Source organism: Lepus europaeus, chromosome 14 (assembly GCF_033115175.1).
Source record: "Lepus europaeus isolate LE1 chromosome 14, mLepTim1.pri, whole genome shotgun sequence".
In the NCBI taxonomy this organism is placed as follows: domain Eukaryota; kingdom Metazoa; phylum Chordata; class Mammalia; order Lagomorpha; family Leporidae; genus Lepus; species Lepus europaeus.
The window spans coordinates 71,258,320-71,402,498 of record NC_084840.1 but is presented as its reverse complement, the minus strand read 5'-3'; positions in this window follow the sequence as shown (position 1 = coordinate 71,402,498).

Genomic DNA, 144,179 nt, shown 5'->3' with positions numbered 1-144,179 from the left:
TGTAAAGTCCTTAGATGTAGGATGAAATGTTCTGTAGATATCTGTTAGATCCATTTGGGCTATAGTGTCATTTAAATCTACTGTCTCCTTGTTGATCTTCTGTCCTGTTGATCTGTCTATCTCTGAGAGTGGAGTATTGAAGTCCCCCAGTAGTATTGTATTGGGGTCTAAGTCTCCCTTTAAGTCCCTTAACAAGTCTTTTAAATAAGCTGGTGCCCTGTGATTAGGTACATATACATTGATAATCGTTATATCTTCCTGTTGAATGGATCCCTTAATCATTATATAGTGACCCTCTTTGTCTCTCCTGACAGTTTTTGTGGTAAAGTTTATGTTGTCCGATATTAAGATGGCTACGCCCGCTCTCTTTTCATTTCTGTTGGCATGGTATATCTTTTTCCAGCCTTTCACTTTCAGTCTGTATGGATCATTGTTGGAAAGATGTGTTTCTTGTAAGCAGCAAAAAGATGGGTTTTGTTCCTTAACCCAATCAGCCAATCGGTGTCTTTTAACAGGACAGTTCAAGCCATTAACATTCAATGTGACTATTGAGAAGGAGTAACTTTGCCCTGCCATTTGCCAAAGATATTTTCTAATATCTGGTTTGAGATTCCTGTGATCTTTTGCTGTAAGGTTTCCTTCCTTTACCTTCTTTCATATTGATGACCATGTTTCTGTGTTTCTGTATGTAACACATCTTTAAGCATCTTTTGCAGGGCTGGACGAGTGGCGACAAATTCTTTCAATTTCTGTTGGCTGTGAAAGGTCTTAATTTCACCTTCATTCACAAATGAGAGCTTTGCAGGATATAGTATTCTGGGCTGGCGGTTTTTCTCTCTTAGTACCTGGGCTATATCTCACCATTCTCTCCTGGCTTGTAGGGTTTCTGATGAGAAGTCAGCTGTAAGTCTAATTGGAGATCCTCTGAGAGTAATCTGGCGTTTCTCTCTTGCACATTTTAGGATCTTTTCTTTGTGTTTCACTGTGGTGAGTTTGATTACAACGTGTCATGGTGAGGATCTCTTTTGATCATGTTTATTAGGGGTTCTATGAGCTTCCTGTACTTGGATGTCTCTGTCCTTCTCCAAACCTGTGAAATTTTCTGCTAGTATCTCACTAAAAAGGCCTTCTAATCCTTTCTCCCTTTCCATGCCTTCAGGAACTCCTAGAACCCGAATGTTGGGTTTTTTAATAGTATCCTGTAGATTCCTGACAGTATTTTTTAGATTTCTGATTTCTTCTTCTTTTCTTTGATTTGACTGTTTCCTTTCCTGTTCTCTGTCTTCTAATTCCGATATTCTCTCTTCTGCTTCACCCATTCTGTTTTTAAGGCTCTCTACTGTGTTTGCCATTTGATCTATTGAGTTCTTCATTTCATTGTGGTTTTTTGTCACTATCTCAGTTTCATGTTCTACTAGTTGTTTCATTTCATTTTGATTCCTCCTTAATATTTCATTTTCACGAGAGAGATTTTCTATCTTGTCCATGAAGGATTTCTGTAGTTCAAGAATTTGTTTTTGAGAACTTCTTAATGTTCTTATCAATTTTTTGAGATCTGCTTCTTGCATTTCCTCTATCTCTTCATCTTCATGATCTTGCATTGGCGTGTCTTGTTCACTTGGGCACGTCATAGTGTCTTCCTTGCTCTTGTTACCTCGGCTTCTATGTTTGTTGTTTGGCATTTTGGAGATTATTTATGGTGTTTTTTTTTTTTTTTTTTTTTTTTTTTTTTTTTTTTTTTTTTGCTGTGGTGTTTTTTTTTTTTTTCTCGTTATACTATGCCTCTAAGTGAGCTGTCTGCTTTGTTGGATCCTTAGGGGCTGTGATGGGTGTGGCCAGAGAGCTATGCTTGATTCTTCAGGTTTAAGGCTGTGCAAAGAGCGACTCTCCCAGATTGCTCACTCCCTTGCTCCTTGCTGGCTCGCTCTCTCTCTCTCTCTCTTTTTTTTTTTTTTTTTGACTCAGTTGGGAGTGGAGTTGAGGGTAGTTGAAATCTGGCCTCTGTGAGTATTCGTTTGATCTACCCCTGGGACCACACAAAGAGTTTATGCAGCCCTCAATGTGTTCTCCAGTTTCGCTAAAGTTACTGAGTTTGGCTGCGCTTTACATATGTAAAATCGCGGTGCTCTTTGTTTAGCTTGGTGAGTGAAGGGAGAGGCCTCTGTTCCCCCCCCCCCCCCCAGTTTCTCAGGTTTCTGAGGTCTTTGTCTTACCCTCCTCCGTTGGTTCCCACGCTGGCGAGATTCTGTGGCTCTGGCTCGTCTCCCGCCGCTCGGCTCGTCTCGGTTGGTTTTCCACGTGGTGGGCTCCCTGTAAGTCCTCTGTGTCACATCCACTAGATCCGGAAGCGTTTCCTCTGCAGTTTTTTTCTTGAGTCTTTTCCTGAGGCTACAGTAATTCCACTTTTATGAAACTTTATTTTCCCAAACTAAGGCGCACGTCCTCACTATCCGCCATCTTGGCTCCGCCCCATAATTTTTTAAATACTGGACTATTTTAAGATTTGGAGATATTTACAATGAGAATTGATCACATTAGATTCTAAAATCAAATGCATAAAGGAGCCTGGTTTATTTTTTCTAGATATATTAAAGAAAACATTTAATTTTTGTAAAAAATACTTTGAATTTTTCTGACACACAAATGGATTGCATAGTAGTGATTCATTGAAATTGGGAACCTATAAATTCCCTAATGTTCACTGATTGTTCAAACAAAGAGATTTCTTGGTTTTGAAAAGTGTTTATGCCCATTTAGGCTCAGGTTTGAGTCCTTGCTGCTCCACTCTGGTTCAGACCCTTGCTAATGTGCCTAGGAAAGCAATGGAGAACAACCCATTTTGGGCCCCTGCATCTGAATGGGAGACCCAGATGAAGCTACTGGCTCCTGGCTTTGGCCTAGTCCAGCCCTAGCTGTTGCAGTCATCTGGGAAGTATACCAGCAGATGAAAGATCTTTTTCTCTCCCTCTGTTGCTCCCTCTCTCTCTCTGTAATGCTGACTTTCAAATAAATAAATAAACCTTTAAAAGAAATAGTCCATGGGGCTGGTGCTGTGGTGCAGCGGGTTAATGCCCTGTCCTGAAGCGCCGGCATCCCATATGGGCGCTGCTTCTAGTCCCGGCTGCTCCACTTCCGATCCAGCTCTCTGCTGTGGCCTGGGAAAGCAGTAGAGGATGGCCCAAGTCCTTGGGACCCTGCACCCGCGTGGGAGACTTGGAGGAAGCTCCTGGCTCCTAGCTTCGGATTAGCGCGTCTCCGGCTGTTGCAGCCATTTGGGGAGTAAACCAGTGGTTGGAAGAACTCTTTGCCTCTCCTCTCTCTGTGTAACCCTGACTTTCAAATAAATAAATCTTTAAAAAAGAAAGAAAGAAATAGTCCATGCAAAAAAGGAATTGTTTCCAATGTTCACATGTATTACTTTGGCTTGAAAAAGATTCCAAAAATGATAGTCTGCAGCATTTACAAGAAAGAAGTAGATATGAAATATGATTGCTATAAATGCTAGTTATCAGTAATTTTATTACCACTCAGTGATCTCTGGATTTTAAAATATTTTATCCTGATATTTTCAACACTCATCTTTCTGATCATTATATTTTCCCTTTAGTGCCATGCTACCTAATTCTATGACCCTTCTTTAAATACCAAGTCAGTGGTTTTCTGAAACATGGTGTTCTTTAGTTTATGTTAGCTTCTAGGAGAATAAAATAAAATGAACTGGCAAATTCCTGTCTTGGCATTCAAAGAATATGACTTAGGTGTTAACTGGGAGGAGGATGCTGCAAAGAATCAACCCTTCTGAAACCAAGTTAATTCTTTTTTCTGTTCTTTCACAAACAATAATATTGGTAAGAAAATGCTTGAAGTTCAAGTTTTATTCTATAAGCTTTTTCCCCAACTTAGCTATTTTTCTTTAATCAATTATCTAGTTAGTGTGTTCTAATACACTGCTAGCAGAGAAAAAAATGCAGTATTCTGGAAACTACATATGATCACTAAGCAAATGTTGCATATTTTGCTTTATGGGTACATTTACCTTATGCTTAAGCATGGTAGTCTTTATTCAAAGTCTACAAAGCTGATGATAGAAAAGATTAATACTCAACATATGGAAAACTCATTTGTCCTTTCAATAAATATTTCCAAAGTACTAGCAAATCATAACTGAAGTGTGATCCAACCTAAGATTAACTAGAACCATCCAATTTAGATCATATCTTGATTTTGTTATTTGTTGTTGAGATATTATTTATAGATTTTATCCTTGCCTCACATTTACTCATATCATAAAGTAGTTGTATAAAGAAAATTTTTATAATGTCTAACCTTTTATTTAAAATATCTATCACAATAGTTTGCTTCATAATTGATTTTTTATTTAGTTCTATGGTTCCCAACCATACTCCTTTAGCTTTTTGTAGAGTTTTTTTGTGGTTTTTTTTGCTTAAAGATAGATCTATGTTAAGTGATATATCCCTAAATATTCAACTATGTAGAGAGAATTGGTTTCAGAACCAAAATCCATAACTCAATGAACAACAAAAATAGCTTTTATCCTTTATAAAAAGTCCTAAATATAAGCAGAAATATTATCAGATTAGCAATATGTTATTTCTAGTCAAATCAATCCTGACACATTAAAAAGTACAGAGTTCTTAGCATGTCAAAGTTTTCTTTCCAGCCAACGAATCTGTGAGTGGAAGTTGAAAAACTCTTTTCTGACTCTGAAATTCTACCACTATCTCACATGGCTGAGGCTCAATCTATTTCATCTCAGTTGAAAAAATATTACTGTAGAATTGCATTTGTATTATATAGTTTCTAAGAGCCATTAATGATCTCTTTATTGATTGAATTAGTCAGTTACAAAAATATCTTCGGTGTTCAAACATTGTAAAATGACATTAAAATTCCAAGCTACATTAGAAAGTGTTGCATAATAATATAATAGCCATACAAGAGGGGAATTTTTTGAATAGAAAATGAAGTCTGTCACTTGGTTGTCCCACTGGACTAGGCTGACTTAAAGAAAAAAGTTATTTTACAGCTCCCTAAAGAGCGAGAATCCTGGATCTGCCAAAATAGATTTAGCAGTTGGTTCACAAGATAAGAGCTCTACAGGGAAAACATTTAGGGTCCAATTAAGTTTGGATATCGGCAAAACTAAGTGAAAGAGGGTCCATGATGAGCATCTACTGGGTAGGATTTACAGCAACTGAAGATTGCTTGATAAGTGCTAAAATTGCAGGTCATCTCTAAGACTGCTTCACCTCTGAGCTGAGCAGCCATTCAATTGCCCTTTGAGTGTTACACAATTATGTTCATGGACTTTGACAATCCTACCAGGTCAAGTTGCTATCTATCTAGCAAATCCTGGAATGCTCTCTAAATATCCCTGTTAAAAAGCCAAACCAGTCTTGATTTAAACTCTTCCAAGGATCAGAAGCTCACAACTTCACAAGCCAAATATTCATGTTTAATCAGATTTTTAGAAAAGTTCTACTTTAGAGTGGGCATTTGGCCCAGCAGTTAAGATGCCCACATCCCACATTGAAGTCTGTGAGTTCAACTCCTGACTCTGGCTCCTGACTCTAGTTTCCTGCTAGTGCCTACCCTGGGAGGCAGCAGTGATGGCTCGAGGAACGGATATTCTGCCGCAGATGAGGGAGAACTGGATGGCCTTCCTGGCTCCTGGAATTAGCCCAGCCCAGTCCCAGCTATGGCAAGAATTTGGGGGATGAACTGGTAAATTCTTCCCCCCTCTCTCATTCTCTCTCTTTCTCTCTCTCCCTCTCTCCCTTCTTTCCTCAGTCCCTCCTTCCTTCTCTCCTTCTCAAATTAGTAAATTTTTAATAACTTTATATTAGAAAAATAAGTATATTTTATATCAAGTCTATTCTATGTATGCCTTGCACTAAACTGGTTATAACTCTGATTAAACCCTGTGAAACACAAACTAAGGCAATACATTCTCCATACAGTAAGTTTCCAAACTTTTGAAGATAGGCTAGAATTTGAATTTTAGCAACTCTGCTTTCAAGCTATGTGAATTTGCCTAATAGTTTTAAGTTTCTGCCTTCATTTCCTCATCTTTTAAACAGAAAAGAGTATACCTACTTTATAGATTAAATGCTTGGCACAAAGTAAGTGCTCACTGAAATGGATGCTTAACCTTCCAATAAACTCTACATACATCTAGCTGGAAAACAGTGGCTTAAAATGTCCATTCTCTAGGAAGCTTACTTAGTCAGGAAGAAGACAAAACATTAAATATCCAATATAAATGACACATGATAAGTGCTATGAAGGTATCCTATGGTGGTGAGGGACTATTAACAAGACAACTAACTTAGATCAAGTAGGAATAAGAATAGTTTCAGGAGGATGTAATGCTTAAGGTGAGATTTGATAAATAATTAATTGACTATATAAAAAAGACAAAATTTAGAGAGTCACAGGTAGGCAGAATAACATAAAAAATTAAGAAGTGATGGCATGAACAAAGTTTTAGAAATAAAGCCTGTGTGGTATGGCTTTAGTGAAGTATGCCAGTTCTGAGTAATAATATTACTAAAATAATAATACAGTTAAAGATTTGAGAGGGGATCAAGTTAAAAAACAATCTTATAAGTCAGATTTACTAAAAGGAATGAGAAAGGTACAACATAATCAGATCTGTAGTCATGGGATAATGTGAGGATTTTTTTTTTTTTTTGATGGACCCATGCATTGTGAGAAAATGAAGTTGTCCACAGTCCCTGTGATGTCTAAGTGGCATAGAGCATATTCTTTGTAACACTTCAGGGCCTTAATATACCCTATTATCTTTAAGAAAGTGTCATCTAGAATATCTTTTTTTTTTTTTTAAGGCGGTGATGGGGGTGAGGGAGAACAGTCCCGGTATATCCTATAGTCACAACACAACTCATTGTAGTGCCCGTCTCCCTCTTTCAACATTGTTCTAGATTAAATGAAAGTTATATGATCCCTGGACTAGTACCCATAAATCTGAACATTCATTTATCTCTTACACTTTTAGAGCTCTTACTAGTAAGGCCTAAATTTCTGAGCAGGCTCAAACTTTACCTCATGAGTATAAGAAGTTAACATTTGTTATTATTATTTTTGATCTTCTGATTAAGTAAAACTATTATTGGGGTATAATTTTGCTACTCCATTATTCTATTCCTAGTAAAACAATGACCAGAAAGGAAACTCTATTAGTTATATTACTCCTGTCTTTGATAATCAGATAATTTTTTCAAAGAAGAAAATATCTCTTGTTCTCTTCCACCAAAGTCACTCTGCGTGTGCCTATGTGAGTATGTGTGTCCAACACTGAAGATTTCACAGCATATAAAATCATTGAGAAATCTGGTTCTACTGAGTAATGACTGAATTTGGGTGGGTTCCTGTTTGGTCATGTGAGAAGTGGCCAAAGAATATAGGATAGAGGATCCCTAGGGAAGACCCTGAGTGTTGGACTGTCTTGGGATGATGGCAAACTCTAAAGAGGAAAGAAATCAGAAATCTTATGTTAAAGTTTTTAGTAAAAGAGGGACATTGACCAGAGCCTTCAAATGGAAGCAGTGAAAAAGGGTGGTAAATAAAACACCTAAAGAGTGTTTATTGAAAATAGCAAGGAATTGTACATAAGGGTCAAGGAAGAAAGTCTGGAAACAGCTGCAGAAGGTAAGGAGCCTGCAAGTCAGACCCATCATATATTAATATATTAATTCAATGAGCCAAGCTTTCAGCAACACAAAAAAGTGAAAAGAATGTTTAATGAGGAGACAAAGGATGGAAGGGAGTATTTTAGTGAGAATCCTAACGAAGGGGAGAGAAAAATCTGGGAAAGAAAGAGTACAGTGGAAGTTTGAGTTAGGAAAGGAGACGTATAAAACACAACAAAGATAATATGAAATTGCTCAGACAATTTTCTGGATTTATTACTTGCATGCTGGGCAGAAGAACAAAGATGCTGATGCACAGGACTTGACTGTCCTTAGAGCTATAACACACTCAAGCACATCCATCCCTTGGGGAGACTGGATTCTGTAAGGCTTGACCTCTGCAAATTCAAGTCTCTCATCAAGGAGACTTCAGCATTGGAAGGAATCAGCTATTACCAGGCTTTCACTGGGCCTTTGTTCAGAGTTCCTGGATATAAACAAACAGGTTCATAGTAAGGGTGCATTTTTCAAAAGTGGATGTGAGAGACAGATTTGAGAACAGTGCAAGGGCACAGTCTCTGAAGCAAAACCTGAATTTAGTTTGTGTTTGTGCAATTAACTGGTAGTGGTATCTTAGGCTGTGTTGTAGTAACTCAAACCAGGTCTGTCACATGTAAAAGATCATACTAATACTTCTTTTTTTTTAAAAAAAAAAGATTTATTTATTTATTTGAAGGTCAGAGTTACACAGAGAGAGGAGAGGCAGAGAGTGAGACAGAGAGAGAGAGAGAGAGAGAGAGAGAGAGAGAAAGAAAGGTCTTCCATCCAATGGTTCACTCCCCAATTGGCCACAATGGCTGGAGCTGCGCCCATCCGAAGCCAGGAGCTAGGAGATTCCTCTGGGTCTCCCACGCAGGTACAGGGACCCAAGGACTTGGGCCATCTTCTACTGCTTTCCCAGGCCATAGCAGGGAGCTGAATGGGAAGTGGAGCAACCAGGTCTCGAACCAGCGCCCATATGGGATGCTGGCGCTTCAGGCCAGGGTGTTAACCCGCTGCGCCACAGCACTGGCCCCATACTAATATTTCTAATTGAAGGTGCTGTGATTAATTAATAAGTGCATAGAAGATGCTTTGAATAGGTCTATGACACATAGTAAGTGTCCAATGGATGTTAGCTAGTGGTACTCTAATGAGAAGCCTGGTCTAGGAATAGGAGCTTGGTCTCAGATTGGACAAGAAGATCAGAGAAGCATCCAGACCTTTCTTGTGTTTGGCTGTATCTAGTCTATGAAAGGCTCAATGTGCTGAGGGAAAGGGAGGCAGGAGGCTGTGAGGTCCTCCTGAAATGAATAGAAGGCTTCAAAAGCAGAGCTGAGACTTCCTCTTGATATTAAGGGTGAGTGTGATGATGTTCAAGGTTTGTAAGAATGGAAGTGAAGGAAGTGGTAAGATTTGCACAGTCTCACAACTCAATGCTTCTCTCTTTATCATTACTCTCCACATAAAACTTTAAAATAGAAGACACATTTACAGACGCTAGCAACTTAAGAGAAAAATTTTATTATTATTTTATTATTTATTATGCTTGTTTTTCCTACTATACAATTTCTTTTTTTAATTTTTTTTTATTTTTTGACATGCAGAGTGGACAGTGAGAGAGAGAGACAGAGAGAAAGGTCTTCCTTTGCCGTTGGTTCACCCTCCAATGGGCGCCGCAGCCGGCGCGCTGCCGCCGGCGCACCACGCTGATCCGATGGCAGGAGCCAGGTGCTTCTCCTGGTCTCCCATGGGGTGCAGGGCCCAAACACTTGGGCCATCCTCCACTGCACTCCCTGGCCACAGCAGAGAGCTGGCCTGGAAGAGGGGCAACCGGGACAGAATCCGGTGCCCCGACCGGGACTAGAACCCAGTGTGCCGGCGCTGCAAGGTGGAGGATTAGCCTAGTGAGCTGCGGCGCCGGCCTCCTACTATACAATTTCTTAAGAAATATACTACACATATTTGACTCATATATTTTCCACCCATCCTAACCCTAGGTACCTAGCAGAGCTACATTAATAATGACATCCTCAATAAATGTACGTCAGTATGATAAATGGTCCCAAAATCTATAATATCACAAGTGATCTAATGGATAGTATCCTTGAGAACTGCATTAGGGCATAAGCCCAATGCTTAACTATTCTGACTTTGTACACAGCATAATGTACTGGCAGTTCACATCTCCTAGACTTAATTTCCTTCACTCCTGTTTCCCACAATGTCTTCATTTAATAATGTAAAAAGCAAGGAACATTTGCACATACAAAATCCATTCCATGCCTGATTGAGAACATTAAATGGAATGTTGCCAGCTGACCACTGAGAAATGCCTGGCTGCCCCGTGGAGTCATCTAACCCTGACTTCCAAATGCTCAGGAGTAAATTCAATAAAAGTGGAAATTCACTAGTTGAATAAATGCCATAAGGAACCTAAGGAGGAATAGGAGTTTGTTGGAAAAAAAAAAATGGGGAATGTCCTTTTTGTCATCTAACAGTCTGGATTATACCAAGTTTCCAGAGTAACTTTGCCTCTGATAAATTCCCAGGTTTGTTTGCAGAGGAAGCACAATGACCCTGGCCAATGAGAACACAGGGTTTCCCTTTGTGCAGAAAGTACCTCTAGACTTCAGAAACAAGATTTTACTGCACACACACTTCTTGTCATCTACCGAACAACTTAATAAAGGGCAAGTTTCTTTATATAATATTCTTCTTCATTTATCCCATATTAAGAAAATCAAATATCATTACCTCCAGGATTCCTTTGATCATATTCGGAAATTAGTTATAAAATATTAATGGTCATAGAGTTAGGAATCAAATATGATTTTTTGCTATGGCTGATCTGAAGACATTCAACCTAAACAACTTTATTGTCTCATTGAACTATCCTGTGTGTTTTGATTTTTTTAAATATTTATTAATTTGAAAGAATTACAGAGATATCTTCATCTGTTCATTCACTCCCCAGATGTTCACAATGGCTATGGCTTGGACAGTCTTAAGTCAGGAGCTAGGAGCTTCTTCCAGGTCTCCCAAGTGGGTGACTGGGGCCCAAGAATAAAAGCCATTTTCCCCTGCTTTCCCAAGTGCAAAAGCAGGAAGCTGGATCGAAAGTGGAGAAACTGGGACTCAAACCAGCAACTATAATGGATGCCAAATGACAGCTTTTTCTGCTATGCCACAATGCTGGCTCCTTGAATGCTAACTTTGAATTTGGTTAATTTTATGCTCATGGATTGAATAAATTTACCATAAATTTACCCATAAATCTACAAAGTAGGAGTCCTTCATATCTATACATCTGAATTCAAGAATCAGCAATCAATTGGCAAAGAGACAGTAAAGGTTGATGAATGTCTCTTAGATCAGACACCATTTCTGATTCCTTGTTCCCACCAGGTATTAGATTCGTAGCATCTTGAAGTAAGCGGTTGTTTAATAACCATCTGTTATCCTCAGCAACTAGAATATATATGTTATATAAATGTTATTTAATTAACTGAGTTGATGTATGTGTTGCCTCAATCATTTCTTTAGCTCTGTGTTGATCTTTTTTTCTTCTTTTTAAAAATTTTATATAAGTTATACAAATTTCATATATTTCATATTCAGTTTAGGAACATAGTGATATTTCCTTCCCTTCCACCCATGCTACAACCTTCTTCTTCCTCCCTTTCACATTCCCACTCTTAATTTTTACAGAGATCTACTTTTAGTTTCTTTTTTGATCACAAGATTAACCCTACACTAAGTAAAAGAGTTCAACAAATAGTATGAAGAAACAAACAACAACAACAAAAAAAGCATAGGCAATAAAGCCAAAATTAACAAATAGGATCAAATGGGATTACATATTAACCTGAGAAACTGCTTCATGCAAAAGAAACACTCAGCAAAATGAAGAGGCACCTGACAGAATAGGAGAAAATATTTACAAACTATGCAACTGATAAAGCAATAATATCCAGAATGTATAAAAAGCTCAAGAAATTCAACAACAATCAAATAAACAATCCATTAAGAAATAGGCAAAGGAATTGAACAGGCATTTTTCAAGAGAGGAAATCTAAATGGCCAACAGCCACTTGAAAATATGCTCAGGATCACTAGCCGTCAGGGAAATGCAAATCAAAACCACAATGAGGTTTCCCCTCACTCCAGTTAGAATGGCCCTCATACAGAAATCAACAAATAACAAATGCTGGTGAGGATGTGGGGAAAAAGCTACCCTCATCCACCATTTGTGGGAATATAAAATGGTCAAACCACTATGGAAGACAGTATGGAAATACCTCAGGAAGCTGAATATAGATCTACCATATGATCCAGGAATCCCACTCCTGGGAATTTACCCAAACCAAAAGAAATCAGCATATGAATGAGAGATCTGTACCCCCATGTTTATTGCAGCTCAACTCACCATAGCTGAGATATGGAATCAACCCAGATGTCCATCAACTATTGACTAAATAAAGAAATGGTATATATATACAATGGAATACTACACAGCTGTTAAAAAAAACATGAAATCTTGTGTTTTGCAGCAAAATAGATGCAACTGGAAAGCATTCTATTTAGCGAAGTAAGCCAGTCCCAAAAAGACAGATATCATATGTTTTCCTTGATTGGGGTAACTAATAGAGTACCTATAATGTGATGTATTGGAGTGTGATGTGTTCATCTCAATGACATAAGAGCATCTTCCAGAGAATGAAAAAACTTGTCAAACCTCAAGACAGTCAATTCAATTGTTTGTGCACACTATCTTTCTCTAATCTGATGAGCTCTCCTCCTGACTGTTTCTGGAGAGGACTAGTAAAATATTACCAAACTTTGAGGAGGATAGACTGTACACAAAGTAATGTTTTTTCATTGAACTAAGTAGAAGCCATGCTAGAGGACGTGTAGGCCTTCCAGTGCTATTTGGCAGGGAGAGGAGCTGTGGCCCAGCAGGTTCAGTCACAGCTTGGGATGCCTTCAACACACATTAGAGTACCTGGGATGGAATCTTGCCTCCACTTCCAGTCCAGCTTCTTAATAATGCCCCTGGGAGGCAGAAGATAATGGCCCAAGTACGTGGGTTCTGGCTACCCATGTGGGAGACCCAGACGGATCTGGTAGTTACGGACTGCTGGCTTCAACCTGGCCCAGCCCTTGCTGTGCAGGCATAAGAGAAACGAACTAGTAGATCAAACATATGTGTGTTTGTGTGTCTGCCTGTCTCTCTGCACTTCAGATAAATAAATAAATACCATGTACACACATACATGTAAATTGGTAGGAATAATTTCTTTTTTAACTAGAGCTTCTTCCTGTTGGTCTCTGCTTCAAGATATTTTTCCCTTGATATATTAGCTCAGATATTCCAAGTTGGACCCCACTTGTTATGTCTTTCAAATTTTTCAATTGCCTGTGGGACTTAAAAGAATTATTATCTGGCTTTAATCCTGATTGGTGTTTATGACAACCCCCCTCACATATCATCCACATATGCCATTAATATTTGGATTCTGCTGACTCTCGGATCATTGGAGAAGACATCACATTCAAACAGACCTCACACCAATTTTTATAGTCTCTCTGGACTTAACCCACTTTTCTGAAATAATGTCATGTTATTTTTTATTTTTTTTGTCCTACATACTTTGCCAATTCTACAAGCATGAAGCAATGCTCATATCTAAGGAAAAATGAACTTTAAATAACTCAATTATTTCAAAGTATCAGGCCCCCTTTGGGTCATAACAATAAAATATTCTCTCTGCAATTTCCTTTACCATGTCCCTGTGCAACACCATTAAATTCTTAGCTAGTTATTTGGAAACATAACTTCCCTGATCCCTAGACCCTGTGTGGACTTATATTGCTGAATGTCACTAATTCTTTTTCTTAAATTGCAGAGTAATATAGCTAGTCGAAGGTTTTTGTTTCATGTTTACAAAAGATTGAAAAATCTGACTAACTGGCCAATGTATTTATGGATTAATGCTCTCGTACTTTCTGAATAGCAGAAATAAATTGCTTCTATTTTTTTTTATCCTTCAATATATCACCTTTCCAATTCCAGAAGACTTTTCAAAAATAATTGCCAGAGTTTCAGTAACTTCATTAGCTAATCCCTTAACACTCTAGTTAGTGTATCAAGAGCTACAGAAATGATACAATAATTTGACAGGAAATTGGGGTCAGATTCTTTGCAGCCTCTTAGACTTTATTTTTGCTTGTTTTTAACATTTTCATAAAGTGTTGGTATTTTCCTAGTTTCTTCTCTACTTCTTTACACACAGATATTTTCATACCTTGATTTTTCCTCTCAAAATGATATGCTTTCTCAGGCTTTCAACACTTTTGGACTTAGATATAACACCCTTCTTTTTGCTACTAATTAAGTAAACAGTTTCACCTTTTCAGCCACCAGCACATTATCAGTAAAAGAATATTTTGATGTGCCAACTTATCCTGAGACACTTCTGCCTTTTTGGTCAATAGCATAGCTTCAGTTTTTCCAGGATAAGAAATGAAGTAGAATATTTCTCTTTGATATTAGATCACATAAATATCATACGATTATCATACAGTTATACCATAAAGATTACTTTCTAAATACATGCTCTCTTGCTAGCATATTTTTCAATCTTTAAAAAAATATTATTTATTTGAAAGGCAGAGTTAAAGAGAGAGAAAAAGACAAACACATAGCAAGAGATCTCCTATCCACTGGTTCACTCCCTAAGTGACCTAAGTGGCCAGAACTTGGCAAGGCCAAAACCAGAAGCCAAAAGCTTCTTCCAGGTTTCCCAGGTGGGTAGCAGGGGCCCAAGCATTTGGACTATCTTCCACTTCTCTCCCTGATATGTCAGAAGGGAGCTGAATTGGAACTGCATCAGCTGGGATTTGAACCAGTGCACATATGGGATGCTAGCATCACAGGCAATGGCTTAAACCACTTTTCAATCTTTTAAAACTGTAATTATAAATTATCTTCTGTAATATGTGGATAATGAAAAAAATCAAACATTAGTAAAAAGCAACACAAGATTATCTCTATTGGATATATGAGCACCATTTAAAAAGAATAAAATTTTAGTGTATATCTATAAAAATTATAACTATTATATTATATATATAGCTACAAGAAGAACCATTTGAATATACATACTTAAAAGAAGTTATGAATCTAACACACACTGGTTATGAATATAATGCTGTTAATGTTGTCCTTCATAATGAAATTTTAACACAATAGCACTTTAGAATTTTATTTTAAAACTCTGCTACCCAATCCTTATAAGTTCTAGAAAAATAACTACTTTTTCTTGGAATTATTTGTTGATTAACTTATTCCTCTCTGATATAATAACAATATAACTGTTGGAACAATGAGGAAAATAGCTATTGCTTAAAACTTAGTAAATATATAATGAGAATTCCTAAGACATTTATTCAATTACTTTTATTTGGTGTAACATTAAATCCCTGGCATTTCACTTTTAAAATGTATGATTAGACTAAAAATATCATCTCTCTGAGGGAAATGCAGGCAGGAGTCTAAAGAAGAAAAATGTATGACTTTTCATAAGCTTGGTATGCAACTTTTACAATATGAAATAATGATGATCATTTAAATGTGGGTGGTCCTGTGCTGAAATCTGGTAATCACTGTCTACTCTTTTTTTGCCAGTTGGAGAACATGGAGCCCATTTCATCATTGTTTTTAATCCCCAATCTTTCAAATCTGGATAAACCACAGTTAAGTCATATGATAGTCATAATCAAATCAATCTGTTTGTGTGTTGTAGGTTAATTTTATGATGTGTGACTTTTTTATTGTAATATATTTTCATTTACAAAAAAAGGACATTTTAAGATACAAAGATTTTACCCAACGGAATTACCTCTTATAATTATGGCGATTTTATGTGTTGCAACAGATTTTCTTTAAAATTAATAAATTTTTGTCTCCAGGTCTGTTTTAAGTTCACTGCAAAATTGAGCAAAATGTAAAGAAACTATCCCTTTCCCCTCACATTACAAACTCCTTCACTGTCAATATGCCATACCAGGGTAGTGTATTTGTTACGGTCAATGAAAAGATTTGATTGTCATCCAAAATCTGCAGTTTACACTAAGGGTCACTCTTGGAGTTGTACAACTTATATGTTTTAAGAAAACAATAATGATGTGTATCAATTATTAGAGTATCAGATACAATAATTTCACTGCCCTAAAAATCATGAGTATTCTGCTTACACATTTCTTCCAAGTCCTAGCTCTTGGCAGCCATTAAATTTTTTATTTTCTATTATGTCATATAATTGAATAATACCATATGTATTGTTTTCACATTGCCATATTACATTTAATACTGTGCATTTAAGTTTTCTCCATGTCCTTTCATGGTTTGTCCTTTCATTAGCTCATTACTTTTATTTTTTAAGATTTTATTTAGTTATCTGAGAGGCAGAGTTATAGACAGAGAGAGGGAAAGACAGAGACAAAGGTCTTCCATCTGCTGGTTCACTCTCCAGCTGGCCCCAACAGCCAGGACTGGGTCAGGCTGAAGCCAGAAGCCAGGAGCTTCTTTCAGGTCTCTCACATGGGTACAGGGGCCCAAGCACTTGGGCCATCCTCCACTGCTTTCCCAGGCCATAACAGAGAGCTGAGTCAAAGAAAAGCAGTCAGGCCATGGACCAGCACCCATAGGAGATGCTGATGCCTCAGGCAGAGGCTTAGACTGCTATACCACACTGCCAGCCCTCGCTCACTACTTTTTAATGTTGAAAATATCCCATTGTCTGGCTCTAGGACAGACCCCATGGCCCCAGCCCCCAGTAAATCCAGGATACAGGCATCTCCAGCAGACCTCAGTGACAGGCTGGATAGCAAAGACCAAGGCCCCAGCACTACCTGTGCAGATCTGGACTCAAGGCTTTTCCTATGGACTGGGGACCCAGGCTTTCCCCTGGATATTCAGACTCTAAGCCTGGTCCAATGACAGGCCAAGACCCATGAGAACTCGCTCCAGGCTGATCCCAAGACACACAGGTGTCAGACCCAATCCATTGCGTGCTCAGCTCCTGCCAACTCAGGCTCAAGTCCCACCTCACCATCAGGTCAGCCCCTGCAGACTCAGACTTCAGAATAGTCACTGTGGTTACACGCTTAGGCCTGGTCCACTTTGACCCAATCAACAGGTGACCACAGGGATCCAGGCTCCACAGCAAATCTTACCTCGTCAGCAAGCACATCCAGTTACTGAACTATGCACTGACTGGAATACCTGAGGTCTATAGTAGCAAGCCAATCTGCATCCTATGCCAGATGCCTGATTCAAAAGAGTTTTTCCCACCCAAAGATGGACTGCAATGACCAGAATAAATTCCACCTTCAAGTACACATATTCCAAGGCAAAGCCCCAAGAATCACAAAGATTCAGGGTAATACAACAATATCAAGGGAACAAAGTAGAGCACCATACCCAATACTCAAGAAATAACAGTGTAAGGGCTCTGGAAAAGAATTCAAAATACTTGTTTTAAGAAACCTCAGTGTACTTCAGGAAAATATAGAGAAACAATTCAACAGGAAAGCAATAAAAGACTAAAATTAATGATCAAAGTTAATAAAAGACTATAAATTCTGGAGCAGAAGTTAAAAAAATGATGAATACAATAAAAATGCAATACATGGCAATGAACAGCAGGATTCATATAGCAGAAGAAAGAATCTGGGAATGCAAAATAAGTTATTTGAAAATATAAAGCAGAAGAGAAACGGAGAAACTAATGAAAAATAATAAAGACAGCTTTTAGGATGATAGCATCAAAATTCAAAATTGTAAAGTATAGGAGCTCAAGCAGAAGATAGAGATTAAAAGATAGATGGCTTAGGTAAAAATAAAATGGGGCCGGCATAATGACTAGCACATCAGTTGACAATTGGAATGTCCATGTCCCATATTAGACTTCTGGCTCCTGACTCCAGCTTTCTGCTCATAAGACCCTGAGAACTAGCAGACCGGCTAAATAGTTGTGCTCCTGCCCTCCATACTGGAGACCTGGATTGAACCCTGGGTCCTAGCTTTGGCCTTGGTCCATCCCCCGGCTGTCATACATATTTGGATCTCTGTGTTTGTGTATGTGTGTGTATGCATCTGCCTGTTTGTACCTCTTCTTTCTGCCTCTCAAATAAAGAAAAGCTTAGAGAAATAATATAAAATTTCCAAATCTGGGAAAAGATATAACTATCTGGATATAGGAAGGTCAAAATCCTCAATCGGTTTCAATGCAAAACTAGACTATACCTGGACATATTATAATCAATGTTTAAAATATCAAAGACAAAAAAAGACAGTCTGAAAGCAGCAAGATAAAGCAAGTTAATCACATACAAGGTAGATTAATAAGGTTGCTTGAGATTTCTCAACAGAAACCTAATAAGCAATGACGGGTTAGGATGATAAATTCAAAGTATGGAGGAACAACAACAACAACAAAATCCATCCCATAACACTGGACTCAGCAAAGCTGTCCTTCAGAAATGAAAGACAAATTTTTCCCATATACACAAAAGCAGAGGAGGGTTATTACTACCAGACCTGTAATGTAAGACATGTTCCCAGGGGCTCTTCAAACTGCAAGAAAAGTATACTAGTAAGTAACACAAAAACATCTGAAAGTGTAAAACTCACTAGTAAAGGAAGCATGCAACCAAACTCAGGTTACTTAATGCTGTAATGGTAGTGTGTCTATCACATATATATTCATTATGAAATTTAAAAGACAGAATGTGAAAATAATCACACCTACAATAATTTACTACAGGATATACAATATAAAAATGTATAAACTGTGGCCTCAGAAAAGTAAAATGTGAAGGGGTGGAGTAAAGGTATAGAATTTTTTATGGATTCAAATTTAAGTTGTTAATAGCATAAAATAGCCTGTTATAAATATAAGATCTTTTATTCAGGTTTCATGGGGTCACAAAATAAAAATCTACAGTAGATAGCAAAAGATGGAGAGTAGGGATAAAAGTATAGCACTAGAATAAAAATTACATAATCACAAATGAAAATAGCACAAAGAACCAAAGAAAATATACATTGATCCTTGAAAAATCAGTGAAATGGAGCTAGTATGTTCTCACCTATCAATAAGTTCCTAAACTATGGATATACTATATTCTCAAATTCAAAGGTATACAGTGGCTGAAAAGATTTTTTTAAATGACCCAGCCGTATGCTGCATGTAAGTGATCCATTTCTCCTATAAGGACACACACAGACTTGAAGTAAAGGGATGAAAAAAGATATTCAACACAAGTGGAAACCAAAAGAGACTATGAGCACATACTCAGATAAAATGGATTTAACGTAAAAAAACTGTGAAAATGCAAAGGTAATTATACTTCAAAAAGCTTAGTCACTGTCCGAAGGGCCAATGAAAAGAAAAAGGAAAAATGTGGGGGGTGGAGAGAGGAAAGAGAACACTCAATCTGTCAGTAGATGAGAGTGTAGCGGTCTTCCAAGTCTCAAGCGCTTCAGCTCTGCTGGAAGAGGGGGTCTGGGAGCTTGGGGTTACAAGTGAGGGGATGGCTGCATGAGGAAATTGCAACAGAAATGCGGATCTTTGGTGTCAGGTGCCCAGGCTTGTCACTAGATGGATGACAATGCATTCCTCCTGTTCTGTCATGGTGTTCCTTGAGGTTCACAGGTGTGTGATTACATCTAGCCAGACCAGGTTCCCCGGTCCTGGAAAAGAAGTTGAGAAAAGGAACAAGATAATTTAGGCCTTAGGACATGTGTAAGTGGAAACCAGCTGTCCAACCCTGAAGCATCAGCTTCCCAGCTTTTCATGTAAGCAGTGAAAATGATCTGCTTATGTTATTTTATACCCAGGTATATATTATATAATTATGATAAATTATAAAGAAATAAAATTTAATTATGTAAACAATTGTAATAATGTAATGCAACTAGCATCAGGACACCTAACTACCCAAAGCAAATATTAACAGACTGAAGGTGAACCAGGCTGCAATGCAGAAGTAGTAGAGCTTTAGGGCTCTACTTAACTTACAGCAATGGAAAGATCATTCAGACAGAAAAATACTAAGGGAACTTTGGACTTTTATTTCACTTTAGAACTATTGGACCAACAGAAATAGACAGAACATTACAATCCACAGCAGTTCATACATTGATGTTAAGTGCACACAAAACATTTCTCATGATAGATCATATGTTAGGTCATACAACAAGTCCTAAATTTCAAAAGATTGAACTTGAATCAGGTATCTTTCCTGATCATGATGATATAAAACTAGAAATCAATGGAAGGAGGAATTTTGGAAAATTCACAAACGCTTAGAAATTAAGCAGCATGATGCTGAACAACTAAGGGATCAGCAAAGAATTTTTTTAATTACAATATTTTTGAGGCTTATGATAGAAATGTGATAGATAGAAATGCAATGTAAAATAAACTTATGGATTCAATGACTCTGATCTTATTTAGACAAGGTCATAGTCAAAGTGGAAGTTCTCTCCTCCCTTTAGAGAAAGGTACCTCCTTCTTTGATGACCTATTCTTTCCACTGGGATCACACTAGCAGAGATCTTTCATTTAGTTGTTTTTTTTTTTTTTTTTTTTTTTTTTTTTGCTAGAGTGTCTTGGCTTTCCATGCCTAAAATACTCTCACGAGCTCTTCAGCCAGATTCTAATGCCTTAAGGGCTGATTCTGAGGCCAGAGTGCTGTTTAGGACATCTGCCATTCTATGAGTCTGCTGTGTATCATTCTCTCCCTTTTTTATTCTATTGGTTAGTATTTTCAGACACTAGTCTTGTTAATGTGATCCCTTTGACTCTTAGTCCTATCATTATGATCAATTGTGAACAGAAATTGATCACTTGGACTAGTGAGATGGCATTGGTGCATGCCACATTGATGGGATTGAATAGGCTTACATATCCTTGGCAACTCATGACAAGAGCCTAGGGTGATTACTGATGCCATAAACAAGAGTGTCAATTTGTTAAGTCAACAACAGGAGTCACTGTGCACTTACTCCTCATGTAGGATCTCTGTCCTTAATATGCTGTACATTGTGATTTAATGCTATAACTAGTCTCAAACAGTATTTTTCACTTTGTGTCTATGTGGGTGCAAACTGTAGAAAACTTTACTTAATATATACTAAACTGATCTTCTGTATATAAAGAGAATTGAAAATGAATCTTGATGTGAATGGAAGGGGAGAGGGAGCAGGAGTTGGGAGAGTTGCAGGTGGGAGGGAAGTTATGGGGGGGAAGCCATTGTAATCCATAAGCTTTACTTTGAAAATTTATATTCATTAAATAAAAGCTTAAAAAAAAAACCTTATGGATTGCAGCAAAAGCAGTTACCAATATCAAGTACATAGCAGCAAATGCCTACGTGAAGAAAGAAGTAAGATCTCAAATAAGGCCGGCGCCGCGGCTCAATAGGCTAATCCTCCACCTGCGGCGCTGGCACACCAGGTTCTAGTCCTGGTTGGGGCGCCGGATTCTGTCCCGGTTGCCACTCTTCCATGCCAGCTCTCTGCTGTGGCCTGGGAAGGCAGTGGAGGATGGCCCAAGTGCTTGGGCCCTGCACCCGCATGGGAGACCAGGAGAAGCACCTGGCTCCTGCACTTGGTGCACCGGCCACAGCGTGCTGGCCACAACGGCCATTGGAGGGTGAACCAACGGCAAAGGAAGATCTTTCTCTGTCTCTCTCTTTCACTGTCCACTCTGCCTGTCAAAAAAAAAAAAAAGAAAAAAAAGAAAGATCTCAACACTATATTAGTCAAATGAGAGAAACAAAAATTATCAGAGAAGAGGTAAGCAAAGTAAATTAGAATAGCATCAAAAAAAGTTCAGCAAAACTCAGTTTTTGAAAAAATAAGCAAAATCAACAATCTTTTACTTACACCAAGAAATAAGGGTCAAATAAAATTAGAGATGAAAAAGGAACATCACAACTGATGGTGCAGAAATATAAAGAATCATAAGAAACTACTAACAGTATCTTACGCTCACAAATGGGTTATGTGGTGTAAATAGATAAGCTTCTAGACACATGCAACCTACCAAAACTGAATCATGGGGAAATAGGAAGTATGAACAGACTAATAGCAAGTAAAACTATTGAATCTATAAAAAAAAATTATCCAGAGAAGATCCCAGTACCTGACAGCATCAGGGAAAAATATTACTGAACACTTAAAGAAGAAACAATGCCAACTCTCCAGAACTCTTCCAAAAATACTCAAAGGAAGGAATTTTCCAAACCCATTTTATTAGGCCAGCATTGCCCTGATATCTATAAGAAAAGAAATTTATGGGCAAATATCCCTGATGAACATAGATGAAAAAAAATTCTCAGGAAAATACTTGCAAACTAAATCCAACAATGCACTAATGGATTGACAGCTTTTCATCAGAGGTCAAGAAAAACACAGTGACATCCACTTTCACCACTGCTGTTCAGCATATTACCAGAAGTCCTAACTGGAGCAATTAAGAGAAAGAATAGAAGTCATCAAATTCGGAAAAGAAAAGGCTACATTTTTCCTCTTTGTAAACTAAATCGTCCTGTTCATTGAAACCCTAAAAAAAAATCCAGAAAAAAACTACCAGAATGAATAAACAATTCAGTAAAGCTTCAGTACACAAAGTCAATATACAGAAATCAGTAGCATTTCTATGCACTAACAATGAACTGTGTGAAAAACAAATCTAGAGAATAATCCCTTTTATAATAGTTTAAAAAAATTTAGGAGTAAAAAGTTAACAAAGATGATTTTAAAAATCCTGACAGTGATAACTATAAAACATCAATAAAGACATAACTAAATTGAAAGATAGCCAATGCTTATGGATTGGAAGAATTAATATTGTTAATATATACATATTATCCAAGGTAATCTATGCATTCAATGTAGTTTGTCAAAATATCAATGGATATTATTTACATAGAAAAATATTATACAAAAGAATATGCATTTTCAAATAAATCTTGCACAAAAAGGAAGAAAAAAAGAAACAAGACATATACTACCTAACTTCAAAATATAGTACAAAGCCATAGTAATCAAAATAGCATGGTACTGACATAAAACATACACACAGGACAGTGGAACAGAACAAAAATTCCAGAATTGGATTAATATATTTGCAGTCAATTGATTTTTTTTTTAAGATTTACTTATGTATTTGAAAGGCAGAGTTACAGAGAAACAGAGGCAGAGAGAGAGAGAGAAGTCCTCCATCCACTGGTTCACTCCCCAAATGGCTGAAATGGCTGAAGCTGGGCCGAACCAAAGCCAGGAGCCAGGAGCCTCCTCCGGGTCTCCCACTTGGGTTCAGGGGCCCTAAGACTTGGACCATCTTCCACTGCTTTCCCAGGCCATAGCAGAGAGCTGGATCAGAAGAGGAGCAGCTGGGACTAGAACTGGCGCCCATTTGGGATGCCGGCACTGCAGGCAGAGACCTAAGCAGCTATGCCACAGTGCCAGCCCCAGTCAATTGATTACTGAAGACCATGCTAAGAACACAAAATGAAGATAAGACAGACTTTTTAATAAACCGTGTGAGGAAAAGTGGATATTCACATACAGGAGATTGAAATTAAAGATTAACCCCAAATAGATTAAAATCTTACAAATAAAATCTGAGATGGTAAATTTCTAGGAAAAAAACATAGTTGAAAAGCTCTGTGATATAAGTTTGGACAATTTTTTTAGAAACATATGTCTCCAAAAGCATAGACAACAAAAGCAAAGGTAGATAAGTGGGATTACATTAAACTAAAAATTTTCTGTGGATCAAAGGAGACAAGGAACTGAGTGTAGAGACAACCCACAGATCTGGAGATAATATTTGCAATCCATAGGGATAATATTCAAAATATATAAGGAATACAAACAAGTGACCTTTTTTAATGTGCAAATCACTTGAATAAAATTGTTTCAAAGGAAGACATACAAAATAGCCAACAGGTATATGAAAAAATAATGAACTTTACTATCATCCGGGAAATACAAATTAAAGCTGCAATGAGATATGGCCTCACACCTGTTAGAATAGCTATTATCAAAAGACAAAAAAAAAATCAAGTGTGACAAAGATAAAGAGATAAGGAAAAACAGTGGCTAGAAATATAAATTAATACAGCCAGTATGGAAAGCAATATAATTTATCTATATGATCTTGCAAACTCACTCCTATGTATATATGCAAAGGAAACAAGGTAGGTTGAAGAGATTTCTCAATGTCCTTGTTTATTGCAGGATTATTCAAAATGGCCAAGATACAGAGTTAATTTAACAGATAAATGAGTAAAAATGTGGTACATGTACACAATGTAATATTATGCTGCTGTAAATAAAATGAAGCAAATCCTGTAATGTGTTGTGTGGAATAAGCTAGGCACAGAAAGAGAAATAAGGTATAATTTCATTTATATTTGGAATCTAAAATGTTGAACCTGTGGAGAGCAGAAAGAGGGTTACCAGGGCCTGCTGGTGGGTGAAATTTGGGGAGATATTGGCCAAAGGACTTAAATTTCATTTAACTGGGACAAATAATTTCAAGAGATCTATTGTACAAAAACATGGTGACTATATTTGATAACAATGTATTATACTTTGGAAAATCACTAAGCCAGTACATTTTAAGTGTTCTTGATATCGAAATATGGGATGCCATATGATATCACCATGTACTTATTAATAAATTCCCAATATGAATAAGCCTGTGTGGGTTCTTGCCTAATATTCAGAGAAGAATTCTAAATGCCAGCATAAATGAATGTGGCAGCGTGACAAGTTTTAAGCTTTTATTCAGTGGGAGAAATGCATAGGATAGTGAGGGCCCTATCTAAAAGAGAGATAAATCTGGATTCATACTGAGTACCAGGAGCCAGCCACGTGGAGGAGCATGCAGGCCAGGAAGCATGGGGCAGGTGGCCTGAAGGCCATGCAGACTGGAGGTGCAGGCCAGCACGGCCCACAATGGCAAAAGGTCAAAAAAAGAAGAAAGAGAGAGCAGGCTTTTAATCTACTTTCAGAGGGGAGTGGTTAATTAAACTGATTGGCTGGTGGGTGCGCAGGTGTGGTCAGGTAGGGCATGAGGTCATACAGGGAAGTGATGAAGGCGTGGTCTTCCAGCTCACAAACCTGATCAATTTATTCTGTATGCCTGCCTACATCATTCTCACCACAAAAATAAAAAAAAAAAAATCATATGAGATTATGCACATTCTAATTAGTTTGACTTAGTCAATGCACAATGTACAAATATTTCAAAGCAATAGATATATTTTTGTCAATTAAAAAAGGAAAAAGGGGGCCTGTGCTGTGGCATAGAGAGTAAGGCCCCCACCGGCATTGCCAGTATCCAGGCTGCCCCACTTCTGATCCAGCTCCCTGCTAATGGCCTGGGAAAGCAGTGGAAAATGGCCAAGTCCTTGGACCCCTGTACCCACATGGGAGACCTAGAAGGGCCTCCTGGCTCCTGGCTTTAGATCAGCTCAGCTCTGGCCTTCGCAGCCATTTGGGGAGTCAACCAGATTAAAAGACTCTCTCTCTCTTTCTCTCTCCCCCGCTCCTTCCCTCCCTCTCTCTTCCCTCCCTCTGTCTATGTCTCTCCCTTTCTCTCTGTAACTCAACCTTTTAAATAAAATAAATAAATCTGTATAAAAAAGAAAGTACGGTCAACATGAAATACTGCACAAACATATCTTTGGTGAGTAGATTACTACTGATGTGCTCAGAAGGTGTGGGGCAGGGAGGGCAGCATTCTTGTGGTCAGATAGTTCACTCCCTCCACTTCAGTTAGGCTCTCCTAAAATGCCAGCAGGTGAGGCTCTAGTTAACTAGTTTCTCCTGAGGGCAGCCTTCATTAAGAAACACAGAGTACACTGGTGCAATTCAAAATGCCTCCTGTCTTCTCCCCTGCCAGACACATGAGAGATATATTCTCAGACATTTACTGTGAGAACCTGGTGGAGCTTCTAGAAGGAAAACACACAGGAGTGTGGGGGCCCCCTAAAACTAGATCCCTTGGAGTTTTGAATCTCCCAGGTGTGTCTGTGCTGAGCGGGAGAACAATTCGTCAATCATGGCCCGTGCTTTGTAACCTGACTCTGCTTCCTGTGGTTGTTCCTGCCTGTTGCTTTTTGCTGAAGTCATGATTCTCTGGACTTTCCTGTTCTGTGTCTCTTATCTGGAGTGTGGGAGTAGAAGTTTGCTCTGTGTCCTCACTTCTATGACAGATGTAATATAAGTGGTTCTTTCTGCTTGTTTGTTTGTTAGGCTTTTTAATCGTTAGAATGGACACTCCAAACACCTTAAATGCTAGACTGGGAACTGGAAATCAAAGCAGCGGTTTATATGTGGATCTTTAGGTACTCTGAAACTCCTACAGCTTTATTGTTGGCATTCTCTCAGGATAATCTTGGCAATCACTTTTTTTAAAAAGATTTATTTTATTTATTTGAAAGACAGAGCTACAGAATGAGGTAGAGACACACAGAGAGGTCTTCTATCCGTTGGTTCACTCCCTAAATGACCGCAACAGCCGGAGCTGCGCTGATCCAAAACCAGGAGTCAGGAGCTTCTTCCAGGTCTCCCATGCGGATGCAGGGGCCCAAGGACTTGGGCCATCTTCTACTAGTTTCCTAGGCTATAGCAGAGCAATGGATTAGAAGTGGAACAGTCGGGTCTTGAACCACTGCCGATATGGGATGCCAGCACTGCAGGCCAGGGCTTTAACCCGCTACGCCACAGCACCAGCCCCAGCAATCACTTTCTATGATATACATAAAATGAAGAAATGACAATTGGTATAAAAAAGCCTACCTAATGGACATATCAAATATTGTTCAATGATCAGCTGGAAAGACAAAATAAGGATAATTATAATTAGTCCTGCTAACATGCTTTGAGGCGTTTCCTGAGCCAAGCACCGGGCAGCATTCATCTGATGATAATTTCACTTCAGGATTTAAGGGAGAAAGTGTATGCACTATCATCATCTGATGAGGGAACTGAGATTAGTTTGGAAACTTAATTACACTTTTGAGAGGTTCATATGAAGATTGAACCAAAATGCATCCTAAGTGCCAATATTTTGCTGGAACTCCACACCACCAGATTCAGCTGTTTAGAAATATTAGGTTTGCCCAATGAATCTTAATAGGGCATTTACTGTGAGCATAGTGCCATACTACAGTAGTGTGGAGAGCATGGAAGTATTAAAAATAATAGCCGGCTGGCGCCGCGGCTCAGTAGGCTAATCCTCCACCTGCGGTGCCTGCACACCAGGTTCTAGTCCCGGTCGGGGTACTGGATTCTGTCCTGGTTGCCCCTCTTCCAGTCCAGCTCTCTGCTGTGGCCCGGGAGTGCAGTGGAGGATGGCCCAATTGCTGGGGCCCTGCACCCGCATTGGAGACCAGGAGAAGCACCTGGCTCCTGGCTTCGGATCAGCACAGTGCGCCGGCTGCAGTGCACCGGCCATGGCAGCCATTGGAGGGTGAACCAACGGCAAAAAGGAAGACCTTTCTCTCTGTCTCTCTCTCTCTCTCTCTCACTTTCTACTCTGCCTGTAATAAAAAAAAAAAGAGTGATGGAAGATATGTCTCTCTGTTTCCCTATCTCTCACTCTTTCTAAAATAAATAAATAAATAAATAAATAAATAAATAAATAAATTATAGCCAATCTTAAATCAAGGATTTACATTCTAGTAGAGGAGACCTGATATTATTTAAATATATGCAATATAGGAGAAAAACTGCTAAGGGACGTAGGGGAAATGAATAGAGAACTGGAAGGAGGCATCACAGAGTGGCCGTGAGGGAACTGAGCTTTGGGAAGGGGGCTGGAGGCACCTTAGATGAAGGCAATGACAAGAGCAAAGGCTTGAGGTCTACAAGCTCACTGTGTACTTTTAGAACAACCAAAGTACTGTCATTGAGTGCTGCCTTGGTTGTCTTATACAAAATACTGGCATTGATGGGAAATCAGTAAGTAGTGAGAGTCTAGACTGCCAGGCTAAGGCATTTATTCGGCACTGTATGGCCACTGGAGGATTGTCACAGTTTAGCCAGTAGGTTGAAAAAAGTGCCTGTTAGTTGAGACTTGACTGATATCTATACTGCAATACCGCTCTTGGAGAAACTGAAAGAGATGAGTATGTCCAAAGTCATCCATAATAAGAGCAAGAAGATATTAAATTGCGAGGATGTGCAATCCTGAGTTTAAAATCCTCAGAAGCAACCCCAAGTGTCTGTGACCTGTAATAAATTGTGGGGGCCAGTGCTGTGGCACAGTGGGTTAAAGCCCTGGCCTGAAGTGCTGGCATCCCATATGGGCGGTGGTTATAGTCCTGGCTCCTCTTCCAATCCAGCTCTCTACTATGGCCTCAGATAGCCGTAGAAGATGACCCAAGTCTTTGGGCCCCTGCTCACACATGGGAGACCAGGAAGAAGCTCCTAGCTCCTGGCTTCAGATGAGCATAGCTCCAGCCATTGCAGCCATCTGGGGAGTGAACCAGCAGATGGAAGACCTCTCTCTCTGTCTCTACTTCTCTCTGTAACTCTGTCTTTCAAATAAAAGAAAATAAATCTTTAAAAAAATTGTGACTTTTACGGAGTTCTTATTTTAATCATAAGTAAGTAGGCTCTGATAAAGCAACTGATATCTCAGCAAAGAGGTCTAAACAATCACCCATATCTTCATCTCAACAAAGCTTAATGGTCTCATTTAATTTTCATAATAATTCTCAAAATAGTTATCTTGTTGTTTTCATTTAGTAGATGGAAATGAATATCTTTTTGGTATTGAAATGTGTGAATTGGAATATTGAGGAAGTTCTTGAGTTAAATCTCTGGTGAACAAAATATTTTGGTAAGTTTTTAAGTTTCACTGCTACCCTTCAAGCCACCTTTATTCAAAATGTATTCTCTTTTGACCCATAGTCCTTTAAGAAAATCAATCCATTAGCAGTGTGGGAAAGGAATCGGGGTTAGATACTGAGAGGGAACAAGCTTTGAAAGTAGCAATGTCTGCCAAAGAGCCATGCCTCTGCTCATGCTGTCCCCCTCTGCTGAAATGCCTTTCTGGTGAATTCACTCAACACTTTTTTTTTTTTTTTTTTTTTGACAGGCGAAGTGGATAGTGAGAGAGAGAGAGAGAGAGAGAGAGAGATAAGCGCATCGTGCTGATCCGAAGCCAGGAGCCAGGTGCTTCTCCTGGTCTCCCATGCGGGTGCAGGGCCCAAGGACCTGGGCCATCCTCCACTGCCTTCCCGAGCCATAGCAGAGAGCCGGCCTGGAAGAGGGGCAACCGGGACAGAATCCGGCACCCCAACCAGGACTAGAACCCGGTGTGCTGGCACCGCAGGTGGAAGATTAGCCTATTGAGCTGCGGCGCTGGCCAAACACTATCTTTCCAATAGGACTTGCTCCAAGTCTCTAGATTGGACTCTTCCTGAAGTGTTAGGTCTTCCTCAGTAGGGAAATGCGTGTGCCTCAGTCACTGCTGCATGCTCTGTGTCTCAGTGACTCTCACTGTGCTGCCACACTATAGGTACTTTTATTTAACTATACCATTCCCCCAAGGCAGCTTGATGCAGACATTCAAGAAAAATGATTTCATATGAAAGGTGTGAAGACTACCACAGGAGGAGTGCAGAAGTAATACACAGAAACAGGGAGGCAGGGCTGGCACTGTGACGTAGCAGGTAAAGCCACTGACTGCAGTGCTGGCATCCCATATGGACGCTGGTTCGAGTCTGGGCTGCTCCATTACCAATCCAGCTCTGCTATTGCATGGGAAGTAAGTAGAGGATGGCCCAAGTCCTGTGCCCCTACACCCGTGTGGGAGACCTGTAAGAAGCTCCTGACTCCTGGCTTTGGATTGGTGCAGCTCCAGCCATTGTGGCCATCTGGGGAGTCAACCAGCAGATGGAACTCTCTCTCTTCTGCCCCTCCCCACCCTGTAACTCTGCCTTTAAAACGAAAAAAATAAAATCTCTCGGATGCCCCTCTTCCAGGCCAACTCTCTGTTGTGGCCAGGGAGTGCAGTGGAGGATGGCCCAAGTGCTTGGGCTCTGCACCCCATGGGAGACCAGGATAAGCACCTGGCTCCTGCCATCGGAACAGCGCGGTGCGCCGGCCGCAGCGCGCCTACCGCGGCGGCCATTGGAGGGTGAACCAACGGCAAAAGGAAGACCTTTCTCTCTGTCTCTCTCTCTCTCACTGTCCACTCTGCCTGTCAAAAAAAAAATAAATAAAATAAAAATAAAATAAAATAAATAAATAAAAAATAAAAAATAAAAATAAAATCTTATTAAAAAAGAGACAGGAAGACAGCCATAACTGTTAAGCCTGCTACTGAAGCAAGTAATAAATACTTAATCCTAAAGGGAAGATTTCAGAAATAGTTAATAGGAGGAGGAGGGGGGAGGGGGAGGAGGGGGGAGGGGGAGGAGGGGGGAGGGGGAGGAGGAGGGGGGAGGAGAGGGGAGGGGAGGGGGAGGAGGACGATGACCACGACAGGTCCTTAGGCAATTTGACATCAGCCAGAGTAAACTGACTTGGCAGGGCCTGGAGGCTGTGAGAGACTGCAGACATCTGTTGTAGTGTGCCATCAACGGTGGCAGTTGGTATTAGTAAGCAGGCAGATAGACAAAGTACAAAACCTAGAGGAATTGAGTCACATGTCCTCTGGCCGAGGACGGTTGGTAACCCCCAAGTCTCTGCTAAAACATCCTCCTCGTCAGAGAAAACCCCTGTGCAGAAGAGAGAAAACATGCTAGCCTTTTGATGGAGAAGAGGTCTTCCCAACCCGCTTTTCAGCAGGCCAGGGGCATCAGGCGGTTTTGGACTGTAGTGCTGGGAGGTTTGTGTCAAGCTAGGTCCACCGTGCTACCTTGCATTGGATGGCTTGGTTAATTGTGAACAACTGCTCACAGAGACATCAAACAGAAGTGAAAGGGAAAGGAAAGCTAACGAGGCATAAAATAGCCCAAAATAGCCTGAAAATGCATCTGATATTCTTCTTTGCTTTAAATAGTAATTATTTCCAGTCATCATGAATTTATGCTTATCATTCAAAATATTGAAGTATAGGGTTGTACCTTTTTTCTATTCATAGAAATCTCTCCAGTAGATACCTCAGTTCAATTGGACAAATATTTTTCAGGTATACGTAATGAATAAAAAGAAAGAAAATGATTTTGCAGCTATAATGCTGAGTTTTGGTAAGCAGTAATTTAGAATTTTAACTTTGATGCCAAAAGGACTTAGGATTTGATTCTTGGTCTTCTAAGCTCTAACTGATGTGCTTCCTATGTGTGTATCTTTGGGAAGTAACTCAAACTCTCTAAATTACAGTTTCCATAAATGAGGTAAAATGATGATGCCTTGCCTGTAAGTTTATGGGAATTAAAAGCAATAATAAATGTAAAACATAAAACATTTTTTCTTTAAATATAGTAAGAGTTCAATAGAGTGATGTTTACCTATATATGCATACCTGTGAATACATCTGTGTGCATATTTCAGTGTTTATAAAAATTGTGTTCAGAAATGCTTTTAAAATGCCAAGAAGTATTTGGAACTGAATAACACTTCAACGAAATATCTCATCCCTCTTCAAGTCCAGTTCAAGTTTATCCAAATAGATATAGAGATTATTTTTAATGTTTATTTTAAATTATTATTTTGAAATATGTTGGTAATTCTAGCATGAGAGGAATAAATTTTATCTATTTTGTAAGTCATTGATCATATTTCTAAGCCAATCTTTTCATTATAGTTGTAGTTCATTCATAAAAATAATTTTAGTCACAAGTGAATGTGACACTTAACAAAAGAACAAATTTGTGAATCTATTAAGTATGCCTTGACCAGAGTTTAAACTTTTTACTGATAATACAATATTATCATCATTATGGGAAATAAAAGGCAGGTAATTATATGTAAATTGTGACAGCTCAGGGTAAGCTCAGAAAGTCGCAGGCCTAAGACCATTAACACAAGGTGAAACATGTTTTTTTTTCCAATTTCTAACTCCTTGGGTTGGAGAGCAGGTGTTGACCCTATGTCATCACGTCATGAAATAAAATAGCAACTACTTGTGAAGAAATGGGTAACGGGCAGTTGTGTTCTGGATCACAGAGGTAGATAAAGTCCTGCATATGAATTCATTAGGAGAAGGAACTTCACATTCCATTGTGTCCATGGTACCTCATATTTTTAAATTTTATTTTATTTAAGGTGCACCTCACAATTTTTACATGCATTTATAAGCTGTGATAAAAATTGTCCTAATCCTTCCAGTAAAGACGTTGCTACCAGTATATAAATATAACTTGGTATTTTTTGATAGATAAGTTTTATTAACTGTTTTTGATGCATTATTTTATTCTGCAAAATATTTTCCAAAAAATGAATTGCCTATGCTTTCAGCTTTCACAACATGTTTTAAAGTAAGTATTACTTGCAAGAGTTCTTTAAAAAGGCCGTGTAAAAATAGAATTGAAAGAAGTTTGTTTTGGTGTAAAAAATCTGAAATCCATGCAAAGTATTTCCTAATACATATTTTTCATGAACATTTTGAAGATCTCCAGTATTTATAGGTAAATAGCATTTATATGAGTTATTTCACATCTTAGGATGAAATCTTAATGTAACACAATTTAAAAAGCAATGGTAGGCTTCAGTTAAAGATGCACAGTCAGGCTGATGCAAGGTGTTATGTCAACCCTTGTATCTCTCAACCAAAGTTGTGGTTTCTTTTTGATCCTTTATTCTTTCCATCAGTAAAATGGGGACTTTTTTTCCCCAGTATAGGAAAATTCAATATAGAAAAAATAACTGTCATTCTGAAAAGCTAGAATTAAAATTGAGGATAGCTTTTCCTTTAAAAGCAATGACCTTTCATGTTCTAGGCAACTGAAAGAAGCAGTCACTCTGTGAGAGTTTCAATAAGTCTGTTGTTGCAGGATCAGAGCCAGGGGAAGTGGTAGTGGTTTCTATTAGGAGGACTACATAACATAGGTTTGTAGACTCTTTCTGTTAGATATATGTCAGTTAGATTTATTAACATAAAAACATGTAAAGAACCTAGATACCTCATCTCTGTGTCATATTGAATCAAAGCAGCATGTTTTTATTTACTAATGGCTATTTATTACTTTTGACATATCCACAATTGCATAATATGGCAATTATTACATCTATAAATGTCTGATGTACTTATTCTTGGTGTACTATGGATATTTTATATGGCCTTCTATATCCTGGCCTTGAAATAACGCATGATCAGGGGACTGTTTGGTTATAAAAAAATATGCAAATGGAATGATGGATCACTTTGGAACAGAAACGTTTCACTGCTGGAATATAACTCCTACCTCACTGCTCCTGCCATGGCTATTGAGTTGCTTATGCAGAAGGTACTTTGAGCCATCATGTGGAGGATGACTGCCCTTGTCCATTCACTCAGCTCACAACAAACTGTGCATGAATAAGGAGGTAACTACCACTGGCATAAGGCCTGAAGATTTTGGATAACTCAACCTATATGATGTAATGAATATAGGTATGAAACATACTGGTCTCTTTGTCCCAAAATTAGCACTTTAAGTATGATGGCACAGTCTCAATGTTTAAGCATTCAAGTAAAAAAGTCAAACTCCACAACTTTGCGATGGCTTGCATAGCTTTCTCTCTTCACACGTCACTCTGCCTAGTGGAAATATGAAGGAAAATAAACTCTGATTAGATTTTCTCATCCCTAAGTGGGAGGTCAAACTTCATAATTGCATTATCAGAAGAGAAATACAAATAATGAGTGTCTCAGAGGATTCTAAGCAGATGAAAGCTATTTTTCAAACACTGTTTTTCTTATATCATGACAGATAAAGAAAGTTTCCATCATATCTTTGGGATTTTTAGAATAAGTTTCTCCAAACATTTGAAGTCTTATTACATTTCCAACACACAAGTTGTTTCTTCATAAGTAAAATGAAGCTTCTGTCTATTTGTTACAAGATCAGATTAAAATGGTGGTAGTTTTTCACCCTGTTGGGAAATTGTGTTTGTAATATTCTGTCTTAAATTGTAGACTATTTGATAAAGTTAAAATTCTCACTGTAGGACTCTCATTAGCATCTCATAGATATAGGCAGTTACCACTTGATCACCTGAATTGAGGCACAATGAATGGCCCTTTACTTTGCCAAAATATTAACATATGATGAACAAAATAAACGTAGTAATTACAAAAAAAAAGAGCTCCACATCTTCTATATTTCCTATGTTAACTTGCTATAAGGTATAGAATTTGCAAATTATTTTCTCCATTCTATAAATTATTGATTAACTTTGCTGATTGCTTTGTTACAATTGCTTTGTTATGGAAGCTTTTTAGTTGAGTGCAATTCCATTTGCAAATTTGCTTGTGTTCCCTGTACTTTGTAGATAAACCCTCCCCCAAAAAATCACTGCCTACACCAGGGTCATGGCCTTTCCAGTTGTTTCTTGTAAGAGTCTCAAGTCCTATACTTAAACGTTTAATCAATTTTAGTTGGGTTTCGCATATAGTAAAAGATAAGGATATAATTTCATTTTTCTGAATGTGGACATACCACTTTTCTCAATGGAATTTATTAAAGAAACTATCCTTTTCCCATTGTGTATTCTGTACCTTTGACAAAAATCAGTTTACTATGAGTTTATGGATTTATTTCCAGGCTCTCTATTCTGTTCCATCATTCTATGTGTCTAATTTTATCTTAGGACCATGCCATTTTGTTGAATACAGCTTTGTAGTATATTTTGAAGTCAAGTAGTCTAACACCTCCAACTTTATTTTTGCTCAAGATGCTTTGCCTATTTGGGGTAACTGTAATTCCACAAATTTTTTTTTCTATTTCTGTGAAGAATGAAATTGGTAATTTGAAAGAAACTGTATTAAGTCTGTAGATTGCTTTTGGATAAACATTTTATTAATATATACTTTTCCAAATTATGAACACAAATTAACTTTGCATTATTTGTGTTCTCTTAAATTTCTTTCATTAATGCTTTATATTTTCAGTGCAAGATCTTTCATCTTCTTATCTAAATTTATTCTACCTATTTTACTTTTATAGCTATCATACATAGATTGTTCCCTTAATTTGTTGTGTATATTGAAACATCCTTGCATCCCTGGGATGAATCCCATCACGTACTATGGAATTCAGTTTGCTGGTGTTTTGTTGGCAATCTTTGCATATATATTCATTAGAAATACTGATTTGTAGCTTTCTTTTTCTGTTGTGTTTTTGTCTAGCATTAGTATCAGGATTACACTAGCCACACTGAGTTTGGGAGAGCTCCCAAGTTGTCTTCAAATTCTTGGACTAGTTTGAAAAGAAATAGCATTAATTCTTTTTACAATTTAATGAAACTCAACTTGAAGCCATCAGGTTCTGGATTTCTCTTGTTTTTAAAAAAAATATTTATTTATTTATTTATTTGAAAGCCAGAATTACACAGAGAGAGGAGAGGCAGAGAGAAACAGAAAGGTCTGCCATCTGATGGTTCACTCCCCAACTGGCCACAACAGATGGAGCTGTGCCGATCCGAAGCCAGGAGCCAGGAGGTTCTTCCAGGTCTCCTATATGGGTGCAGGGACCCAAGGACGTGGGCCATCGTCTACTGCTTTCCCAGGCCATAGCAGAGAGCTGGGTCAGAAGTAGAGCAGTGGGGGCTCAAACCAGTGCCCATACGGGATGCCGGCGTTTCAGGCCAGGGCATTAACCCGCTGTGCCACAGCACTGGCCCCAGGTTCTGGATTTTTCTTTGATGAGGGACTTTTTATTACTAAATCAATTATCTTTCTCTTATTGGGCTGTTCAGATTCTCTGTTTTTTATAAATCAGCCTTGGTAGTCTGACTGTGTCCAGGAATTTATCTGTTTTTTCTAGGTAATCCAAATTGTTGGCACACAACAGCAAATAATAGTGTTTTATAATCTGTTGTATTTCTGTGGAGACAGCTGTAACATCTCCTTTTTATCTTTGATTTTACTTATTTTAGTCTTTGCACTAACTAGGAGATTTTGCTTATCTATTTAAAAATAATTATTTTGTTTTTTCCATTTCTTATTTCTTCTTTGATCTATATGATTTTATACTACTAATTTGGAGTTTATTGTGTTCTTGCTTTTGGAGGTATGACATTATGTTGTTTAAGATCTTTCTTTTTTAATATAGACATTTATTGCTACAAACTTCCCTCTTTGAACTGCTTTTGCTGCATTCCAAATATTCTGGTATGTGTGTTTTCATTATAATTTATTTCAAAAAACATTTTAATTTCCCTTTTTTGTATTAGTCCATTGATTCTAACGAACATGTTGTTTATTTACCATGTGTTTTAAGTTTCCTAAAGTTTCATTCTGTTATTAATCTTTATTTTTATATAACAGTGCCCAGAAAACATATTTGATATGACAGTGTTTTTAAATTGAAGACTTATTTCATGATATTATATATAACCTACTGTACAAAATATTCCATGGGTAGTGTTGAAGAATATGATACTCTGCAGATGTTGGATAAAACATTCTCAAAGTATCTCTGAGGATCATTTGGTATTGAACCCATTTGACCTCATATCTAGATGATCCATCCATTGTTGAACATGGGATGTTGAAATCTCTACAAATATTATATTGTAATTTAGCTCTCCTTTTAGATCTTTTTTTTTTCCAAAACTAGCATTCTTTTATTGACAGATCCAAGCTACAATAAAATGACACTAAAAGCAGGGAGATGATAGACATACATATATCTGACACATTTCACAATAGGTACCAGTTCTTTTAGGTTATAGAATAATTGGGATATTTTCATAGCAACTATTGACTGCAGTAGTTAACATTGTTTGAATAACCATTCTACTTTAATAAAATGATATCAAAAAATCTAGTTGAATAAAACAATGTAGACTAAAGACTTTAATGAAATAAATGCTAATATTTTTCTTCTGTACTTATTTTTATTATTCTTTTATTCTGACTGTTTTTTATTAAAAACTTTTATTTAATGAATATAAATTTCCAAAGTACAGCTTATGAATTACATTGCCTTCCCCCCTTGCAGAACTTCCCTCGCACCCACAACCCTCCCCTTTCCCACTCCCTCTTCCCTTCCATTCACATCGTTTCATTTTCAATTCTCTTTATATACAGAAGATCAGTTTAGTATATATTAAGTAAAGATTTCTACCCCCACATAGCAACACAAAGTGAAAAAATACTGTTGGAATACTAGTTATAGCATTAAATAACAGTGTACAGCACATTAAAGACAGAGATCCTACATGATATTTTTTAAAAATTAATTTTCTATGCCATTTCCAATTTAACACCAGGGTTTTTTTTTTTTTCTTTTTCATTTCCAATTATCTTTATATACAGAAGATCGATTCTGCATATACTTAGTAAAGATTTCATCAGTTTGCACCCACACAGAAACACAAAGTGTAAAAATACTGTTTCAGTACTAGTTATAGAATCACTTCATATTAGACAACACATTAAGGACAGATTCCACATGAGATGTAAGTACACAGTGACTCCTGTTGCTGACTTAACAATTTGGCACTCCTGTTCATGGCGTCAGTAATCTCCCTAGGCTCTAGTCATGAGTTGCCAAAGCTATGGAAGCCTTTAGAGTTCGCTGACTTTGATCTTATTCCGCTAGGGTCATACTCAAAGTGGAAGTTCTCTCCTCCTTTCGGAGAAAGGTACCTCCATCTTTGACGGCCCCATTCTTCCCACTGGGATCTCACTCGAAGAGATCTTTCATTTAGGTCTTCTTCTTTTTTTCTTTTACATGGTATCTTTGCTTTCCATGCCTAAAATACTCTCATGGGCTTTTCAGCTGGATCTGAATGCCTTAAGGGCTGATTCAAAGGCCAGAGTGCTATTTAGGACATCTGCCATTCTATGAGTCTGCTGTGTATCCTGCTTCCCATGTTGGATCATTCTCTCCCTTTTTGATTCTATCAGTTAGTATTAGCAGACACTAGTCTTGTTTGTGTGATTCATTTTACTCTTAGACCTATCAGAGTCATCAGTTGTGAACTGAAATTCATCACTTGGACTAGTGAGATGGCATTAGTACATGCCATCTTGATGGGATTGTATTGGAATCCCCTGGCACATTTCTAACTCCACCATTTGGGGCAAATCCCATTGAGCATGTCCCAAATTGTACATCTCCTCCGTCTCTTTTTCCACTCTTACATTTAACAGGGATCTCTTTTCAGTTAAAATTTAAACACCTAAGAATAATTGTGTGTTAATTACAGAGTTCAACCACTAGTACTAGAACAACAACAACAACAAAAACAACAAATACTAAAAAGGATAAAGTATTACATTGTACATCTAGAGCCAGGACAAGAGCTGATCAGGTCATTGTTGCTTATAGTGTCCATTTCACTTCAACAAGTTTCCCCTTTGGTCCTCAGTTACTTGTCACTGATCAGGGAGAACAAATGATATTTGTCTCTTTGGGACTGGCTTCATTCACTCAGCATGATGTTTTCCAGATCCCTCCATCTTGTTGCAAATGACCGGGTTTCATTGTTTCTTACTGCTGTATAGTATTCTATTGGAGTACATATCCCATAATTTCTTTATCCAGTCTACTGTTGATGGGCATTTGGGTTGGTTCCAGGTCTTAGCTATTGTGAATTGAGCTGCAAGAAACATTAATGTGCAGATGGCTTTTTTGTTTGCCAAATTAATTTCCTTTGGGTAAATTCCAAGGAGTGGGATGGCTGGGTTGAATGGTAGGGTTATATTCAGGTTTCTGAGGAATCTCCAGACTGACTTCCATAGTGGATTAACTAGTTTGCATTCCCACCAACAGTGGGTTAGTGTCCCTTTTTCCCCACATCCTCTCCAGCATCTGTTGTTGGTAGATTTCTGAATGTGAGCCATTCTCACCGGGGTGAGGTGAAACCTCATTGTGGTTTTGATTTGCATTTCTCTGATTGCTAGTGATCTTGAACATTTTTTCATGTGCATGTTGGCCATTTGGATTTCCTCTTTCGAAAAATGTCTCTTGAGGTCCTTGACCCATCTCTTAAGTGGGTTGTTTGTTTTGTTGTTGTGGATTTTCTTGATTTCTTTGTAGATTCTGGTTATCAATCCTTTATCTGTAGTATAGTTTGCGAATATTTTTTCCCATTCTGTTGGTTGCCTCTTCATTTTCCTGACTGTTTCTTTTGAAGTACAGAAACTTCTCAATTTGATGCAATCCCAAATGTTAATTTTGGTTTTGACTGCCTGTGCCTCAGGGGTCTTTTCCAAGAAGTCTTTGCCTGTACCTATATCTTGCAGGGTTTCTCCAATGCTCTCTAATAATTTGATGGTTTCGGGTCGTAGATTTAAGTCTTTAATCCATGTTGAGTGGATTTTTGTGTAAGGTGAAAGGTAGGGGTCTTGCTTCAAGCTTCTGCACGTGGAAATCCAATTTTCTCAGCACCATTTATTGAATAGACTGTCCTTATTCCAGGGATTAGTTTTGGATCTTTGATCAAATATAAGTTGGCTGCAGATGTTTGGATTAATTTCTGGTGTTTCTACTCTGTTCCATTGGTCTATCCATCTGTTTCTGTACCAGTACCATGCTGTTTTGATAACTACTGCCCTGTAGTATGTCCTGAAATCTGGTATTGTGATGACTCCGGCTTTGTTTTTGTTGTACAAGATTGCTTTGGCTATTCGAGGTCTTCTGTGTCTCTATATGAATTTCATCATCATTTTTTCCAGATCTGAGAAGAAGGTCTTCGGTATCTTGATTGGTATTACATTGAATGTATAAATTGCTTTTGGGAGAATAGACATTTTGATCATGTTGATTCTTCCAATCCATGAGCATGGAATATTTCTCCATTTTTTGGTATCCTCTTCTATTTCTTTCTTTAAGGTTTTGTAGTTTTCATCATAGAGGTCTTTAACGTCCTTGGTTAAGTTTATTCCATGGTATTTGATTGTTTTTGTAGCTATTGTGAAAGGGATTGATCTTAGAAGTTCTTCCTCAGCCATGGTATTGCCTGTCTATACAAAGGCTGTTGATTTTTGTGTGTTGACTTTATATCCTTCTACTTTGCCAAACTCTTCAATGAGTTCCAGTAGTCTCTTAGTAGAGTTCTTTGGGTCCCCTAAATAAAGAATCATATCATCTGCAAAGAGGGATAGTTTGAGTTCTTCCTTCCCAATTTGTATCCCTTTAAGTTCTCTTTCTTGCCTAATAGCTCTGGCTAAAACTTCCAGAACTATATTGAATAGCAGTGGTGAGTGTGGGCATCCCTGTCTGGTACCAGATCTCAGCGGAAATGCTTCCAACTTTTCCCCATTCAATAGGATCCTGCCTGTGGGTTTTTCATAAATTGCTTTGATTGTATTGAGGAATGTTCCTTCCATACCCAGTTTGCTTAGAGTTTTCATCATGAAAGGGTGTTGTATTTTATCAAGTGCTTTCTCTGCGTCTATTGAGAGAATCATATGGTTTTTCTTCTGCAGTCTGTTAATGTGGTATATCACATTGATTGATTTGTGAATGTTGAACCATCCCTGCATACCAGGGATAAATCCCACTTGGACTGGGGGGATGATCTTTCTGATGTGTTGTTGCATTCTATTGGCCAGAATTTTATTGAGGATTTTTGCATCCATGTTCATCAGGGATATTGGTCTGTAATTCTCTTTCAATGCTGCATCTTTTTCTGGTTTAGGAATTAAGGTGATGCTGACTTCATAGAAAGAATTTGGGAGGATTCCCTCTTTTTTGATTGTTCTGAATAGTTTGAGAAGAATTGGAGTTAGTTCTTCTCTAAATGTCTGGTAGAACTCAGCAGTGAATCCATCTGGCCCTGGGCTTTTCTTTGTTGGGAGGGCCTTTATTACTGTTTCAATTTCTGTGTCAGTTATGGGTCTGTTTAGGTTTTCTATGTCTTCCTGGCTCAATTTAGGTAGGTTGTATGTGTCCAAGAATCTGTCCATTTCTGATAGGTTTCCCTGTTTGCTGGCATACAAGTCCTTGTAGTAATTTCTGATGATTCTTTTTATTTCTGCGGCGTCTGTTGTTACGTTTCCTTTTTCATCTCTGATCCTATTGATTTGGGTCTTTTCTCTTCTTTTTTCAGTTAGTTGTGCCAATGGGGTGTCAATTTTGTTTATTTTTTCAAAAAACCAGCTCCTCATTTGGCTGATTTTTTGTAATTTTTTTTGATTCAATCCTGTTGATTTCTTTTTTGATTTTAATTATTTCTCTTCTCCTACGGGGTTTGGGTTTGGTTTGCTGCAGATTTTCTAGATCCTTGAGATGACTTGAAAGCTCATCTATTCGGTGCCTTTCCAATTCCTTGATGTAGGCACCTATGGATATAAACTTTCCTCTTAACACTGCTTTTGTTGTATCCCATAGGTTTTGGTATGTTGTGCTGTTATTCTCATTTACTTCCATAAAATTTTTGATTTCTCTTTTAATTTCTTCTATGACCCATTGTTCATTCAGGAGCATGTTGTTCAATCTCCATGTGTTTGCATATGCTCTAGGGATTCCCAAGTTGCTAATTTCCAATTTCATTCCTTTGTGGTCTGAGAAGCTGCATGGTATGATTCTAATTCTTTTGAATTTGCTGAGACTTGCTTTATGGCCTAGTATGTGGTCAATCCTAGAGAAGGTTCCATGTACTGCTGAGAAGAATATAAATTCTTTATGTGTAGGATGAAAAGTTCTGTAGATGTCTGTTAGATCCATTTGGGCTATAGTGTCGTTTAAATCTGCTGTCTCCTTGTTGATCTTCAGTCCTGATGATCTGTCTATCTCTGAAAGTGGAGTATTGAAGTCCCCCAGAACTATTGTATTGGGGTCTAAGTCTCCCTTTAAGTCCCTTAACAAGTCTTTTAAATAAGCTGGTGCCCTGTAATTAGGTGCATATACATAATCGTTATATCTTCCTGTTGATGGATCCATTAATCATTATATAGTGCCCCTCTTTGTCTCTCCTAATAGTTTTTGTGGTAAAATTTATGTTATCTGATATTAAGATGGCTACTTGCACTCTTTTTTCATTCCTGTTGGCAAGATATATCTTTTTCAAGCCTTTCACTTTCAGTCTGTGTGCATCATTGTTGGAAAGATGTGTTTCTTGTAAGCAGCAAAAAGATGGGTTTTGTTCCTTAACCCAATCAGCCAATCGGTGTCTTTTAACTGGACAGTTCAGGCCATTAACATTCAATGTGACTATTGAGAAGGAGTAACTTTGCCCTGTCATTTGCCAAAGATATTTTCTAATATATGCTTTGAAATTCCTGTGATCATTTGCTATGAGTTTTCCTTCCTTTATCTTCTTTCATATTGGTGACCGTGTTTCTGTATTTCTGTGTAACACATCTTTAATCATCTTTTGCAGGGCTGGACAAGTGGCAACAAATTCTTTCAGTTTCTGTTTGCTATGAAAAGTCTTAATTTCACCTTCATTCACAAATGAGAGCTTTGCAGGATATAGTATTCTGGGCTGGCGGTTTTTCTCTCTTAGTACCTGGGCTATATCTCGCCATTCCCTCCTAGCTTGTAGGGTTTCTGATGAGAAGTCTGCTGTGAGTCCAATTGGAGATCCTCTGAGAGTAATCTGGCGTTTCTCTCTTGCACATTTTAGGATCTTTTCTTTATGTTTCACTGTGGTGAGTTTGATTACGACATGTCGTGGTGAGGATCTCTTTTGCTCATGTTTATTAGGGGTTCTATGAGCTTCCTGTACTAGGATGTCTCTGTCCTTCTCCAAACCTGGGAAATTTTCTGCTAGTATCTCACTAAAAAGGCCTTCTAATCCTTTCTCCCTCTCCATGCCTTCAGGAACTCCCAGAACCCGAATGCTGGGTTTTTTAATAGTATCCTGTAGATTCCTGACAGTATTTTTTAGATTTTTGATTTCCTCTTCTTTTCTTTGACTGTTTCCTTTCCTGTTCTCTGTCTTCTAAGTCTTATATTCTCTCTTCTGCTTCACCCATTCTGTTTTTAAGGCTCTCTAATGTGTTTGTCATTTGATCTATTGAGTTCTTCATTTCATTATGGTTTCTTGTCACTATCACAGTTTCATGTTCTAGTAGTTGTTTCATTTCATTTTGATTCCTCCTTAATATTTCATTTTCACGAGAGAGATTTTCTACCTTGTCCATTAAGGATTTCTGTAGTTCAAGAATTTGTTTTTGAGAGCTTCTTAATTTTCTTATCAACTTCTTGAGATCCGCTTCTTGCATTTCCTCTATCTCTTCATCTTCATAATCTTGAACTGGGGTGTCTTGTTCATTTGGGGCATCATAGTGTTTACCTTGCTCTTGTTACCTCGGTTTCTGCATTTGTTGTTTGGCATGTTGGAGATAATTTATGTTTGTTTTTTTGTTTTTGTTTTTGTTTTTGCTGTGGTGTTTTTTTTTTTCTTGTTATACTATGCCTCTAGATTAAGTGGGCTGTCTGCTTTGATGGATCCTTAGGCTGTGACGGGTGTGGCCAGAGAGCTCTGTTTGATTCTTCAGGTTTAAGGCTGTGCAAAAAGTGACTCACCTTGCTCCTTGCTGGATCTCTCTCTCTCTCTCTCTTTTTGACTCAGTTGGGAAGTAATTCCGCACAGCTGAGTGCAATTGAGGGTAGTTGAAATCTAGCCTCTGTGAGTATTTGTTTGATCTACCCTTGGGACCACACAAAGAGTTTATGCAGCCCTCAATGTGTTCTCAAGTTTCGCCACAGTCCCAAGGTTACCAAGTTTGCGTACTCTGTGAGTTCGCTTGCCCCCCCTCGGATTTTCACAGTCTCAGATCTTTAGTTCCACCTGCTTTCACTAGATTCTAACCTCCTGTTATTTCTCCGGACCAGAGTCAAGTTTTTTCTGCTTGGCTACTGAGGTTGCCGCTTTTCATATGTAAAATGGCACCTGCTCTTTGTCTTGCTCGGCTTTGTTAGGTGAGTGGAGAGAGAGGCTAGTGTCCGTGCTGGTTCCCCTGATTTATTCGTTTTTTTTTTTCTCTCCTCCAGTCAGCCTGGTGAACCTTGCCCAGTGGGGCCTCAGGCCTCCTTTTGCCTTTCCCTGCCAATGTCTCGGGTTGCTGAGGTTTTTGTCTTACCTCCCGTTCCTGCAGGGGGGAGATTCTTTAGCTCGGCTCCCGCGGCTGGGCTTCCACGTGGTGGGCACCCTGTAGGTCCTCTGTGTCACATCCACTAGATCCGGAAGCGTTTCCTCTGCAGTTTTTTTCTTGAGTCTTTTCCTGAGGCTACAGTAACTCCACTTTTATTAAACTATCTTTTCCCGGATTATCGGTGCATGCCCTCACTATCACCATCTTGGCTCCGCCCCCCCTCTCCTTTTAGATCTATTAGTAGTTGTTCTACATATTTAGCTGCTATGATGCTGGATACATGTATATTTAAAATTGCTGCATCATCCTGATGAATCGATCCTTATTATTGACTCTTATTATCCTTATGTAATGACTTTATTTGTCTGTTTTTATAGTTTTAGCCTAAAACTATTTTAGCTAAGTATAAGTACTCCTTTTTTCTTCTGATTTGTTTTGCAGTGAATATCTTTTTCCATCCTTAACTTATAGTCTTTATGTGTCCTTACAGGTAATATTAGTCTCTTATAGGCAGCCTATAGCAGGATCTTCTTCATTTGTTTTATCTAACTGGTAACTGTATGTAATTTAATTGGAGAAGTTAATCCATTTACATTGAGTAATTACTGATAAAGACAATTCATGGCCGGTGCCTTGTCTCAACAGGCTAATCCTCCACCTGCGGTGCCGGCACACCGGGTTCTAGTCCTGGTAGGGGCACTGGATTCTGTCCTGGTTGCCCCTCTTCCAGTCCAGCTCTCTGCTGTGGCCCAGGAGGGCAGTGGAGGATGGCCCAAGTCCTTGGGCCCTGCGCCTGCATGGGAGACAAGGAGAAGCACTTGGCTTCTGGCTTTGGATCAGCAAGGTGCATTGGGGGGTGAGCCAACAGAAAAGGAAGAGCTTTCTCTCTGTCTCTCTCTCTCACTGTCTAACTTTGCCTGTCTAAAAAAAAAAAAAGGACAATTCATATTGTTAATTGTTTTCTAGATCCTTTCTTCATTTTTACTACATTGATTTACTTTTTTTAAAAGATTTTTGTTTATTTATTTGAGAGGTAGAGTTACAGATAGCGAGGGAGAGACAGAGAGAAAGGTCTTCCATCTGCTGGTTCACTCCCCAAATGGCTGCAACAGCCAGAGCTGAGCTGATCTGAAGACAGGAGCCAAGAACTTCTTCCAGGTCTCCCACATGGGTGTAGGGGCCCAAAGACTTGGGCCATCTTCTACTGCTTTCCCAGGCCATAGCAAAGAGCTGGATCAGAAGAGGAGCAGCTGGGACTATTACCAGTGCCCATATGGGATGCCGGCACCGCAGGCAGAGGATTAACCTACTGCACCACAGCGCCGGCCCCTACATTCATTTACTTTTAAGCAGTGTTTTCTAGTAGTATGTTTTGATTTATTGCTTTTTTAATCTTAATATTTAGCAATTTTTAAAAGATTTATTTTATTTATTGAAAGACATATTTACAGAGTGACAGCAGGAAGAGATAGAGATCTTCCATCTGCTGGTTCACTCCTCAAATAGCCACAACTGCCAAGGCTGGGCCAGTCCAAAACTAGGAGCTAGGAGCTTCTTCCAGGTCTCCCACATGGGTGCAGGGGCTCAGGAATTTGAGCCAGCTCCACTAATTCCCTAGTTGCATTAGCAGGGGGCTGGACAGGATATGGAGCAGCTGAAAGTTGAACCAGCACTCATATGGGATACCAGCATTTCTTTTTTTTTAATTTTTTTTTTTTTATTTTTGACAGGCAGAGTAGACAGTGAGAGAGACAGAGAGAAAGGTCTTCTTTTTGCTGTTGGTTCACCCTCCAATGGCCGCTGCGGTAGGCGGGCTGCGGCCGGCGCACTGCACTGATCCGATGGCAGGAGCCAGGTGCTTCTCCTGGTCTCCCATGGGGTGCAGGGCCCAAGGACTTGAGCCATCCTCCACTGCACTCCCTGGCCACAGCAGAGAGCTGGCCTGGAAGAGGGGCAACTGGGACAGGATTGGTGCCCCGACCAGGACTAGAACCCGGTGTGCCGGCGCCGCAAGGCGGAGGATTAGCCTAGTGAGCTGCGGCACCGGCTGATACCAGCATTTCTGGTAGTGACTTTACTACCTGTGCCACAATGCTAGTCCCAAGATTTAAAATTTTTAACATTTTGCCATATTCACATCATATGTAGATATCAGATACTTACACATATATTCAATTTTTTCTTATAAGCATGGATATTCATACTACAAAATGTGAGATCTTTGTAAACTGTCTTAAATTGGGGGAAAGAAGGATATACATGTACATTGTATAATTCAGTAAAGTAATATTAACAACTGTAAACCAAATACTATGATATCCACATATTTTTATACTCTCTCTATATTGACTTTCACAAATAAGAGAAAACATATCTTTCTGAGTCTAGCTTATTTCATTTAGCATAATGATCTCAGTTCCATAAACTTTGTTATAAATGTCAGGATTGCACTCTTTTTGCACCTAATATTTCATCAGGTACATATGCCTTATTTCTTTACCTAGTCATCAATTGATGGGCAGCTGGATTGAATCCATATTTTGGCTATTGTGAATTGAACTGCTATAGACATGGGAAATGAGGTCTCTCTTTCTTATGCTGATTTTGCTTCCCAGGAGTGGGATGGCTGGGGCATATGATAGACTCATTTTTAGTTTTTTGAGGAATCTACATACTGTTTTCCATAATAGTTGCACTAATTTGCATTCCCAGTGTATTAGGGTACCATTTTTTAAGCAACCTTAGTGACATTGTTTTTTTTATTATTATTATTTTGAAAAATAGCCACTCCAACAAGAATGAGATGATAACTCTGAGATTTGCTCTTTGTTTCCATTTCCCTGATGGCCAGTGATTTGAGCATTTTTTCATGTGTCTGTTAGCCATTTGTATTTCTTCATCTGAAAACTGTCTAGTCATATCCTTTGCTCATGTCTTAACTGGGTTGTTTGTTTTGTTATTGTTGAGTTTCTTGAGCACCTTATATGTTCTGGATATTCAATTCTGCTATTTAAACATTTTTTAGCTATTGTGAAAGAGATTGAACTTAAAAGTGCTCTCTCAGACATTTTATTATTGATATTCTATTGATTTTTATGTGTTGATTTTATATCCTGAAACTTTGCTGAATTCTCCTGTCACTTCCAATAGTCTCTTAGTGGAGTATTTTGATTCCGCTATATAAAGAATTGTGTCATCTGCAAATATGACTTCCTTCTTTTCAAATTTGTAACCCTTAATTTATTTTTCTTGCCTAATGGCTCTGGCCAAAACTGCCAGAACTATGTTGAATAAAATTGTAGGAATGGGCACCCTTGTCTGGTTCTGGACATTAGTGGGAATGTTTGCATCTTTTTCCCCATTCTATATGATGTTGGCTGTGGGTTTGTCATATATTTCCTTTATTGTGTTAAGGTATGTTCCTTCTATATTCAATGTGTAAATATTTTTATCATGAATGATTGTTGTATTGTGTCAAATGCTTTCTCTTCATCTATTGAGACACTATATTGTTTTTAATCCTTAATTTTGTCAATGTGATGTTTCATTTTTTTTTCTTTTTTTTTTTAACAGGCAGAGTGGATAGTGAGAAAGAGAGAGACAGAGAGAAAGGTCTTCCTTTTTGCCGTTGGTTCACCCTCCAATGGCCACCGCAGTAGGCGCGCTGCGGCCGGCGCACTGCACTGATCCGATGGCAGGAGCCAGGTGCTTCTCCTGGTCTCCCATGGGGTGCAGGGCCCAAGGACTTGAGCCATCCTCCACGGCACTCCCAGGCCACAGCAGAGAGCTGGCCTGGAAGAGGGGCAACCGGGACAGGATCAGTGCCCCGACCGGGACTAGAACCTGGTGTGCCGGCGCCGCTGGGTGGAGGATCAGCCTGTTGAGCCACGGCACCGGCCTGATTTCTTCATTTCTAATATTTCTGTTTCATTCTTTTTCAGTATCTCTATGTCTTTGTTGAATTTGTAATCGTGTAATATACTAATTTACTAATTTAGTTTAACTGATTCTCTGTGTTCTCTGTGTCTCCTCCCTTGAGTAACATTACAATCATTCATTTGAAGTCTTTCTTGAACATTTCAGCAATCTCCCTTTCTTCACAATCTGGTAATGATGCACCGTGTGTTTCTTTTGAGGAGTCATATTTCTTTGCTTATCCATATGTGTTGTGTCTCTATATTGATTCTTCTGCATCTTAGTTATCAGTTGTTGTGTCACTTTTACAGGATCATTGTTTTTGATTGAAGGTTTTCCCTAGAGAGGTGACTTTGGATATTGGTTTGGTAGACTACTTTTGTTTTAGTTCCAGTTAGGTTTTGTAGTAAAGTCTCCTTTTGACATTATTTGCTATAATTGGTTGTATCAATAGTAGATCTGGGCCATTCCTGTGACTCAGTGTGCTCATTGAGATCCCTGTTACAAGGGAGGGAAGTATTGATATACAGTTCTCAGGTGTTGGGAACTGGCCATACTGCGGTTATACCTGGCACAAAGATTCATAGCCAGTATCCAGGTCAAATACTAGAGTTGTAAGATCAGGATGAGACCCAGGAGCTGGGTAGCTGCTCAAATCTAGAGCTCCAAGAGTCACATCAATGCTAGATGGGGGAGGTGCATCTCAAAGTTGCTGTCTGACATGGTAGTTGTAAATGCAAAGGTGACTTGGACTCTGTGACTGGAGGACAAACTGTCTTGGACCATTATGTATGGATGTATGGGCTACTTGCAGGACTGAGTTGGGTTTCTGGTTGAGGCAGAAAGCTCAGGCCTGAGCAACAATGAGCAGCAGACCCACAATCTGGCTGCCCCATGCTGGACCTTTGCCAAACACAGAAACTTTAGCTCAGGGATCCCAGCAAGCAGTAGCAATGTGCTATGATTGGCAGGGTATGGAGAGCACAGTTCCAAGTCCTATTGAGCAATGTGTTGCCGAACTAAGTGAGGCACATAAGGCATAAGCCAGAATCCAAGGGCCCTCACCAGATGCCACCAATGGTGTACGCTTGGACTTCCCAGCCTCCAGAACTCTGTGTCAAATAAATGTATTTTATTTTTAAATTACCTAGTCTCAGGTGTTCAGAAATGGCAACACAAACAGTCTAAGATAAATTGTTAAGATGAGACATACTTCTTTATCTACTGCTTTGTGTCTAGTAACTTCTCTATGATTTTGTGTCTGGTTTAGATTTAGTTGGATCCCCAGGTGTAACTATGATTTGAACCTCAGTAATGACTGAATATATACTATGAGTATATTTCAGCATGAGTTACAGTTGTTTGGTAAAGTGCAAAGGCCAGTCCATGCACTTTTTTGTTCTTGTACAAATTTCTTTAGTAAGCTTCAGATTACAAATGGGTTAAATTATGGATCTGTTTCATTTTGTTGTGGTTCCTTCCCATGTATCCATGTTTCAAAATTTCTTTCCTTTTCTCTTTTAGCTCTTTGTCTTCTCCCACAACCCCACCAAACTCATGTGTCTTTGTGTGAGGGAGTTCTGGTTATACTTTGAAGAGAGAGTCTTTTTTCTGACTGCTCATATTTGTAAGTCCTCATTACGCAAGCTTCAAATCAGTTTTATGAGGGTTAGAGACCTCTTCTATGTCAAGGATAACTATGTATGGTTTAAAGACCTTAGAGGTAAGCCATGTTTGAATTAACCTGTTTGCTATACTATGGATGTAGGTACCATGGGTGTCTTTTTTATAATACTGATGATAAAACTCTTTGTGAGAATAGGAGCATAGATAATGTATCAGAAGCAGCAAAAAGAGAATTCACAAAGCATTAGTGAACAATCTGTTTTTAGGAGTGGGTCTCAATAACTCAAATCTTCAAAAGTTGTCTAGTATTCAAATATTGATTACTTTCTCATCCAAAGGGTACATATATAACACACAATGTCATTCTACTGAGAACTGTTGAGCAGTAGCAGATATCTGATAGGAATGCATAGCCAATAATGCACAAGATAAGACACTTTGCTGAACCTATGTCTGTCACAGTTTTTGCTGAAATTGAAATACACAATTCAATCTAGGACACACAAATAGGTCTGTGTTAAAACACATGACCCAGATCACTTTCATAAGGATCCTAATCCCATACTCCTGTCCTGAAATGCCAATTAGCTGAATTGCTGATTTAGGTCAGTTATACCCGTAACAGAGGCTTGATACAAAATGCATACAAAGCAGCATAGACCAATGAGAAACTTATCTAGCAGGCAGCAGCTCAAAGTACATGCAAGCCAGAAGGCTATAGAACTACTTTAAGTAGCCAAAGCAAAAGTAGAAATACACCTGTATAGTGGTCATCTTCCAGACATCTCACACACAGTGCCAACTGTTATAAAAAGAAGATGGACTCCACCCAAAATTTGAATTGAGCATCAAGATTGATGACAACTCACACATAGCTAGAGTGTGTGAAAAGTTTTATTATTAACAAAAGGAAACTTTCATGGTAGAGCATTGCAGGCTACACAAGCTGAGTTGAAATGGCTTAGAAAAGGAAGAAGGCTTAAAATTTTTATAGAGAGAGATCCTAGTGCTTGTGAAGGGTCCCTGCATTGTCAGGAGCTTGGGTATTTTACCTTCCTACCAACATCAAAGTAGGAAGCTTTGAGCTTTCTTACCAGCTTGCCCAGATATACGACAAGAAGGAAAGAGAGAGGTAAGACATGAAGGCTATCAACAGTTCAGCATAAAAATATAGAATAAAACTGCTTATTAGAGATATTTGATATTATATGGTAAGATGTGTCAAAAAGACACAGGAATCCACTGAAAGAGTGCTGAGAAGTTGAAACTAAAACTATTGCTCACCAAAATAAAGTAGCCTTGGATTATAATCCAAAGTATGAATTGTTTTAGAAATCCAGACTGGTATATGTGATTGCATGAATATCAAATGAAAGTGAAGAGTTAAATATCCCTTGCAGTGGCCAGTGTTGTGGCATACAAAGTTAATCTGCCACCTGCAATGCCAGCATCCCATATGATGCTGATTTGAGTCTCATGTGCCTCACTTCCAATCCATGTCCCTGGCTATTGTGCCTGGGAAAGCAGTAGAAGATGGCCTAAGCATTAGGGCCCCTGACATCCACATGGAGACCCAGGCAAAGCTCCTGGTTTTGGCCTGCCCCAGGCCTGGCTGTTGAGGCCATTTGGGGAGCAAGCCATTAGATGGAAGATCTTCTTCTCTCTCAGTCTCTCTCTCTCTCTCTCTCTCACTCTCTCTCTCTTCCTCTTTCCTTCCCTCCCTCCCTTCTTCCTTCCCCTTCCCTCCCTCTCAAATTACAGGAAAAATAATCCCTTACAGAAGAGTTCCAAATAATTTATACAAATACTGTGAGAACAAAAATCCCTACACTGTAAGTGTGGCCTGCTTACAATGGCTTCTTCCCAAATAATATAATAAAGAATTAGAAAAAAAGAAATATTTTGTAGTAGAGAAACATACCAAACACTAGCTCAAGCAAGTGATTGAAGTATCAATGGTGACAAACCATTCTGATAGAATATACCCTTGATATACTATGATAAAGGTTTTATTTCACCTTTATAAAGGAAAATATATTAAATGTAGAAAAGCACATTAAAGATGCAACAAAACCCATAGCCCCAGTTTCCTCATGAGAATAACATCACACAAATTATAGTACAGGAGTGTTCTACAAAACACTGGATTAGCACTTCTCAAAACTGTCAAGTTCATCAAAAACAAGGAAAATCTGAGAAATAGCCAAAGGGGTCCTAAACATCTCCATCAACTAGATATAATGTCTAGATGAGATTCAGGAACAGGAAAAGGAAATTAAGTAAACCCTAAAAAACTCCAAGTAATGTTTGTACTGTACTTAATAATAATAGTACTATCACCATCAGTTCATTGATCGGGACAAATATGCCATAGTAGCATAAAACTTAAGAATAAGAGAAACTAGATGTGTAGTATGTGGGAAATCTTTGCACTATGATCAAAATTTTCCCATTACACTTTCCTTTTCAATTTGTTTTTTAATGTTCATTCATTGTTATTTATATGGAAGGAGTGACAGAGAGAGACAAAGAAAAAAGGAGACAGAGAGAAATCTTTGTTGTTTTTTTTTAACTTTTATTTAATGAATATAAATTTCCAAAGTACAGCTTATGGATTACAATGGCTTTTACCCCCCCCCCCATAACTTCCCTTCCACCCGCAACCCTCCCCTCTCCCGCTCCCTCTCCCCCTTTCGTTCACATCAAGATTCATTTTCAGTTCTCTTTATATACAGAACACCCTGGCCTGAAGCGCTAGCATCCCATAGGGGCACCGGTTTGAGAAATCTTTGATCTGCTGGTTTACTCCCCAAATGTTAACAATAGCCTGGGCTGGGCCAGGCTGAAGCTAAGAACCAGGAACTCTAACTGGGCCTCCCATGGGGGTAGTACCACCCCTCAGGAACATGAGTAGAAGTTGGATCTGACATGGAAGCAGGACTTGATCCAGGCTCTCTGATATGGGGTGTGGGCATCCTGCTGTGCCATAAAACCTGCCCCTCTAAAATTTTCTTTAAAGCAGTCTATGAAAAAATCTGGAAGAAGACTCATCAAAAATAAATAAATACACAACACATAAATACATAATGCATAAAGTCAGTATAGTAAACACATACTATATTGAGGCAGTACATACAAAAATATCGAGATACATTTTCCAATCATAATTATGTTTTAAAGTGTTAAGAGCCACTGGTTTAAAGAACTACATTGTTACACTTTATACAATTAATTCAGTGAACCTATATTATCACCATTGTCTAAAAATAAGCCTTTAATGTTAAAATTTTAGTTCCTTTGATATTTATTTTGCTGTGCACTATGAGTTGTAGATGTACTCTTTCAAGACCCTAATTAAATATGAATAAATTTCAAGAAGTCACATTTTAAATTTTCTTCTCCTTCCAAGAATATTTTTTCAATTATTTTTTCTTGCGTTCTTCTATTTAATTTTATGATTTTTTTCTTTTATTTTAGACATATCTTGTAGGTTTATTCCTGCATAATTCACATTTTGCAATTATTTGTAATGGAATTATTTTTCCAAATTAGTATTGCTGATATTTTTTTTAATTGTTCAACAAAAATTCATTATGCATCACCTATATGCCAAGTAATGTGCTGGGTACTCAGAGTCAAAAGTAGAGAAGACTACCATAGTTACTTCCCCTAATGGAATTTCGGTCTACTGGTAAAAGTGGAGGGGAAAGCAGATAAATGGGTAGATATATTATATAATTGCAGCTTATTTCCTTGTTTTAAGAAGTCAACAAATATAAGTCAACAACAGGAGTCACTGTGCACTTACTCCTCATGTAGGATCTCTGTCCTTAACGTGCTATACATTGTGATTTAATGCTATAACTAGCACTCAAACAGTATTTTTCACTTTGTGTTTCTATGTAAGTGCAAACTGTTGAAATCTTTACTCAATATATACTAAACTGATTTTCTGTATATAAAGAGAATTGAAAATGAATCTTGATGCGAATGGAATGGGAGAGGGAGCGGGAAAGGGGAGGGTTGCACAGATGGGAGGGAAGTTATGGGGGGGAAAGCCATTGTAATCCATATGCTGTACTTTGGAAATGTATGTTCATTAAATAAATGTTAAAAAAAAAAGTCAACAAATAAAAAAGATTCTGCATTCATGAGAAAAGATTTCTGTATTCTTCAGGCTAAAGGTAAATGTTTTCAAACATTCAATAATCCCTGGTTTCTATACAGTGAGCTCATTAAATTGTTGAGATAAACAGGTCTCTCTCTCTCTCTCTCTCCCTCTCTCTCTCTCTTTCTCTCTCTCTTACTGTGTGTATGTGTGTGTCCCCATCCCTCTTGATGTCAATCTGCCTTTCAAATAAATAAACAAATCTTTAAAAAAAAAGTAACTCAATCCCTCAATCCTGGTCTCCAACATGTATTTCTGAGTTGTGATCTTTTCAATTTATGGGAGAAAATGTCATCATCCGATTAGCAGTATCTGTGTTTGAATACAATACTTTCATTGTATCTCAGCCTAATTTCCTTTGCAGTCATGAGTATTACTTCCCCTGCTATGTGACCAGTAAGACATTTAAATTCATCTGTAAACTGTAGAGAGCAACCTGTTCATTCAGGGACTAACCCAGCAATTGTTCCTCTCTGTTCCAGTACTTTTCTGTTGAAACTGGATCATCCTGCAGCGCTAGGATTTTCTACTGAACAAATAGATTACCATCCAAACTGAGCAGAGCCCTGTCCCAGTGTTCATCCTCAAAGGTGAGTGCTTTCCCTTTAGCAGTGTTCATTGAGTTTCAATTGCCTGTTCTTTGTATTTAGTGCTGCAGCAAGATGATATAAATAAAAATAAATAAATGTGCTCTTGTATTACCTCTCTTGAAAATATTACATCTTGTCAATTCCTAGAAGTGTTAAAAACAACTCCCAATAATACCACAAGAACATCATTCACAGCCTTTACCTGAGCATTAGAGCACCTCGTTTTAGAAGAATGAATGAAAGCCCTAGGGAATAAGAAAGTATAAAAACCAAGTACATGGGGCAAGTGTTGTGGTACAGCAGGTTAAGCCGCTGCTTCCAACACCAGCATCCCATATCAAATACCATTTCAAGACCCAGTTGCTCTACTTCCAATCCAGTTCCTTGCTAATGTGCCTGGGAAAGCAGCATATGAAAGTCAAGGTGCTTGAGTCCCTATGACCACATAGGAGATCCGGATGGAGTTCTGTGTTCCTAGTTTTGGCCTGGCTTGAGCCATTGTGGCCATTTGGGGAATGGGCCAGCAGATAGATAGATAGATAGATAGATAGATAGATAGATAGATAGATCAATAGATCAATATATCTCTCCCCCGCTCTGACTTTCCAATAAATTAATAAATCCTTTTTTAAAAAACTCAACTAACTGCTCTCAGAATTTCATTAGGGGGGTAGAATAAAGGGTAGCTTCCTAGAGGAGTAATATGGTTGCATGTGTGTATGTCCTAGGAAAAATAACCAAAGAAACAAATTTGGCATTTTTTTTTGGTACCACAATGATTTGATACTGTCAAATTTAGCTTCTGGTGAATTATAATCTACTAAGATACTGAATGAAGAAGAAAAGCAACTTCACAATTCTTAGAGTTGAAGGATTATGTGTCATTTACAAGTATTACTAATAACAAGAAATAATATGTATGATTTTTCAGGCTCTATGGAAGGCCTATGATAGATGTTATATTACATCTTCAGGGCAGTTATATAGGATTTTATAGAAGCTAAAACTGAAATAGAGAGAGGTTAAGCAACTTGTTCGGTGTAAAAGTCACATATCTGGTAAATGATATTCCAAACTATCTTTGTAATGGCAGACTTAGTCCTAATATATGCTCGGTTTATTGGTATTCAGGGAGTGTTGTACTAGAATGGTTACTTAATTTAATAAGCTTTTATTGAGCATGAAATTTATGCTAAGCACTAGTCACTAAGGATTTTTTAAAATGAAAAGTGTGATGTAGAGACTCAAGTTGTTTCAGTAAAATCCTTAAAGTAATTGGGGTGACCACAGCCAGATACCATGATTTATAAAAAGATACCGGAGATGTGTCAGACCAGGACCAGAGTTTGGGAGAGAGGGCTTTGCTAATTTTCTGCATGTGACCTATATTCCTATTTTCATTTCATCAATGGCACAACTGAGAAAAGTAGGGTTCATACCCCAAGATGTTCTTCTTAAGGAATAGTGATAAATCCAGCAAAGAATAGCTCCCAATGAATAAACTGTACCAGTCCCAGGACACAAAGTGTTAAAGTGTATATTTTTACCTCCCCCAAGTGTCTACTGATAACAATGTCCCTTTATTGCTTTAATAAAATCAAAATTTACATGAATAAAGCTTACTCACATACTGGAAATATTTGAGTAGAGTTTCTGTGTCAGTTTAGAATTAGGTCTGCCCAGCTGCCCAGGCACAGATTTATTGTGTGAATGAGTTAAGGTTTCTGATATCCTTTCTATTAACACTACTGGTGCTGAAAACCAGTTTTGTGAGATTCAAATATCAGTGTTTCCACATCAGTGCTTTTCCCATTTTTGATCACAGAAACCTCAGAAGGCGGCCCTCCCGATTCTCTGAGAAAAGCTCACCTCTTCTGGTCTGGCACTTTAAAGAGAAAGAGCTATTCCTTCATTTTCTAGTTTATTTCAAGATGTAGCATTTATATTCTAATAGTGAAGGGCTAGGGAGCTCTGATGTGCATACTTTCCCCTCCCTGACTTAGTAGTCTTTTGATTGGTAGTCTCCATCTTTCCTTTCCTTATGTAATAGAGACAAAGCACTACCTGCCCCCACTACCCCAAGATGAGATTTGAATGACTACACTCTCAAAATGTTTCTTTAACACTTACTACTTCTTCTACTTTAATCAATTTAGAAGCTGCAAAAAAATGGAAAGCTTAGAGTTTTTAGAGTGCCATCTTCAAAAGCCAATTTCTGACATTAAATGGAAATCGTATCCAGCATAATGGCTGGCTTAATACAACCTATTATGTTTATAGAAATCTCTACTTTTATTTCAGCAGTCTATTCTAGCTCTGTGTGCATGATATACACACAGCATTAGAAATAATTTTTAAATTCCAAGTTACTGATTCTTAAAGTAAAAATGATCGTTCTACTTTTGCTACTTTATTAATGTTGTTTTATAAAAATATAACTTTAGATACATATTGACTTTTAATTATGCTCTTTGAATTATAGTTGTATGTCACTTAAAGCAGTACTAGAGAATATTTTGGAATGAATCATATTTATATTTGAAAATGGACACATTAAGTCTTTCTCTGATTTGTTCTGTTTTTATTGGTATAACTATTGGATTGTCTATAGCTTAGCTTTGGTGTACTTTAGGTAACATATAATATTTGCTTGATTTATAATGGAAGACTTTCTTTTTTAAAAAAGATTTATTTATTTATTTATTTGAAAGGCAGAGTTACAGAGAAACAGAGGCAGAGAGAGAGGGTCTTCCATCCACTGGTTAACTCCCCAAGATGAACGCAACAGCCAGAGCTGCGCCGATCCAAAGTCAGGAACCGGGAGCTTCCTCCAGGTCTCCCACCTGGTTGCAGGGACCCAAGCATCTGGGTCATGTTCTACTACCTTCCCAGGCCACAGCAGAGAGCTAGATGGAAGTGAAGCAGCTGGGACTTGAACCGGAGCCCATGTCTGATGCCAGCCCTGCAGGCAGTAGCTTTACCCTCTATGCCACAGCACTGGCCCCAAGGCAGATTTTCTGAGTTTCAACATTGATTTACCTTGGATATTATATTTAATTGATAACAATGATTTTAAATTCAGTATCTGAAATAAAGGGTAAAATTTAATAAAATCTATGTATTTAATAAAAAGCTGTTAAAAGTTGAGAATGTTTTTATAAACTAAGAAATGAAAACATTTTCTGCTTCTATACCTTCATAATGTTGAGGAGATATATATTACACACTATTATCATGCTATATGTGATTATATATATATGATGTGTGTGAATTAATATATATATTAATATATATTATATATGTATATTATATATATGATATATAATATTAATATTATATATGATATATAATATTAATATATATAAAGATATATAATATACATATATAATATATATAAATGATGTGTGTGAATTAATTTGGTATGTCCCTTGGATGTCAGTAGTAGAAACTGACTCAAAATAACATGAGGACACATAGTGTAATTTTGGGATAACTTTTTTTATTAAGAAGATAAATCACAACCCTAAGACCTTAGCATTCATAGGAATAAGTTGGCTATTTTGAGTAGAAGTAATGATTGAGTCATCTTTTCAGGCAGCAGATATATTCCTCCTTTATATTAAACTGTTTCATATCCTCAAATTTCCTTTATTTTTTATTTATTTATTTTTTGACAGGCAGAGTGGATAGTGAGAGAGAGAGACAGAGAGAAAGGTCTTCCTTTTGCTGTTGGTTCACCCTCCAATGGCCACTGCGGCCGGCGCATCTCGCTGATCCGAAGCCAGGAGCCAGGTGCTTCTCCTGGTCTCCCATGCGGGTGCAGGGCCCAAGGACTTGGGTCATCCTCCACTGCCTTCCCGGGCCATAGCAGAGAGCTGGCCTGGAAGAGGGACAACCGGGATAGAATCTGGCGCCCCGACCGGGACTAGAACCCGGTGTGCTGGCGCCGCAAGGTGGAGGATTAGCCTGTTAAGCCACGGCGCTGGCCAAATTTCCTTTATTTTTTAAGACTTTTTTAATTTACTTTAAAGGCAGAGTTAGAGATCAGAACAGAGTTAGAGACTTTCTATCTGCTAGTTGGCTTCCCAAATGGAAGCAAAGGCCAGGCAGGGCCAAGCCAAAACCAGCAGCCCAGAACTCATATGGGTCTTCCACTTGCGTGGCAAGGTACAAGGTAGAGAGACCAAGAAGCTAAACAGAATTACAGTAGAAATCAGATTAGAGATTTATATGGCTTCATGAAATGAAAGACATAAAGCCTAGAGTTCAGAAGCTGCTGTTAGGACCTGGGTGGAGTGCTAGGAATCACTCTAGGTGCTCACTGGGGGCTCTTGGAGAGATAAATCTTGAAAGTGTTGATGAACCAGAGATTTCTAAAACTGCAATCTGTTCCTCAACGAGCTTATTTTCTGATGGTATTGAGGTGATTGTTCTAAAACTTCTGTGCTATTGTAAGATCAAATGCACTCTCTTAGAGGGGGTCAAAATCATCCAAACTTCTATAATTTATGAAACATGATATCTGTCTCATAATAAAAAATTACCTGGCATACCAGGAACCAGGTAAGGGAAACAAGATCACAAGTGATCCAAACACTGAAATTTAAAATATGGAGAATTTCTCCAGATGACAGAAATAACAATTAATAATTAAAAACAAAGAATTTTAAATGTAATTTATTGAAAGTGAAAACTAAATATTGCTTTAAACAGTAGATAATACCCAGGAGAGAGTTTACTAAAGACAGAGCAGTAAAAAATATTTAAACTAAACCAGTGAGATCATCCAAGAAGGAAAACACAGGAACAAAAACTATCTCTATGCACATCTGTGATAACCGTATGCAAAAACGCTAGAAGAAATCTGAAAAGCATCTTGGGATCTAAAGGGGCACATTATTTTCAAAAGAACAACATATAAGGCCGGCACCGTAGCGGCGCCGGCACACCGGGTCCTAGTCCCAGTTGGGGCACCAGATTCTGTCCCGGTTGCCCCTCTTCCAAGCCAGCTCTCTGCTGTGGCCCAGGAGGGAAGTGGAGGATGGCCCAAGTGCTTGGGCCCTGCACCCCATGGGAGACCAGGAGAAGCACCTGGCTCCTGCCTTCGGATCAGCGCGGTGCACCGGCCACAGCAGCCATTGGAGGGTGAACCAATGGCAAAGGAAGACCTTTCTCTCTGTCTCTCTCTCACTATCCACTCTGCCTGTCAAAAAAAAAAGAGAGAGAGAGAGAGAGAGAAACTCCCATCCACTGGTTCACTCTCCAAATGGCTGAAACAGCAGCAGCTGGGCTGATCCAAAGCCAGGAGCCAGGAGATTTTTCCAGGTCACCCACAGGGGTGTCAGGGGAACAAGCAATTGCGCCATATTTTGCTGCTTTCCCAGGCATCTTAGCATTTTTTAGAATCACTTTGGCTATTCTGGGTCTTTTGTGATTTCATATGGATTTCACAATTTTTTCTAGTTTGTAAAGAATGTCATTGATAGGAATTGCATTGAATCTATAGATTGGTTTGAGTATTATAGATATTTTAATGATATTAAATCTTTCAATCCATGTATGAGGAATATCTTTTCATTTCTTGTGTCCTTGATGTTTCTTTATTCAGTGCTTTCTAATTTCATTATAGAGGTCTTTGATTTCTTTGATTAATTTATTCACTGAGTTGGTTTATCAGTTCTAACAGCTTTTTGGTGAAATGTTGAATGTTTCCATGTATAGCACAATACCACCTGAAAACATGAATATTTTGACTTCTCCCTTTCCAATTTTGATGACCTATACTTCTTTCTCCTCCCTAACTGCCTTTGCTAACACTTACAATACTACACTGTGTAGTATAATGAATAGTATTGCAAGTGAAAGTGGACGTTCTTTCTTGTTCCAGATCTGAGGAGAAACACTTATCGCTTTCTCCATTCAGTATTATATTTGCTGTTTATTTGTCATATATAGCCTTTATAATTTTGACATATATCTCTTATTTATCTGATTTATGGAGGGTTTTTATCATCAAGGGAAATATAAAAGCTTTGCAGAGATATACTTAATATGAACTAAACCTAAATTATCAGGAGTCAAATGACTGTTGTCATCTACCAGTAAGAATGAGGTTTTAGATTCAGATTAAATAATGGAGGTTTAAATTTGATCTGTCTTAAAATATGCCTGGTGGATTCCAGATGAAACCACTTAAGTATCTCCCCATTTCTGAAATATAATATCATAATAGATATATTCTAAAACTGATAAAATCTCCTTCACGTGTGACATGAAAGCTACTATGGCTGAGGAGGCTAAGCAGAAGCACTTTGAGCAGCTTCTCTCTACCAGAAGTGTAATGATCAAAACAGTAAGTTCAAGGCAGTGCCATGTTGTTTGAGGGACTGCACAGATGTAGCAACTATTACAGAAATGGTATCTTTATAGCTGCAAAAACAGTACAGGTAAGTAATATACACTGATCATTTATCAAGTTTTTAAATTATCTGTATTTTATATTTATTTTATATATTATAAACTATTTAATATATAATATTTGAATAGTTTATATCTATTTTTAATATTTATTTTCACTTATCTATATTTTTAATTTATGTGAAAGACAGAGGGACCAAAAGAGAGTCTTCCATTGGCCGCTTTACTCCCTAAATGCCCTCAGCAGCCAGTGCTATGCCACGCCAAAGCCCGGAGCTAGGAATTCAAACCAGGTCTCCCGACATGGATGTTAGGGAGTCAGGTTCATCACCTCTGCCACCTAGAGTGCATATCAGCAGGAAGCTGAAACCAAGAGTAGAGCCAGGACTTGAATCCAGGCACTCTGGTTCAAGATGTGCCAAATGCTCATCTCAGTATTTTATGAGCAGTTTTCTTTTACTCAGAATGGAGTTAAATGCACCTTCACAGTCATAACCCTCCAATCCTCTAGCACTCGTACAATTTAGTCTCTAGAAAATCTGATCATCGAATTATTCCACAGGAAATTGTCTCATCTGCTACATGGTTATTGTCATGATCATTGCATGTGTTAATCAAACCTAGAAGATATCTAAGACACTTGAGTGATACATATACATTTCAAAGGATGAAACAAACCTACCAAGACGTGGGACCACATTCTAGAGTTCCAGTGTCGCAGGGCAAGCCAAGATGTCCTCTCTAAGGTACAGGGGAAGTTAGGAGTTCTGACATATCTTATCACTAAGAGAGAAACACAATGCCTAGTGGGACTCTGAATATTTGTTTATACTTATTTTGAATGTACCACTCTAATCCAGATAAGGAGTATCTCATTAGGCTGTCAGGTTTTAGAAGATTTCAGAAGTAGACTTCAAATAGTGTGTTCTGTCATGAAAGCTAACTTATTTCATAAGCCTTCAGACTGCGCATAATAAATAGTGCTGGCATGGAAAACACGGATGTGAAATAGAGTCTTGAGGAAGGCCCTATATATAAATCGCAGAAAATAGCTGGGATTTCAGGGGGAAAAAAAAAATAAAACTGTTCTGCTTTCTTCAGATAACAATTTAAAAATCAGCTCCTGGCTTACTTCAGAGCCCTGGTGACAATTATACCTGTGATTTAAATTGACTACATGAACTAGGAGTTGTCTGACTCATAAGCTATAATTTGGGGCATACACTGCAGGACTCCATCATCAAATCAAATTCTTGTATACATGTTTTGGCTTGTATAAATCTTAAAGGCACAAGTAGGTGGCCATGAACAGGTGGTTCAGATTCCCATGGCTCCTGATTTTGCTGCATTGCCTCTCCCTCCCCTACCACCCACCCAACCCTCCATCTTCTCCTGAGCTGTACCACGGACAGCTGAGTGGAAAAGAAAAAGTTGGTCTGGTTTTTAGATAGTTTAGGGTAACATTCCAGCTTCCCCCATAAGCAGGCACCTGCAACACTGCGATCTTACTGTAAAGTGTTACCCTAAAAAAAAAATCAGTTCCAAGAAATACTCTTAGGGAGAAGAAAATTGAATAGTGCATCTGCTTTTTGTTTATTTTTTGTTTAGCCTGAGGGGAGAATTGGCCAGAGATGCATCTACATTGATTATGCCCGCATAATCTGCCAAACTCATGATTAATGACTTTGTAAGCCCCCCCCCCCTTTTTTTCTTGCACTCAGCGTTACTCCTTAAATAGGAACTCATTTTACAAAACTCTAGGGCAGTAATTGGCTTATGTCAATACTTACTAGTATTATTTTCTCCATTTCTTTAAAGTTGCTGGCCTGATAGAAAAAAAATGTAGTAGCTTTTTGAAGATTTCATTAAACATGTGCCAGCCAGGTGTATGGCAAATACTTTGCAAATTTAGAAGAATGTTTCCGTGTGCAGTCTAAATTAGCAACCATAAATGGCATTGCTTCTCCGCTAGCCAGGACTCAGAAAACAAAGAAATAAGAGTTGAAAATTGAAGTTGTTTGCCTTAGAACATCTTCTAGTGATCTCCCCACAAAATCTCTTATTCTTACAACTTTGGGTTCTGCTGGTTTAGGAGGATTAGTTTCAAAGGGAAGAATTTTCCAGCAGGGCCATGATAATCACTCCTGGAAACTGACATTGTTATCTGGCCACTTTGGGGTTACTGTGCTACTGAATCAATGAACAAAAAGGGGTCAATATAATGGCTGATAGCTGGTAGATTCTTATTTTCAAGGTAAATGGGAACATAGAAGAGTATATCTAGAGAGTAAGAAATTCTATATGGTATTTCCTAGTGCTTTTATGACTTCTAACAATTGTTTCTGGAAAGGCTACAGCAATACCACTGATAAAATAAACCCCATAGGAATAAACATATTGGTTGCCCAACTTGGAAAAAAAGAAAACATTAGCAATTGAGATGGGATTTAAACCAGGAATTAGCCTTGCATCTGGGATAAAAAGTAGGGAAGCTCCTGAGGGAGCCATTTTTTTCCTTATGGAAAAGATTTTTGCAATATCTTCCAGCACACTGTAAGTGCTACATTCACTAGGGACAGATTACCAAGTCTGCATAATCACAAGGTCCAAGGAGATGGGAGAATTAACCCCCTCAGAGACATTCATCTACATAGCCTCATCCAAGTTTCCAGGAGTCCAGGTTTTCCCACCAGACTCTGACCTTCACATAACAGAGCTGATTTGGCTGAGACTTCAAGTGTCTCTGGAGTTCTGTTCTCACAATTAAAAACTTCAACCTGCTGTTCACTTGTGCCTGCCCTCCCAGTACAGTTGGTAAAAGTCTTTTATGCCTACAACTGAGGCTCTCTGGCCCTCACACTTAGCCATTAACAGCTGCCTATTCACAGTCCCCAGTCTCTCATTATCCTTCTGCAGGGGATCAACACAATTGGGCAGTAACAGGCCAACTCTGCAGTGTGCATAGGCTGTAGTATCTGTTGTTTTTCAAATGCCTCCACCATTAAGCCTGCAACAGCATCCCCACTGATGAATCTAATAATCTAGTTGCTACTCTATGCTACCTATATCCATCCCCATTCAAAATTTGAGCCAGTCCTAAATACCCATCTTACCTCTGGAATTCTCAGACCACTCTTGGTGTCACTTATGTTAGGCCAAGTCTTCTGAAAAAAAAATTTTCAAGATGAAATTAAATGTATGAGTATTTTATCAGGGAAAATGCCAGTATGAGGGACACAGGGAGGGAGCCCAAGGAATTTGGGAGAGCTCTTAGACCAGGATGCAATTCTAATTCCTAGTGCAGGAGAGTGGGATGAAATTGGTGTGAGTGCCATAGCCTTCAAACAATATGAGAATAATGGAAAAAGTGCAATGGGGGCTCTTGAAGACAAACTGTCAGAAGAGTCCTTTGTCTACCTCAAAGTCATTGGCTAGAAGTACCAATGGGAGGGGTGGACTTGTAAACTGAAATATCTTGTATTAAAAAACGTGGCTGTAATAAGGTAGTAATAAAGAGAGTCCTACTAGTAAATGATGCTGAATACACTGAATGTCTTGATGGAAAAAAATAATATTTACTTCTGTCTCACCTCACCAAAACATTCTGTTCCAGATACAGCATACATCTAAGAATGAAGGATGAGCAATAAAGTGCTGGGGCCACCACTGTGGCATGGCAGCTGGATCTGCCCCCTGTGACATCAGCATCCCATTTGGGTGCTGCTTCATGTCCTGGATGTTCCACTTCCAACCCATCTGCCTGCTAATGCACCTGCGAAAGCAGCAGAATATGGCCCAAGTACTTGGGCCCCTGCACACATGCTGGAGACAGATAGACCTCCTGGCTCCTGCTTTGGCCTGGCCCAGCCCTGGCAATTACAGCCATTTGGGGAGTGAACCAGCGAATGGAAGATCACTCTCTCTATCTCTCCTTTTCTTTGTGGCTCTGCCCTTCAAATAAATAAATCTTTTTTAAAAAATATGAGAGAATCAAACAGAAATTTTAAAGCTTTAAAATTAATTTTATCACATTCATCCTCTTATACATCTTATCACTTATCTATTAAAAGAACTTCGGTCTGAAGAAAGGAAATCTGAATGATGACATAATAAATGCCATCAAGTCTAAATTGAGTACATGGATCTCCATCTGTTCTCTAATGATGTTGATGACAGGGCTAAGAAGAATAACTAGATTTCTGTGGCAAAAGGAAGAGATTCAGCAAAGATGTAAGAAAGAACATTTAGATAAAATAAATCATTTTTAAATATCAAATTCCGCCAAAACTCTCAGCTCCCCTAGAAGCCCCTTCTAATATTTAAGGATGATGAGACCAGCCAAACAGTTTGGTCTGCCTGGAGGCTTAAATTGTTTGAAGAAATCAATGTGGTTCACACAAGCTTTGCACACAAGGCATTTTTAAAGTTACTCCCATGTTTTAAATTTGTATTTGCTCTTTAAAGCAGAAATCTCCTATTTTTCCAGATTTCATTTGATTAAAGAGATGCTTGCTTGATAGTGACACATGAATAGTGATGATAAAGACATTTATTCAGTTTATAATTAATGAGTTAGCCTCTTCTTCATATATAAACATAAGTTCAAAGATGAAGAAATTTTAACCTTAACAGTGCTACTTACAAACACAAACTATTGATGATGATGTTAGAATAATGCGTTTTCAGTAAGCCTTGTAGGAGTTTGCAAAATGGTATTGTTAGCTGTTTTTTTTAATATTTATTTATTTTATTTGAAAGGCAGAGTTACAGAGAGGCAGAGAGAGAGAGAGAGAGAGAGAGAGAGAGAGGAAGAGAGAGAGAGAGAGAGAGAGAGGAAGAGAGAGAGAGAGAGAGAGAGAGATCGAGCGATGTCTTTCATCCACTGGTTCACTTCCCAGATGGCTGATCTGAAGCCTGGAGCCTGGAGCCTTGAGCCTCCGCTGGACCTCCCACACAGGTGCAGGGGCCCAAGGACCTTGTCTATCCTCTACTTCTTTCAAAGGCCATAGCAGAGAGCTGGATCGGAAATAGGCAGCCAGGACTTGAACCGGCACCCTTATGGGATGCTGGCACTATAGGCAGCAGCCTGACCCACTACACCACAGTTCTGGCCCCTATTAGCTGTTTTTAAGAGTCTTAAATTCCTCAATTGTATTTTATTAATCAATAAATTGATTTATTTTTAGGGAAAACAGACTTTATTGGCTATTGAGGCACACAAGGGGAAATCTCTTCTATGGAAGACAGATTAATACCGTTTCTAATGAATTGATACAATTTTCTTATCTAGACTTTCAAATTATCGTGAAAAAACACTAATTAAAACATTATTTTAAAATCCACCATTCAAATAAATTTGCAACCATCAGTCTCCCATGAAACATATGTCTTTTGAAATGCTGTCTTCTTAAATATTTTGAAAATTTATACTGAAAACACGCAGTTTTAATTCCAATGTATGGGCTTGTGTTTAAATTGCATTTTAAACTAATTTGGTTTGTTCTTAAAGTTAATTAACTAATCGAGAGAATGTTTCTTGGTGCAATTGAGATAATAGAGCAGATGTGGAGATTTATTGGCATCACTTGGAAGCATCCCAAACTCAGACATTTCTTTTTGTCATGCTTAACTAACCTTTAAAATCATGTGCTTCTTGGAGGGGAGCAATGCCACTTGTGAATGTTTCTAATGGATGCTCAGCAAAGCTAGGTAGGCGGTTGTGAGGTGGTTACCTTTACAATTTTTATGTATGAGGTAATAGTGGTGGTGCTTCCTGCTAAATTCTGTTGGTAGTTGCTAGCCTTATGTAAGTAAACTTGGGATGGGGAGTCACAGTCTATTTCAATCTCACACACTAGTTATTTCTTTTTCAGAGATTTATTATCTTGTTTTATTGATCAATCTTGTTTCCCTCTAGCTATATGGATCTATGAAAGAGGACTCCAGAACAAAAGCTATGAATCCAACTCTGAGAATGATAACTGTTGTATATTTGACAACTTCCCCACACAGAATTCAAACCACTGTTTTGTTTTCATTAACTCTCAGTATATGTCACTGAGGTGCAGGAGAGCAACACTTTATAGGCACTTTATAACCGAAAAGGTGGAAGTCAATGTGTATTTATATGTTGGCATTGTGACAATTATTCCATGAAGTGCTTTGTAGATACCTTAGTTAACTCTCACAACAGCATATTATGTTGTTTATTCACTTCTTTTTCACAGTTGAGGCAACTGCAGCACAGAACAATTAAATAATTTGTCCAAGAACCCACAGAAAGTAAATTGGTGACCTAGGATTTACTCTAAGTAACCAGATTTCAGAGTATATATCATAGTTTTATAGAAAGAATTTTAGGACACAGATGCATAAAATTTTCTGTTTTTCTGTTTTCTGAAAATGTTTATAGTTTTCTATGAATCTGAATAGATATTTAATACTAACTTGGTCTATATATCTTCATTTATTAAACTCCCCCATTATTTAGTATTAGGTGTATGTTTTGGTATCTGGAATATGAGTACAAGAGTGTGTGTGCTCTGGCCTCAGAATCACCCCTTAAGGCATTCGGATCTGGCTGATGAGCCCATGAGAGTATTATAGGCATGGAAAGTGAAGACACTCTGGAAAAAAAAAAAAAGAAAAACCTAAATGAAAGATTTCTGCGAGTGAGATCCCAGTGGAAAGAACAGGTCATCAAAGAAGGAGGTACCTTTCTCTGAAGGGAAGAGAGAACTTCCACTTTGACTACGACCTTGTCTAAATATGATCAGAGTTGGTGAACTCAAGAGGCTTCCATAGCCTTGGCAACTCATGACAAGAGCCTAGAGAGATTACTGACACCATAAATAAGAGTGTCAATTTGTTAAGTCAACAACAGGAGTTACTGTGCACTTACTCTTTATGTGGGATCTCTGTCCTTAATGTGTTGTTCAATGTGAATTAATGCTATAACTAGTATTCAAACAGTATTTTACACTTTACGTTTCTGTGTGGGTGCAAACTGTTGAAATCTCCACTTAATATATACTAAGTTGATCTTCTGTATATAAAGATAATTGAAAATGAATCTTGATGTGAATGGAATAGGAGAGGGAGCGGGAGAGGGGAGGGTTGTGGGTGGGAGGGAAGTTATGGGGGGGGAGCCATTGTAATCCATAAACTGTACTTTGGAAATTTATATTTATTAAATAAAAGTGAAAAAAAAGTGTGTGTGTATGTGCGCACGTGCAGAAAGGTAGTTTTCATTATATATGTATATATGCATATAAGTATTTTTATACAAACGAGGATTTGCTTATGCAGATGTATTTTCCTAAAATTCTCATGAGTGGGAATATGAGCATGAAAGTATGGCTATTTTTATGGATTCCATCATAACATATATATTTTTCAACTAGAGACAAGCAAAGATGGATCAAGTGCTCATGTAGTAGGTGGAAAGAGAAGACTGCTATCTGGTAAAGAGCAAGGTATTTCCACTCAAATCACTAGTGCATTTGATGTAATTTCAGTAATGGTTTTTTGATAGTTCATCCACAATGCAGGAATAAATGTGGCTTTATAAAAGGAAGGACTATATAAATTTCCAGGCCCTTTACAACATAAGGATTTCTCTGAGGCTGTTTTGGTATATATTTCTGACACTACCAAAACCATTTCCCCAAACTGAATATTTGTTGATTCAAAAATCCAGATATAGGAATAATATTTTAATGTTGGTAATTATAAGCCTTTCTAGAGTATACTTACCATCTCACAGTGTTAACATTAGATGGAAAGGATAATATTTCTTGTTTTGTGTATACCATGTGAAAGTAGACCTGTTTTATGTGGACATCTGTTATGCTTCAGGGAAAGTAGTTTGTCTTTGGTTTCAGAACAAAGATAAGTATTTAATATTATAAGATGACTGAAAACTATCTTTACATGATTTTAGGTATCAAGTGCTTAAGATTCAAGTGAAAGGAAGACCCATTCATTCCATACCTATAATATCAAGTTGGCCCTCTATATACATGGGTTTCCTATTCATGGTCTCAACCAACTGTGGATTGAAAATATTTGTAAAAAACAGAAATGGCACCTGTGCTCAACCTGTGCTTACTTTTCTTTTCTATATTCCCGAAGTAATATAGTAAAGCCATGATTTACATAGCATTTACATTGTATTAGGTATTATAAATAATATGTTGAGGATTTAAAGTATGTAGAGGACGTACATAGGTTTTACGCAAATATTTTACCATTTTAAATAAGAGATTTGAGTATCCATGAATTTTGGTATCCATGGGTGATCCTGGTACCAACCCCACATGGATACTGAAGATTGTCTGGATGAACAGTTTTCCTAACAGCACTGTCTGTTATCAGATAATCCAAGTATTGCTTTTCTAAAAATATACAAAAAGATTATTTTCTGTTATGTTAATTAAATGACTTCATAAAGTAAGTATCGTTGTAAACCACTGAACCTAAGGCATTTATCTGATACCTATAAAAAATAAGGCACCCCAACCTTTTGGAAGACCTCATTACAAAGATGGTTAAATGTCCCACAGAATGCTTAAAAATTAGGTCATTTAGTTGTTCAATGGCCATAATAACAAATTCATGAGAGCTAGCAAAGAGCAGGCACACAAAAATAAGTCAAGATTTAGGTAATGTGACCATTCTTTTGTCAGGTGCAATTTAAGCTCCCTCTTGTGTCTCAGCTTGATGATTTTGCCTACCATGCCTAGCAGAGGTGGGTCAGTGCCTTAAAGGTCACTCTTACTGCAATCTATGTTTAAAAGATTACATTGGAGTTAGCCTTCGATTCTGTTGCTGTAGCAGAAACAGGCTTACCAGTGGTTTGTGAGTGCGCTTTAATAGCCCTATACTCTAGTTTCATTGACATACACAGCACTGACATCCAGAGGCACTCTGCCTGGGCATTCATGTGGATCAGGTCTAGCATTCTCACTGTCAGCTTGATAGACCTACTAAATGACTGTGCATTGATCCAGAAGCAACTATTTTTCATTCTCTGCAACTTGTTGGAGGATTTATGCATACCATACTGGATGACAGCTAGTCTTATGGCAATGATGATTCTCAAATTTGTTTTTGTACTTTCTTCCCTATTCAGTAACATTTTCTTTTTTCAATCCCACTTTCTCTCAAAACATTTAATTCCAATTACACATGTTAAAAATGTTCCCCTGTATACTGTTGGGTTTTTTTGTTTGTTTGTTTGTTTGTTTGTTTGTTTGTTTTTGACAGAGTGGACAGTGAGAGAGAGAGAGACAGAGAGAAAGGTCTTCCTTTGCCGTTGGTTCACCCTCCAATGGCCGCTGCGGCCGGCGCGCTGCGACCAGTGCACCGCGCTGATCCGAAGGCAGGAGCCAGGTGCTTCTCCTGGTCTCCCATGGGGTGCAGGGCCCAAGCACTTGGGCCATCCTCCACTGCGCTCCCAGGCCACAGCAGAGAGCTGGCCTGGAAGAGGGGCAACCGGGATAGAATCCGGCGCCCCGACCGGGACTAGAACCCAGTGTGCCAGCGCTGCAAGGTGGAGGATTAGCCTATTGAGCCGCGGTGCTGGCCTGTATACTGTTTTTATAACAATTATATGAGACTTCCATGCCTGTAGGTGTGTGTTTGTATGTGTGTGTGTTTGTATGTGTGTGTGTTTGTATGTGTGTGTATATGTATTGGGGGGAGTAACAAAAGCAGGTAGAGAAAGTAATAAAGACTTGACTATACATTATGAAATTGCCACAAAGTCTCTGTTTCAAAGTCTACCAATACATATTTTTTTTTTTTTGGACAGGCAGAGTTAGACAGTGAGAGAGACAGAGAGAAAGGTTTTCCTTCCATTGGTTCACCCCCCCCAAATGGCTGCTACAGCCAGCGCTGCGCTGGTCTGAAGGCAGGAGCCAGGTGCTTCTCCTGGTCTCCCATGCGGGTGCAGGGCCCAAGCACTTGGGCCATCCTCCACTGCCTTCCCGGGCCACAGCAGAGTGCTGGACTGGAAGAGGAGCAACTGGGACAGAATCCGGTGCCCCAACCAGGACTAGAACCTGAGGTGCTGGCGCCGCAGGAGGAGGATTAGCCAAGTGAGCCGCGGTGCCGGCCTGTACCAATACATTTTTATTCATTATTGATTCTCTAAAGAAGATTGCAGCATATGTCCATTTTACTCACGCTCAACATTTTATGATTAATTGCCTTTTTCCCTTTTTCTCCCCCATGCTTATTTAGTACTTCCTTCTACATCCAACCCCTTTGCAAGCTGCCAGATTAGTTTGCACATGTTTGGAGACCAAGTTAGCTCAAAATGAATCATATACTAATCAATCACAAAATTTGTCCTCTAAATTATTTCCCCTCACTAAATTATGAGTCATTATAATTGTGCAGACATGTGGACCTGATGTTGGGCTTCTGAGTCTTGAAAGACAAAAATTTCACACCATCTCATTCTGTAAATTTCCTGAAGACTTATCCCAGAGTTAGAAGACAGCCTATCTCTTTGAGTCCATGACTCCAGAGGTTGGTAGACACTACCAAACTACATTGAAGTTACTCCTGGATTATATGTTATTTGTTCAAAGATTTATGGAAGCAATTCTTGCCAGAAGCAATACAGTATATTACCCCAGGAGCATTGCATTTGAATCTAACAGTTTTGTAGAAGTTACAAACACTAATTTGCTTATATATTTGTGGGATAATGGTCTACATATTGTTTTGAGAATTAAATAAAGAATACTATATAGTGTGTATCACCATTTAAGGTACATAGTTATTTCTGAGTGAATGGTAATATTGTTATTACCAAAAATACAATTATTCTCAGGCAGCCCAGAGAACTGTACTATTCTATAAGTACACTTTGCTTAATCTAGTTAAATCCATTCTCTTGAGATTAAGTGCATGTATAAGTCAAAATTTATGTATATTTTGTAGTACCTCAAATTATAGTTGCAATCATTATACAACAGAGATCATTGATTATTTGTAGGGAAAAATAACTGATTAAGTATAACAAAGAATTCTATGAGACAAAGTCAGAGAAAAGGCACACTCTGTACCTTTTATCCTGTGGGTTGGAGTATATGAATTCTGGTTATACTATCAGAAGATGTGGGATAATTATTCAGCATCTTTAGAGCTCTGACCCACCAGTTCCATCTAACATCCCAAGAGAGATTCTTATAAAGCTTTATTATGGTGTGATTATGATATAATTTAGCCTCTAAGTACATATGTGAGCAAAAAGGCTATGTTTTATAGACTCATTATTATAAGCTTCAGGGGAAAAAGCATAGAGTTATCATCTGGGAATTTAGGATGCTGTTTTAAAGATATGAGTGAGCAATGACAGCATGTTCATTATCAGTAGAAGAAAATATCACTGAACCTTAGTTTTTGCTCACCTGGAAAATAAGTGTGTGCATTCTACAGAATCCTTTTGGTACATCAATCCTAGAGATAATGTAGTAGACCTGGGAGTACTTATTATTTTAAGAGAAGATGGGTTCAATTAACTCTCATGCTAATGAGGCTGTAAAAGAAAAGAAGGCAAAACACAGGGGAATAGAATTAGCACATTGTAAGAGGATAGAAAACATAAAAAGACTATTATTGAGTCTCTCCAGGCAATTTTATTACAGGTAAATATGGGGGATCATTGAGTCCACTTCCATAAACCACTGCCAAACATCCACAGTCCTTGTCTCAATACAATATCCACTCACAAATAAAACCAAAGACATAAACTGATAGCATTCAATGGGTTTTCACTTCCCTACCTCTAGAAGTCTGGAATTTAATTTTTGAAAATTAAATTATATAGTAAAAAAGATTATTACACAAGGACCCAAGGATTTGTTGGTATGATAACTGCTTTTCTAACCTCAGATATGTGCTCTATAATCTGTGCTTTCTGCCTGATTATGTTTTTATGATCCTTTTTACATGATAATGTTATATTAAACAAAGAGAACTGATTCAATGGTTTATAGTTGCAATTAAAAAATATTTCCTCAGTATATATGTTTCTTCTTTCTTTTTTAGTTTTTGAGATAACATATTTTTAATTAGCTTTACCGTCAGGGGCTTAATGCTCCACTAAACAAAGAGATCAACAATAAAAAGGCCGCAGTTCAGTAGTAATATAGGCAAAGGATTGAAACAATAATAAATGGAAAGATGACCATATCACCAGCTTATTTCATTCATCATGATGTCCTCCAATTGCATGCATTTTGATGCAAATGGTAGAATTTCACTCTTTTTTATAGCTCAGTAATATTCCATTCTACATATCTACCACATTTTTTATACATTCATCATCTACCTGATAATCTTACTCTGAGGATTATCTGGTCCATAATAAGTTAAATCATTTTGTCTTTAGGAGTCTTATGCTTATGTGCAAATGTTGCCAAGAGGGGCCATGCAGCAGTTGTGCCTGCATCCCATTAAGTGCCTGTTTGAATTCTAGTTGCTCCACTTCCAATACAGATCCTTGCTAGTGCTCTGGGAGAGCAGTGCAGAAGATAACCCAAGTTCTTGGACTCCTGCAACCCATGTGGGAGATGCAGATGGAATTCCAGGCTCATAGCTTCAACCTGGCACAACCCCAGCCATTATGGCCATTTGGGAAGTGAACCAGTAGATAGATGGAGGTTTCTCTCTTTCTGTCTCTCCCCCTCTCTCCCCTGCCCTCCTCTGTCCCTCTCTTTGTAACTCTGTCTTTCAAGTAAATAAATAAACTTCTGGAAAAGGAAAAAGTAATTTTAAGGAAAAAATACCATAAATGATGTATAAGGAGAAATAAACTATGGTTGAACTTTTTTGTTTTTGTTTTCTTTACTCTATGTAAAGAGGTACAATATCACTTGAAGTAGATTTTCAAAGATTAAAGATACATATTATATATAGTAAAGCAACTACTAAAATCATACACATATACACACAAGTATGCACACAAATATGGCTAATAGGACAACAAAGGACTAAAACTATAATAAACAGGGTTCATCCCTCAGTCCAAAATCTCATGTCATCTTTGATTTACAATCTACATCTAGGCCTCTAGGATATCTTCAGAATACATGGAAAATCTGACTTCAATATTTCCATTGCTAATACACTAGATTGTCAATTTGGTTTGCTTGATTTATACAAGTTCTCTATATACCCTATGTAATGACAATCCTTTGCTTAATTTTCTTCTTGATGAAAATTTCTTACTCTCTCCCTTCCTCCCCACCTCACTCCCTTTTCTTCTCTCATTTGAAGCTTATCTAATATTTAACAATATACATTTAATGGATTTAAAAGCATCTATATTTTCTTTTAAGCTTTACCTTTTCTGGCTTATTTAAGACTTATTCCTTAAAGTTATTTAAAAAAAAAAGATCTTTTCAGCATTCTCTTTTTCAGGTCTTAAATATTTGCTTTCTTCATTTGTAAGCCATTTTTCAGATATCTGTTCTAAATGGTTTAGAAATGTGAAAGAAATACAGATATATAGGAAGGCAGATCCACTTACTTAGATATAGGTAAACAAATATTTGTAAGATAGGGAATAAGGATCTATTTTTCCCTCAAAAATATTTATTAGATTATCTATCTTAAAACACTACATAGTAATACCAACCATAAGTTCTTAGTCCAGGCCCTCTGTAAAGAAAAGCCTAGATAAAGCAGAAGGGGCTAAGACTTTGTTTGTAAACTATATGCAAATGTAGTTGGAGTAAGAGAAGTGATAGTGACCCATGTAATGTGCTGCCATTCTGGCTAGTGCTGCTCCCCAGTGAACTGCTAGAAGACATGGCTCCCTCAGAGTTCTCTGGCAAGGCTTAATATGGATTAGCTTAGACTTGTCTACAGTGAATCTGCGTGTCTGCTTCCTTGCTTCTACTGATAGATTGGTCAATGCTCACACAAGAGGTTAGCTCCCCTTCAGCATCTGGGTTATATCTCCAATCCTTCATCAATTCTCAGGATGTTATAACCATGCTCCTTGGCAGGGTATCATTCTAATACAAGCAACAGATACTCACTTGCGGGGTGAGTATGCCCATCAAGACAGAAAGAAGGTAAAGCTTAAGGGATTCTAAAGCCAATAAGATTGAGGCCCCAAACAGTCATATGTCAAAGTACATTATATGTTTGAATCCTGTAAGTCAAGTGTCTGGTAAGTCATAATAAGCTTTAGATTTTTTTATGGCTCAACCTGTCACACACATTTTAGAGTCAGCTTTATAAGTTACAAAAAAGAAAACCTATTTGATATTCATGAGTATTGCATCACATTTGTAAATTTTGAAAGAATCATACTTACAACAAAGGATAGTGCTATCCTTGAAATAATGTTCTAGGATTGTTTTTATAAACAACTGGAATATTTAGATTAGACTGAAACTTTATAAGTTTGGTGGTAATTGTGAAGGAGATTCCTTAAATTCCATTTTTAAATTGGTCTTGCTGACAAACTGGAACACTCCTGATTAGCAAAGGTTAATATTTATCATGTAAGCTGGCTGGTGCTTATTACATCTTCAATATTTTATATAGAGTGTTTTGTGTGATAATCTAGGTAATCCTCTGTGAATAGCAGTGTAAATTTTTTCCTTTTAAATCTTTCAGTCTTGTCCATCTTTTACTTTTTTTCCTCTAATTGTTCTGTCTGAGACCTTCAGCACGATGTTGACTAAGTGGACCAACAGGAATCATCCTCGTCTTATTTCTATATTCATTTGGACTGATGACTTCTAATGTTTGACAATTAAAGATGATTAGGGTGGTATACTGTGTCTAGGCATGGCAGTTCCATTTTATTCTATGGTATTTAGTGTCTCAGTCTCACTAAATGATTATTAATCTTATCAAATGATCTTTCTCTATATGTTTACATGAAGCAATATTTCCCATTTGACCTGTTAATGTGGTGAATTATACATGGAATTTTCTAATATTTGAATGCATTTCAATAAGAACTTTATAGTTTGTATTAAATTAACAATAATTTTGTTGAATTCAGTTCTGGAAAGTCTCATTCCCTGTAATATTGAGTATATTCTTTGTTTACTCCATCAGAACTCTTATGTAAAGAAACACCTAGTCTTCTTTTTTAATCCTAGACCATATTTTAATTTTAATTCTAGACCATATTTAATTCTAGACCATATTTTAATTCTAGACCATATTTATATGTTTTCCATCCCTTAATATTTCTATGCCTATTCTAAATATTTTGATTTTATCTGTTTCCAAGCTCACTAATTTCTCTCTGATTTTGCAATGATCAATTAATTTGAAAACTTCAATGACTACTTCTCATTTTCTGAAGCTCACTTTGACTTTTTTTCATTTTCATTCTTTGATTTTGGTTTCTATCTGTATTTAGAGCTCTTTAATAAAATAAAATTTTATTCTCTTTCAAATATTTTATTATTTCTCTATGGGCTCAAAACCTGTCATTTATTATGTCTACATGCTCAGTAGTGATTACCTTCATTTTTTTTTTTGTTTTGTTTTGATGTTCCACAAGTTTTAGGCTATTTTATCTCTTTAGAATCATCTTTGGTGTGTTCCTGATGAGGCTTTACACATGACATTCTTTCAGAATTGGTGACATACTAACTGTGACTGGGGATCTCCATGCCAATGTAAACACCATGAGGATATTATAGAGCCAATACATTCATCCCTGATTGTACATAGGCTTGGGATTTCGAGTCACATGAAGTCAATTTGTTAAATCATCATTTTAATTTTTCATTTGCTTTTTGTATAAATCTCATGACAGTTAACAAGTATTGACACTGCTTCTCTGGGATAGTTGGAAGTGTTTGCTAGATATTTTAAAGCCTAGACAAATGTTTGAGGCTTTATCAAGAGGTTATATCTCTCTATCTCCTTGGTGGCAACATCCCAGTCACTGACCCTTCAATTTGTATCTAAAAATTATATACTACTCTACTGCAATAATGTCAATTTAAGCTTTTTACATTGCATTTGAGTTTCTTCCTTTTTCTTATATTTCTTTTAATTTTTGGCATCATATTTAAAACCATTGTGGTCATATTTTTTTAAATATTTATTTATTTATTTGAAATGTGGAATGGCAAAGAGAGAAGGAGAGAAATCTTCCATCTGCTGGTTCCCTCTCCAAATGCCTGCTACAGCAAAGGTCGGGCTAGTCAAAAACCAGGTGCCTTGAGCTCCATCCAGATTTCCCCATGGGTGGCTGGGACTTAAGTACTTGGCCATCATCTGCTACCATCCAACGTGCATTAGCTGTATCAGAAGCAGAGAAGCTAAGATTCAAACCATCACTGCAATGTGAAATGCAGTCATTCTAAACAGTGCTTTAACCTCTTGCCACAATGCCAGCCCCATTATAGTAATAATTTTTCCACTATTTCTCTATATTTACAGTAGGGAAAGAACCATTTTCAATGTTTTCAAAAGTCCTGGTTTCACAATTCTCCAATTTTTCTTTTTTTTTTAACTTTTATTTAATGAATATAAATTTCCAAAGTACAGCTTATGGGTTACAATGGCTTCCCCCCTCCCATAACTTCCCTCCCACCCGCAACCCTCCCCTTTCCCGCTCCCTATCCCTTTCCATTCACATCAAGATTCATTTTCAATTCTCTTTATATACAGAAGATCAGTTCAGTATATATTAAGCAAAGATTTCAACAGTTTGCCCCCACATAGCAACACAAAGTGAAAAATAATATTGGAGTACTAGTTATAGCATTAAATAACAGTGTACAGCACATTAAAGACAGAGATCCTACATGATATTTTTTTAAAAATTAATTAATTTTCTATGCAATTTCCAATTTAACACCAGTTTTTTTTTCATTTTCAATTATCTTTATATACAGAAGATCAATTCAGTATATACTAAGTAAAGATTTCATCAGTTTGCACCCACACAGAAACACAAAGTGAAAAATACTGTTTTAGTTCTAGTTATAGCATCACTTCACATTAGATAACACATTAAGGACAGATCCCACATGAGATGTAAATACACAGTGACTCCTGTTGCTGACTTAACAATTTGACACTCCTGTTCATGGCGTCAGTAATCTCCCTAGGCTCTAGTCATGAGTTGCCAAGGCTATGGAAGCCTTTAGTGTTCGCGGACTTTGATCTTATTCTGATAGGAAAATTCTCCAATTTTTCTTATAATTTTTGATTTCTATATTTAAGCTCACTGTGTTTTAATCATTTCTTAGCTATCATTTGTGAATATTTCTTTTATCATATCCAGAAAAGCTATTTCTGCCAATAAGCACAAATCTTATAACTTTTAGGTGTGCATAACTGATTCATATTTCTGGAGCTGTTCAGAAAACTCACTGCAGAGAACTAGCTCGTTGACTGGCAGCCTCAGCCTTCTGATTGAGGTCAGGCTCCCTCTTAGCAAAAGCATGTCTATGGATATTCAAGCAGCGCCCTAGTTGGGATGCCTCTTAGAAGCCATTTTTGCTCCAGGGTTCTTGCTTGCTTGGCTGAGGCTTTCTCTGCACTACAGTCGAAGACTCTTTGTACCTGTTTCTCCTTCCTTCCCTCTGTCTCCATATAAGTCATAATTGCATCATAATCTGAAGGGCTTAATTATATAATTCTGCTACCTCTAACCAGTATCTTTATAGACATTTCCACCAATACTTTTAATTTTATTTTCTTCCATCTAGACAAATGCTTCCCAGAGGACCCAGATAAAACCATAATCTCCAACACTATTTCAAATGAAGAAGCCAGGGTTTTAAATAATTAAAAGACATACCAAGTTGGCACAGTCAGTCCAATATGCCAGAGTTGAACCCAATTATGTTTGGCAAAAAAGTCCTGGTATTTTGTTATTACCTAGGGGAAAATTAAAAGAGTACTTAGTAGTAAGCAATGCCTTGCCATCTTTAGGTGTTCAAATATCAAAATGAAGTCATTTCTGCAGGTTCCCACATAAACTACTTCCTGTTCAGAAAGGGTTAGTATACAGGTAATTGTTGTGGGATAAATATTTGTCCTGAATATTTCTTGTAATAAAGCAAGTGAATAGCATTTGCTTCAAATTGTTACAGGGCATCATACAGAAATTAAAAGTCTTTTACTCGATAGGATTTATGGATTTTTGATCAAGTTTGATACTGTGGAGCCAAAGGATGACATGAATTGGGAATTGTCACCAGCAATGGCATATGGCCTATGGTAGATAAATCTAGAAATGTCTTGTTTAGAAAATTCTGGTTATCTCCACTACTTATGTTAGGGTGTTACATCTGATTTCTATACCATTCTTAGATTCCTCTATCTTTGTGCTTATATCGAATTGGAAATTTTTGTTTATATAGTTTTCCCTACCTCCCCAAACGTTTGACCCAATGCAACTTCCTGCTACTTAAATTTCACATCTCTTACCTACTTAAGCCTTCTAAAGGCTTTCCATCCCTGGAAGGCAGGTACAAAATTTCTCATTATTATCTGTGTATGCTCAGTTTTAGCAATCACAGTGCCCTGAAGTAGGGAGTACCCAATAAATACTTGCTATATGCTTTAAAATAAATTGGAGACTTTATAGCTCTTGTAAATTTTTAAAAGGCTGTCCAATGAAAGAAGATAAGTCAATTTGTGGCTATTACAAGATGATTGCTGTATTAGCTGAAGTACAAGCCAAATTACTGTAACAAACACATTCCAAAACATAGGTTGAATGACATAGAACTTTATTTCTCTACCACCTCAAAACTGCAGGGCTAGGGGCTGGCGCCATGGCTCACTTGGTTAATCCTCCACCTGCAGCGCAGGCATCACATATGAGTGCCGGGTTATAGTCCAGGTTGCTCCTCTTCCAGTCCAGCTCTCTGCTGTGGCCCAGGAGTGCAGTGGAGGATGGCCCAAGTGCTTGGGCCCCTGCATCCACATAGGCGACCAGGAGGAAGCACCTGGCTCCTGGCTTCGGATCAATGCAGCGCCGGCCATGGCAGCCATTTGGGGGTTAGACCAACAGAAGGAAGACCTTTCTCTCTGTCTGTCTCTCTCTCACTGTCTAACTCTGCCTGTCAAACAAACAAACAAACAAACAACTGTGGATTGAAGGAACAGCTCGGCCATTTTGAGTACATAGCTTCAACCTCAGAGTCAGATATCTCCTCCAGTCTGGCACACCTGTAGCAAACTGTTAGAACAAATGAATACAGGACAATGCATTTCCAGTTGTTCTAATTGGCAAGACATTGACATGGCATATATTAATCTCTATTCATTTGCATAGAACTTAGTCACATAGACACATCTTGTTGACTGAGAAAGATAGTCTTCAGTTCTATGGCTTTGTGTCGATTAAATCTTTATTCCTGTAAGTAAAGAGGAGAATAGGTAGTAGGACAATCAATATTTTGCCATAACACACACAAATATATATATATATATATATGTATGTACATATTCACACAAATATACACATACACATATACGTATGTATACATATATATTTACACACATATGAGAGAGAGAGAGAGAGAAAAAACAAAGCATTTCTCACTAGAGCTGATTAAGAAATGAATGGGTCAACTATAGATTAGTAACTACTCCGTATTTAACATATCTAAGCAGAAATATACAAACCATTTGCAAAGGAAAATCTAAGATCACTACCTTCCCTTCCCCCCAGCTGGAAGTTCAGAGAAAGGACAGGTCAAGTCTCTATTTATGATTTTATCATACAACTTAATCTCTTGTACTGTAGGATGTATTATATACACCACTAAGATGGCCTGCTTATTCCCACTCTGTAAGAATAAGGGCACTGTCTGCTTTGAATTAGATCTATGTCAGTATAATACCTAGAAAAATAAATGATTGGTAATAAACAAATGATAAGTCAATACCTAGTTTCTGAATAAATGAGTTAATGACTTTTAAAATGATGGACTGGAACTTAAAAAGACAAATAAATATACTTCTGTTTCCTTAGGAGGAAGTTTGTATTGACATTTAACACTTAAAATGATCAGATTTTATATTGCAAGATATTTCATGACAACTGTGAAAGGTATTGCATAAACATGAAACAAAAATAGATGTTTTTGGCATTTCTCAAAAATTGATAGCAGTTCTTCCTCTTCTAGAGTCAGAGAAATGATGAATGTTGTTTTATTTTTCAAGCACAAAATGACTATAAACTCATTGTTATACATTAGTATCCCTCACTTGAATTTGAATCTTTGTTCAGCTTATAAATTCCAACAGTTATTATTTAAATTAAAAGTAGTCCCGAAGTAAATAATTTAAATTAATGTCAACGTCCTTGGAGGAAAACATTTTCAGCCTTCTCCACATGCAGCTCAATTTCTAGGACTTAAGATTCTCCCTCCTCCCAAGATTAGCACTGGGGGATTGGATGGCAAAAGATAAATATTACCAATTCCTTTTTGCTTTGTTTCTGTCTCAAGTGCTTCTCTCTCTCACACACACGCATGCACACACACACACACTCACACACACACACTTTGTCTACGTCCTCTTTCTTCTCTCCTCTTCCTCCTTCCACATCCCTCATTCTCCTACCCCGTATCAAGCCCCTTCCATTTGTCATATATGGATGCTCTGTCCAAATCTTCCTTGGCCTATTACTCTATCCTTATTTATCCTTTAAGCCTGGATTGCTGAAGTATACTCTGTCCTTCAATAAAGCCACAGCAGGAAAGACAGTCTACAGAAATCACATAGAGCAGTAAGAAGGAGATGAAATAGAGATAAAGGGAAATAATAACAATTATTTCTATGTTTAATGACTAGTGCAAGGATCCAGAAAAACTCTTATTTTTATTCTCCCATATCTATAACACATTTTGTTTGATTGGATTTTTAAGGAATATGTGGTTAAATTTTAGTTAAGAAAATTATGGTATACTATATATTATTAAAATATATATATGGTTATTATATCAGTCCTACCTCATCTGCTTTCTGTTGCATCAGGAATAGAAAAACCAACTTGTGACTATGATATTTTATGAAAAAATGCATTCTCTACACAAGTAGAGATAGCAAAAACTATGATATATCCCAGAGCAGCAATTCTGGTTTTTAGAGCAGAATGTATTTAAGATTTCAAAATGACTTGTCTGTTCCCAAAGAATAGAGTATTTGCTCAGATGTGAGTAATATTGAATAGTTTTGTAGAGGTCCCTTGTGAAAAGCCAGGGGCTTTGTGATGTCTGTACCACTTTGAGAAGTGGATGAAATCAGAGAGCAGAACCTATCATTCAGTGACAGATGGGAACACCACATATGGCCTAGTGAGTAGAGAAATTGGTTATGTCATTTCATGTGCACCAGCAATAGCCTAAGTTACTGTTGAGAGAGTCCCTATTTTTCATCATGCTAACTTGATTCCTACACTTATTTAACATTACCCCACCAAGATCAACACTTTACTTTTATCAGACTTGACCCATTAATTTGATAATTCCTAGACACACCAATGACAAGGCATATATATCATCAAGATTTGCTCACACATATAATCTGCAATAATACCTTTTGTCTTAAAGTGACATCTTGCTGCCCATCCAGCTGCTGTATTCGGCACATCTAAGAATCATTTGCTAGGGCTACAACATTAGCCTTATCCTTCTAGGTGTTGAATAGTTCATGTGATCTTAGCTAAATTATTTAATTTTTCTAAACTCATCATTTTCTCTGGAACAAGAGGAATTGACAGTAAATGATCTCTAAGATTTCTTCGAACTGTTCCTTTTTCTTAGTTGATCCTTTCTACCTAGAGTATGAAGCAGATCATATGTGATATAACTCAATTATTCCCTGCAACTGCCCTTGTTTCTGATGAATGGAATAAGAATTAGAAGCATGTTCTTCTCTATTTAAGCATTCTCCTGCTGGAGATGTTTAGAAACACAGCAAAGCTTCTCAGACTGAGCCTACAGAGGGGTATAGGACAGCAGCTCCTCACCCAGGAATTCTCCAAAGCTATTGATCCATCCCAGACTATCTGCCCTATTCATTAACATGTCCCAGACCATCTGTTCCTTGATTTTCACCAGTCACATTGCAGAGTAAATTTTTTGTGATTTATTTATGTGTCTATGTATGTATTTGAAAGGTGGAGTGAAAGAAAGACAAAGAGAGAGATCTTCCATCCACTGGTTAATCTCCAAATAGCAACAGTTAGCCATGATTAGGCCTGTGGAAGCTAGGAGGCAGGAAATCCGTTGGAGTCCCTCAAAAGCAGGAAGCTGAATTGGAAGCAGAGTAGCCAGGATTTGAATGGCACTCTGATTTGTGCTAGTGGCAAGCTTAACCTGCTATACCATAACGCTGGCCCCTGCAAGGTAATTTTCATGTTATTTTCTTTCTTCCATAATAGACTTTATTTTCTTCCTTACAGAATAGACTTTAAACTCTTTCTAAAAGTGAAATATGTTTCGGGGGGTTTTCTACCATGTAAATCAGTTCTCACTACCTCCTTCAGTGACCTCTTTAATGATCTCTCTAATGACCAACTTTTTTTCAAATTTTTGTCCTCCTCAATGCTGGAGGGGTGGAGGCAACCCACAGCACAGAGTGTTCTGTCTTTGAATTCCTAATGCTAAAGGAGAAAAATCTGATTGTCACGATACAGCTTTTCTAAACAATTTACCCCAAACTCTATATTTGAACCCTCTGGCCAACTGTGTGGTGTTCTTTGTCCAATAAGCTGTGTCACATATGAGGAAGAGAGTAGATACCACTTTCCTTCATTTGGAACACTTAATTGCATGCATTAAGTGCTGTAGTCTCCTGAAACCTGAGAGAATGTAGACGTGGCATTACACATGACCTACTTTATGACCATTGGGTGGTGGGTCCCTTGAAAATAAAAAGATAAGTACTCAGATTAAAATGGCAATAAAGGTACATACATCACCTTCCCTTGGGTAGTATATAGTCTAGTTTTGCAATTCATTATCTATTCACCATTTTATCAGGAGCAGGAGTTCTTCCAGAAAGTGACGGTGAATTGCTTCTGGTTCAATAAGAATTTATATTGTTATTGGGTTTTGTTTTTGTTTGCCCCTAAAGGCATCTAAAAGTGAGCTAGATTTCAGAGTCCCAGTTGAAAGATTTGGAAATGGTGTCCAGCATTGTGAAACCTGAAGCAGGCTGAATTACAAGCCTGATGGGGAAGGTAATCCTAGGGTTGCCCAATCGAGCAGGGTAGCATCAATGAAAGTCTGGTACCGAACTACTGCTTACAAGGCAAAACTATTTAAAAGCACACTGGTTGGAAAAGACAGCTCCTCAGAGACATATAAATACAAATTATAAAATGTGAGAGCAAAATATATGCGTTTAGTAATGCATCAAATTTAGAGCCAAGACCAAGAGAACTTGCAAGGAGGTCCTGCATCCAGGCTTTGTAAAAGCTAAGTAGGGATTTATACATATTGGGCATTCCATTTGAACAACAAAATTCTTTTCTGTGAATGTTTTGTCAATTCATTTTGTGTTTAAGATAATTAAGGATCATGGTCATTAAAGGAATTATGACATATCTGAGTCACTGTGCCAAACTGTGTGATAACATCAAAATTCTGCACTCTACCTAATAGAGTACTGTGTCCTATTTGTTTTCTGTTGAGACAAGAACAAAAAATCCTTTTTGAAATTATTTGTTTAGGAGTTATAGCTGGAGCAGAAGACAAAAATATTTAAATAGTTCCTTGGAGTTAAGAAATACAGCAATTATGTTATACTTCCAGTAAAGCATTTCATATTCCTGGGAGAGTTATGAAGTCAAATTCCATCTAAAATATTTTTCCATATGTTTTAATTTTTAATTTATTAATTTTTAATGTGAACAAACTTCATGTAATTCATATGTACAAACTAAGGAGCATAGTGATACTTGCCACCCGACCATCCCTCATGCCCATGCTCATGCTGTCATTCCTCCTTACTTTATTATTTTTTTAAATTTATACAGTGATCTTTCTGTTTATTTTATGCTCACAAGATTAACCCTACACTAAGTTAGGAATTCAACAAATAGGATGAAGAAAAAGAAATACTGTTTCTCAACAGTAGAAACACAGGCTATAAACAATCATCAGATCTCAAAATGCCAATTTTGAGCATATACATTACACTTTTTGTACTCTATTAAGTTACAGCAGATCATGGGAAAAATAGTATTTGTCTTTTGGGAACTGCCTTATTGCACTAAATATAATGGTTTCCAGTTCCATCCATTTTTTTTTATAAAACACATGATTTCATTCTTTAATATGGCTGAGTAGCATTCAAAAGTGTGCATACATATATACATATACATATTTATTCCATAATGTGAATATGTACATATATATATATATATATATATATCACTGTGTGTATATGTGTGTGTGTGTGTCAGCTTCTTTATCCAGTCATCAACTGATGCACATCTGGGTTGATTCTATATCTTATCTGTTGTGAATTACATCGCAATAAACATGGGGTACAGATAACTCTTTCATATATTGATTTCATTTTGTTTGGGTAAATTCCTAGGAGTTGGATGGCTGCATCATATCGTATGTACACACACACACACACAAATAGAAAATTCAGCTTCCTGAAGTATCTCCATACTGTCTTCCACAATTATTGTGCTAGTTTACATTCCCACCAACAGTGGATTAGGGTACCTTTTTCCCTCACATTGCCGCCAGCATTTATTTTTGCTGATTTCTGTATAGGAGCCATTCTAACAAGGGTGAGGTGAAACCTCACTGTGGATTTGATTTACATTTCCCAGATGGCTAGTGATTCTGAACATTTTTTTCATGTGTCTGTTGGCCATTTGAATTCAATCCTTTGAAAAAAATGCCTGTTCAAGTCCCTTTCCCATTTCTTAACTGGATTGTTTGTTTTGTTGTTTGTTGAATTTCATGAGCTCTTTATAGATTTTAGATGTTTATCCTGTATCAGTTGCGTATTTTGCAAATATTTTCTCCCATTCTGTTGGTTGCCTCTTCACTTTGTTTCCTTTGCAGTGCAGTAGCTTCTTCACTTAATGTAATCCCATTTGTATTTTTCTTTGATTGCTTGAGCTTCTGGGGTCTTTTCCAAGAAGTCTTTGGGAATGCCAATATCTTAGTTTCCTCAATGTTCTCATCTAGTAACTTTGTGTAATTGGGTTGTAGATTTAGATATTGATCCATTTTGAGTTGATATTTTTATAAGGCATAATGTAGGGGTCTTGCTTCGTACTTCTGCATGTGGAAACCCAATTTTCCAAATGCCATTTATTGAACAGACTGTCCATTCTCCAGGGATTAATTTTAGTTCCTTTGTCAAAAATTAATTGGTTGTTGATGTGTGGATTGATGTCTGGGGTTGTTTCCAGTCTGCTCATTGGTCTAAATGTCTATTTTTGTGCCAGTACCAGACTGTTTGATTAAATGACCTGAAGTCTGTCTTGAAATCTGGTATTATGATACCCCTGGGTTTTGTTGTTGTTATTATTGTTGTTCAAGATTGCTTTAGCTACTCAGGATTCTTTGTGTTTTCATATGAATTTTACTATCATTTCTTGTGGATCAGATAAGAATGTCATTGGTATTTTAACAGGGATTGCATTGAATCTGTAAACTGCTTTCATTAGTATGGACATTTTGTTGATATTCATTCTTTCAATGCTTGAATATGGAAGTTTTTTTCTCCTTCTTTTGTGTCTTCTGCTATTTCTTTCTTTATTGTTTTATAATTTTCATCTTATAGATCTATCACTTCCTTGGTCACATTTATTCCAAGGTATTTAATTTTTTTGCAGCTATTGTGAATGGGACTGTTCTTACAAGTTCTTTCTTAACGATAGCACTGTCTGCATATACAAAGGCTATTGATTTTTGTGTTGATTTTTATATTTGCAACTTTATATTTGCAACCCTTTTGTGGGTTCCAATAGTCTCTCAGTAGAGTCATTTTGATTCCAGATATTTATAATCATGCCATCTACAAATAGGAATAGTTTGATTTCCTCATTTTCAATTTGGATCCCTTTGATGTCTTTTTCTTGCCTATTGGCTCTGGCTAAAATTTCCAGGATTATATTGAATAGCAATGGTGAATGTTGGCATACTTATCAGGTTCCAGATGTTAGTGGGAATGCTTCCAACTTTTCCCCCTTCAAAAATATACTGACTGTAGGTTTGTCATAAATTGCCTTGATTGTGGTGAGGAATGTTCCTTCTATATGGAATTTGAGTTTTTCCAAATTTTATTTAATAAATATAAATTTCCGAAGTACAACTTTTGAATTATAGCAGTTTTTCTCCCATAACCTCCCTCCCACCCACAACCATCCCATTGCCCACTCCCTCTGCCATCCCATTCTTCATCAAGATTCATTTTTTAATGATCTTTATATACAGAAGGATAACTTAGTATATACTAAGTAAAGATTTCAACAGACTGCACCCCCCCACACACACAAACTATAGAGTACTGTTTGAGTAGTAGTTTTATCGTTAATTCACGTAGTACAACACATTAAGGACAGAGATCCTACATGGGGAGCAGGTGCACAGTGACTCCCGTTGTTGATTTAACAATTGACACTCTTATTTATGGCGTCAGTAATCACCCGAGGCTCTTGTCATGAACTTCCAATGCTATGGAAGCCTCTTGAGTTTGCCAACTCCGACCTTATTTAGACAAGGCCATATTCAAAGTGGAATTTCTCTCCTCTCTTCAGAGAAAGGTACCTCTTTCTTTGATGGCCCGTTCTTTCCACTGGGATCTCACTCAAAGAGATCTTTCATTTAGGTCTTTTTTTTTTTTTTTTTTGCCACAGTGTCTTGGATTTCCATGCCTGCAGAACTCTCATGGGCTTTCTATCCAGATCTGAATGCCTTAAGGGCTGATTTTGCCAGAGTGCTGTTTAGGGCATTTGCCATTCTATGAGTCTGCTGTGTATCCTGCTTCCCATGTTGGATCATTCTCTCCTTTTTAATTCTATCAATTACTATTTGAAGACACTGGACTTATTTATGTAATCCCTTTGACACTTAATTTGATTAATTTTTATCATGAAATAGTTTTGTATATTATCAACTGTTTTCTCTGCATCTATTGAGATAATCATATGATTTTTATTCTTTATTAATATTTATTGATTTATATATGTTATACTGCTACTGCATACCACAGATAAATCCCACTTGATCTAGGTCAATGACATTTCTGATATGTTCTTGGATGTTTAGCTGGTATTTTGTTGAGGACTTTCGCATCTGTGTTCATCAGTGATGTCAGTCTTTCGATCTCTTTCTTTGTTGTATCTTTTTCTGGTTTGGGATTTAAGATGATGCTGGCCAAATAGAAGGTGTTTGTGAGAATTCCCTCCCTTTCAATTGTTTTGAATAACATAAGAGGAATTAGAATTAGTTCTTATTAAAAGCCTGGTATTCAGACTGAAGCCATACAGTTCTGGGCTTTACTTTGTTGTGAGGGTCTTAATTACTGATTCAATCTCCATCTTGGTTATTGGTCTATTTAAGTTTTCTGTGCTTTCATGAGTCCAGTAATCTGTCCATTTCGTCCAGATTTTCCAGTTTGTTGGCACATACCTGTGTGTGGTAATTCCTGATGACTCTTTTTATTTCAGTGGTATCCATTGTTACATTTTCTTTTTTTCACTTCTGATGTTATTAATTTAGGTCTTCTCTCTCTTTTGTTTATTAGTTGAGCCAATGGTATGTTAATTGTGTTTATTTTCTCAAAAAAACAGCTTTCCATTTCAGTGATCTTTGGTATTATTTGGTTCAATTTTGTTTAGGTCTTCTCAAATTTTAATTATTTCTTTCCTCCTTCTACTTCTGGGTTTGAAGGTTTGTTGTTTTTCTAGCTCCTTGAGATTCATTCATAGATCATTATTTCTTTCTTCCTACTACTTTTAGTTCTGGTTTGTTGTTGTTTTTCTATGTCCTTGGAATGCATTTATAGATCATTTATCTGATGCCTTTGCAATTTCTGAACGTAGGCATGAATTTCTATGCACTTCCCTCTTAAGACTTCTTTTGCTGTATCCCATAACTTTTGGATATGTGGCATTGCGACCTTCATTCATTTCCAGGAATTTTTTATTTCTCTTTTGATTTATTTTATGACCTGCTGTTCATTCAGGAACATGTTGTTGTTTGCATTGTTTTCATATTTTCCAGAGGTTCATGAGTTGTTAATTTTCAACTTCATTCCATTGTGGTCAGAAAAGATGGATGATATCAAATTTTTTTAATTTGTTGATGCTTGCTTCATGGCCTACCCTATCATCTATCCTAGAGAAAGTTCCATGCACTTATGAAAAGAATATGTATTCTTCAACTGTGGGATAAAATTGTCTGTAGTTATCAGATAGGTCTGTTTGGTACATAGTGTTGATTAACTCTATTGTTTCTTTGCCAATTTTCTGTCTATTTGATCTGTCCATTGATGAAAGTTGCATAGTGATGTTCCCCATTAATATTGTATTGTATTCTATATATCCCTTTAGATCCATTAACATTTGTTTTAAATTGCCAGGTGCCCTGACATTGGGTGCATATATATATTTATTATAGTCACATCTTCCCATTGAATTGATTCCTTAAACATTACATAAAGCCCTTCTTTATCTCCTTTAACAGTTTTTGTGGTAAAGTCTATTTTTTTTCTGATATTAGGATGGCTACACCTGCTCATTTTTGCTTTCCATTTGAATGGACTATCTTTTTCCATCCTTTCACTTTCAGTGTGCAGGTGTCTTTGTTGGTGAGTTGTGCTTCTTGTAAGCAGCAAATAGATGGGCCTTGTTTTTTACCCAATTCAGACAGTCTGCATCACTTAATTGGAAAATTTACTTTCAAGTTTACTATTGATAAGTAACAACTTGGCTCCACCATTTTTCCATAAATATTCCTATTATTTGCTATGGATTTCCTTTGTACTTTTACTATATCTTCTGCCTTTACATTCTTTCATAATAATGACTATCTTCCTGTGTTTTTGTGTGTAGCGCATCCTTAAGCATCTTTTGTAAGGATGGATGAGTGTTGAAAAATTCTATTTCTGTTTGTTATGAAAGGCATTTTTCACCTTCATTCATAATTGAGAGCTTTGCAAGATACAGTATTCTGAGTTGACAGGGTTTTTGTTTTGTTTTTTGTTTTTTTGTTTTTTGTTTTTTTTTTTTTTCATTTAATACTTGGACTATGTCTCTCCTTTCTCTCCTAACCTGTAAGGTTCTGATGAGACATCAGCTGTGAGTCTAACTGGAGATCCTCTGAAAGTAGTCTGGCATTTTCCTGTGCACATTATAGAATCTTTGCTTTATCTTTACTATTGAAAGTTTCACTACAATGTTTCATGATGAAGGTGTTTTCTAGTCATTTCTATATGGAATTCTAGTGCCTTATATACTTGGCTCTCCTTTTCTTTTTTCAAATTAATCATGTTTTCTGTTAGCTTTCACTGAATAGGACTTCAAATACATTCTCTCTTTCAAGACCTTCAGGAACTCCTAATACCTATATGTGGGGTCATTTGATGGTTTCCCATAAATTTGGAACATGTTTTTAATTTTTCTAATTTTTTTGTCCTACTGGGATATTTCCAAAAATTTGTCTTCTAGTTTTGATATTCTTTCTTCTGCCTCATCAAGACTGTTAAGGTTTTCCACTGTATTATTATTTGACATATTGAATTCTTCATTTCTAATATTTCAGTTTGAGTTCTCTTCAAAATCTCAATCTCACTGGAAAATTTTTCATCCATGTCATGTATGATTTCTTTAGCTCATGAGATTGTTTCTCATTACTTGATGATCATAATATGATCATTCTTTTGAATTCTTTTTCAGGCTTTTCATCAATATCTGTATTTGCATTCTAATATTGAAGTGTTATTGTGTTTCTTTGGGGGTGTCAGGTTGTCTTCCTTATTCTTGTTTCTTGAATTTATGAGTTTATGTTTAGACATCTTTGAAAATACTTGTTGATTTTTTTTTTCTCTGATGGATCTTAACTTTGAGCTCTACCTCTGAGGCTTAGTGAAGTGTCTGTTCTTTCTGTGAATACTGATAGGTGTGTGTTGTATGTGAGTATGGAGCTCTGGCCAGTGCTCAAGGCTGGGGTGAGAATCCAGGTTGACACCCATGTTGAGTGTGGTAGATCACCTCTATTGTCTGTAGGGGGAGGATATTATCATGCCTGTTGACGTAATCACAACCTTACCTCCTCTTCCAAAATACTCAATGACTGAGATTAGCCTACAGTGAGTACAATCCCTTCCATACTGGCCTATGAACCACACAAAATATTTGTGTGTTCCTCAATGTGAGCAAGGAATCCCCTGCAATGGCCCATCCCTGGCTGTCTGGGAGTTTTGAACCTCTGATGCCAGACACAGTGATTGCTCAGAGACACATCTGCACCACACACCCTATCTGCTCTGCAGTCACAGAATTCCCAGAGTCACAGGGCACAAGGCTACCATGGTCATGGGATGCAAAGGACCTGTTTAGCCCTGCAAGTCTGTCTCGTCTATAGAGAGAGCAGAGATTTTCTCAGAGCCAGCTGCCTGTGGGTGCTCTTCCTTGGAAGTCTGAGCCCTGGAGCCCCTAATATGTTGAGAGGATAGGGGCATCTCACAGTCCTTTGTGGATGCCCTGTCCCCTGGCAGCACTCCCAGCCAGACTCAAAGTCAGTGGGAATTGCAGAATTTTCCCTCTGATTAAAATCCCCTGGTGACACACATGCACAAAAGCCACTGTAGCATCTACTTGTGTCAAAGTGGCACCTTCTTCCCACCAATTGTTGTTGCCACATAGGGGTTGGGGAGAAAAAAATGCTTTTCTTTCACTGTATTATGCGGGTACCCTGCCCTCTGCCAGGGCTCCAGGACACACTCAAGTTAGAGTGGTTCACAAGGCTCTCCCTCAGGCAATATCAGCAGTGGCACAGGCTGCCACAGTCTGCTCTCATCTTGCTCTCCAAAGCTGGCATGTGTGGTGTCTCCATTGTTGCACATCTGCACCTTGCGTGTGGCTCCACAGCATCCCTCTTCCTTCTTTAGAATTTCCAGTGCAAACTTCTTTCCAACACTCCCCTGGGAATGCACTTCCTTCACATTTCCTCTGCTATTTTTCTTCTTCCTTCTAAAATATTTCTAACTTGCCAGTTGTAAGAACTAACTTCTTAAGCAGTCTGTCTCAAAGTTCATTGTGGTGACAAATGTTTGCCTCCCTGAACGAAGGTGGTTGGTCACCTAGCCACATTTCTGATGCCCATAAGCTAAAATACTTAGTGTTGAGCTCGGGTATTTTTATTGTGCCACATGTTACAAAAATTGGATATTTTATTCTCAGCAACTGGGCCACTAAATTAAATTCTGAAATCCTGTTTTTTCTTACAAAAGTAGTTCCTTGGCTAACAGAGAAAGACAAATGCCACATGTTCTCCTTTATATGTGGGAGCTAAAATTTTAAAAAGTACATCTGAACACAGACTGTTGATTACTAGAGGCTGAGAGTGGTGGGATGGATAAAAAAGAGTTTGACTTAAAAAAACAGGGGACACTATATATGGTTCATTTTTTGTGACAAATATGCTAATATGGAAACAGGGTAACAGTAATATGCGAACTTGTATTACTACCTCACAATTTTTTTGTAAACTTAAAAAAGAAAAAAAATTAAAAAGAAAAAAACAAATACAATAGTAAAATTGGACAAAACTATGGATAAGTAACTCAAGTTAGAGGAAATGTGAATATTCAATGAATACTTAATAAAGTATATGTAATAAAAAATGAGTTCTTCCTTGGCTATTTTTAGTTTTTTCACTCTCCTGATACTAGTGCTTTTGGTGCTCTCTTCCTAAAATCACTGAAATTGAAGGAAGATTGTTGCAAGATGAATTTGTGCAAGCATTGAAATGGTGCACATGCATTCTCTCTTTCGTTCTACCTCTTGATGTGAAGTACATGATTATTTTTCTAACTATTTGTCTAAAAGCAATCCAACTCAGGAATAACAGAAAATATAGGTTGTAGAGAAAATGATTGAAATATAAATGATAAATTGAATGGCATGTAAATAAATCCAAATTTATTATCATGTTTCCATTACTGAGTTTACAAATGTGTATCTATTTGGAAATTGGAGGTAAAAATACTTCAACAATTCCTTCTTTAATTTTAGAAAACTACTCATTTCATTTTTCCTCTGTGTAATAGAATTCATTAAATATAGTTTTCTGTTATAGTTTCTTTTAAAATATACTGGTAGTGTATTATTTTTTAAACCATTAAATCTTATAATGTGGGCTTTGGGTTAAGATCATGAAGAGGAATACAGGAGAAATCAGGTACTAAAAATAAAAGTTTTATCTTTGAGTGTGTCTTTGTAGCTATAAATCATCCTGAACCATCTGTAACAGCAATAAAAGAAATCAGTTTAAATCTTTGGTCCAGACATTTTTACCCCAGGATTCAGTAAACATCCACTCATTTAAAGAAGAGGATGAAAGAATATAAACAGTTTTCCTCAGTTACGCCACAGAATGAGAAGAGTGGAAAGTTGAAAACTCAATAGCAAAATAAAGCTACCAGAAACCTATGAAAAAAAGCATCCTTATTTATAAAAAAAAAAAAAAAAAAACCTGTCACATTTTAGTCCGGAACAAGAAAATATAGCCTGTTTTCAGTACAGTTAATATATTCTTAAGATTATTTTTTAAAAAGATTTATTTATCTATTTGAAAGGCAGAGTTAGAGAGAGGGACAGGCAGAGAGAGAAACAGAGACAGAGAGAGACTTCCATCTACTGGTTCACTCCCCAGATTAAATGAGTTGACCCTGAAAATTTTTTATGTCTGCATATATAGATTTACTTTACTTTTTAAAAATATTTTTTTTTCATTTTAATTTAAAGGAAACTTTTCACTCACTGGTTCACTCCCCAGATAGCTGCAATGGCTGCAGCTGTGCTGATCTGAAGCCAGGAGCCAGGTGCTTCTTCCAGTCTCTCACCTGGGTGAAGGGGTCCAAGGACATGGGCCACCTTCTACTGCTTCCCCAAGCCATAGCAGAGAGCTGACTCGGAAGAGGAGCAGCTGGGACTTGAATGGGTGCCCATAGGGATGTTGGCACTGCAGGTGGCAGCTTTACGCCCTGTGCCACAGTGCCAGCCCTTATTCTTTTTTTTAAAGATTTATTTATTTATTTAAAAGTCAGAGTTACACAGAGAGAGGAGAGGCAGTAAACCAGTGGGTGAAAGGTCTCCTTTAAATTAAAAGGAAAAAAATTATTTTTTAAAAGGTAAAGTAAATCTATATATGCAGACATAAAAAATTTCCAGAGTCAACTCATTTAATCTCCAACAGATCAGATTCAACATATTTTGGGTGAAATTTTTTTCTACTACATGTTATGGAAGAAGTAGAAACAACAGGATACTGAAGTGCAGAGGACAAATTTTTACCTCAAGGGGATGGCAAAAGATGGGTCCCCTTTTCTTGAAATATGAACAAGTGTTTGACAGAACAATAGTGAATAAATCTAGAAGAAGCTGTAGTCTGATCCAAACTCCATATATTGCTTCCCCAATCTTTCCTGTCAGCCCCACCAAATCATCAATAATCAATGCACACCACCTCCCTCTCCAAGGTCATGCTATATGCTGCCTTCTTGCTTTGTACCCATCTATTTCTCTCTACTTAGCGCTCCCCACCCCAGTTTTCCTCTCAATCCCTCCCTTTCAGTTTGCCTGGACTATGCCTTCTAGCCTTTGTGAGGTTATCACCTTCTCTATGCAGCCTTTCCTGTCATTTCTCTCTGTGAGATCCTTATTTCTTCAGGCTTCTTTTCCCATAAAATTTACTCTACAATTTGAGATTTTGAATCAAAACAAATCCAAGGGCTGGCGCCGTGGCTCACTAGGCTAATCCTCTGCCTGCGGCGCCGACAACCTGGATTCTAGTCCCGGTTAGAGCGCCGGATTCTGTCCCGGTTGTTCCTCTTCCAGTCCAGCTTTCTACGGTGGCCTGGGAGTACAGTGGAGGATGGCCCAAGTGCTTGGGCCCTGCACCCCATGGGAGACATGGCTCCTGGCTTCGGATCAGCGAAGCGTGTGGGCCTCAATGCGCCGGCCATAGCAGCCACTTGGGGGGTGAACCAATGGAAAAAGGAAGACCTTTCTCTCTGTCTCACTCACGGTCTAACTCTGCCTGTCCAAAAAAATAAAAATAAGGGGCCCGGCTCCATGGCTCACTTGGTTAATCCTCCGCCTGCAGCGCAGGCATCCTATATAGGCTCCGGGTTCTAGTCCCAGTTGCCCCTCTTCCAGTCCAGCTCTCTGCTGTGGCCCGGGAGTGCAGTGGAGGATGGCCCAAGTGCTTGGGCCCTGCACCCCATGGGAGACCAGCAGGAAACACCTGGCTCCTGGCTTCGGATCGATGCAGCGCTGGCCGTGGTGGCCATTTGGGGGTGATCCAATGGAAGGAAGACCTTTCTTTCTGTCTCTCTCTGTAACTCTACCTGTCAAATAAATAAAAAATCTTTAAAAAAGAATAAAAATTTAAAAAAGAAACAAATCCAAGAGATTATTCACTTTCTTGATGAAGTCAGTAGAACTTTGATAATAAAAAATCCAGCTCACAGGCCGGCGCCGTGGCTCAATAGGCTAATCCTCTGCCTTGCGGCGCTGGCACACCGGGTTCTAGTCCCGGTCGGGGTGCTGGATTCTGTCCCGGTTGCCTCTCTTCCAGGCCAGCTCTCTGCTGTGGCCCGGGAGTGCAGTGGAGGATGGCCCAAGTGCTTGGGCCCTGCACCCGCATGGGAGACCAGGAGAAGCAACTGGCTCCTGGCTTCGGATCAGCGTGATGCGCCGGCTGCAGCGTGCCAGCCACCGCGGCCATTGGAGGGTGAACCAACGGCAAAAAAGGAAAACCTCTCTCTCTGTCTCTCTCTCTCTCACTGTCCACTCTGCCTGTCAAAAATAAAAAAATAATAATAAAAATAAAAAAATCCAGCTCACCATGCATGTGTTTCAATGAACAGATATGGAAAATAACAATAAAGTTAGGAATATTTTATCTGAGTGAAGAACTTCATAAGTGAACTAAGTTCAGCGCTCCAGTTACCTGGGACTACGAGTAGACAAGGCAAACAAGAAATCTACGTAAGGGAAAGAAAAATAAAACATGAATGTATCTGAATGACTTATTTAATTCAGGCATTATCCATCACTTTCAATCATTTTATTTCATTTAGTATCATTGACATTTATATTACTGAGATACCAGTGCAATCTATGTGCAATGTGACCATTGTTGCCATTTAACAATTTGAATAGATTGGACATCTAAACTCTGCAAGTCTAATAATGGCTGCCTATTTCCTCATGCCCCTTTACAGGCATAACATGAAACTTAGACCCCCAACTCCCAGGAAATAGTTGCTGAAGTATAGATTCAATATAGATTTCAGTTGCTGAAGAATAACAACATTATCTAGATTTAGATGATTAATTGCTGTGTACCAGCCATAATGCCTCAGAACACTTGTATTCACTCATGGCGTTGGAGGTTTCAGGTTCCCCATTAGGCACCTCAATTAATATGTCACTAGGAAAGAAATCTTTCAATCAGACTGATAGGAAATTAACATGTTGCTAAATAAATTACATCCAGGCTTTAGCAAAAAAAAAAAAAAAAAGAATACATTCTAAAACAGTAATTTGAAAGAGTTATATATTGATTTCTGTTGTAAAAGTGGATTTCAATGTACAAAATACTAACAAAAAAATCAATAACTCCTTTCACTTCACAATGTTCCTTTGAAAACATCATTCAGTTTTTCAATGATTGACTGTTTAATTCCGACCACGCTCCTAACAGTTGCTGCCTTAGCTAAGGGTTCACAATACAAGTTGGCAGAATAACATCCAGGGGAGGTGGGGGAGGCTCTAACTAACTGTGATGCTTGTGCATTCAGAGATCCATTCATTAAGTTTGTCCTGACAGGGAAGGAATGAATGAAGCCTACTGAAAGCTACATTTTCCTTCACTTCTAAGGTCCATGCTATGTGAAAGTATCAACTCTTAACAAGAGGATTTGTCAATTTTAGCTTCAGTCTGTTAGGGTGGCAGAAACTAAAATGTCCATAAAATGAAAGGATGTTCTTTATAATTTAGCTATTAAGAAACTAGTGAATTCAATCGGAACTCCAGTCACATTATAAAGCCGCGTACCACCTTACCTAGTTCCACTCTCATCCATCAAGGGAAAGCTCCTGTGGTCTAACTCATAGGGATCGGAAACCAGAACTGAATCAGCTGTAAAGCTTAACAAAAGACAATATGCAAACATAATTTGTCAATAAAGAAGTTTTTAAATGTCACACATATGTATGCTTATACATTATCAAAGAATAGTTAAATTACCCTCACAATTTATCTGAAATGGCAGTACTAACTGCAATACAATTGAAATATAAACCATCACTTTTAAAAAAATTGGTCATAAGTTACAGAATGATGAGTATACATTTTTGGCCAACTCTGGTACCTTTCACAAATAATTCAAAAGGATGATCTTTTCACCCTTAAAAGAAATGCTTTATTTTTATCTATTCTACATTTTAAAAATTCTTTCTATTTTCCTCCTGCAAAGAAAGTTTAATGAGGCATATTTGCTTGTTTCCATGGTATTTCAAAGGAGGATTACTAGCTGAAGGCAAGCAGATGTACCCAAAATTAAAAAAAAAAAAGAGAGATAAATAACACACTTGCAATAAGAGAGGAATTTTATTTTCATTATAAATTCCATAGGTTAGCAGTCATTTATAATCTGGAAAGCAATGTCAAATCATTTTTCATGTTATTTAAAGATCAATTATTGCCAAAAATTATAATGAGTTTTTAAAATTTTGTATGATTTGTATACATGTTATACAGTTTGTATAATTTTTGGCAAATGCAAAAATATCCCATTGTAGTAGATTTCAGTTCTTTATGAAACTACTGAACACATAGAAAAAACAAAGATGAAGTCCAGATTTTGTTGTCTTGTTTCCATAAGTATATGCTGAGCTTTTTGTGTGTTGTAAAGTGACATTGAGTTTTGTTACCTTTGAACTCTGACACTTGCAAATCCAATGCCACTTTAATCATACTTTAGGCGATTTTCTCTTAGTAACATATTGTGTTACTCAGAGTCTCTTTCACTTCCCAAGTATATATTGCTGATTTTTCTCGGTTTTGCAATTATTTCCGTGAAGGCTGAAATTTAAAATACGAAGCAATTCAATGATTTTTATAGCAACTCGTAACAGGATGTTACAATGTCACATTCATAACTAATGATTGTTGAATACAATTTTATTAATACATGTTTAAGACTGAGTGGGGAGGTCAAGTGTAAATAGGAGAGGGAGTCTTGAAGTAGTAGGTATCTGACATAGGTCCTATTCTAGCATCCATGAAATAATAAGACCAAGTATGATAAATGTTACATTCTCAAAGCCAGTTCAGTACATAGGCAATGTATATAATATTAACAATACAAAAAGGTATAAGTCATTTGAAAATATAAATTTCATGAGGTTATGTGCTCTAGCAGAAAGAACCCAGAATTTTTTTACAAAAAGTTTTCTACTCCTAAGTCTCCACTTAAGCAGAAATAGGAGGTCTTAAGTCTCAGTTTTCTCATTTGCAACATGATGATAGATTGAGTGATATCTAAATTACCTTTAAATTCAGACTGACAAAAAAAAAAATACGGTGGGAGACTTCAGTAAGTGTTCTCTCTCTGGTCTTTGAGCAGCTGTGGCTCAAAGGTTAGGAAAAGGGAGGTTAAACAGAGTGGACTACTGTAACTTGATCTTTTCCTTGAGCACAACCTTTGCTGGCTAATGCCTGAGCTCTTGGAAAGTCTTTATTGTGACTCCTTTCTAGTTCAAGACGCTAAAAGCTTCTGAAGTTCTTCAAAGTCATCTCAGATTCTCAGGCACATTCCAGGAGGAGCTGCCATCTGAGCTGGTCCAGACCCTATCACAAGAGCGGGTCAGAAATATCCAAAGGCACCCTCTGCCCAAGGAGGAATTTTGCCTTAAAGCCCTAATGCACAAGCTGTGTTGGGGAATGTTTCGGAACTGTATCTGCCTGAACTTGTACCCACCCCTGCTTGTGATGGCAAGGAAGTCCTCTCTTACATATTCATTTTTCCTAAAATAAAAGATACCCATCTCCCCTGCTCCAGGAGGCATAGCTTGGGAAATTATTCCCTGTGATTCCTGCAAATACGTTACTTTGTGTGACAGCTCCTTCTGCTGTGTTTCTTAGAACTTGCCAGGAAGCAGGCCCCTGATTTTGGGGGAGTACTGCAATCAGGTGACAAAGTCCCAATGCAAAGAGCTGAAGACCGTGGTCAAGCACTCAGACCTTGTCTGGGAAGCTCCCAGGTGCAATGCAAACAAGGGCAATCAGAGAAGCTGAAAAAAAATTAATGCTGTCTGTGAGTATGATGAATCTAGCGCCAGACAGTCATAGGGATAAAAACAGCTTTCACTCAGTAACTGCTGCAATAGGGAACAAGAGAACTCACTGTGGAACTGGGCTCAGTTTTGAATACAACATCAAGTGGAGATTTATAGCCCAGGAGTAGGCTGGGTTGTAGTTGAAGGATGAAAAATAACTAGGAGGAGGATCCTCTGATAAACCTGTCCTAACAGAGGGCAGGTATTGCGAGCATAGCAGATTGAGCCACCAGCTGTGATGTGGGCATCCCTATGAGCTCTGGGTCCTGTCCTGGCTGCTCTGCTTCTAATCCAGCTCCCTCTTTGTGTGCCTTGGAAAGCAAGGAAGAATGCCCCAAGTGCTCCGGCCCCTGCGACCCGCATGGGAGACCTGGATGCAGTTCTAGTCTCAAGGCTTCAGCCTGGCAGAGCCCTAGCCTTTGCAGCTATTTGGCAAGTAAACCAGCAGATGAAGATATTCCCTCTCTCTCTCTTTCAAATGAAAGTAAATGAATCCTTAAATATATATATATATATATATATAAATATACAAAATCACCTTGACCTAATGACATTGTTGTCGAAGGCAGGTCTGAGCAATGTTGGGCAATGATCAGAACTCAAAGGTAACCTGACACCAATGGTGAGAGGATTCTTGCTGTTGTGGGACATGACAGACCCAGCAACATTATGGCACAAAAGCCAAGGCCTGGTCAGGAAGAGAAATCAGAGTGTCTGAGTGATGTTTGGTGAAAGAAAGAGTATTAGTAAGAAGCAGTGTCCCCATAAGAGGATAAAAAACACAAAAACTGTTGAGCTCACTACCCCATTGGGGATAATTCCAGTTTCAGAATAGAGATTAAAATTGTTTTAAGAGTGAAAAGAAAAAATGTCCACAACTATGTGAGTCTATTAACAATTAGACACAGCAAATTAAGAGCTATACATTTCAATTATGTTTTGTCCAGCAGACACATATGTTGTTCAGGGGCTTTGTTTGGTGAATTGTATACCTTTAACCACAGGCCCTCATGGAAAATTCAGATTCCAGAAGTTCTCAGGAAGGGACAGCCGTGCCCATTTTGGATATTTCAAAGACTGGACTATGAAAATGTGGCTGAGATTTCCTTGGCTAATTGAAATATTCTGAGAAAAAATTGTATTCAATGAAAGTGTTAAAATATTCTCCAATATGTAGAGCTAGCAACTTCTCGGCATGGGTTGAGCTGAATTTCAAAACCATTGTCATTCCTAAGACAACCTGTAGTTTTAAATGACTAGGCTGTCAGCCTTTAAGTTCTCTGCATTTGCCTTTTCTGCTTTAGTGAATAGTAACAATTACATTGCAAACAGCATGTTATTTCCAACTGTTTTTTTGACAGAAATCTTTGTGTTGCAAATATTGCAAACTTGAGTTAGTTTGCATGATTCATTTTTTATGTAAATCTGCAGGGTGGAGTATTTTTAAGGATTCAATAAATTCAGTCTTTAAATAGTATTGGCTTATCTTTCTTACATACATTTAAAAAATATCTGATAAACAGAATGTTTAAAAAGGAGTTGTACAGATTTAGAAAGGATTTTTAGCATACAATTGGTAGGTTCACATAGCAAGACATTTTAATTGTTGGAATTCACTGATGAGAAGTGAAGCAATTTGAAAAAGGATGTGTGTGTGTGTGTGTGTTTCTTTGTAAAGGAATTGTTGTAACACCCTCATCCTGAAAAGAAATAGATTGATTTGTCTTAGATGTCACCAACTGAATTTATCATTTCTAGTTTAAGAAAGATGACAGGATTGTTGTGTTATAAAGTGCAATGGGCTTGGGACTAGCACCAGGATGATCCAGTCCCTTGAAGATGTTTATCTTTCAAGCTGATTTAAACTTTCAGCAACTCTTTGAAGATCTAAGGAAAAACCAATAGGATCAAAGCCTATCCTCTGTTTTTTAAAACACCTTTAAATATCCAAAACAACCTTTTCCTACACAAAGACATTTCTTAGAAATTACCATGTCTAGTTTGTGTAGTTCTCAGATATGTGTACTAATTTACTTATAGTAATTTATAATATCTACATATGTGTATGTATGCATATGTATGTTTACTGAGCATTGGCTATGCACAAGGCATTGGTCTTTGCAAGGGGGAATAAGTACTGCTGGATACAGATGTTTCAGCTACTCATCAAGGGGATCTTGACATTCCCCCCAGATTGGCTAAACTTGAGACAGGTTTTTCTCAAGATGACAGACCCTTGACCTTCCTCCCTTTTTCTTAGAACACAACTTTCTCTAGCCCTTTGAGATGTAAATCTCTTCTTTTTTCAGCTATACTCTCCAGGAATGTTTTTCTCAAGAACCTGTTAGCCATGCTTTCAAATGAGCACAGTGAAGGAGATAGTATGTCCCTATTTCCTGGTCTTTGTAGAAGGGAGGGAGCCTAACTTTGAAAAGTGACAATTAGCAAATGCACAGAGCCTAATCAGGTTGAGCAGGACTGAAATCGGAAAAGACACCCTAAAATTTACACTAAATGTGGGCCCTTAAAGCTCCCTAGAAATGCTATCCGGGGTGCCACATGTGCTACCGGAATTTGGGGTGCCTTATGATTTCACCACGGGCTTATTACTAATCCCCGATATTAATAAGCCCAATAGGGTTCTTGCCTAATATTTAGAGAAGAATTCTAAATACCGGCACAGATAAACAAGGCAGCATGGTACGTTTTAAGCTTTTATTTAGTAAGAAAGGTGCATAGGAGAGTGAGAGCTTTATTTAGGGGAGAGAAGTGAATAGGGGTTCATACCAAGCACCAGGAACCAGCCATGTGGATGAGCATCTAGGCCAGGAAGGCTAGAGTACATGGCCCGAAGGCCATATGCCCTGGAGGCGCAGGGCTACAGCAAGCCCTGTCCTGGCAAGAGGCCAGGGAAGAAGAGCAGGGGCTGGGCACACTGTGCCCTAGGCTTTTAACCCACTCCAAAGGGGAGTGGTTAATTAACCTGATTGGCTGGTGGGCAACCCGGTGTGGCCAGGTAGGGGAAAGAGGCCACACAGGGGCGTGGCAAAGGCATCAGGTAGGAGCATGAGGTCACACAGGGGCATGGTCTTCCAGTTCACAAATCTGATCAATTTTAACCAGTATGCCTGCCTACTTCAGGACTTCTCTAAAATCACCCAGTACTTTCCACTAGCTCTTCCCAGGGTTTAAAACCCCTTCAGCCTTTTTGTTCGCTTGATAAAATGAAGCTAAATTTCTATTCCCTACTGCAGTAGTTGTGAATAGAGCATCCCTTGCATGTTTACTATGTCTGGAGCAGGAGTGGGCATTTGTGTGGTGGTTAAGATATCATTTGGGATGCAGGCTTTCCACACCAGAGTGCCTGGGTTCAAGTTCTGGCTCTGCTCCCTATTCCAGTTTCCTACTAATGTGCACCCTGGGAGGTAGCAAATAATGGCCTAAGTATTTGAGTCCCTGCCACCCAACTGCTAGAGCTGGATTGGCTTCCTGGTTCCTAGTTTCAGTCTGGTCTAACCCTGGCTGTTGTGAACATCAACAAATAGGAGCAAATGGGAGATATTTTTTCTCTGTTTCTCTCTCTTTCTGTATCTCTCTACCTTTTAAAGATGAATAAAATAATCTGTATGGTGCAGTTTTTCCTTTTATCCTCAAGGAATACTAAATCCAGGAAATCATGTGCAAACTTAAGATGAAAGTTTTGAATTAGTACAGGAAAAATCACAGCTGAACAGAAAAAGAGAAATTTCACCCTGTAATCATAAATGGCAACACTGTAATAAACAGGTAAACACATGTAAACAATTCAGTTAAGTTTTAAGGCATCCTAATTCAGTAATATTTATTTCAGCATGTATGTCTATTTTGCAAAATTCCCAGACATGGTTAAGGTAGCTATATAGACATTAGCTTGCATGTATAAGAGGGGCTGAAGAAAAATGGGAATTTCTGTGTGGTGGAATGAGGAAAAATGTAGAAGCAAACCAGCACTACATATCCAAAGTGTTGCTCCTGCACAACAACTTTATCATGTGTATGTGTGTATGTTTGGTTGAATGCAGTAACAAACCAGCATTTACACATCAAAAATCTTGCCATTGTTCAGTAATCTGTTTGGGAGGGTCCCAGCCCTCTCTGTGGGCAGCTTAGGGGAAATCTCATCTACCTGTACCATGGGGGCTATCCTTACAGGAAAACGGTGGCAGAGAAATTATTGTTACCTCAGTTCTTTGTCTCACATGGAAGAAGAATTTCCAAGCTGACGACAAAGAGATTTGAAAGTATTCATTAGAATCAAGAACCTCTAGCCGGAGTGGCATAAAGGGGGGCTTCCAAGAGAGAAAATAACCCCAAAAGGCCCCATAGCTTTCAGGTTTTTAAGTACAATTTAGAAGGAAAATAAAACTTGACAATCAGATTGACACGCTGTTACTAGGGTTACTAGGAGGGGACAAAAAAAAAAAAAATCAAAAGGCCTGATTTACAATTCTTCATTCTCTCTGGCCTGGTAAAATAAAAAAACCATGCAGAAGGGTAATTTGGCCTCAGAATAAGCTGTGAGCTCAGGAAGAGCTCCCTTGTTATTCTCATGGTAAATCTGGAGATTCCCATGGAAGGAGGGTGGCCTGTTTGTTTTTTACTAAAGATAACCATTTGGGGGAAGGAAGCAAATATTTAATACCCCAAATTCCACTGGGATCCCCTGACTACCTATTAACCCATCTGACTCTTCACTATTGCGAAATTCTAGGAGGACTTTAGGTAATTCCACACCCAGTAAACCCTCCACCTGATACACATCCCAGACAGGGAGGTAGGATAGTGCCCAGACTCAAGTTCATGAAACCCCAATGTTCTTACAGAGATGCCCACCTTGTTTGCCTTGTCTGTCAGGGATAGTCTCTTCATTGTTTTCATCAAACTTTGCTTCAATATTCACTTGCCCTTCTGTGTCTGTGCCTTCAACCTTTGTTATCCATGAGGCAATGAACTTGCTTGGCTAGGGGCAAGCACAGGATCCTGCTTCAACATGATGATACTGTGTTTCTAGTAGTGAGTGGACAGAATTCTGAAGGCTTCAACAAAGATGTGAGCCTCAGCTATTCTTGCTCACTGCCCAAAAGATAAATAACCATCGGAATGTATTCCTCACCCTTGAGTCTCAGTTGAGTCTCACATTCTCTTTCCTTCATACCCACCCTGCATTCTTTTCCAGGTTCCCAAGGCCCCGCCCACTTCCAGGAATTCACCTCAGCTTGCTGCTCCCTACCCCCATCCCCATCCCTAGCCCTCCCAAAATGTAAAAAGGCCTGGCCCCTAAGGGACAGGGCCTTCTGCCACATGTTCCATCAATGTGCACATGGACAGTTGGTCATCCAACTCTATGAATTCATTTTCTCTGAATAAATTCATTCTGGCTGTAAATTCGTACACTATCTCCTCTCTATTCTACACCTCTTTTCTTTTTTTTTTCATTTATTAAACTTTTATTTAATGAATATAAATTTCCAAAGTACAGCTTATGGGTTACAATGGCTTCCCCCCTCCCATAACTTCCCTCCCACCCGCAACCCTCCCATCTCCTGCTCCCTCTCCCTTCCAATCACATCAAGATTCATTTTCAATTCTCTTTATAGACAGAAGATCAGTTTAGTATATATTAGGTAAAGATTTCAACAGTTTGCCCCCATATAGCAACACAAAGTGAAAAAAATACTGTTGGAGTACTAGTTATGGCATTAAATAACAGTGTACAGCACATTAAAGACAGAGATCCTACATAATATATTTTTTAATTAATTAATTTTCTATGCCATTTCCAATTTAACACCAGGTTTTTTTTTTTCATTTCCAACTATCTTTATATACAGAAGATCGATTCAGTATATAATTAGTAAAGATTTCATCAGTTTGTACCCACACAGAAACACAAAGTGTAAAAATACTGTTTTAGTACTAGTTATAGCATCACTGCACATTAGACAACACATTAAGGACAGATCCCACATGGCTCTGATAGGTCTGAGAGTCAAAGGGATCACACAAACAAGACAAGTGTCTGCTAATACTAACTGATAGAATCAGAAAGGGAGAGAAAGATCCAACATGGGAAGTGGGATACACAGCAGACTCATAGAATGGCAGATGTCCTAAACAACACTCTGGCCTCAGAATCAGCCCTTAAGGCATTCAAATCTGGCTGAAGAGCCCATGAGAGTATTGTAGGCATGGAAAGCCAAGATACCATAGAAAAGAAAAAAAAAAAAAAAGAAGAAGACCTAAGTGAAAGATCTCTGTGAGTGAGATCCCAGTGGAAAGAACGGGGCCATCAAAGAAGGAGGTACCTTTCTCTGAAGGGAGGAGAGAACTTCCACTTTGAGTATGACCCTATCGGAATAAGACCAAAGTCAGCGAACTCTAAAGGCTTCCATAGCCCTGGCAACTCATGACTAGAGCCTAGGGAGATTACTGACGCCATGAACAGGAGTGTCAATTTGTTAAGTCTACACCTCTTTTCTTAACAATTATGGTGCCCCATGTGAGGAGGCACCAACCTGCACCTCTTTTCCTAACAGTTGCCTCAACTTAATATAATTTAAGATCTTAAGAGACAAAAGTACAACAAATCTAGTTTCGTTGATCTTGTTTTTTTCATTTAAAATTCTCAAATTAGTCTGTAATTGTTTGCACCAAATTAGGCTCAAATTGTTTGTACCAAAACAATGGCTCAGAATGTTCTGCCCCACCTCCTGTGCAAATTAGATTTCTCACCAGAATAAAAGGTGAAAATCTAGAAAATGAAAGTAGGTACAAACACAAATGGAATAGTTATACCCAAGCATTTGGCTTCTTTAAAATGCTGAGGGTCTGAAACTTAGCTGCTCTAATAGGCGGAAGCTCAGATATTTGACACAAAATCAAATTCCCAAGTTAGATTTTTGACTTAGTTTAAATATGAAGTTAGGTTGCAGTCCTTTGTGTAAGATTCATATTGAAGCTTCTGTGACAGGAGTTCAGAGTGGGTTCTTTGTCTCACGATGATGAAGAATTCCAGAAACAGACAATGAAGGGCGGTGAGCAAACCAAGTTAAAGTAGATTTTATTGAGAAACAGACTCCTGCTTGCCGGGATGAGTCCCCTAAGGATTGGTCCATCCATACATGGGTATTGGGAGCTTAGATCGGGACTCCATCATCAATTGCTCAATTCTTCTGCATAGTTCTCTCTCTCTCTCTCTCTCTCTCTCTCTCTCTCTCTCTCTCTCTCTCTCTCTCTTTCTATGTCTCTTGCATAGTAGTCATGGTTCCTGAGGCCAGTTTACAAATGTTACCATGTCAACAATGTGGTAGGTGTGACAGCTGAGATATATTGTTAACCTGGCCAGTTAAGGCAGATTATGCCTACCTGATCGGTTGCTAAGCACTTGAGACCTGCTGCTGTGTGCTGTGTTCTGGTATGGTGCCAGAACCTAGTTTCTCATATGGTTGCCTATGGGTCGGGGACCCACTGTGTTCTCTGTCAATTACTTTCGTGGGGCAATGCCTTTTGTCTCATCAGGGGATGGCAGTTTTCACCATCAATAAGAAACTCCTAGTTCCTTATTCCCATAGAAGTCTTTTCTAACTGTAAGACTTCTAACTCCTAACACTTTCTCAGACTGCATTTTATGATACAGCAGTTCTCCCATTTCCATTCAAGTGTCAATTTTGAGATACCAGAACTTTGGGGATGATGTCCCTCAATGTCACCATCATAAATTACTTGGTCTCAGTAAGGAATGTAAAAGTGTTACTTGGTTTCAGCTCCCACTGGACGACAGCAGAATGGGTTTCCTATGTTGCAGATCAGTAGCAAAACAAAACAATACAAAAAGATTAACTTAAGGCTATCATTTTGGGCTGATTCTGCTTCTGTAAACAGCCAGTTTGATTATGTGGTATTTTGCATGAGTGACTCCATTCTTGTTAGATCTGGTCTGTTGGAACCTGGTATGGGAGTTCAGTTTCAAACAATGACCTCTTATGATTTTATTTTATTTTTTTACCAAGATCATTTGTCCTTGGTACTTACTTTAGAATCTTTATACCTTCAAATTATGGCATTAAAATTTTCTAGTTTCAGTGTGTCAACTCTGATCATTCTAGTATTGGGTCTTTCATTTTATCTGTATCTCTAGATAGATAGATAGATAGGTAGATAGAACTATATCTTCATAGAATTAGCTGCCAGATCTTATTGTTTCTTGGGTAATCCTTTCTTTTACCTAACCCTTGCCACTACTGAGAACCCAAGTTATCTGCAACAATAAAGGTTATTGTTAACATTAACATGATATGCTCTCCAACTGTGTGTATCAATATGCCTTTATTATTTTGGGCAACTTTTTCTAAGATAGAGGAAATTGCAAATAACATTGGTTCCAGGATCTCCCCAAAAGCCGTTTATGCAAACAGTAGATTTCTGAAGATCATTGAGGACATTTTACTCTTCAAGACTGCTTTAAAATTCTCACTTGGCTTCATCCAAGAATTCCATACTAATATGGATGTCATAAACTATACTCGAGCCCTATTAGCAGCCCCTATACCATTTAGAGGCCTGTCTTTACCAGAACTCTCCCCCTCTGCAAAAAAAAAAAAAAAAAAAAAAAAAAAAAAACACCTCATAAACATCATAAACATCCTGCTTTTCCCTACAACCCTCTAAGATTCTACTAGAAATCTTATCAAGTTTATAATATCTTTTATACCAATCAGCAATTAGCTTAGTTTTGCCTTATCAACATATTACTTCAACAATCTTTGGGAAGAATCTGCAGTGGGTACCATTAAACAAGCCTTCATCAATCCCTTCTTAGCATATATTCCTGTTGTAACCACTTAGCAAATTTCCTAATCTCCTTTCTTCTCCTTAGGATGTTCTACATACTACCACTAGAAATTTTGCATAAGAGCTTGGAGGACTTCAACTGTCAATAATGCCCACTTTCTACTGTCTACCTGGAATCATATCCTTAGCACCCTGTTTAGACCTATTGGCCATCATTTTCAGAATAGTCAAACTCAACAGAAAGATCTGCCCAATTTTCTCTGTCCTCCTCCTCTTTATTCACTTAATTTTCTACACTGAATTCCTTTCAACCCATATTTATATAAGTACAATTCAAATTTGAAAAATAATTCAATTCACATTTCAAGTGATAAATTATCCTTTATTTTATGCTTTCCTATTTGTTTATTTTATTGGTCTGGTTTTTCCACCATTTTGAATATCCGGTAGGCAAATTACTGTTGTCACACAGTTGACCCTTAAGTTTCTCTAAGTGTCTTGCATGTTTTAGTTTCTTGCAAGCTGGGATCCGGCCCTGTATTGGTTTTCCATTTCCAATAACAAGCTAACAAAGTGCTTAGAAATAATAAGGCTCTATCCCCAATTGACTCTCTGACCTTTGTCTGTTCATACCCTCAGGATTTTTCCAGTTCTTTCCATCAGTGTCTTGGTACCAACTACACTGGATGACAGCTACTGATTAACCTCTAGAACTACTTTGCCATGCTAGTTAATATTATCAAATCTGTGGGTGATGCAAAAATCTGTGATTGCAGAGCTTTTTATCAATATCTATTTAAACATTCTAATGATCTTTTCTAGCAATTTTATACAAAAACCCTACATATACTTAAAGCGAACAGTGTGACAAGTTATAGCTATACATTCTTGAAGCCATAATAAAGATGATGAACATATCCATTCCCATAAAGTTTCATGTGTCTTTCTAACACATCTCCATCACCTCTCCCCATCCTCATACAACTACTCATTTGCTTTTAATAACTATAACCTGGTTAAAATTTTCTAGACTTTTATATAAATGAATTCAAGGCGGCCAGTGCCGCGGCTCAATAGGCTAATCCTCTGCATGCGGCGCCGGCAAACCGGGTTCTAGTCCCGGTCAGAGCGCTGGATTCTGTCCCAGTTGCTTCTCTTCCAGTCCAGCTCTCTGCTGTGGCCCGGGAGTGCAGTGGAGGATGGCCCAGGTCCTTGGGCCCTGCACCCGCATGGGAGACCAGGAGAAGCACCTGGCTCCTGGCTTCGGATCAGCACGGTGCGCCTGTCACAGTGGCCATTGGAGGGTGAATCAACGGAAAAGGAAGACCTGTCTGTCTCTCTCTCTCTCACTGTCTAACTCTGCCTGTCAAAAAAACAAAACAAACACACACACATAAATGAATTCAAGGGACATGTACTTTATTTGGGGGAGGCTTATTTTACTCAACATAATAATTTTGAATTTCATTCACATTGTGACATAAGTCAATATTTCTTTCCTCTTTATTTCTGAGCAGACATTTTTCTTTTAGATTTTAATTATTTATTTATTGGAAAGGTAGAACCACAGACAGAGGCAATGACAAGAGAGAGGTCTTCCATCTGCTGGTTCACTCCCCACATGTCTGCAATGACCAGAGTTGGGCCTCTCTGAAGCCAGTAGCCACGAGTCTTCCACAGGCCATAGGATCAGAAGAGCAGCCAGCACATGAACCTATGCCATACAGGATGCTGGTGCCACAGGCACAGGCTTAGCTTATCACACCACAGCACTGGTTCCTGAGTAGACATTTATAGTTTTCAAACAAGACTGTTTCACCTCTTGGTAACTACCTTTATTATCTGAAAACAATGTTGAACTATTTCACATAAAGCTGCTATGAATGTTCTTATAAGAGTCAATTTATGAACATGTTATTTCATTTCTACCAGATAAGCAACTAGGAGTAAACTGGCTGAACCACGTGGTAAATGGATGCTTAACTTTTTAAGGAGGCCATAGATTGTTTTCCAAAGTACTATGGTTTGGGATTGGAGCTGTGGTGCAGTAGAATAAACTACTGTCTGAAGCACTGGCATCCCATATGGGTATTGTGAGTGAACCAGCAGATGAAAGATATCTCCCTCCACCCCCTACCTTCTCTCTCTCCCTCTCTAACTCTGCCTTTCAAACAAATAAATAAATACATAAAATAAAAACAAACCAAATTACTGCAGTTCTATCATTTTACATTCCTACCAGTAGTAGTATATGTAAGAGTTCCTTCAAATCCTCACCAACATTTGATATGATCTATTTTTAATTTGGGCTATTCTAATAGATGTGTAGTATTTCCTCATCCTGATTTTAATTTTCTTAATGATAAATTTGAATATGTTTACAAGTATTTATTTTCAAATTATGTGTTCTTTATTACTATGTTTGGGTAAGATGGTAAGATTTTTTTTTCACATTTCTTAATTGAATTGTAGATGTTCTTATTGTTGAATTCTGAGAGTTTTATATATATTTTGTACTCACAGCTTTTTTATCACATTATTTGCAAGTATGTTTTCTTATCCTCTACCTTACCTTTTTATTGCCTTGAATGTATCATTACAAGTACAGATATTCCAATTTTGATAAAGCCTAGTTCATAATTTTTCATTCACTTCAACTATTTAGAAATTTTGCCTCACCCAAAGTAACACAGACTTTTCTCCTGTATTTTCTATCCATTTATGTTTTTCTCTTAGGTCTGTGATCCATTTAGGATTTTTTTTTTTTAACTTAAAGTTCTATTTATTTACTTGAAGGAGGGGAGGAAGAGACAGAGAGAGAGAGATCTTTCATCTGCTGGTTCACACCCCAAATAGCTGAAATGGCTAAGACTAGACCAGGATGAATCCAGGAGCCAGGAGCTTCGTCTAGGTCTCCTACCTGGCTAGCAGGTGCCAAGACACTTGGGCCATCTTCCATTGCTTTTCTCAGGCCATGTTTTAGCACAGAGCTGAATCAGAAGTAGAACACCTTGGATGCAAACAGGTACTTAAATGGGATCCCAGCATCCCAGGCAGTTGTATTATCCACTACGCCACAATGCTAGCACCTACAATTAATTTTTGTGTGTGGTTACAAGATATGGGTCAAGGTAAATTATATGAGGATATGTAATTCTTATAGCATAATTTGTTTAAAATATTACCCTTTTCCCACTGAACTAAATTTGTACCTTTGTCAACCAACAATTGACCTTATACGTGTGGGTCCATTTATGAACTCAGTGTTCTGTTGGTCTGTGTATTGTTCTTTACACTATTACCACACTGTCTTGATTTCTATGGCTTCATAGTAAGTCTTGAAGGTAGGCAGTTTATTTCTTTGAACTTTGCTCTTGTTCCCAAATTTGTTGGCTATTCTATGCTGTTTTTATCACCATATAAAGTTTAGAATTCATTTGCTAGATTGATTTTAAAATGTGCTGGAATTTTGATTGTCATTCATTGAACCAATAAGTGAATTTGGAGAGACTTTATCTTGAATACATTAAATTTTCTAATTTAGGAGAACACTCTTTCTCTCCATTTATTTAACTTACCATTGTTTTCCTTCAGCAACATTTTTAGACTTTAGTGCACTGACTTCATATATCCTTGTGAAATTTATTGCAAAGAACTTCACTTTTTAAATAACATTTGTGTAGCATTTTTAGTATATTTTCAAATGTCTGTGGCTAGTATATAAAAATACAATGAACTTTATGTATTTATCCTCTGTCTTGCAACTTGGATAAATACATTGAGTTTTGTAGCATTTTGTGATTATGTAAAATGTCATCTGCGAATAAAGACAATCTTTAATTTCTTTTGGCATATTATTGTATTGGCTTATTATATTGTATCACATTGTTGCTAATATTAGAGGGTATGCCTTCAGGTTTTTTTTTTTAAATTTATTTATTTACTTGAAAGTCAGAGTTATACAGAGAGAGGAGAGGCAGAAAGAGAGAAAGTGAGAGAGAGAGAGAGAGTCTTCCATCTGCTGGTTCACTCCTCAATTGGCCACAACAGCTGGAGCTGTGCCAATCCAAAGCCAGGAGCCAGGAGCCTTCTCCAGGTCTCCCACATGGGTGCAGGGGCTCAAAGACCGTAGCCATTCTCCACTGGTTTCCCAGGCCATAGCAGAGCACTGGATTGAAAGTGGAGCATCCAGGACTTGAACTGGCACCCATATGGGATGCTGGTATTGAAGGCGGCAGCTTTACCAGTTACGCCACAGCACCGGCCCCTGCCTTCAGGTTTTACCAGTAAATCTGGTTAGCTGTATATTTTTTTTGTGGATACACTTCATTAAGTTAGGGAATTTGCTATTTTTTCCATATGCTTCTATCAAATGTTTTCTGTGACCTCTGGAGATATTTACTTGCTTTTTCTTTATTAATCTGTTCATGTGGTGAATACATTAATAGATTTGTCAGTGTATTTGCCTTCTTGTGATATACCCCACTTGGTCATGATTATGGATTTGATAGGCTATATATTTGTTTAAAATTTTTACATCTGTGTTCACGACATTGGTATGTACTATCTTGACTTAAATATTTTTTTTTAACTTTTATTTAATGAATATAAATTTCCAGTACTATCTTGTCATCTGTCCAGTTTGGTTATTAGAGTAATGATGGCTTTATTGAATAAAATGAGGAATATTCTTTTCCTTAATTTCTAGGAATATTGAATAAAATTGTTATTATTTTTCCCTTATGGTTCAGATTTCACAAATGCAGCCATATGAATCTAGAATTTTTTGAAGTACATCTGCAACTCCTTTGATACACATAGGGCTATTGTGAATATATGTTTCTTTTGGATAAAGCTTTTGTAATTTAAGACTGCCAAGGAATTTATTTTACCTATGTGATCAAACAAACCACCATGGAGTTGTTCATAATTTTTCATAATTTTTTTTCATATCTATAGACTTTATATGATGCCATCACTATAATTACCTTTAAATCTTTTTTAAGATTTTATTTAGTTTTTTTTTGTTTTTTTTTTTTTTAAGATTCGTTTATTTACTTATTTGAGAGGTAGAATGATAGACAGTGTAATTGTCTGGTTCACTCCCCAGATGGCAGCAATGGCCAGAGCTGCGCCTATTCAAAGCCAGGAGCCAGGAGCTTCTTCCAGGTCTCCCATGCGGTTGCTGGGCCCTAAGCACTTGAGCCATCTTCTACTGCTTTCCCAGGCCACAGTAGGAAGCTGGATTGGAAGAGGAGTAGCCAGGACTAGAACCAGTGCCCTTATGGGATGCCGGCGCCACAAGCAGAGGATTAACCTACTGCGCCACAGCACCAGCCCCAGTTACCTTTAAATCTATCATTTCTATATTTTTTGAATCAAAAGTTATAATTTCTATTGATTTTATAAAATAAATAGCTTTGATCTTACTCATTTTCCCTATTATTTTTCTATTTTCTATTTAATGGATTTCTCCTTCAATATATAATATTTCCTTCTCCTTACTTTTGATAAAAGTTACATGGGCATTTGGATTGAATTTTTCCTCAGACACTGAGGATAGTGCTTTGAATATTTTATATGTGAATATGTATGTGTGTGCTTTCTTTTAATTGACTTTGAAATACTTTGTAATTGATATTTTTATTTTGTACATACTTCCGAATTATTTAGAAGTATGCTATTTAGGTCCGAAATATTTGGGATTTTTCAAAGTTTTTTTTTTCTCTTTTATCTCTAATATCATTGTGCTTCAGCTGACATGTTTTGTATGATTTGAGTACTTTTATATGTACTGATACTTGTATTATGGCCCCCAATTTTTTTTTTTTTGGAAACTACTCCACATACCTTTGGAAAAATGAATTGATTCTTGTATTCTGAGATTTTTTGATGAACTCTGCTGCCTGATATTAAGATTGCCATTCTTGCTTTATTTTCATTGATGTTTTTCTGGTTTATGTTTTCTTATCCTTTTAACTTACTCATGTTGTTATATTTAAAGTCAAATTTTAAGAAAATTTTGTATTTTTATGGAGTTTGATAATTTGTGTGTTTTAATTGGGATATACAGTCCATATTATAGAATATTATTATTGAAAATATGTCAGATTTTTCTATTAGTTATAAATTTGTTCTCTCCAGTGATTTTTTCTTTTGCCTTATTTTGAATTAATTAATAGAGCATGTTAAATAATTGTACTTCATTCTACTTCTGGCCACATTAGGTACACCTGTTTGTTGTGCTATGGTAGTGGTTCATTTTGAGTTTTTATCATATGCCATTTACTTGGAACATTCTGCCTTGAAGTGATGTCATGTCACGTCACACATAAGAAACCCCAGACAATACACTGGGCTTTTTGTCTTCCCATTCTGTGAACCAGTGTTGCTATACATGTACGTATATGCTATCAATCAATCATTATTTCTGCTTTAAACAGTCTAGTCTCTTTACTTTTCAAAAGTAGATTTTATAAAGCATTTTATGTTCACCTATAAAATAGAGCCAAAAGTACAGAGTTCCTGTATACCCTCTGCACCCAAGCACATGCATAGGTTCCTCCATTACCTACCTCGCCTGATATGGTGACATGTTAGAATTGTTGCACCTGTATTGACATATTTTAATCACTCCAAGTCTGTTATTTGCATTATACTTCTCTCATGAGGGATCTATGGATTTTGACAAACGTATAATAGCAGCTCTCTACCACTATCATGTCATACAGAATACATCTGCTGCTCTAGAAAATCCCATATTCTGCCTCCTTCTCTTTTTTTTATTTTTTTATTTTTTTGACAGGCAGAGTGGACAGTGAGGGAGAGAGACAAGAGAAAGGTCTTCCTTCCAATGGCAGCCGCGGTAGGCGCACCACGCTGATCCAAAGCCAGGAGCCAGGTGCTTACCTGGTCTCCCATGGGGTGCAGGGCCCGAGCACTTGGGCCATCCTCCACTGCACTCCCGCGCTACAGCGCTACAGCAGAGAGCTGGCCTGGAAGAGGGGCAACCGGGACAGAATCCGGCGCCCTGACAGGGACTAGAACCCGGTGTGCCGGCACCACTAGGTGAAGGATTAGCCTGTTGAGCCACTGCGCCGCCTGCCTCCTTCTCTTTCCTTCCCCCACTACCCTCTAGCAGCCAATTACCTTTTTACTTTCTCCAGTCTTTTTCTTTTTTCAGCAAGTCCCATAGCTGGAGTTGTACAATATGTACCATTTTCAGATTAGCTTCCTTCAATTAGTGACATGCATTTTAGGTTCACTCATGGCTTTTTATGGTTTGATAACTCATTTCTTTTTAACACCGAATAATATTACTTTTTTTTTTTTTTTGATGTACCACAGTTTATTTATCCATTCACCTACTGAAGGATATCTTGGTTGCTTCCAAGTTTGGGCAATTATGAATAAAGCTGTTATAAACATCCATGTGCAAGGTTTTGTATGGACATAAGTTTTCAGCTCATTTGGGTAAATACCAAGAGCATGATTGTTTGGTCATATGTTAAGAGTATGTTCAGTTTTGTGAGTAACTGTCAAACTGAATTTCAAAGTGAAGGTACAATTTTGTATTCCCACCAATAGTGAATTAGAGTTCCTACTGGTCCACCTCCTTGCCAGCATTTGGTGTTGTCAGTCTTTTAGATGTTTGCCATTTCAGTGGTTATAATGGTATCTCATTATTGTTTTAATTTGCAATTCTCTAATGACATATGATGTTGAACATCATTTCATACACTTGCGTGCCATCTGTATATCTTCTTTGGTGAAATGTCTGTTCAATTCTTTTTCCCAAATATTGTCTCCCAGTCTGTGGCTATTTCTCATTCTTCTGGTAATTGTCTTTTAAGGGAATAAAATAATCAGAAATATAGTCTTTTATATTTGCCAGGGTACCAGTTCTGGTGTTCTTCATTATTTTGTATAAATGTATATTTCCATCCCATATAACTTTCCTTCTATTGTTAATCCTTAGTGAAAATTACCTCTGCTTGTATAATTCTCTCAGCTTTTCCATCTTTAAAAGTATTTATTTTGGGCCGGCGCTGTGGCTTAACAGGCTAATCCTCCGCCTTGCGGCGCCAGCACACCGGGTTCTAGTCCCGGTTGGGGCGTCGGATTCTATCCTGGTTGCCCCTCTTCCAGGCCAGCTCTCTGCTATGGCCCGGGAAGGCAGTGGAGGATGGCCCAAGTGCTTGGGCCCTGCACCCGCATGGGAGACCAGGAGGAAGCACCTGGCTCCTGGCTTTGGATCGGCGTGGTACGCCGGCCGCAGCGGCCATTGGAGGGTGAACCAACGGCAAAAAGGAAGACCTTCCTCTCTGTCTCTCTCTCTCACTATCCACTCTGCCTGTCAAAAAAAAAAAAGTATTTATTTTGCCTTAATTTCTGAAAGAAAAATTAGTCAGTTATGGAAATCTAGGCTGACAACTTTTTTCTGTGTTAATAATTTCCATATTTTGATTTGTTGCTGCACTTTCTGGCGTACATTGCTTCTGATGAAAAGCCTGTTGTAATTCAGATTTTTATTGTTTGGATCAGCAAGATTTTAAATCTATGAGATGATTGTTTCTATTCAGTTTGGAAATTTGGGGCATTAATTCTTCAACCACTTCTTTCTGGGGCTCCAGTTTGTTCATTGGCTCTAATTATGCTGCTTAAGTTGTCTCGGATGTCATAATGTTCCCATCAATTTTTTATTCTGCTTTCTCTGTATAGTTCATTCAGTGTAGTTTTTATTGCTGTACCTTCAAGTTTACTGATCTCATCTGCTGCTATGGATAATATACTGTTAGTCTTGGCTGTGCATTTTTCACCTCTAATACTGTAGCTTTCTCCTCCATAACACAAATTTGGGTCTTCTTTTTATTTTTTTTAAATGATTTATTTACTTATTTTAAAAGTCAGAGAGAGAGAGAGAGAAAGGAGCAAGCAGAACCTTCCATCTGCTAGTTCATTCCCTAGATGGCTGCAACGGCAACACTGCACCAGGTTAAAGTCAGGAGCCAGCAGCCAGGAGCTTCATCCAGTTATCTCACATAGGTGGCAGGGGCCCAAACAGTTGGGTCATCTTCCTCTGCCCATCCGAGGCCACTAGCAGAGAGCTGGATCAGAAGTGGAGCAGCTGGGACACAAACTGGCCCCCATATGGGATGCCAGCATCACAGGAGGTGCTTTACCTAACACTTTACACAACACCAGCCCCACCTTCTTTTACTTTTGTGCATCTATTTAAAATCCTCAGTTAGTTTCCTAGTTTCTTGCTGTATAAAGTAGAATTAAGCATTTTAGTGTTCACATCTACTTATTCTACCATCCATGTCCTTTCTGTCCTTTCTGGGTTGATTTAGATGGTTTGTATTTCCCATTTATTGAAGGTCTTCTACATTCTTTTTTTTTTTTTTTTTTTTGACAGGCAGAGTGGACAGTGAGAGAGAGACAGAGAGAAAGGTTTTCCTTTTCCATTGATTCACCCCCCCAACGGCTGCTGCAGCTGGTGCACCATGCTGATCCGAAGCCAGGAGCCAGGTGCTTCTCCTGGTTTCCCACGCGGGTATGCAGGACTCAAGGACTTGGGCCATCCTCCACTGCACTCCCGGGCCACAGCAGAGAGCTGGACTGGAAGAGGAGCAACCGGGACAGAATCTGGCGCCCCGACTGGAACTAGAACCCGGGGTGCCAGTGCCGCAGGCGCAGGATTAGCCTATTGAGCCGCAGCACTAGCCCTCTTCTACATTCTTATCTCCGTTTACTTAGGTGATTCAGTTAAGTTACTGGAAAGTTGAGCTTTCCAGGTCTGGCTTGCTATTTTCAAGTTTGCAAGGTAAAACCAGGGCAGTGTTTAGTCTTGGGTTATTTTTGCCCTGTGATTGAGACAGAGCTTTCCCAAGTGGTCTCAGCAATGCCCTATGCTAATGTGGTTTCCCACTTTGACTGAAAGGAAAAGGAATTATTCTCATTTTGAGACGTAGGGAGGATTCCATCTAAGAGTACTTTTCTCAAGCTGTTTAGTGTTCTCACACGCATACACAGATCAGTAGTCAGCTGAAGATTTGAGGAGGATCATCTGTAGATCTTCAGAGAACTTTGTATACAGCCCTATGAAGATTTAACAGCTTTCATAACAAGAATTCCAGCTTTATGTCATCTGAGAGACCTCTGGACACTGCCATGCGTGGACATTTTCACGTGACTGTAAGCAGAGGACTCTGTTGTTTGCATTTGTTGGTTATCCCCCATGACTTACTGTCCTTTTTTTTTTATTAAAGTTTATTTAAAATAAAACTTGTGCCATAGCATGTGTGAGATGTTTAAAATCTTCATGTATTGCTGTAAGTTGAGTCTGTTCCCCAGAGTTCACGTGTGGGAAACATAATCCCCAATCGACTTACTGTCCTTTGTTACCTGATATCTAATTCTTTAAAGTTATTTTCTTATGTTTTTGTCTTCTGATAAACATTTATTATTTATTTGAAAGCCAAAGAGAAAGAGAGAGACATACAGACATACAGACAGACAGACAATCTTTCCATCCACCAATTTGGTCCCCAAATAACTGTAACAGCCAGGTCTGGACCAGGCTGAAGCCAGGAGCCAGGAACTTCATCATGGTCTCCAACAAGAATGGCAGAGGCCCAGGTACTTGATACTCGGTACTGAGGATACTTGTGTTCCAACATCAATATAAGTAAGTGGTATAAAACATTCAGAGATTTATTTTGGATGCTTTGCTCCATTTTGCTTCAAATAGGCATGCAAGAAATCATTTTATATTTCTACAGGTATGTCTCACAAACTAAAACCAAGAAAGAAAAGTCAAAGCAATCACTTAGGTAACTGGGAGCTTTACATGCCAACTTTTGTTTGACATTTAAGATACTAAAAACAAATTTCCAAATTTATCTTGTTAAATTATGTAGATATATAGTATACCTGCCCTTTGCTCTTTGCAGATAAGCATATCCAAATTATTCCCTGAGTCCTCTTTGACCCCAATCAGGTTAAAGTTTTCTGATTGATTTGACTGATGACCTTGCATCTGTATTTATATATTTGCATCCAATCAATTATCAGATGCTAAACTAACTTTAACAAATAAGAACTAAGAAAACTTTTCTCTCTTGAATAGTGACTGAGCTGAAACAGACTTGTGGATTAATCAGCCTAAAAGTTGGCATGATGAGAGAGAGTATGTGTGTATGTATATTTTAATTTATCTATTTAGAGAGACTCTGGCCTTATACTTTTTTCAACTTTTCATCCACCAAGCAGCTTTGTGAAACAGATGCTGTTTATAATGTCTTTGCCTTCTCCAAGTTGATGTTAATTTTAGAAGTCAATGAGAAACATTAACTCAGAAAGCTAAACTCCTTTGTCAAATTAAATGTGGCAAAGAAGACATCAGAATATTGCAAGAGTCTACTGGAAATATATCCGTTCATTGGTTCTTGCATCATCTTATTTCCACAGAGATCTGTATGTATGCATGTTTCTTGTTTGCTTCCTTGGAAATCTATAAATTATATCTATATCCATCATTCTGACAAATGCATTACCTTATACACGAAAGGAGAATTTTATCAGGAGAATTTTAATGGCCTGTAGCTATTGAACACAGCTGGTGACAAACCATTTCTTCTGTTATTGACCACAGCTTTAGAACAGCTTTCAAAACAGCATTCAAGAAAACCAGAAAATTAGGTATAGAGCATATCTTTCATTAAAATGAGTTACTGTTTATAGAACAAAAATGTATATGTTCTCAGCATTATTATTGAGTTTAAATTGAAACGAATTAGAAATGTCATATTATATCTGAAGAAATCTTTAAATTTATGCAATGAAAAAAAGATGTTATGAAATTATACCACTTTGAGGAATAGAAGAGGTTAATTTTTTTAAAGATTTATTTATTTTATTTGAAAGATTTATACAGAGAGAGAAGGAGAGGCAGAGAGAGAGGTCTTCCATCCAATGGTTCACTCTCCAACTGGCCGCAACGGCTGGTGCTATGCCGATCAAAGCCAGGAGCCAGGAGCTTCTTCTGGGTCTCCCACTTGGGTGCAGGGGCCCAAGGACTTGGGCCATCCTCTGCTGCTTTCCCAGGCCATAGCAGAAAACTGGATTGAAAGTGGAGCAGCTTTACCCACTATGCCACAGCATTGTCCCTGAGGTTAATTTTTATCTCTACTGTAATCTCAAAGTTTGCAAAATTTTTCTCTTCTGTGTGTTCAGTACTCTAATATACAATTTAATCTTCACAGTGAAACTTCCAGGAGTTAGGTAATCTGGCAGTGTTTTACAGATAATCCAATTAAAACCTAGAGAGAATGATTATATCGACCAAATGTCTAGCGTGGACATTTGAACTTTTGATTTTTCTACTAGCAAACATTTTGTTTTTGCTTTTCATTGTATGACGTGCTCTTCTCTAAGCAGCAAGGGTCATCATGTGAGTGAAGACTGAGATTTGGTAAATTGGTTAAACAAAAAACATAGGGTTAAAATATTCCCTGGTACATCTATTCTTTTTCTCTTTTTACCTTTTGTGCTCTGTGACACTTAATAGTGTAAAAAATACAAAACTAATGTAAAAGTTCAAAATAATGTTCTTTAAGCACCCTATGTAGCAAAAGTCATAAAGTCAATTTATTTCAAAGTAATTTTCAAACCACTATGTGTGACAAATTACCATGCATTTGCGGAATCAACAGCTAAGAAAATTTGCTTATAAGATTTTGTTTTTTAAAGGAAGAAATGTCATTTAAATGTCCACCATCAATTGCAACATTGCACTGAGATTTTAGTAAAATAATTTCCTTTTAGTTTCTATTATATTATTTGGAGTACCTTAGTTGGAATTCCATTATTAATTTCTCCTTGAATCTTGGTCCAAGCTAGACCATAAAGTTAGGTAATTGCATTCAGAAGAAATACTTTTAGTATTTCAAAAGTGCAACTTATTAAAAATGTTTATTTTTGTGTCTTGAATATAAATGTTTGGTATTTCCCATCCTAAGAAAAGGGAAAAAATGGAATTATTTCAGAAAGATTACCTATTTATCTGAAAAGAGAAGCAACAAAGAGGATTGACAGAAAAAGACAGATAGATAGCTTCTATCTGCTGGTTCCCTCTGTAACAGCCACGTCTGGTCTTTGATGAGGCCAGGAGCCATAAACTCCATTTGAACCTTCCACATGAGTGGTCGGGACAAGTTCTTGAGCCATCATCTGCTGTCTTCCCAGGCACATTATCAGGAAGCTGGATCAGAAACAAAGTAGCCAGCATTCAAACCTACACAGTGATAGAAGATGCCAGTAACCCAAGCGAAGGCTTAACTCACTGCCCCACAATGCTCGCCTTCAGAAATTTTATTCTTTTGACTCTTCAACTGTGATCCTTTTCTTTTCTTTTTTTTTAAATGAAATACATAGTTTGGGAACATTGATTCATTTCAAATAATTAAATAGTCACAAAATTGTCTTTCTCAATCCTACCTTATTCTGTAATTTCAAGCCCTATAGTTAGGTTTTTATGTATTCACTCATTGATTCATTCATTTATGAAATATTATTGAAAATCTATCATATGCCACCTTGGGTGCTAAATTCTCAGGATACCATGCTGAAACAAAACAAACATTTTTTTTTTTGCAGTGTCTTAGTGTATTTACCTAGAAGTTATTGACAAATAGTCACAGAAACATTATGATAAAACATGTCAAGAGCTTTGAGGAGAATATGAGGGTTTCTGGAAACATGTAGTAAGGATTCTTGATCAGGGAAGGTGGGATGGGAACTCTTCTCTGAAAGTGATGTTAAATTCATTTAAGAAATAAAAGGATGTGTAAGAATTAACCAGAGAAGAAGAGAAGCAGTAATGCAGAATAAGACCTATAAACAGAGGTTTCCCCAACCCCAACCCCACCAACCAGGTAAGAAAGAGAAGAAAGAATAACATGGGATTGCCCAAGAGAGGTAGTCCAAGTTCCAGATCATTTGGGACATTGAGGTCATTCTGTGTTGAAATCTCTGCCCCAAGAGCGGAGGGACACCATTGAAGGATTTAGTACAAGCACCAGCAGAAAGATATTAAGACATTTATTTTTTTCTTGTAAGGTGAACATCCTCACAATGTAGAAGTGGAACTATTCCCTTTGGCTGTGAATTTGAAGTTAAGCATGGTAGACTATTTCCTTTCTTGGAGTAAAATGCTGCCTTCAGTAAGTAATAATGGTTTAGAGACCAAAAAGAATCATCATATTATTCATTGTTAGACTACGGTTTGGTAAACCTTTTTGTAGAAATGCTCCATGATGGTTATTGAACATGAGCATTTTAAACTGAATTCTACTATATATAATTGAGCCTACCCCTCCCCCCATTACCTTGAGAAATCTGTCAGTGACGATAAGATAGAGAGGTTAATTAAATTCTGAAAAGGTGAGTGTGGAGAATGTGCCACCTTCATTTTGTCCTTTCTCTTTCCTTCCAAGAAATCTTCTATTTATTTAATGCAACGTTAACTAATGCTTTCCTATTTTTTCCTTCTCAAATTATATTTCCTCTATTGACTTTTTCTCTATGTTTTGGTATGATTTTGACTTCTCATTTCACTAATTTTCTCACTTGAAGTTTACTTTGATCAGTCTTATATGCAAATATAATGTTAATGAAATGTTAAAATGAAATGTCATTAGTCACACCAAAATGTCATTATAACACCAAAATGTTATAGTAAAGAAAAAAATTATTTCTACCCTCTCCAAAGGGAAGTATTTTTTAACTTTGTTTTCTAGAAAAAAGCCCTGTAGAATTTCTAATAGATTATTGATATGTCATAATTAATATTCAGTGCTAGCAACTTATTTTCTCATTATGCTGATGAATATTTATAATTTGTAAAACATATATCCTGTTTTCTTCTTGTATTATTCTACTTATATAATTGTACTTCTTATATATTATAGGTATTTACCTATATAATTATGCTACCTATATAATAATAGTTATGCTATTTTTCCATTTTCTTGGTTTTTTAAATATTGCTCAGCTCTCTCATATATTTCAATGCTTTCTTAAAATAAAACAATAATACATTTTTCTACAATATAAGAACATCACATATGAGCTTTTTGTTTTTGTCTTGTTTTTTTCTGAGGCATTGCTGCACAGAGCCATTTACAACCCTGAGCCTTTTCAGATGACTGTTCTGTGGTGTGATTGCATAAATTTATTCCAGGGATTTTCTTTACAATAATATTATTTACCTAGCATCTGTATTAGATTTCTTTTTAAATTTATTATGAACTGCAGTTTCTTTCCCTATTAAAAGAAAAATTTACATGGGGGAAAACATGTGAGATAAAGTGTTTAAGGCTCTTAAAATCAGAAAATATCTTTTATTTGCTATGACCAGTTAAGTGATAATTTTGGCAGATATAGAAGTGTAGGTTTAAAGCTCTTTCCTTTCAAACACAAAGAATTGCTTGCAGCAGGAATAAAAGCATTGTCCACAATGTTCTGCCTTCCAACTGATGTTAAGAATTGATTTAAAAGTTCAATGTCATACATATCATTAATTCTGTTCATAAAGTCCATTTTCCCCTTCTAGATGATTTTTGGATGTTTCTCTTATTCTAGGTTTCTGATATCATGATGATATGCTTGGAAGTACAACTTTTCAATTTTTTCTTATCAAAACATTACAAAATAATCATTATGAATCAATAGTGATAAAAGATTACAACCCTGTGTATTCCTCATGGGAGATCTTTTGCAGTTCTTGTTTGCTTCCTCTGAAGTTAAAATCCTTATTTCTAAAAAATGTGTATGTAATCTTGTCTCTTGATCTATCATGATTTTCAATCATAAGCATACTTTTGTGTTAATTTTTCATGATTTTTCTCCTTTCTATGGTCTGTAGGCAGGTTTTTTTCTTGTAAGGAAAAGCTAAACTTATCTCTTTAAAAAGATTTATTAAGTATTTGTTTATTTGAAAAGTAGTGTGACAGAGGAGGAGACATACACACACACACACACACACACAGAAAATCTTCCACATCGAGTACTTGAGCCATTGCTTGGTCCCTCCCCGAATGCACATTAGCAGGAAGCTAGATCAAAAGCAGAATAGACCAGATTTGAACCTAACACTCTGATATGGGATGCGGCTGTCCCAAATGGTGGCATAACCCACTGTACCACAACAACCACACCCAAAGCTAAACCTTTCAAGTTGATTACATATTTTCCTATTCTGTTGTGCTTTGCTTTGTCTTTATCTTCAACAATCCTTGCCTTACAAATGTAATTTTTACTGTACTTTAATTATTATTCCTTCAAAGTTCCCTTCTACTTATTGAAATTCCTTTCTTCTAGGGTTTTCCACCTTGGGTAGTGGGGTTTTGAGGTATTTTTCATGTTGGTGATCCTTGGCTGCTGTTTAATATTTAAGACTGAAACACTAACACTCTCCTACAGTGAGATTTTTGTGGTGGGTATAAATAGGAATTCAGGGTGCCTATTGCTACTTATACAGACTATTATTGTCCTCGTTTTAGTCTCGATTCACCTCATTATGTTCCAAAATTTCAATTTTGTGAGCATTTCTGACTGGTTTCAGGGCAAGTAAGTTTGCTTCTGTTTCTTCGAAATCCTCTAGCTGTAAATGATGATGTCATGGTATGTGGCAAGCCCTAGCCCCACCTACCGAGAAACAGACTGGGGCAGGCAGGAGGGGATGACAAGATTTAGGCAAAGGAACTGGTTCAGATCAGCTGGATCCCAGATGGCACTCACATTAACCTTAAAGAGATGGGAACCCTCTTTATCCCCTCTTTAAAATGCACCAGTGTGGTAACAGTGACTCCTACAATTTACTGTTGTGATGACAACCTATAGAAGTGGCTACACAGGAGAGAAAAGAGATGGATCCCTATTTCCTGGTAGTCACTGCCCCATCCCAGAGATGAGTTGAATATTCTGCCCAAATATTAGCATACATGTCCTGAACACCATAAATGTAAAACCCCAAGCACACACAGGGTTGCTCTGCCTGTGGAGTAGCCTGTTTTTTGTCTCTTTCTTTAATAAAATTCTTTTGCTTTCATTCTGTCCCACTGAAGCCACAGATCTTGAGGCTGCAGGGGTTCCAGGCAAGAGTCTCTGGCTGTCTGATATCACTCATATCTGACAGTACACACACCTGAGCACACGCACGCACACACACAGGCCACCAACATTCAACTGCACTCTTAGGTTCTCCATTGTTACCAAGGCTAGAAGCTGGCTGGGAGCTGTTCCAGAGTTCTTGGTGGCAGTATTCTAATTGTGATTCTACCAGTAACAATCATCTAAATTTTAGAGATAGAAAAGAAACTCACAAGAGTTTTGTTGTTGTTGATTTGTTTTTTTACATATGGCATAGGTGAAGTTTAGCCAATAGATTCCTGGAGTTCTAGCCCAATCACTCACTTAGAGGTTGAAGGCTGCTGATTCCCAATTTTCTCTTGTTGCTGAAATTTTCTTATTTCCTAAAAGCTGGTTATATATTTTCCTGACATTCTCTTCCCTAGACCTTCAAATATTTCATAACTGCTGAATATTTGTATTACATCTCTCTGCTTCAAAAATAGACACTTTCTCCCATGTGGTAAATCACTTCTGAATTTCTCATCCTTTTTACATTTCACCAAATATACTTTGTTTTTAGTAATAATTCCCACTTTCAACAAAAATTGAGTTTATTTTGCTAATCCTCAAACTTTAAAAGCTTATGTATCTTAGCAATGACTTATTTACTTATTTATAGCAATGAAGGGTTAACTGAAAACCAGCCCTGAGCCAAATCAGAAACCATGAAAAAAAAGTGTAAACCCTTTGAACATTTAGTATATTGATTAAGCCTCATAGAATAAATAGTTAAAGTAGTAATTCAAGTAATAATTTTGATAAATACCCAAGGAATTTTTTGCAAAATAGGGAAATCTATGTACTCAATATGACTTGAAAGACATTACAGAGGGCAGATGGGATTCAAACTTGACCCTTGATAAGAATATTTTGGAGGCTGGCGCCACAGATCAACAGGCTAATCCTCCGCCTAGCGGCGCCGGCACCCCAGGTTCTAGTCCCGGTCGGGGTGCCAGATTCTGTCCCGGTTGCCCCTCTTCCAGGACAGCTCTCTGCTATGGCCCGGGAGTGCAGTAGAGGATGGCCCAAGTGCTTGGGCCCTGCACCCCATGGGAGACCAGGATAAGCACCTGGCTTCTGCCTTCGGATCAGCACGGTGCGCTGGCCACAGCGCGGCGGCCATTGGAGGGTGAACCAATGGCAAAAAAGAAGACCTTTCTCTCAGAAGAATATTTTTGGGTGGGTTGAAAGGAGGAGGAACATGAGAGGTATAAAAGAATATGCATGCAAAGCCTTGGAACTGGGAATGATTGTAGTAAATTAGAAGCAGTAAGGCTGAGATAGAATGAAAAGTAAATAATCATTTATTATGAGCATAAAATCACTAATGACCTCTGAAACAAGGTCAAAATATTTTTATAAGAAATGCTTTTATAGGCCGGCGCCGTGGCTCAACAGGCTAATCCTCCGCCTTGCGGTGCCAGCACACTGGGTTCTAGTCCCGGTCGGGGCACCGGATTCTGTCCCGTTGCCCCTCTTTCAGGCCAGCTCTCTGCTATGGCCCGGGAGTGCAGTGGAGGATGGCCCAAGTGCTTGGGCCCTGCACCCCATGGGAGACCAGGATAAGCACCTGGCTCCTGCCATTGGATCAGCGCGGTGCGCCAGCCGAGCATGCCGGCCGTGGTGGCCATTGGAGGGTGAACCAATGGCAAAGGAAGACCTTTCTCTCTGTCTCTCTCTCACTGTCCACTCTGCCTGTCATAAAAAAAATGTTTTTATGTTTAGCAAAGCAGTTGAGCTGTACATGTCCCATATTGAAGTGCTTGGGTTTGATAGCCAGCTCTGGATCCTGATATCAGTTAATGAGTAACTTGGGAGGCAGCCATGATGGTTCAAGTAAATTAGTACCTGCCACTCATGTGGGAGAACTGGATTGAGTTCCTGGGTCCTGGATCTAGTCCCTGCACAGCCTGAGCCTTTGCATGCATTTTGGGTGGTCAAACAATACATGGAAACACAAGTCTGTCTCTTTCTCTCCCTCTCCCTTTTTGTCTCTGAAAAAAAAAAAAAAAAAAAAAAGAATAGGAGTTGAGATTTTCCAGTTGGAATAAGTGCCATGATAAGGGTATGTTCTGAGAAAACCAGGTTAGTCTGTGAGTTAGCTGGCAGTGAAGCAAGTAAAGAATCAGTTTCCAGTTTAATTTAACAATGGTGAAACTCTAAGGTATTATTAGTCAAGCTGGGTCAGGCATGAAAAACTCCAGAGGTGTTGTTACATAGAATGAAATGCACAATGGAAAGGTAGGCAAAACCCAAAATAAAATCAAAAGCATTTATCTTAGTTTAAGTGTCCAATGCTATATCCAGAAGTCCACAGAACTTAAGGGACAGGCGTTCTGAGAGTTATTATAACTTTTGTTATTGATTGCCATAGTGAGAACCAGTTGTTGCTGCAGAGTCCTTTCAATGTAAGAATCTCTACTCTCCCTGATCCTTAATGATTCCGAGCCAGTCTCCATGAAATCTATCATTGTCAGCACCACATTTACAGCACAAAAGATCACACATAGCAGATCTGAGTTGCAATGCCTTTTAAGACTTACACAGAAATTAAAAGGCAAAGGGGGCATATCAAAGAGGGAAGTTGGAACTATAGTTTAATGAAGGTCAAAGTCATACCTTTAGTTTTATTTGAGAGTACTTGCACCCATGTGGGATACCTAGATGAGGCAATCATGCACATATATTTATTGCATATAAATCCAGTAGTGAGGTTGCTGGCTTGCAGGGTAGTGTGCATGTATCCTTAACTTCTGTGGACATATGATATGAGTGCATGTAGGAATATGGATAAATAGATTGACTTAATGTCACTGTTCCTCATTCTGAAACACTAATCTAAAATGTTTTGCATTTGAGAGAGAGTCAAACTGATTTATAAGGACATGCTAATACTCAGTTTTACCCTTGATTGGCAATTCAGGACTTCAACTCTACAACAAATTCCAAGCAACTGCTTGCTAAAAGGACTGGATGACAGAATGTGCTCCATTAGATTTTCTTATTAGAATGGATTATTTTAACTTTTTATTTCAGAGTAGTTTTAAATTTACAAAAATAAAATTGTGAAGTAGTACAGAGTTCTCGTTACTCCCACCCAGCTTCCACAATAAGGAACATCTCATATTAATATAGCATACTTATCATAATTAATGAACCACACACAGCTTCCTCTGTTTTTTAAATCTAACTTCCTTCTACTCCTCCCAACTCCTCCCAGTCTCTAGTAATCAACATTTTCTGATCAAATTGAGTTATTTTTAGCTCCCACATATCAGGGAAACCATGCATAACTTTCTGTGTTTGATTTGTTTCACTTAAGTTCTATCCATTTTGCTATAAGTAATAGGATTTCATTCTTTTTTTTATGGCTTAATTATATACCACTGTGTGTATGTGTGTGTGTGTGTGTGTATCATCTTTTCTTTACCCAGTCATCTGATGATGGAGGCCTTAGCTGATACCATATCTTGGCTATTGGGAACAGTTTTACTATAAATGTGGTGGAGCAAGTGCCTCTTTGATACAGCAAGTTCATATCTATTGCATATAATCCCAGTAGTGAGGTTGCTGGCTTGTATGGTAGTTCTATTTCCAATTGTTATTCTTTCTAAATACTATTTTTTTAAAAATAGTATTTTCCATAGAGGCTATGCTAATTTATATTCTCATAGTATTTTCCATAGTGGCCATACTAATTTATATTCTCATCAACAGTGTATAAATGTCTCTCTTTCTCCGCATCCTTGCCAACGTTTGTTAATCTCTATCATTTTTATAATAGCTACTCTAGCAGAGATGAGGTGATATCCCATTGTGGTTTTGACTTATAATTAATCCCCTGCTAGTTAGTGATATTGAGCACTTTTTCATATATTTGTTGCACATCTTTACTGCTTTTTATTGAGAACTGCCTATTCAGGTCTTTTGCCCATTTCTTAAGTGAATTTGTTGCTCTTTTGTTGTTGAGTTTTTTGAGTTCCTTTTAATATTCTGGATATTAATTCTATGTCAGACAAGTAGCTTGCAAATATTTTCTCCCTTTCTGTTAGATGTCTCTTTACTCTTCTTTTCATTTGTGTGCAGAAGCTTCTGAGTTTGATATAATCCCATTTTCTAGTTTTGCTTTTGTTGCCTGTGCTTTTGGGGTCTTATCCAAGAAATCATTGCCTACAACAGTGTCTTGAAGTGTGTCACCTATGTTTTCATCTAGAACTTTCAGTTGCATTATATATGGTGAGAGATAGCAATCTAATTTCATTCTGTATATGTCCAGTTATGCTAGTGCTATTTACTGAAAAGACTATTCTTTCTTCAATGTATGTTCTTAGCATGTTTGTCAAAAATCAATTGGATTTTTACAGAACATAACTTTAACCAGAAATCTTTCTTCCAATACAGGTATAAAGTAAAATTGTCCCACCAGTGGAGGAAGGGCTAGCAGCTCTCACCTCCACATTAGGAAAGAAACTTCTACACAGACAAGCAGAAACTCTAGATCAAGATGCATGTATTTCCAGCAGAAGCATATTATGTCAGTAATTCATCTTGATTCACTTGTAAAACAGGTTTGGGGGTCTGGATTTTTTTTTCCTTTCTCTTCCCACTTTCACTTCACCTCCCCTACCTTTATATATTTTTGACATATTTTAATGGATATTTTTATGGTAATATGAGAAACTGGCATATTCCTGTCTGACCCACTTTTTACCATGGTGGTGATTCTTCAATATGTCAAAGCAGTATAGGGAGAAACAAAAATGTAGCCTTTGCAATCTGGTAGCCCCCAAAATTTAAGCCACACCCAACCCCTACACAGAAACAACCACAAAAGGGTTTTGCTTAGGATGTTTTTTTTCACACAGCCAGTGTTACCTTAATGATACCTCATTGATTTTGTAATGTTTAATTTAAAAGGGCAGCCAGGCTAGAACATAATCTTGTGTCAAGTAAAGACAGGGTTATTTATATGGCAAAGCACCAGATGAAATGTAAAAGTTCCAATTGACTAACAAGTACATAATTCAAGCCAAATCACATTAGGGGAGGCTGTGTAGGCTCTAACACAAAAGCATCCCAAGGGATGGTGGCTCGGATCTCTTTGCATCAAAATCAAACCCACACAGATGGAAACTTGCAGACTTAAAGAGCTCTTAGTGTTCAGTTTTACTGAGAACTTAACCTGCTGTGGGAATTCATTTCTGCTTCCTGATCAGGGGCAAAGAACACTTTCCCACGCTGTTCTGCATGCTTAACAATCATTTCTTCAAATTTTAAAATGGTAATAAGAAAGCTTTTATCATAGGGTACTTCTGAATATTTGCGAAACAGGTATACAAGGTGATTAGCACACTGCCTGACACATCACAACAATTTAGTAGATGGATATCATTCTTTTTCTTTTCCTTTATTCATTCACTCATTCAATAGGTAATGATTGAGTCTCTGCATACTGCTGAGTTTGGGTGCCAAGCAAACACATGAACCACAATAGTTAGTCCATGCTGTTTGTGGAGATGGGCAAAGGCTTTAAGCAAAGTAAGTGAATGTGTGTGTGTGTGTGTGTATCTCAGATGATGAAACTGCTATAACAACAAAAAGCCAAGAAGATGTAAAAGAATCAAAGTGCCAGGTGATGGTAAAAGTGGCATGTTGCTATCTTTATAGGGTGGTTAGACAATTCCTCCCTGTGTTGATGACAGGGCAAGCAGAAACCCTAAAGATGGGAGGGACTGAGATCTGCACATGTCTGGGGAAGAACTATTCAGGCAGACAGACAAGGAAGCGCAAAGGCTCTGGGGCTGGACAGTGCTTGCTTGCTGAGGTTCTGTTACAGTCAACTATAAGGCTACAGGAAGGACAGAGGAAAAGAGGAAGTAGAGGAATTTTGATTTTAAAAGAGAACAATTGAATTCACAAGTACCTACAATATACTGAGCACTTGATGTTTGTGCTAACTTGATGCAGAAAAGGTGTTCAAAAGGTATTATTGGCTGAATTGTTATGAAAAGCTATGATTTATTGAACACTTACTATATGTATCTATGCTGGATGCAGTTCTAAACATATTGTGTGTAATAGCACATATAATCTCCACTGTAAACTATATGAGTAGATTGGCAATCAACATATCACCAGTAGACCATTGGGATAAATTATTAAATAGTAGACTGTGAATATTTATGAAATAGCCAATAGTCTAAAAATGTGCTTACTTACATGAAAGTTAAACACCTTCTATTTTGCCGGCCACAAAATGATTAAATCTTGAAGTTATAGATAATGATTTTAGCAAAGTATTTAGCTAATGACTCTCCTGTCACCCCATCTTCATCAACAGGCTGGGGTATTTTTTTACTTCAACAGGTTGAAGTGCAAAGAATGAAATAATATTCTAAAAATCTAAAATGAATTCCTCTTCTCTTTCTCTAACCACCTCCTCTCCTCAGATTCTGTAAATTGTAAAAAATTTTAAAAATCATTATTTATCAGTTGCTCAAATTTACTACTATAGTATTGTTTAAATCTGTTTCTTTTTTCTTATTTTCAGCATTCCCGGAGCTTTGGTCCTCCTAACTGCTCCTCACTCAATTACTTTGAGCTGGCCTTTCTTTATGATTTCGAGCTGGCTGTGTTTTCACTTAACCATGTCAAGACTGCTTCCTTCATGAACCACTACAACTATGACCTCTAAAAGGAGAGTAGTTCTGATACACTAAGAGTCTATCCAATTAAAACCAATACCTTCCAAAAAATTTTTAAAGATATCCTTATTATTTGAAAGACAGGGTCACAAACAGGGAGAGACAGAAAGAAATCTTCCATCTGCTGATTCACTCCTCAGATAACTGTAATAACTGGGGCTGGGTCAGGTTGCAGCCAGGAGCCTAGAACTCCATCTAGGTCTCCTACATGGATGCAGGGGCACATTATTTGGGCTATATTCTACTGCTTTCCCAGGCACATTAACAGGGAACTGGCTGCATCACAACACCAGTGTTGAGCTTCCAAATTTCTACTGAGTTTGTATCAAAAATGTATTCGCTTACTATTCATTCAACAGAATGTGCTAGTTTTGTGTCCAGGATTGTTCTAGGTTTAGGAGCAGGTATAAAGTTTTATAGCAGCAATAGTGTAAAGAGCTTGGATTCCCAGTCTGGTAACTAACAGCAGGATGCACGTCAGGTAGGCACTAAGTGGAGTGAGCAGTTAGGATGCTCTTGTAAATGTTATGGTGTCAGGGACTGGGACTGTGGTATAGTAGGCAGAGCCTCTGCCTGTGGCACCAGCATCCCATATGGGTGCCAGTTTGTGTGCCAGCTGCTCCTCTTCCAATCCAGCTTGCTGCCTGTGGCCTGGGAAGGCAGCAGAAGATGACGCAAGTCCTTGGTCCCTGCATTCACATGGGAGACCTGAAAGAAACCCCTGGCTCTTGGCTTCAGATCAGCCCAGCTCTAGCCATTGTGACCATTTGGGGAGTGAACCAGTGAATGGAAGACCTCTCTCTCTGTCTCCCTCTCTCTGTGTAATTCTGCCTCTCAAATAATTAAATAAATCTTTCAAAATATTGTTCTGGGTTCAACCAAGATTTTCTAGTTTAAGAACTACTTGGCTCATGGTTTACTTGCTACAGATTTAATAGAGGTTCTTGGGGCCCTTGCCATGAAATTTATATTTTTGTTTACCACAGTAGTAGTCATGATACTACACTCAGCATATGCATTCATTGAATAGATTTATCTCTGCTGCTAGCTAAGTTTCTAACCTTGAGGACATGTTTTAAGCTCTTATATATTCTTATGGATTCAGTATCCTTTACATTTCCATCTAATACTGAAAATCTATGGTCAAACCTTAATGGGATAATTAGAAATTTACCTTGTGCTCTGCGTAGGTTCTTTCAACAATTGTTTGTAGAATCAAACATTAAGTGTCCATCAGTAGAAGATTAAGTAAATTCTAGCATATTATTATGGTAGAATAAGCACATTATTTTTAGTGACTTTTAGTCTGTTAGTACCTAATAATGCTATTCATTGCTGATGGTAAAAAACAGTTTACAAATCATACATACAGACTATGGCCTCTTATATATTATGTTACATATTTATAGAAGGATATTGACACTGTGCAGATTTCAGTAAAATTCAGGAGGAGAAGAATTTCAGAAAAATTCTATTCCCCTCTTTATATTTTCTTTATTGTTTGATTATTTTTACAATGTTCCTGGATCACTTTTGAATTCAGATGATAAAGCTCAATAAATGTTTGAAAAATTGAATTGAGTACAGTAGATTATCAAAACAAACATGAAATATAACCTTCTGATTATGTAAATGAATGTGCTATCCCTCTAGGTGTTTTAGATATGCCTCAATTTATCTATACTCAGAACAAAAATCCCATTTCATTCAAATATTAGAATATTCTATTGGTAGAAGAGAGGATGGGTTGTGCAAATGTTAAAGTCTGCTATCATGATTATAGCCTTCTTGCCTGAATTTTTTTCAAACAATACAGTTCATTTTCTGAAGCCGTGCAATAAATCAGTGAAGAAAAATCTGGTTCTCAATATACTAATCTCCCACTTCTTTTTATTTATTGGTTATAACAGGCAATTAACCCATTAAGGAAATTTCTTTTCTGTTTCTTCTGTGAAAATATGAATTGCTTTATTCCATCTCTCTACCATATTAAATAAAACCTACAAGAAACTCAGTATGGTTGCACCTGAATCAAATTGGCATAATCCCTTTCAGTTTCAAAGTGAAATGCTTTAGTTGTTCAGTCCCTGTTGCTTGAAATTCTGTATTCCCAATTTAAAGTGTCAAAAAGCTATGACTAATTATTCTCATAGCAATGGTAATAACACCAATTATGATTCTTAAAAGAACTGAGGAGACAAAAGTATAGATAAGACAAAGACAAGTCAGGTGGGGGGAAGAGTGGTTTCAAGTGTTCTGAACCTGAACTTGCATAGTCTTTTCCTTTTGAAATAAGACAATTACGAGTACATGAAAAGGCCCCATTACCCCTATGAAATATGTGGGAGGCAGGTGAAATACCATTCATATCATCAGTTATTCCTACACCTGAGGACCATTGCCAACATCTTGAGTATAGCTGTCAAACCCCCATGTTTTGTCCACTGTAAAGTTTATAAATATATTCACATATATATATTACATAGACATACTTCTTTCTATTTTGCTTCTGAACACAGGAAAAACTTATGCTACATTGGTAACAGCACCACAAGTTATACCATATAGACTGGTTTTCATCTATATTTCAGATATTTGATAATTCCATAGAGGACCATTTCTACCTTAAATTTTCACCTCATATCTTGGGTCATGTCAATTATGGTAATCAAAACAGCATTGGGTTTAATTTGTAACCCAATAAAGCCTGCTAAAATATTCATATGCAATTAATATTGTATAGAATTGAAGTGGCAGGTAGATCATAGAAATTATGGAAACTATAAACTTGCTGAAACATGCACTTTATTATCAAGATTAAAAGGGCTTTTTTCCTCATCTTTTGTTATCTCCATAAAAAGACAATTAATTTTCTCAGTTGACTTGAAGAAACCTCATGCTAGTAATTTTTTTTAAAGATTGATATATTTGCTTGAAAGAGGAGAGGGAGAGGAAGAGGCGGAGGCGGGGAGAGGGAGAGGGAGAGATCTTCCATCTGCTGGTTTATTCCCCAGATGGCCACAAGGCCAGGATCAGACCAGGCCAAAGCCAGGAGTTAGGGGCTTTATTTGGGTCTCCCATGTGTGTGTGCCAAGTTCCCAAGTTCTTCTGCCATCCTTGGCTGCTTTTCCCAGGCAATTAACAGAGAGCTACATTGAACGTGATGCAATCAGGACACAAAAGAGCACCCATATGGGATGCTGGCATGGCAGATGGAGGGTTTACCATCTACACCATGATGTTGGCCCCTAGCTAATCTTCATTAGAGAGGATAAGTAAAAGCATTTCTTTGTCTTAGTTCAAATTTCTATAAGATACTACAGACCAAGTGGAGTAGAAAGAATAGGATTTGCAACAGAAATTCACTTCTCACATTTCTGGAGGTTGGAAGTCTGGGATCAGTGCTGGCTTAATCAGATTCATGTGAGGGCCTTCTTGCAGCTTGTAGACTGCTGCCTTCTCATTGATTCTCCCATGGCCAAGAGCAGAGCGAGGAAGCAAGCTCTCAGCTTTCAAGTAATGATTCCAGTCACGAGGACTCTGCTTTCATAAACTAATTACCTCCCAAGGGCCCCACCTCCAAATACTATCTGGTGTCGGGGCTTCAATATATTAATCTGGGAAGGACACAGATTTGTAGTTCATAATGCCTTTCCATTCTCTTTTTGGAATTAGGTAAAAAATGAATGAATGAATGAATCGGTAATATTCTCTAACAAGAACATATATCAGAGGTTGCATGAAACACAGATGGACATAATAAAGATCCCTGTTAAAGAACCATTTAGTTGAAGTAGCAGAAAATTCGGCTGCCTGTCTGCTATATAAGCTGCAATCATTCCATCCCATTTTCTGTGAATGCTCTAGGTGCCTTCTGAAAATAATGCCAAGGGACTGGGCCACCATATGGCTGAGATGAGTGTCACCCAAAGGGGTTCTCTGAGGACTCCCAGCCACGTGCAGATCCCTGCTTCCTCTCTCCGCCTGCTTCTGCACTCCCCCACATGCCACCTCTCTTCCCTCAAATGTTCTGTAGCTGTCAGGTTTCTTTTATAGAAATAAGTGAAATTATAATGAGACAAGAGTTAGACGTGCTGGAGATGAAAAGAAAGACTTTAAGGAAATAAAAAAAGGAATTGCTGTACTATTTGAAAGCCTTAAGGAGGAGGAAGGAGGGCAGATAAAGGTTGTCACCCTGCTCAGGAAGCTCTCTCCTGGTACATTTGACTTTCAAAACTGCCTCTGATCGTTTTCCAGGCAGCCAGTGCGGAATTAAACTGGATCCAGAGAAAGCTTCACTGCTGTGACCAGAAAAAGCTGAGCCCCTAAGATTCTCCCCATCAGCTGGAATGACCGTCACCTTTTATTTGAAAATCATGATCTATGACCTCTCCGGGAAGTTTTCCTACTTACTGGTGTTTGTGATACAGAGTGTCATATGCAGTAAGGTTGTTCTGCTCGTGATTTATAACAGATTTTTGCATTCCATACCCAGACAAGGAGCATATTAGTGCTTAAAAGGCATAACAGAGATTTTTCTCATCCTAATAGCAAGCAATCATTTATATGATGCCTCACATTTTACAAAACGCACCATGGTCTCTATTTCCTCTGTTTTTGCTTTTGCTGCAATAGGTTCTATGTACTTATTAGCATCATTCTTCAGATGAAAAACTGGTCAAACTCAATGGTTTCGAAGTAGTAGAGTCAGGTCTTAAACATAGGACTTTTCTTTAAAAATAAGTAAGTTAACAATTTAATAAATAAATAAAACCATTCTATATATATATATACATATATATATATATATATATATATATATAATTCAGACACAGGAATGTTAAGTGACTTGTCAGATCTCATTCTCAAATTTAGATAAAACAGGTTCTGGAATCCTGGGCTTCCTGAACCTGAAAGGCGGTCTTGTTATGTCCCTATGTTATGGCTGAAGGAATTGTGTTTGTAAATAGGCTCTCTAGTTACTAAAATTAGGTAGATTTGGAGTGTAAGATGAATGGTTTAATTCTGAATACTATGAGGATGAACTTTCTGTAGTGGAGCTAAATGAAGTAGTCCTAGGTATATGGAGCTAGTGTTCATGGGGGATGCCTGGACAGGAGACACAGACTTAAAATTCACAAGAGTGAGATAGAAATTTCATCCAAGTACACAAGAAGAGTGTTGGGTAGAAATGAACTGGACATACAATTCAATGCTGGGAAGTGACAGCATTTAAGGCATAGGTGAGAGGCAATATCTTTGCATAATGATAAGAAGAAATAACTATATAACTTTAAATTGGGAAAGACTTCTTATCTGCATTCATGAATTTAAAAAAAAGATCTGTAGGTTTTAGTAACTCCTTTGGCTGCGAATCCTGGCCTGAACTAACATGCCGGATACATACTGAATTTAGAGACTCTCTAGATTTATTGTAACTAAGGGACATATCTGGGAAAGCACTCCAGAGATGAATTACAACCTGATTAAGCAAACCATACTTCCATTTCATGCTAAACCTATTCATCGTCTGCATAAAACCAAACTAGAGTCAGGATGGATCATGACCAACCTAGACCCCTGTCCTCAGCAGGCCCCTTACGAACAGCCTTGTTTTATATTTATTTGTCTCTATCAGAACCGTGTGTGCAACAGACAAAAATGCCAACATTGGTCATCTGCCAATTGCCAAAGGTAACATAATTTTAAGATACCCCAGAGCCCATTGTGAAGTGAATTTTGGACTAAATCTTATGTATCAAATGACTCCTCTTGTTTCACGATAGAGTTCAGGATGTACCATCCCAAAATATGGTGTTTGAGAAAAGAGTAGAGTCAGGAGGATCACCCTCACCTTCCTTTCACATGTGGCCTCAGAAGCAGGCTGGTCCTATGATACTCAAGTGAGAGATGCCCTCCACATGCCTAGAGGGTTTGTAGAGGACGAAAATTGGCACTTAACATCGAGACAATGTATATATGTGATGATTGTGACAGAGCCGTGGCCCAGCACTTCTGAGCCTGTAACTGCATTCTCATGGGATCATTAGGGTCAAGTAGATGTATCCTGCCCTGTCTTTCTATGAAACTTGTATAAGGAGAAAATAAGAATATTCTTAAGAATAGAATTTGGGTCCACAAAGTTCAGATGGCATACAGCTATGGTGGAGCCAGGTTCTGTGATGTGGGGACTTGTACTCTCAGTATAGGAAGGATAATTTGATCAGGGCATGTAAAGACTTACATTAAGCCAGGCAGCTCCTTATAATTGGCTTTAAATTGCCACAGTTTGAGTAAACGTCTCTAAATCAGCTAGGAGTAATCTGACCTGGAGGTCAAGCTAGACTTTGTACTCTATGAATGACAAGTGACTATTTTTATACAAGAAGAGACTTAAGGAAACATGCTTGGGTCTCTACAAAGATCAGAGCACAAAGGCAGATGCTCTAAGTTAAAAAAGACATAGGGTAGATAGTGCACCGTGGCGGTCTTTTGCTTGGTGATTAGAAATGCTATATTTTGCTGTTTTGTTTTATATCTGTTGGCTGTATGTCCTCTTTTGAGAAATGTCTGTTCAAGTCCTTTGTCTAATTTTAAATCAGCTTATTTTTTAAAATTTTTTGACAGGCAGAGTGGACAGTGAGAGAGAAAGACAGAGAGAAAGGTCTTCCTTTTGCTGTTGGTTCACCCTCCAATGGCCAACGTGGCCGGTGCACTGCAGCCTGCGCACTGTGCTGATCCGAAGCCAAGAGCCAGGTGCTTCTCCTGTTCTCCCATGCAGGTGCAGGGCCCAAGGACTTGGGCCATCCTCCACTGCACTCCCTGGCCACAGCAGAGAGCTGGCCTGGAAGAGGGGCAACTGGGACAGAATCCGGTGCCCCGACCGGGACTAGAACCCAGTGTGCTGGAGCTGGTAGGCCGAGGATTAGCCTATTGAGCTACGTCGCCGGCCTTAAATCAATTTATTTGTTTTCGTGCTATTCAGTTGTTCAAGTTCCTGTGTATTTTAGATATTAGCTCATTTCCAGATGTATGGCTTATAAATATCTTCTCCCAGTGAGTTGTTTCTTCCTTCTGTTTATTGTTTCCCTTGCTGTACAGAAGATTTTGAGTTCAATGAAATCTCTTTTGTCCATTTTTGCTTTTGTTGCCTCTGATTTTGTAGTCTGAGCCAAAAAAAAGCATTGCCTAGACCAACAACATGAAGGTTCCTCCTATGTTTTCTTTTAGTAGCTTTATAGGTCTTACATGCAAATCATTAATCCCTTTGGATTAGCTTTTCGTATATGGTGTGAGGTAAGGAACAAATTTCATTCTTCTGCATGTGACTAGTTTGCCCAATATTACTTATTGAAGACTTTCTTTCTCAATTATATGCTGTTGGCAACTTTGTTGGAAATCGATCATCCATTCATTAACATAAGTTAGTTTCTGAGTTTTCTTCCCTGTTACCTTTGTGAAAGTCTTTGTTTTTATATCTACTCCATGCTGTTTTGGATACTACACATGAAATCTGGTATATGACATCTCCAGATTTGTTCTTTTTCTCAAGATTGGCTTGCCTATTTGGGAGCTTTTAGGTCCCATGTGAACTTTTTTTTCATTTCTGTGAAATTCAGATTTTGATAGGGATTACACTGAATCTGTAAGTTGCTTTGGATATTTTAACAGTATTAATTTTTCCAATTCATGAAAATAGAATGTCTTTTTATTTATTTGTATAGTATTCAATGTCTATAATCAGTGCTTTAAATTTTTTAGTATACAGATGTTTCACTTTCTTGGTCAAATCTGCTCCTCGTAAGTATTTTCATTTTGATACTGTTGTAGATGGGATTATTGGCATATACAAATGCTGCTAGTTTGTATGCTCGCATTTTTTGGTATAATCTTTAGGGATTGCTCTATATAATATCATCAACAAAAGAGACAATTTAATTCCTTCCTTTCCTACTTGAATGGCTTTTCTTTCCTTTTTATGACCAATTTCCCTAGCTGGGAATTCCAGTACTATGTTGATTGAAGTGGCTCCTGATAGATCAACGGTGAGGCAAGAGTTCTTTTTTTTGGACAGGCAGAATTACACAATGAGAGAGAGAGAGGCAGAGAGAAAGGTCTTCCTTTTTCCATTGGTTCACCCCCAAAATGGCCGCTACGGCTGGTGCGTTGCAGCCGGCGCACTGCGCTGATCCGAAGGCAGGAGCCAGGTGCTTATCCTGGTCTCCCATGCAGGTGCAGGGCCCAAGGACTTGGGCCATCCTCCACTGCCCTCCTGGGCCACAGCAGAGAGCTGGACTGGAAGAAGAGCAACCGAGACAGGACCGGCGCCCCAACCGGGACTAGAACCCGGGGTGCCGGCACCGCAAGGCGGAGGATTAGCCTAGTGAGCTGCGGCACCGCCGCAAGCGTTCTATTTTAAGAAAAGGAAAGTCTGCATAAACATTTTAAGTATTAAAAATGTAGGGTAAAATGGAAAGGCTATTTTACAATTAATTATGAACTCAATTATGAGGACCATTGTGAAAATGAGTAGAATTCTCATTTTGAACTATTAATTCCTGGCCTGTGTAGGAAGTAGGAGGTAGTTTTTGGAGGCGCTCTTGATCCAACACTACAGATACTGTATATTAGTGTGTGTGTGTCTGTGTGTCTGTGTGTGTTTCTTTATTTCTAGGATATTCTTAAATTGGCCACAAAATCCAGTGGTATTTAAAGGGTGCCCTTAAGAAACACAAATAGCCACTATTAAATTGAAGTTTTATTCAACTAACAATTTAGAAATGAAATGAAGAATCAGTTCCACCTCCCCCAGTTTGCACACTGCATTTAGAATCTGTCAGTGCACCTGTATTTTTTTTTTTTAATTTTTTTTTTTGGACAGGCAGAGTTAGACAGTGAGAGAGAAAGAGATAGAGAGAAAAGTCTTACTTTTTCCGTTGCTTCACCCCCCAAGTGGCCGCTACAGCTGGTGTGTTGTGGCCAGCACGCTGTGCCAATCTAAAGCCTGGAGCCAGGTGCTTCCTCCTGGTCTCCCATGCGGGTACAGGGCCCAAGGACCTGGGCCATCCTCCACTGCACTCCCGGGCCACAGCAGAGAGCTGGATTGGAAGAGGAGCAACCAGGACCGAATCTGACGCCCCGACCAGGACTAGAACCCAGGGTGCCCAGCGCCGCAGGCAGAAGATTAGTCTAGTGAGCTGCGGCGCCGGCCTAATGCATCTGTATGGATACATTCAGACTGACCCAAAATATCTCTCTTTGTTTCTACTTTTTTTTTTTTTTTGACAGGCAGAGTGGACAGTGAGGGAGAGACAGAGAGAAAGGTCTTCCTTTTTGCTGTTGGTTCACCCTCCAATGGCCGCCGCGGTAGGCGCGCTGCGACCGGCGCACTGCACTGATCCAAAGGCAGGAGCCAGGTGCTTCTCCTGGTCTCCCATGGGGTGCAGGGCCCAAGCACTTGGGCCATCCTCCACTGCACTCCCTGGCCACAGCAGAGAGCTGGCCTGGAAGAGGGGCAACCGGGACAGGATCGGTGCCCGGACCGGGACTAGAACCTGGGGTGCTGGTGCCACCAGGCGGAGGATTAGCCTATTGAGCCGCGGCGCCGGTTGTTTCTACTTATTAAAATTAAAAAAATAAAATAAAAATTTCATGGAATTTGTAAGCTTTCTCATTCAAGGTGAAGTTGACATTTGTTCTAATTTCTGGCCCATGCATTGTGGGCTCTGCTTCTAATCACAAGTTTGAAACAATGAAGGTTGGTTACAGATTCTGAGGAGAATTGTCTTCAGCTTACAGATTGCTAAAGATGAGGCCATTCGTAGAGATTTGGAAAGATAAGTAAGTCACTTCAGATAAGAGAAGCAAGGCTGCTTCAATTGACAGAAATTATAAATGCGTGCTTGGGTGCAATAAAAGGTACAAATGAGAATAGTACAAGGGATTCTAAATTTTTCCAAGCTTTCCTTAGGCTCTAATTCCAGTTTTCAAAGCCACACACTTTTCTAGTCAATGTCCTGAAAATCTCAGAAGACCGTATGTAACCTACAAATTTAAGTGAGTTTATAATCCTGGAGCCTATTGGAATAGCTGTAGGCTGAAGTTAGAAGAAAGCTGTCTCAGCCTCTTGGTTTCAAGAAATGAGAGATTTTTTACACAATGATAAAAAATGTCTCAGCATACTCAAAGAAAAATCAATCTATAACTTATTTGGAGAATTTAGGAGCTTCAGCTTGGCAATGCATTTCCTTTAGCTTCCAAGTGCTGTAAGAAATAGTCTCCCATATTCACAGTCCTTGAATTCAGCCATCTCCCCATGGAAAGTTCACTCAGTTGTCCAATGCTTTGTCTTCAATGTGTGCTTCATTCCAGGTGACCACAGGTGATAATTGAATTAGTGTTTGCCCACTGCTTTCCATGAAGTGCCATGAAGGTTGTATCCCTTAATCTAGCTTATTTTTATTGCCTTCAGCTCTAATGGAGGCAGAAAACCAATTCCAGATCTTTGCCATGATGATTTGTTATGTTCAACTACTCCTGGAGCCAATTTCCATGTCAATCTGAAAAAAACGTTAGTTGCTAGCACATGAGCTGACTCTAGAAGATTCAGGCAGCAAATAAAAGTTTTGAAAGACTACAAGTGTGTTCGCAGACTTATAAAGAATTCTGAAGAACCATATGGGGGAAATTGGGAAAAACAGAACAACTCTTGATTAAAAAATGTGTAAATTCTGTCTCACAGGGATATGGATGCTGCCTTCCTTGAGAACATAAAACTATAGCTTGCTCTGTGGATGTCTCTAGCTTAGACTCTACTGGCCTCTGCTGACACTCTTGCCATGACCAGATCTTATTGTCTTATTGTTGTCTGTCTAGTTGGTTTCACCACGGACACATGATCATGGCCTTCTATGTACGATCTTATTTAGCACTGACATGAAGTAACTACAAAAGCAACAACTTTGAGTTATTTTAACAGCGGAATATAAATTCTGCTTCCCATCATACTAGTTAAGGCGAGGAATCCTTTAAATATTAGGAAGAGAACTACCCACAACTGGCAATATTTAGCATTCCCTCAGTCTGCACCAGCTACACTGATCACTTTCTTTCTCTACCTGGGATATTCCAAGTCCCTTCTTAGAACCGTCTTTGGGATTCTTCTCCAGGTCTTTGTATGGCTCTCTTATCATAAAGTTCCCACCTTGAATGTCATCTCCTCAAAGTGACCTTCCTCAGCTACCCTAACAAAAGGAAAGTTGCTCCCTTTGCTAATTTCCATCAATCACACTTTACACTAGTACTCAGACATCTTTCTTTGCTTCACTTTTTGCTCTGTTAGATGATCAGAGATCTCATTCAGGTATTTAAATGTTTATTATCAGCTCTTCTCATCTGGAATATAAGCGTCATGAGATCAGAGAACCTGTTTATGACATTATTTGCCTTTTACCCATGATCCCTCAACAGCAAGCATAATGACAGGCACAGAGGAGAATTCAACTGATGATTGCAGAGTAAATAACATAATCATGGTGCAGGCCTGTGGTGCATAAAGACTCCAGCAGAATCAGAGGCTTGGACAGAACTGGGATGCAGGACCTCCCTAACTCCTGTGTATATTGTTGTTGGCTTGCATTCTCCCCAGCAGAGTGCTCAGCATGGGGTGTCAGATCCTGAGCTCAGCCTGAATCTAAATAATGCATGATTGTGAGAGACTTTGAAAATATAAAAGACCACATCGATTTTAAATCTTACTCTCAGTGCATGTGGATTGTTCTGCTGACACCATTTTCCGGCCAATCAGATTACACATTTTCATGATGTAGAGGTCCTACTGAGTAAATCACCATTGCAGCATTCACTGATTCTGGCCATTTTTTCCTTGAAATGATGAATTCTGCACGCCTCTATGGTATGTGCATTTGACATGATCTGGGCAATGATACAAATGTCAACATCTGGGGGTTTTATGCCTTACTTTAGGGAATTGAAGACATTTCCTGGTGTCTTTGAAAGGGTCAAAAAACATGCAAACATCCCAAAATTCGAGTCCTAGGAACATCAAGAAAAGTCTGCAAGCATATCTAGAGCAGGAGATTCTCATAGCAGTGTCTAACGCTGCATAAAATGGTTTGTGTACACATATATCAATAAGAAAATTATAATTTCTCTTTGAACTAACCATAGCTTAGCT